Genomic DNA, 135,724 nt, shown 5'->3' with positions numbered 1-135,724 from the left:
TGGCCTTTGTATCCATTATCCTCCTGTTCCTGCTTCTTTCACTCTTATTAATTCATATAACCCAGAATTCGTTTTCTCTTGTTCTTTCTTATGGCACAATCATGTTCCATTACCACAATTTGCTCAGACATTCCACGATTATCTGAGGCAATGGAAAGCACCCCCCTCCTAGATTCTACTTCTTTTCTTTCTCCCCTCCTTTTAATCTCCATTTTAGAGTCAAGAAATCAGCTCTGCATGCCACTGTTCCCTCTCTATATTACCTTCCCTCTCAACTCCTGTCCCCATCCCCTCTTGCTTTCTTTTTCTGAACCTTCTTTGTCCATTTGAGTGAGGCTTTTCTAAAGCTCCCTCTCCCGTGTTTGTATATTTTCATGTACCCAATTATAAGAAATAGCAAATTCCACCCCTTCTTTTGCCTTCTTACATGAGCACATTCACTCTGATATCCTTATTTTTCTGTCCTCCCCCTCCTCCTCCTCAGACCCTCTGCACAGGATTCCTTTCTCCCTGGGAGACACAGGCTTGCCTATACCAGCTTAAAAGATGATTAAGAAAACCCAAGAGAAAATGCAGCAAGAGAAATCTGCCATCCCGGAGCAGCAAAAAAGGCCAAAAGAAACTCACAGACAATAGAAGAAGGAGCCTTGCTAATAATGCAAATGTCAGAGATGGAAGTCCCATCTCTGACAGAGGTGGCTCTCTATATCATGGGCAGCAAAAGCATAGGGTTCCCTGAGAAAGGTCCAGGATCACCAGAAACACCAACATGGAATCCTTGAAAGATACAAGGAGTATGAGTGAGCACTAGTGGGTATCGACTAGCAAAGTACTAACCAGGGCTGTGTCAAGTAGTACTTGGATCAGAACAGCCCAGGACCAGAGCACTCTATCCTGAGATACCAGAGAGGTATCCTAAAGATCCAGCACTCTGAAATTCAAAGAGTCAAGACTAATCTGAAGTGACCAACTGTTTCTTTTTTCTTATTTAACTCCCTCCTCTAAGCTGAAGAAATTGAATTTTGAAGGGATGCTTTTTGATACTTCCCCATTAGAATATTAATATTAAATCCTCATTCAGTTCTTTCCAGTTGCTAAAATAAATTCACTTTTTTTTTTTTTAGTTTCTCTGAACTCCTGTTGGTATTTCAGAGTTCTTATGCAGTTCTGGCATCTTCATCAGAAATACCTGAAAGTCTCCTATTCCACTGAAGGCTCACTTCCCTCCTCAACCGTTTTATTTGGGGTAAGTTTTTGGTGATTGCAAGCGAATGGATTTTGTCTTCTGAAATATTCTTTCCTAAGATTTCCTTTTGTGTTTAGTAGAAGCTCTCTGGTCTTGTGTGACTCTGATTAGAGCCTGGGTATTTGAATGCTTTTTTTTCAGGATGTCATCTGTATTTTTTTTTTTTTTTTTGAATGAAGGAACTCTAGATGTTAGTTATGATATTCCTGGAACTTTTTTTTTTTGGGTTTCCTTCAAGAGGAGATTGCTAGATTCTTTTTTTTTTTTTTTTTTTTTTACTTTGTCTTTTGGGCTTAATTAATTGAAATTATTTTCATTTATGATTTTTTTCACTTAATAGTATTTTACTTTTTTTCAGTTATATTTGAAGATAATTTTTAACATTCATCTTTGTGAGATTTTGAGTTCCAAAATTTTGTCCCTCTCTCCTTTTATTTCCCCCTCCCCAAAATAGCAAGCGATATGCTATGTTATATATGTACAATCATATTAAATATATTTCCACTACAAATGTAGTTATGTTGTGAAAAAAGACTCAGAACCAAAGGGGGAAAAAACCCACAAAAGCAAAAAACAAAAAACAAAAAAAAAGTGAAATAGTCTGCTTTGACCTGTATTCCAACTTTATAGTTCTTTTTATTTTATTTTATTTTTTTCTTTTTAGATATGGCCAGCATTTTCTAATACAAGTCCCTTGGAATAATCTTGGATCATTGCATTAGTGAGAAGCACAAGTCTATTATAGTTGATGATTGCACAATATTGCTATTACTATGCATGTTGTTTTCCTGGCTCTGCTTACTTCTCTTAGCATAAGTTCAAGTTAGTCTTTTCAAGGTTTTCTGATCATTTATGATTTTTTGAAAATAGTATTCAGTCCTTAAAAAACATGATGTTCAGAGTGACTAATGAATTTTAAATTACTTTTTTCTTGACTTCTTTTCCATGTCAATTGCTTAAAATAGCTTACATTTTCTTCTTTTTTTTGTCATTTCATTTTATCTTAAGATTTCTTGTTTGTTTACATTATTAATTTCTGTTTAGTTTTTTTATTCTAGTTTTCAGAGGTTCCTTTACATAGGTAAAATATACTACTTTCTCATCTAAGCTACTTAATCTCCTTGTATGTTTTTCCTCAAAAGCTTTTAAAATACATAGCTTTAATCTTTTGCTGAATTTCTTCTAGGTAATCATATATTCCCTTGTGGAAAACTTATGATTCTTTAGAGTTTCTATTTGCAATTATTAACGAGTTCAATTTGCAATAATTTTTGATATTCGGTGTTCTTTTTAATTTCTCTCTTTACCTTTTGTTCTCATAATGGGGCTTTGTGTCAAGACCAAGTTCTAATCCATGATGCACTTTTGGATGGAGTGTTCAGTTTGCTTAGTCTTGCCCTGAGTCCCCTGAGTTAGGGTTAGGGTTACTTCTTGGGTGAGATTATTTTTGGATGTTTGGATCTTTAGGGCCTTCTCTGCCATCCCAGGATAGAGTGCTTGGGGCCTCAGAGCCTCTGGACCTGAGCTGTTCTGATCTGAGTACTACTTGACACAGCCCTGGTTAGTACTTTGCTAGTCAATACCCCTTAGTGCTCACTCACATTCCTTGTGTCTTTCAAGGATTCCATGTTGGTGTTTCTGGTGATCCTGGCCCTTTCTCAGGGAGCCCTATGCTCTTGCTGCCCATGATATAGAGTCTTTTTTTTTTTTATTTCTACCAAATTTTATTGATTTTTTATTTTTTTATTATAGCTTTTTATATACAAGTTTTATGCATGGGTAATTTTTCAGCATTGACAATCGCAAATCCTTTTGTTCCAACTTTTTCCCTCCTTCCCCCCATCCCTTCCCCCAGATGGCAGGATGACCAATACATGTTAAATATGTTAAAGTATATGTTAAATACAATATATGTATACATGTTCAGTTATTTTGCTGTACAAAAAGAGTCAGACTTTGAAATAGTGTCAATTAACCTGTGAAGGAAACATGATAGTGAGTCTTGCAAGCTACCTCTGTCCCATCTCTGACACTTGCATTGATGTCAAGGCTCCTTAATACCTGTGAGTTCCTTGTTGGTCTTTTTTGCTGTTCTGGGATGGCAGATTTCTCTTGCTGCATTTCCTCTTGGGTTTTCTTATTCATTTTTTAAGCTGGTATAGGCAAGCTGGGCTGCCTATGTCTGGATCAGGCAGCAATCTTGGCTCGTCTCAATGACACTTCATCTTATTTGATTTTGCCCAGTGTATCCACCAAGATCTTTTTGGATCCTGAGTCTGTTCTCCATTATGTGAGCTCTCCCTCCCTCCCTCCCTCCCAGTTTTGTGTAAGCTGCAAAGCTGATAAGAGAATCAATTGCTTTATCCAAGTTAAATACGTTAAACAGCATAGGAGCAGTGTGGAGCTCCTAGCAGACCCACATCAGATCATTAATGACTAATCTTTGGGTGCAGCTTTCGACCAATCTCCAAACCATCTAACTGTACTATTGTCAGGCAGAGGGATCAAATTCTCAGCCAGCAGGCTGCAAATTGTCAGCGTTCCCCCTCTTCCCATTAAAATGTAATCAGGAAAGGTTTATTGTTTAACAAAATAAATAAAATGGTAATTTTCTAGTTTTCTAGATCCACATAAAGCCTGCAAAGATCCATTTTTATTTGAATCTGAAACCTCTACATAGTCTATATATCTCTCTCTATTTTCTGCAAATAATATTAAAAGTAGTCAAGTATAATGGAAATAGCTTTGAATTTGGGGTCAAAGGATCTGAGTTCAAATCACAGTGATGACTTGCTACCTGAGCAAATGGACTTCATTGTCCTTATCTGAAAAATGGGATAGTACTCTCACTAACCCTAAAGATCCTTTTAGCTTGAAATCCATAATTCTATTATCACCTAAGTAGCACAATGGGTAGAATACTGGCCTTACTTTCAGGAAAACCTGAGCTCAAACCCATCTTTCCACTCTAGAGTAGGATTTTAAACAAGTCCCTTAATCTATGCCAGTCTCAGTTTCATCATCTGAAAAATGGGATAATAATAGCACATTATCTTTCAGAGTAAGAATCAAATGAGATATTATTTGCAAATCTTAAGGAACAATAATATGGTATAATTCATATGGAATTATATATACTGACCTTATTTTTACTATCACAAAAGATTTTCCCAATTCTAGGTAGCCCACGTCTGTGGCATTCCTCTGAGATTTAGTAACCTTGTCAAAAAAATGGCGTGACTTGATCTTGTTGGAGCCACGTCAACTCTTGCGGTCCCCACAATATTTCCACTCCCTGCATCTTTACTAACATCTTCTAGACTATGTAATGTTAGTGACTAACTTTGATCCCGGAGAAGACTGAAGAAATGGGCCTCCTTCCCATCACTGAAGGTGGGAAGCAATGGCCATTGCATATTGCTATACTGACCATCAGACACTGACTGTTTTTTTTAATTTCCTTCCCCCCCCTTTAGTAATGGAGATATGGGTCTGCCCAGAGTGCTTCCCATGGTGTCTCCCACTGGATAATGCCAGGGACCAGCTTCCTGGAGAATTATGATGACTCTTTGAAGAGACAGTGGAGTATGAGGAGATCTTCTGGGACTGATTAAAAAAAAGAACAGGCTTTTTTGATTATTGTGGAGACATTTAAAAAGGCCTGTGACCTTTGTCTGCTGATTTTGCCTCATTTTTCTCTTGGGGATCTCAGTGACACCTTTGTTCCTGGTTTCTGATGAAGGGAGTGGAGTCTCGCTTTTGAAGAGAGCAAGCCACAGGAATCTGGGAGTCTGGACTGAGCCCAGGTTTCTCAGCCAGGACAGTATCGATGCCCCAGGGAGCAAAACGCGATTTTCAGGAGTTTCTTCAGTGTGACCACCTGGTGGGAGCTTATCTGAAGACTCATCTGGCAGAAATTCTGTCTTTGAAGATCAATTTGGTGGGACTACTTCTCTGTAGAAACTAGGGGACTGATAAGTATTCAAGCTGAGGACAATGGAGAAGAGAACCATCTCTACACCTCTGAAAAGATCTAATTGCCCTGAAGATGTATTTTGTCTCCAGCTTTGGGAAAATATGATCAGAGCATACACACTAACTGGGTTGCAAAGTCAGGTTCACAGGAGGAAGCTATGTGGGTACTATCATATTAAATTTAATAAATATTTTAGAAAATCCAAGTTATACAATATTCACTTTCATATACAATTCTATATTCATGTTCTTTGTATATAGGACTGTTCATGTTTGTTGACCTTTATAAATTCAAGAAACCAATTTTCAAAAATAACAGAAACTTATATAAAGAAAACAAGATTGATGGGAGGAGGTGGAGAAGAAGGAGAGGTGAGAAATAAGGAGGGATAAATCTGGAAGTTTTGTTTCGTTATTTCAGCCATGTCTGACTGTGATCCCATTTTGGGAAAGATACTTCTCCTCTTCCTCTTCCCCCTCCTCCTCCTCCTCCTCCTCTTCCTCCTCCTTCTCTTTCTTCTTCTTCTCCCCCTCCCCCTTCTCTTCCTTCTCCTTCTCCTTAACTTTTCCAATTATGCTTATTTATTCTGAAATTTAATCCTCCTGTGCTATTCTTATTAATTAATTTATTTCTTTGATATTTTCACCCAGTAAACTGAATGGATGCCCATCAGTTGGAGAATGGCTGAATAAATTGTGGTATATGAATATTATGGAATATTACTGTTCTGTAAGAAATGACCAACAGGATGATTTCAGAAAGGCCTGGAGAGACTGACACGAACTGATGCTGAGTGAAATGAGCAGGACCAGGAGATCATTATATACTTCAACAACAATACTATATGATGACCAGTTCTGATGGACCAGGCCATCCTCAGCAACGAGATCAACCAAATCATTTCTAATGGAGCAGTAATGAACTGAACTAGCTATGCCCAGAAAAAGAACTCTGGGAGATGACTAAAAACCATTACATTGAATTCCCAATCCCTATATTTATGCACACCTGCATTTTTGATTTCCTTCACAACTAATGGAGCAGTAATGAACTGAACTAGCTATGCCCAGAAAAAGAACTCTGGGAGATGACTAAAAACCATTACATTGAATTCCCAATCCCTATATTTATGCCCACCTGCATTTTTGATTTCCTTCACAAGCTAATTGTACAATATTTCAGAGTCTGATTCTTTTTGTACAGCAAAATGACGTTTTGGTCATGTATACTTATTGTGTATCTAATTTATATTTTAATATATTTAACATCTACTGGTCATCCTGCCATCTAGGGGAGGGGGTGGGGGGTAAAAGGTGAAAAATTGGAACAAGAGGTTTGGCAATTGTTAATGCTGTAAAGTTACCCATGCATATATCCTGTAAATAAAAGGCTATTAAATAAAAAAATTTAAAAAAAAAGATATTTTCACCCAGTTCCATTCAAAAAAGAATTTTTTTTTAACATTTGTTTTTTTAAATTTTGAGTTCTAGATTCTCTCCCTTATTCCTACCCACAATTAAAAAACTGCATGTAAAAAACCATTTCTATAAAAGTCAAGTTAGGAAAGAAAACCTAGATCTCCTGCCTTAAAACCTCTAGAAAAATTAAATTAAAAAAAAGAGAAAGAAAAAGAAAATATCTCAATCTGTATTCAAACACAATCAATTCCTTTTCTGAGTATGGATAGGCTTTTTCATCACTTAAGTCCTTAAGAGGCATGGATGATTGTATTACTAGGAATAGCAAAGTCATTTACAGGTGATAATCCCAGAACATTGCTATTCCTTTGTATACAGTATATTTCATTTTGCTTGAGTTCATGGAGGACTTTCCAGACTGTTGTTCTTTGTTTGTTTGTTTTCTGAGAGTATCCTGCTCATCATTTCCCACAGAACAATAATATTCTTTCACAAACATATACCACATTTTATTGAACCATTCTCTCCAACTGATGGACATTCCCTCAAATTCCAATTATTTTTTGTCCTGAAAAGAGAGCTGCTATCAATATTTCTTCTACATATAATTTAATAAATTTAATAAATTTTTTAGAAAATCCAAGTTATACACAATATTCACTTTCATATCCAATTCTATATTCATGTTCTTTTTTGTATATAGGACTGTTCGTGTTTGTTGACCTTTATAAATTCAAGAAACCAATTTTCAAAAATAACAGAAAATTATATAAAGAAAACAAGACTGATGGGAGGAGATGGAGAAGAAGGAGAGGTGATGCAGATTTTTTGTATCTCTTTTGGTATTCATGTCTAGTAATGCTGTTGTTAGGTCAAAGGATATGCATGAATTTATAGACCTTTGGGCAGATCATAACTTTTGATCATTTATCAATTGGTCATGGCTCTTATTTTTTTTTTTTTGACTCAGTTTCCTCTGTTTGAGAAATAAGGCCTTATCAAAGAAACTTGCTTCAAAATTCTTTTTACGTTTATTATTGCTAACTGTATTTCCCTCTTCATTCTCTCCTCTCTCTCATTTTACCCTGTCCCTCCTCAAAAGTGTTTTGGTACTGACCATTCCCTCCCCCAATATGCCCTCTCTTTTATCTCTCATTCTTATAGAAATTTTTTCCCTATGAGTTTGTCTGAGAAAGGGAGAAAAAAACAGAGCAATGGCTCAAAGGAATGGAGGAATCAAGTCAAAATTTATTTCAGGATGGGGAAGACTGAAAATAATATGGAAAGGGCAAGGAAAGGGAGAGATGGGAAGATAAAGGAGAAAATAGTGATTACTGAAGCAAGCCTCTAAAATAGATGGAGGGAATGACAATAAGTACCTGAATAGAGGAGTTGAGGTGAGTGGGATAAACAGGGTTAAGTGACTTGCTCAGGGTTACAGAGCTACAAGTATCTGAGGCCTTGATAAGGAGAATGGAGAAAGTAGAAAAGAGAGATTATATGCAATACTTTTGACCTATTGGGTAGAAGAGGAAGTTCATATAGAAGCTCTTACATATGTAGTATTTATAAAGTTATATATTTTCTCTCCTGTTAGAGTGTGAACTCCTCAAGAGAATGGATTTTGTTTTTCTTTATATTCCCACCACCTGACACACAGCGATTGCCTAACAAATTCTTCCTGATTAATTTTTAAAGTACTTTAGTACCTAGGATGTGATTGGTTTTTATTTTATTTTATATTATTTTATTTTTACTTTTTTTTAAAAAAGTAAAGCTTTTTATTTACAAAACATATGCATGGGTAATTTTTCAACACTGACCCTTGCAAAACCCTGTGTTCCAATTTTTCCCCTCCTTCCCCTCACCCCCTCCCCTAGATGCAGGTAATCCAATACATGTTAAATATGTTAAAATATATGTTAAATCCAATATATGTATACACATTTATAGTTATCTTGCTGCACAAGAAAAATCCGGTGATCAGTTTTTATAAATTTACTATCCATATTTGAATTTTAACAGGGTACTGAATATTCTCTCTGTCTCTGTCTCTGTGTGTGTGTATCTCTCTCTTTGTCTTTGTCTGTTTCTCTCACACACAGATCTGGATCTCAGAATATCTCAATCTTACCTTTTAGGGTTCTATGGGGTATTCCTGAGAGTTCAAGGATTTTTTTTCTAATGTTATTGGCTTAAATATTCATTCTATCATGTCTTTTCCAATTAAAGCACCCTGCTTTAATTAACATCACTTAGCTTTTGCAAAGTAATATTTACTGTGAAGGTAGAACAAGAAGAGAAGAACAAATATTTCTCTTCAGCACCATGGAGTATAATCTTCTCTATATCATTCTGGTTCTTGGGGAGAGTAAGTTCAAACTTAAAGTAGATTCTATATAGCATTTGTCCCATATGCATCATAGTTAATGGATCCCTCTAGACTACGCTTTATTGACATTGGGTAAAAAATGGCTCTCAGGATTTTGTTCCTTACCATCTGGGCTATCCACAACATTGACATGGTCTGTTTCCCAGACCTCTGACTTTTTGAAATATATAATGTTGTAGCTAGCCTCAATACTTTTTCAGTTAAATGCAAGGAAGAATAGCAATAAAACCAATCATGTGCTTACAGGTCCCATCTAGGTGACTTAGGTGTGGAGATAAATAAGCCGAGGCCTTTTTCCTTATTAGAGGTTTGCAGTATTCTTTGCCTCCAAATTTGAATACAATTATATAGAGAAATATGTTGACCAGAAGAAGTAATTAGGGGAATATTATTCCAAAAGAATTACAATATTTTGCTAGGATGGTAGCAGCTGCAGAAACGATAGAAAACAGCTGTTCTTGAATAAGTAGGTGAAACTCTTAAGCCAGGATCAGGCAGAAATTTGACTGGTTTCAGTAGTGATGAGTTTCTCTCGCCTTTCGTCCTACATCAATATTTAAAATCTGTAAGTTTTTTTCTGTTTTAGTCATGTTCCTTACATGTAACAAATCTGGGGCCATTGACATTTGACTTATCCAATAGCCATTTTCTTTTTATAGGTATATCGAGTTCATTAATGTTAAAAGTCAGCAATGCGAAATTTGATTTTTCCTTTGTCATGCTATGATTTGTTTTTTTGTTTGCTTTATCACTAGAATGTAAGAGGCAGCTCATTTCCTTTTAGTTAGTCCAACCCTAATCTTGTATACACAATTACTCCCCACAAATAACCCTAAGCACGATTTACAAACACGCCTAGTTCTTTACAAACACATCAGGCATTTGCCCAAATTTCTAAACCTAGTTTCCAGAGTAGTTTAATTACTACCTTGTTTTTTGTTTCTTTTAAATTTACATTTTTCCATTCCTCCCCTTTTTCTTTATACACTGAGACATCCCAAAATACACCCATAGCACCAACCCAGTTTCTAGTAAGGGTGTGGGACAAAACCCATTTGCAACTTTGTTTCAGACACTGAATCATCATTTTGAATGTCCTATTTACAGATTATAGAGGATACCATATTTGCTATGGTTTATTAAATGTTTATAAAGTATATTGAACCTTGAATGGCTCACTCATTCAGTGACCTATTCACAGCTTGTAAAAGGTGTGCTCCTTTCAGACTTGGACTGGCTAGTGTCAAGCTTGTGTGAATTGTTTTCATCTCTTTATTTCTCTGGGAAGTAGTTCTTTCACCAGTTGAATGGTTTTTAAGCTCAGTCATATCTTTCTTGGCCTTAGAAAACAAGGGCAGATTTAGAGATAGTAATCTCTGGAGTTTGAGGAGTCATTTCTGAAGAAAAACCCTCAAGCTTGAGAATCCCTATGTGATCTATGACATGAGGTTCATCACCAAATAATGGCAGCACCAAAAATTGGGGTTCAGTCATTCTCTTTGGCAAAAGGTAGATTTATTTAGGGAAATAGGTCACAGACAAAATGAAGGGACACAATAGGCACTGGGAATAGTAACTATGAAATAGAGCAGGAGAGCAGATGAAAGACAAGTTCCTCAGTGGAATGCATAATTACCCAGTAGAAAGGGAGCACCTGGCAGGCTAAATCCTGAAAGGGATTTAGCACCCTTAAAGAATTAGTTAGCTATAAGGAGAAGTGGGATTGAGAAGCATAATGGAGTGTGGGGAGATACCATGTGGCATGGAGGGGGGGGTAAGGCAAAAGACCCCATGAGAAGTGTCAAGCTGACCCAAAGGAAGGTAGCAGCAAAACCATGGGCCATAAATTGTTTTATAGGGAGTCTAGACATAACTTGTATATCTGACTGAAATATCTTAGAGGAGGAGGGAAGAATCAAGGAATTAAACTGATTTCCATTATCAGAGCCTCCTTCTTGCTTGCCTAATTCCTCTGCTAACCTCACCTAACATTGAAGACCTCATTGTTTCCCCACTTTTTTAACTTATTAAAGAAATCTTTTGAAAAGTGGGTTTGAGGGTCACTAGACAGAAGGGAATCTATCAGACCAATGTAGAAATTTTAGGGACCAAATCCTGGTAAGTAGTGTCCAGAAACACACAAAATACTATAAAATACAGTGATCTGTGAAGTTGGAGTGTTATAAACTGAAGCCAAAGTTGGTAATATCACAGGGTACAAAGTTAGTTACCAAGACACAATACCAAAGATATCAAGTATCTAAAAAGATATCACCCGAATGAAGGATTAGCCTTGTTCTATTTGGTCCCAGGAGCAGTGGGTGCAAGTTGAAAACCAGCTAACTTAGGTTTAAAGTCCAGAACACCTGCTCTAAAGGCAAAATAGGCTGCTCTTAAGGAATGAAGAGTGTGGTGAGTGGCTTCCCTTCCTTGCTGTTTTCCAAACAGAAGCTGGATGACCTCTTGTGGGGGGAATTAATTCTTAGGCCAGATGGTCATTGAGAATTCTTCCAATTCTAATACTGATATTAGACCCTACTTCACTATATCAGCTTCTCCTTCATTTTTCTTAAAATAGTTGTCTAATTAGATGTTTATTGAGACTTAATTGAAGTCACTTTATTATTTTTTCTTTCTTATGACTTCTCTTCAGATATTTTATTATATATATTTAATATATGTATATAATACATATATTTATTTTTTTTATTATTGCTGTTTTTCCTGTTGCTTGTTTGTTTTTATCTGATATGCTATTCTCTTTTAAGCTTTCATAGTTGTTTTCCTTTTCACCTTCTTTTTCTATATTACTTTGGGGACATATGGATCAGAGAAATGAAGATTCGGGACTTTCTCACTCTGCCATTATCCTGGACTTTTCAAACAAATTATGCCTCATACACTCATCATAAAATTAACAAAGTAAACCTCATGTTATTGCAAAAAAGAAATAACTGAAGACAACAATAGGAGGAGTTTTTACTACCATACTATCAGAATATAATAAATCCTAAACACGATAAATAAGAAGGAGACTATAGATCTGGAAAAGTTATTAAATGGAAGTGTGTTTTTAACAATGAAAAAGACAAAAAAAAATCTTTTTTTTCTCACTTTCCAATGAACAGGAAATTTACAGAAATTTTTTTCATGTTCTAGGTCATGAGAAACTATAATTAAATATGGAAAACATATTTTACAATCTACATTTACTAAATTGTAAAGGTTATAGAAAATAATGGAAGAACGAGTATAACATGTAGTTAGGTCTATGTGAAAAAAAAAGTAACACTATATAATGATTGGGCAAAATAGGAAATTATAAATGTCATAGCAAATTATGTTAAATATAAAGATAATATAAATACATATTCAGACTTATGGAATGTAGCTGAAGCAGAAGCCAGAAGAAACTTTACAGGATTAAGCATTTACATATAAGAAAGAATAGAATTATAGCAAATAAAAATTTAAAAGCATACACATATATGAGAGAACAGAATAGAAAATAAAATTTTAATGAATTGAGCCTGGAGTAGAAAAAGCAGAATAGCAATAAGGGAGCAAACTAGCTAAACATCAGAATTAGATAATACTAATATTACTACTATTAACTAACTAACTAACTATATATATATGTATGTATGCTTTGAAAAAGCAGTTTATAATTATTTTATTTGATCCTTGTGACAACGCTAGGGATAGGGGCTATTATTATCTCCATTTTATAGATGAGGGAACTGAGTCAAACTGAGATTAAAGTGATTTACCTAGCATCATACAGTTAATAAGTGTCTGAATTTGGAACTTAGTCAAATCTACCTTACTCAAGACCCAATGCTTTAACCATTGTGGTCTCCACTTGCACAAATGCTCAGATAACTGGCCATTATTGGAGCAAATATTGATACAAATGCAATAAAATAGTTGAAGTCATAAATAAACACAAGAATTGTTTTTTTGTTGTTGAAAGTCCTTCAAAAATGACAGCAAAGTCATCCCTAATGTAAGAGAACAAATCTAAGTTACACTAATTTGAAATAAGAAAAGGGAGCTCATATAGGGCAAAGGGAGCAAAATATTGTCAGAGACATGGTTCTCCACTAATCCATTTGGGAATCTAAAAATATCAGGTGGTCACCTAGAGAGGTATAAAATGCCCAAATTTTAGAGGATCCAACAAAGGATATAGAGAAAGATGTCAGTGAGGTAAGAAGAGAATCAGGAGAGAGTGGTATCCAAAAAACTTAGAAGAGAGGATCAAAAAGGAAAGAGGGACCAATATTAATTTTTATTTAAACTTTAACTATATTACCATATAAGTATATCCCCCTAATGTGATGAAAACTATGTCTTAGAATCATAAATTAACATTGGACCTGGGGGGGGGGGTATAGTAGAAGCATTCCCACAAAAAAAAGTAAAACAGATGTCTATTCTCACAGCTCCTATCTGACACCATATTTATAAATCATATTGATAGTAATAAGGCATGAAGAATAATTGAAAAGACTAAGTATTAGTGATAGAGAAATGAAATGTCTTTTTATATATAAGAAGACAATATTCCTAGAAATCCCACCAAGGTCAATAGAAATTAATTGAGCTGAGGAATAACTTTAGTGAAGTTAGTGAAGTGGAATTTAAATTTCATTAAGATTTTACATAGTTATATTCATACTTTACTATTTTTGAGTTTCATTAAATATATCAATATAAATAAAATTATCTTTTTTACTATATATATATCTCCAAATCATTGATGTCCATAGAATTTCTTCAAATTATTTAAGACTTTATTTCAGTCAATATTATTTTGACATTTTCAAGAATCTACATCATATGCATTTATAGATTAATATGTTTCCCAAATATTTAATGCTTTCTAATGTTACTTTAAAAGAATTTTATTTCTTATAAAGTTTTCTTGGTCTTTCTTTCTTTCTTTCTTTTTTTTTATTTAATAGCCTTTTATTTACAGGATATATGCATGGGTAACTTTACAGCATTAACCATTGCCAAACCTCTTGTTCCAATTTTTCACCTCTTACCCCCCCACCCCCTCCCCTAGATGGCAGGATGACCAGTAGATGTTAAATATATAAAAATATAAATTAGATACACAATAAGTATACATGTTGGTCTTTCTTTCTTTTGCAATTGGGGTTAAGTGACTTGCCCAAGATCACACAACTAGGAAGTGCTAAGTGTCTGAGACCAGATTTGAACTCAGATCCTTCTGACTTCAGGGCTGGTGCTCTATCCACTGTACCACCCAGCTGCCACATTTTCTTGGTATTTCATGATAGCATTTAAGAATGCAGATGATTCTTGTGGGTTTGTCTTGTGTCTTTCTTTTTATAGTATTTTTCCCTAATTATGTGAAAAGACAATTTTTTTTTAGCATTCATTTTAAATAAAATTTTGAGTCCCAAATTTTCTCCCTCCCTCTCCTTTTCTGTTCCTAAAACAGTAAGCAATTTGATATAGATTATATCTATCTATCTATGCAATCATGTAAAACATATTTCTATATTAGTCATATTTAAGAAAGAAGAAATACACCAAATGGAAGAAAAATGAAGACAACAAAATAAGTGAAAATATATGCTGTGTTCTGTGTGAGAATTCTCAGTTCTTTCTCTGGATGTTGGATAACATTTTTCATACTGAGTCTTTTATAACTTTTTTCCATCATTGTATTTCTGAGAAGAGCTAAGTTATTCATGGTTGATCATCACACAGTGTTGTGGTTACTATGTATAATATTCTCTTGGGTTCTGTTAGTTTCACTTTGCATCAGTTCATATACATTTTCCAGGCTTTTCTGAAATTCACCTGCTCATCATTTTTTATTGTACAATAATATGCCATTACATCCATATATCACAGCTTGTTCAACTATCCTCCAACTGAAGGACATTTTCAAAAAATTTCAATTTCTTTTTGTCACCCCCAAAAAGAGCTGCTAAAAATATTTTTATATAGGTAATTTTTCCTTTTGTATCATCTTTTTGGGGATGTAGACCTAGTAGTGGTATTGTTGGATGAAAGGGTATATACAATTTTCTTGACCTTTGGTCATAGTTCCAAATTGTTCTTTATAGGAGTTGGGTCAGTTCACAATTACACCAATAGTGCATTAGAGTCTCAGTTATCCCATATCCTCTCCAACATTTATCTTTTTTCCTTTTCTGCTATATTTGCTAACCCGATGTATGTTAGGTGGTACTACAGAGTTATTTAAATTTATATTTCTCTAATTAAAAGTAATTTAGAGCATTTCTTCAGGTGACAATAGATAGCTTGAATTTCTTCTTCTTAAAATGCCTGTTCATATCCTTTGACCATTTAACAATTGGGGAATGGCTTATATTCTTATAAATTTGATTCAGTTCTATATATAGTTAAGAAATGAGGCCTTTTAATGAGGCAATTACTGTTAAGGTTGTTTCACAGCTTTCTGTTTTCCTTCTGATCTTGGACACATTGGGTTTGTTTATGTAAAAATCTTTAAAATTTAATCTGATCAAAATTATCCATTTTACTTCTCTGTCTTGTTTGGTCATAAATTCTTGCCTTCTCCATAGATCTGACAGGTGGACTATTTGTAAATCTAATTTGTCCATCTTGTATTTTTCGACTCTGATGAACTCATTTATTGTTCTAATTCATGCTTTTATTTATTCAAAATGGTCTTTAGAAAGCACTCTCTAGACTTGCTATGTCTATTTATATTCCTGCTATCACTACTATAGAATGGGGAAGAATAATGATCTCCCCTTCTAAAGTTTCAATGGCAGTTATAGGATCATAGATATAGGTCTGGAAGGCCTCAGAAGTCATATCTCTATGCCCCTTTATTTTGCAGATGAAGATGAATGTCACAGGAGCCACCTGCTAGTGACTGCTGGGATCTAATTCTGACCAGCAGAATAGATCTTGTCATGTGAGAGGACGATAATGATACAAGGAGAGTGAGAGGCAATTGCAGTGAAAGTCTCTTGACCTCTTACCACAGATTTATTTCTTCTCTATACAGAATATATATTTTCTAAGCACAGCAAGGTTATTATTGTTTAAAGAAAAGCATACTTTTTTTTTTTTTTTTTTCACAAGCAACATTTGCGACAGTAAAAATGTCCAGACAGATGTCTCTGAATGCCAGTGTGGGTCAGAATGGTTCCTAAATTCAGCCAGTTCTGCTCAGTGAGTGAGGTAAGGATAACCAAAACATCTTTTAGTTTCTATGATTCACAGCTGTGTGTGTGGAGTGAGCTTTGGAGAAAGGAGTCATTTTCTTAAAAGTTCAGTTCCCTTGAACCTTTTTACAGGCTTTTCTGGGTTCCACATAAGTGTGGTTCTCAACAGATGAAGATGAAACTGAATCTCAGAGAGGCTGAGTAATATGGCCAGAATTATGTAGTTACTAATTGCTGGAGATGGCATTGATACTCAACTGTCTGACTAGTCCATTCATAACTAATACTTCAGTACAATGGGAAAGTTGCAGTTGCCAAATGGTGGTATTGATACTCAACTGTTTGACTTTTAAGTCCAGTGTTCTATCCAAAAAGTTACATTATCTTATAGTCCATTCATAACTAATAATTCAGTACAATGGAAAAGATGCAGTGCTCAATGGTAGTATTGATACTAATAATTCAGTACAATGGAAAAGTTGGAGTGTCAAATGGTGGTATTGATACTCAACTGTTTGACTTTCAAGTCCAGTATTCTGTCCAAAAAGTCATGTTATCTTATAGTCCATTCATAAATAATTATTCAATACAATGTAAAAGATGCAGTGCCGAATGGTGGTATTGATACTCAACTGTTTGAATTTCAAGTCCAGTATTCTGTCCAGAAAGTTACATTATCTTATAGTCCATTCATAACTAATAATTCAGTACAATGGAAGAGTGGCAGTGCAGAATGATGATCTACCATTTGGATAGCTTTCTAAAAACAAGATTTTAGGGCTGTCGGGGACTTTTACTTCAACCCATTTGAAGGTCTGGTAAAACTCATGGATTGCCCAGGAAAATGATTGAAATTCATAAAATAAAGTATATAGGATTACAAAAGATACCAATTACATTGAAATAGTTATTGAGGTATTTATTAAAAAAAAAAAAACACAACATCATATGTTCCACCTTAAGTCCCCTAAAATTCACTCCTTTATTTTACAGAAGAAGAAACTGCAACTAAATTCCCAGAGAATTCATGAAAATGGAATGCTTTGTTCAAGGTCTCACAGTTATTAAGTGGCAAAACCAGAATAAAAATGGAGGTATTCAAGTGAGAAATCCATTACCCATTCTCCATTACATCACACTCAAATCAAACAAGCAATGGATCAACAAGCATCTCTTAAGCACCTACTATGTACAAGGGGATGTGCAGGGAAGACTAATAGCTCTGTGTGAGGACTACTAAGCCTTTTGCAGAGCTGTTTTCCACCTGCAGCTGATTCACCTATCTCTCTCACCCATAATTCCAAGAAGCTGTAGCATGTGCAGTGACCACACTCTGGAAACTTTTGGTAGATGGGCTAAATCAGGTTGAAGGTAACAAATGGGTCAAAGCCTTTGGTGAATTGGTGGGGGGGTGGTCTACTCCAAGATTGTGAAGACTTCCTCTGGTAGAATGGACAGGCAAGAACACTTTGTTCCAATGACCATGAAGGCCCCGAAATACACGTTTAGAACTTAGTTAGACATCAAAGATGTCAAGGTCGAACACTGCATCCTGAACCATTGCCAATTGTCTTGACTTTGTCTTGACCCTGGACTTCAGTGACTCTGGAAGAGAGACTGAGCTCGACAATTTCCCACCACTCTGCCTCATTTAAACATGATTTTTATACAAATCAAAAGCCATCACCCACACCATTTTACCATTTTTACCCACTTCAAAATTGATGAAGCAGCAAGTGCAGATACCATTGGGAGCCATGGTCAGAACCCTGTACAAGTTGCCCCAAGCCATAGGGTTGGCTTCTCATTGGACTGAAGCAGCAGTCGGATTGTGCAGCCCCTGGGTGTCGGAGCAGCCTTTTTTGCAGGATGGCATTGCTCACCTCCTGGCACTAGGAAGGAGCCAGAAAAGGTACCTTAAATATTGTCTGCTTCATCCAACCTTAACCTACTTATCCATCCTCCCCTGCAGTTAAAATGCAAAGAAGTATAAAAACTCTTGCAAAGATGATTCCATTCACCACTATTCCATGGCATGTGCAATGCTTACAAACAACAGGAAATCAGATAGATCTGAAGATGAGAAGCTCTTACCAGGAGAGAACTCAGCAGGTTTCACATCCAAATAGCCGCCCTGTGTGAAATGTGGCTGACAAATGAAATGCTGAAGTGGGAACTACTTATGTGTTTGTTTTTGTTTTTTTGGAATGGGTACAGTGAAGGGGAATATGGTGAAGCTGGGGTAGGTTTTACAATCAAATTAATCTAGTCAACAAGCTTTTGTGTCTCCCCAAAGGAGGGAATGATGGGATCTTGACAACGTGATTGTACTGGCAGGAAAGTGGCACACTGACATCATCAGCGTATATGCATGCTCCCACTATGATGAATCCCGATGAGGTTAAAGGAAAATTTTATGATGATCCAGAGACCCTCATCTCTAATGTGCCGAAAGAAGACAAGTTTATAATTCTGGGTGACTTTAATGCAAAAGCAGGCACAGACTGCCAGATATGGCAGGAGATTCTTGGGAGGAATGGAGGTGGAAACGGCAATAGCAATGGTCATTTGCTACTGAAGACTTGTGCATCTCATGACCTCATCACCGATATTGTCTTCCACTTATCTTAATGCAACGATACTTTGTGTACGCACTCTCAGAGCAAACATTGCCATTTAGCAGACTCTGTTTTTGTTAAAAAGAGACAAATGGGATGGGAGAGTGACAAAAGCGACAAGAAGGACAGAGTGCTGAACTAATCTCAGATTTCTCCTCTTCACACTAAATATTTCCATTGAACCGAAGTGGTGGTTCCAAATTCAGAAGAATTAATGTCAACAGATTATAGTGCTTCACAAATCAGGAACAATTTCTTGCCAACTTGGAGGCAAAGCTGAGTCAATAGTGGACCTGAAAAGGCGTGACAATTTTCAGAGCTTTGGTGTACAGCACCATATTTACTCATCTGGGCCACTCGCAAACACTGGGATTGGTTTAACAAAAATGATGGGGAAATTCAGAAATTATTAAATGAAAAAATGAGAATTTTACAAAGTTTACCAGAAGAAAAGATCATTTGTCTCTAAGAAGCCAGTGTTTAACTCCATCCAAAGGAAAGTACAAGTGAAGCTTAGAGAGATGGATTCTTGACTCAGAAGGTAGCTGAAATTCAATTTCACATGATAATAATAATGCAAAGTACTTTTATATTACCCTAAGGATTATTCATGGGGCAAAGAACTATCTCAACTACTCAGTGCGATGGAACCACCTTGATTAGTGATAAGGACATGATCCAAGAAAGATGGGTTGAACATTTCTATAGCTATATAGATAACTTTCTGTTATCAATTAATGCTAAAGCCACTGTCCATATATCTCTAGCACAATTCCCAACTAAAGGAGTTTTGAATGTCACTTGGCTCTTCTTGCATGGCAAATTACCCGGTGCTGATTCAATTCCGGCTGAGATTTAGAAGCTAGGCCATTCTTTGCTCCTACAAAAGCTTTTTAAAATTTTATGGGTTATATGACAAGAAGAGATTATCTTTCAGGAGTTCAAGGATGTCCCCACTGTCAATTTCTGTAAATATAAAGGAAATAGATTGGTCTGTGACAATCCAGGATGGGGGGAGGAGGTGGGCAAGAATCTCTCTTCATCATTGCTGGCAAGATTCTTGCCAAAATCCTGCTTAATGGGCTAATCCTTCACCTGGAAGATGTTCATCTACCTGAGAGCCAGTGTGGCTTCAGAAAGGGCTGAGGAACAATTGATATGGAGTTTGCTGCCTGATAACTTCGGAGAAATGCCAAGAGCAGAGCAGAGGTCTGTTTACAACATCTGTCTATCTGAACAAAGCCTTTGATATTGTCACTCATGAAGGCTTGTGGAAAATTATGGCAAAATTTTCCCAGAAGGGTTCACCAGTAGTGTGTCACTTTCATGATGGTATACTTGCCTGGGTTCTGGATAATGGACAGTGCTCTTATGCTTTCCAAGTCACCAGTGGAGTAGAGCAAGGCTGTGTGCTTGCACCCAGCGTGATGTTTTCTGTTGTCAGATGTCTTCAACAAGGTCAACAACAGCACCAAGGTCAGCTACCCGATTTATAGTAAATTATTGTACTTGAAAAGACTGCATGCCAAGATTTAAGTGGAGGGACAGTTGGTGGATGATTCACAGATGATTGTGCACTCAATGCAGCCCCTGAGGCTGAGATGCAATAAAGTAAGGATCGACTTCTCTGTCGCTTGTGCTAATTTTGGCCTAACAATTAACATTAAGAAAACACAGGTTCTCTATTAGCCAATACCACATCGTCCATATACAGAAACATCAGTTACAACAAATGGACAAATTTTGAATACCGTGGATAAGTTTACTTATCTTGGCAATATATTTTCCAGGGATGTCCACATAGATGATGAGGTCGACACATTGCAGAACTAGCTCAGCGTTTAGGAAGCTCTGAAGGGAAGTATGTGAGAGAAGAGGTAGGAAACCTCCTTATAAAGTGAAGGTCTACAGAACGCTCATGCTGACCTCATTATTATGTGCCTTTGAAACCTGAACAGTATATCAGCACTGTGCCAGGAAACTGAATCCCTTCCATTTGAACTAATTTAGGAAGATTCTGAAGATCATCTGATAGAATAAGGTACTGGACACAGAGGTTCTTTCTCAAGCTAAACTCCCATGTATTCAAACTCTGTTATAGAGATTCCAACTCTGATGGGCTGGCCAATGAATGGAATTCATTGTTTGGATCCTATATGGATGCCTCAAAGTCTATTTTATGAAGCACTCAAAGTGCTCATGTACTTTTCAGAAGTAGCAGTACAAGAACACTCTGGGTAACTTTTTTTTTTCTGAGTCAATTGGGGTTAAGTGACTTGCCCAGAGTCACACAGCCAGGAAGTGTTAAGTGCCTGAAACCAGATTTGAATTCAGGTCCTCTTGACTTCAAGGCTGGTGCTCTATCCACTGCACTAACTAGCTGCCCCTGGTACAAGGACACTCTCAAAGGCTCTCTGAAAAATTTTGGAATTGATTACATGGCATGGAGACACTGGCAAATGAACACCTAACAAGGGGTACCTGCACCAAAGAAGGCACTGTGCTCTATGAGCAAAGCAGAATTGTAGTAGCTCAAAAGAAATAATGAGATGTGCAAATTCAGAGTCAGCTCCGCTCCAAATGGTCATATGGACTATTTGTGCCTGACTTGGAGTAGAGCCTTCCAAGCTCATATTGGTCTGCTCAGCCACAGTAGGACACGCTGTACCTAGACTCCAACATAATGTCATTTTGGTTCTCTTTGAGAATGAAGGACAACCCCCTAACCAATTATGTGTCAGGCACTATGCTGAGCTCTGAGATTATAGAGACAAAAACGAAACAGTCCCCGCTTCCCAAGGAACTTGCATTTTATTTGGAAGACTGCTTGTCTGCTTAGAAAATATACAAAATAAATAAGAAGTATTTGGGGGTGTGATAGGGTGGGGGAAGCATTAGCAGATAAGTGAAGCAACAGCTTCATGAAAACAGGTAGCTCTTGAGTTGAGCTTTGAGGGAAGTCAGGAATTGTCGTGGTGGGTGAGTTTAAGAAAATCAATTTAATAGCTGTGGAGGGTGGACTGAAGAAGAGAAAAATATAGCGATATTTAACTTCTCACTCTAAATAAACCAGAGGATAGGAGAAGGAAGGCACTTCTGAATGGATAACTGGTTTAGAGGGTCTAACTGACAAAGAAATGAAAGAGGAGTATTACTTTTATACATGGGATGAGAAGCATTTATTAAACACTTTTTATGTGCCAAGGGTGGTACTAAGTGTTGGGGTTACAAAGAAAGATAAAATTAGTTCTTGATTATAGAGGGCTGGAACTCTGAAAAGGTGTATTTGAATCTAAGACAGCAGAGCATTTAAGGCTAATTACCTACTCAATGTGAGATAATGGTTCTATATGATATGGTGATGTAATGGCTCTCCTCATGATTGGTGCTTGCTGAATGTGTTGGGCTGAGGTCATCGTAAACAAGGATTGGAGGGTGAGGGAAAGGGGCAGCCGCAACATGCTGAAGAGAGAAGACTTCAGGCTCCAGACTCCAGAGTCCAGGATTCATCTTTGGCAAGCTGTGTAGCTGCTTGCTTGCTTCCTTCACTTCTCCTAAAGACCAAGGACTTTGACTGAACCTAACTCTGACAGATCCTGAGGCCCTCCAGAGAGCTAGCTGGACATTATACTTGATCTCAAAGAGTTCACATCTAAATTACATGAGAAATTACATAAAGGAGATTTCATCTTCATTAAAGATAGAAAGGCTAACTGATATTAGACTTCTGGAAGTCATAGTCAGAGAGTACATGGTAAAACATGGAGAGCAATAGCAGGGCATAAAGTTCCAATTTAATGGAAAGGAGAGAGTGAGCTGAGAGCTGGAGTGAAAGGGAGCTCTCAATTACTGTAGACAGAAGTGGTATTGGGGAGATGGAGGTTCATCATCCAGCCAAGAATGGGCATCCATTCAGTGTGTAGTGGGAACTGGGTAATAATAGGTGCTCTGGTAGGTGGCAGGTCCCCCAAAGCCTATTCCTGCTGATCTGTCGGGTGCTTATTGGTAACGTGAGGGATGTAGAAGACCCTTACCCCAAATGATTACTCAGAGATCACTCAGTAGAAGGCAGAAAAGTTATTTATTAAAAACCTCCAGAGGACGAGCTGTCCCATTGTGAGATAAGAAAGAGAAAGCTCAGGGCAGGAAGGCTAAAGAAATAGTAAAGATACACAGCTTTTATACAAGAGATTACATCACAAGGAAGAGAGCATTGAGAAGGGGAGGGGGAGGCATCTAATTGGTTGTTGCTATTCAGAGAGATTGGAATGGAAGGTTTCTGTTTCCCTGAAATCTCCTGATTTCTAGGAAACAGAAAATCAGGCCTTCAGGCTTAATCAAGCAGATAGTGGTCAAGCTAATAGGCTAAATATCAATAAATGTCAAATACCAATAAATGTCATCAGCTCAGGTTAAGTAAATATATTTACAGCTGGCCAAGGCTGAAGTAAATATGGGCCTGCACATATTATACAGGTCACAGGGGAAACACAGAAATAATGAAAATAAAATATGAAAAAAGAATTCATACATTCCTGTAAGTTCTTCACCTTATCTCTCTCCCTCTATTCCATACAGTAGTTAGTAGTTGGGACGTTGGGAGGTAGGAGGAAGAAGGAAAGATCTCTGACTCAACACTTCTCATCCTATGGGATTCTCACACATGTTCTTTTCTGGATCTTCCTCAGAGGATACCCAATGTGTTAGTGCCTTCCTTTAAGAGGCTTTTTTAATTTAACAAGAGTGATCATTAGAACCCCTGATCTTTTGCTGAGTTAGGGATACATGCTTTTTCTCCTTGGAGATCCTTGGAGAAGGTTTTATGTTTTGTACCTTGAATAAGGGACAAATACAATCAACCTCTTCTGGATGATAGTCCACAGTCCAGGGGCTGTGTCAAAAAGAGTTGACAGCTGACCCAGAAAGAGTCTCCCATTCTTTGGGCTCTAAGCAATGAAAAGAAATAGCTTCTAGTTTCTTTTATGGGTGGCCTCTTTCTTGGGATATAGCTAATATCAGGACTCCTTTAGATGGTCACCAAAGTGGGAAAGGGTTATCTCTTGCCCTTCTCTATCTCTTCTACCATCACACTTCAGTGGCAACAGAATGTACATTCTAGGCTAAGAAAATATCCTTTTCTGGGATAGCTTGAGAATGGACCTCAAATGTGCTGGCTACTTTTTCAGCTCTGAACCCAGTTCACCAAACAGTGAGCCTTAAAAATGGACATTTCTTAGTCTGATGGCAATCTTGTGAAATCAAGAGGTGATAAACAAGTTGTCCAATAGGAAATGATTTTTGCATTACTACCCCCAATTAATCTGCAGATTTAATTCAATGAATTCAATGCTAGTTTTTAAATTAAATTACTTGTTGGTATAACTTAAATTCTGAATTGTTTCCCTCTCCCTTGCACTTGAGAAGGCCACCATTTGACACAGATATCTCTCTCTCTCTCTCTCTCTCTCTCTCTCTCTCTCTCTATATATATATATATATATATATAAAATTTATAGTTCTGTTTATCAGTCCTTTTCTGCAAATGAATAGCATTTTCTGTCATAGGTCTTTTGTAGTTGATTTGAATATTCATAATACTCAGTAGCTTAGTTATTTACAATTATTCTTTGAACAATATTGCCATTACTGTGTACACTGCTCACTTGGCTTTCCTCATTTCACTCTTCAATATTTTGTGTTTCTATGCTTTCTAAAATCAACCTGCTCACCAAATTTTTTTTATAGCACCATAGTATTTCATCACAATCATTTATTACAATTCATTTAGCCTTTCCCCAATTGATGGACATCCCCTAATGTCCAGTTCTTTGTCACCACAAAGAATCGCTATAAATATTTTAGAACATATAGGTTCTTTCCATTTTTCTCTAATCTGTTTCCTTGGGAAACAGACCCAATAATGAGATTGCTGGGTCAAAGGGTACAAGCAGTTTAATAGTCTTGGGGTATAATCCCAAATTGTTCTTTGATCCAAAATGATTGGATCGATTCACAGTTCCACCAACAATGTCAAAGAATTTTTATCAACAACAAACTATAAAAAAACATAGATTTGGAAAAATTAAGGGAAATAATAAAAAAAGGGGAAAATTAGGGAAATCAATCAATCCACATTTATTAGGATATCCTGTGCTAAGTGATGATGATAAAAGGAAAATTCAGGAACAGGTCCTACCCTCAAGGATTTATTTCCCTTTCTAAAGGAGAAGACAATATACACATACTTGTTGCATACAGGATAAATACATAATAGAAGTAAAGTGACCTTAGAAATAAAGGCTCAAGCTGCTTGTGTTAGGGACCCTACCAAGCTTCACATTGTAGTCAGTGCTTGAAATAAGTCTCACTGGATGTCCAATACATGTCTAAACTCAATATGTTCCCAAAGGAACTTTCCCTCAAGCTTTCTTCCTCCTACCTTTCCTATCACTGTAGAGGGCAATGCCATCCTCCTCATTTTTCAATCTTAAAATCAGTTATCATACTGCACTCCTAGGTCTCTCTCACTCTCCCCCTTTCCCAAGATCCTATTGCCCAAATCTGTAAATTCCCTCTTTTCACCATCTCTGTAATATAATCCCTTTTCTCCTCTGACACTGCCCCCACCTGTGCAGGTCTGTAGGTAGATCTGCCTGCTTCCAATCTCTCTCCACTTTAATCCATCTTCCCTTTGGTCGACAAAGTGATTTCCTAAAGCTTGAATCCCACTGTCACTCCCTTCTCTTCTCAATAAATTCCAGCTGCTGTGCCAGACCTAAGACTATATTAAAAAGCAACGGTATCAAAACCATTTGGTACTAACTAAGAAACAGAGTAATCGATCAATGGAATAGGTTAAGTTCACAGGACAAAATAGCTAATGAGTATGAAAATGTAGTATTTGACAAGCCCAAAGACCCCAGCTTTTGGGATGAGAAGTCACTATTTGACAAAAACTGCTGGGAAAACTGGAAACGAGTATGGCAGAAATTAGAATTGACCCACACCTAATACCATATATCAAGATAAGGTTGAAATGGGTTCATGATTTAGACATAAAGAGTGATATTACAAGCAAATTAGAAGAACACAGGGTAGTTTACCTTTCAGGTCTGTGGAAAAGGAAGAAATTTGTGGCCAAAAAAGTACTGAAGCTCATCATTGAATACAAAATAGAAAATTTTGATTATATTAAGTTAAAAAGTTCTTGTACAAACAAAATTAATGCAGACAAGATTGGAAAGGAAGCAATAAACTGGGAAAACATTTTTACATTTAAGGGTTCTGATAAGGGCCTCATTTCTTTCTTTTTTTTTTTTTGAACTTTTAGTAAACATTTTATTTTTTTATTTTTATTTTTTTTTTATTTAATAGCCTTTTATTTACAGGATATATGCATGGGTAACTTTACAGCATTAACAATTGCCAAACCTCTTGTTCCAATTTTTCACCTCTTACCCATCCCCTCCCCCAGATGGCAGGATGACCAGTAGATGTTAAGTACATTAAAATATAAATTAGATACACAATAAGTATACATGACCAAACCGTTATTTTGCTGTACAAAAAGAATCAGACTCTGAAATATTGTACAATTAGCTTGTGAAGGAAATCAAAAATGCAGGTGGGCATAAATATAGGGATTGGGAATTCAATGTAATGGTTTTTAGTCATCTCCCAGAGTTCTTTCTCTGGGCGTAGCTGGTTCAGTTCATGACTGCTCCATTGGAAATGATTTGGTTGATCTCGTTGCTGAGGATGGCCAGGTCCATCAGAACTGGTCATCATATAATATTGTTGTTGAAGTATATAAAGATCTCCTGGTCCTGCTCATTTTCCTCAGCATCAGTTCGTGTAAGTCTCTCCAGGCCTTTCTGAAATCCTCCTGTTGGTCATTTCTTACAGAACAGTAATATTCCATAATATTCATATACCACAATTTATTCAGCCATTCTCCAACTGATGGGCATCCACTCAGTTTCCAGTTTCTAGCCACTACAAAAAGGGCTGCCACAAACATTCGTGCACATACAGCTCCCTTTCCCTTCTTTATAATCTCTTTGGGATATAAGCCCAGTAGTAACACTGCTGGATCAAAGGGTATGCACAGTTTGATAACTTTCTGAGCATAGTTTCAAACTACTCTCCAAAATGGTTGGATTCGTTCACAACTCCACCAACAATGCATCAATGTCCCAGTTTTTCCACATCCCCTCCAACAATCATCATTATTTTTTCCTGTCATCTTAGAAGGGCCTCATTTCTAAGTATATAGAGAGTTTACTTAAATTTATAAGAATTCAAGACATTCTCTAATTGCTAAATGGTCAAAGGATAGACACAATTTTCAGAAGAAGAAATTGAAACCATTTCTAGTCACTTGAAAAGGGGCTCTAAATCACTATTGATCAGAGAAGTGCAAATTAAGACAACTCTGAGGTGCCATTACATACTTGTCAGATTGGCTAAGATGACAGAAAAAGATAATGATAAATGTTGGAGGGGATGTGGGAAAACGGGGACACTGATATATTATTGGTGGAATTGGGAATGAATCCAACCATTCTGGAGATCAATTTGAAACTATGCCAAAGTGCTAAAAAATTGTGCATATTCTTTGATCCAGTAGTGTTCCTACTGGGCTTATATCCCAGGAAGATCTTAAAGGAGGGAAAGGGACCCACATATGCAAAAAATATTTGTGGCAGCCCTTTTTGTAGTGTCAAGAAATTGGAAACTGAGTGGGTGCCCATCAACTGGAGAATGGCTGAAGAAATTGTAATATATGAATGTTATGGAATATTATTGTTCCATAAGAAATGACCAGCAAGGTGATTTCAGAGAGACCGGGAGAGCCTTACAAGAACTGATGCTAAGTGAAATGAGCAGAACCAGGAGATCATTGTACAAGGCAACAACAAGATTGTACAATGATCAATTCTGATAGGTGTGGTTCTTTTCAACAATGAGATGATTCAGACCAGTTCCAATGATCTTGTGATGAAAAGAGTCATCTACACTCAGAGAGAGACTGTGGGATCTGAGTGTGGAGCACAGCATAACATTCTCACTCTTTTTTGTTGTTGGCTTGCATTTTGTTTTCTTATCCAATTTTTCCCTTTTTGATCTGATTTTTCTTGTGCAGCAAGATAATTGCATAAATATTATACATATATTGGATTTAACATATATTTTTACCATGTTTAACATATAGTGGATTATTTGCTGTCTAGTGGAATGGATGGAGGGAAAGAGAGGAAAAATGGAGTACAAGGTTTTGCAAAGGTCAATGTTGAAAAATTATCCATGCATATGTTTTTTTTTTTAATTATAGCTTTTCATGGACAAAACATATGCAAGGGTAATTTTTCAACATTGACCCTTGCAAAAACTTCTGTTTCAACTTTTCCCCTCCTTCCCTTTACCTCCTCCCCTAGATGGCAGGCAGTCCCATACATGTTAAATATATTAAATATATGTTAAATCCAATATATGTATATATATTTATACAGTTATCTTGTTGCAAAAGAAGGTAAAAATAACCTAGGAAGAAAAACAAAAATGCAAACAAACAATAACAGAAAGAGTCTAAATGCTGTGTTGTGGTCCACACCCATTTCCCAGTGTTCTTTCTCCTGGTGTAGCTGGTTCTGTTCATCACTGATCCATTGAAATTGATTTGGATCCTCTCATTGTTGAAGAGAGCCACATCCATCAGAATTGATCATCATGTAGTATTGTTGTTGAAGTGTATAATGATCTCCTGGTCCTGCTCATTTCACTCAGCATCAGTTCATGTAAGTCTCTCCAAATTTTTCTGAAATCCTCCTGCTGGTCATTTCTTACAGAACAATAATATTCCATAACATTCATATACCGTAACTTATCTAGCCATTCTGACTGATGGGCATCCATTCAATTTCCAGCTTCTTAGCACTACAAAGAGGACTGCCACAAACATTTCTGCACATGTGGGTCCCTTGGCCTCCTTTAAGATCTCTTTGGGATATAGGCCCAGTAGATATAAGCTGGGTCAAAGGGTATTCACAATTTGAAACTTTTTGAGTATAGTTCCAAATTGCTCTCCAGAATGGTTGGATCTGTTCACAACTCCACCAACAACATGCATATGTTTTTAAAATAAAAAACTTAAAAAAAAAAACCTTTAAAATAAATAAATAAATTCCATCTGCCCCCTATCATCTTCAAGATCATATATAAAATACTCTATCTGGAATTCAAAGCCCTTCATAAGGAAGCCTCTTCCTACCTTCCCAGTTTTCTTACACCTTCCTCTCAGCCAGGTACTCTTTGATCCAGTAGCAACGACCTCCTTGTTTTATGAACAAGACTCTTTATGTCTTGGATCTGGCCATTTTTCACTGCTGGCTTCTCCATACCTGGAATGCTCTTCCTCCTCATCTCTGCCTCCTGGCTTTCTTTAAGTCCCTAAAATTCGACCTCCTCCAGGAAGTCTTTCCCAACCCCTCTTAATTCTGTCCCTTTCTTCTTTTACTTAATTCCCATTTATCCCATTTGTCTATATTTGTTTGAATGTTGTCTCTTATTAGATTCTAAGCTCATGGAGATCAGGGATTGTTTTATCTTTTTGTGTCCCTGGCACTTAAGTAGCACTATGTGCCTGACACATAGTAGGTACTTAATGATTTTAAGGAAGTCAGAGATTCTATAAGGGGAAGGTTATAGGGACATTTGAGGCAGGGAGGTGGTGTGAGATGAAGCAGCCCGAGTCAAGCCACAGAGAGATGGAGGGTCCAGGGTGAGAACTGGCAGCTGGGCCAGTTCAGCTGGGCTAGAGAATGCTGGGAAATGGAAGGACAGGCAAGCTAGAGAGCCGGCAGGTCGCAAATGCTCCCGACTGAACAATTACAGAAATGCTCCTCCCTTGGGGTCTAGGCCACTAAGTGGCGAATGATTTAACAAAGAATAAGGAAAAGTAAAGGAAGGTAATCGGGATGGTGGGCTGCGCTGGCCACATTTGCCCCCTGGCCTGCTTGGTCTAGAACGTTCCAGACAGACATGAGCTGCAGTGTCTCAGTCGCCCGAGGCTCCCACTCCAATAGGGCCGGCCAGGGACCAAGCGGAGGGAGACGTAGCTGCGCAACAGCGGCCCTCCGATGCCAGGCCGTCCGGTGCCAGATCCGCCAGTGCCAGGGGTGCCAGGCCAGCATGTTGGGGCCGCCGAGAGGGGCACCGATGGCGTGGGCAGGGCGTCGTGGGCTGCAGAGCGCTCGCACCCCGACCTCAGGTGAGGGTGGTTGGCCGCGCGCCGGGGGTTGGCCAGCGTCCCCGAGCCCTTATTCTGTGTCCCCTGAGGGCCCAGCGACTGTGGCAGCAGTGTCCATCTTGCTCTCAGTAAAGCCTCAGTTGCCGGTTCTACCCTATGTGCACCATCCCTTTTTCCCTTTGCCCATCTCGCCAGTACTTCTCCCCCTGCACTGCTGTGTGTCTCCTCAGGTATTCGGAAAGGGGAAAAAAGGAAAGAAAATGCACCTGCTGGGAGGGGGCGGGGGCCGGGAGGGGAGGAGAAGGCTGCTCGGTGGGGGTCAATTACATCGGGCCCCAAGACCACCCTAGCTCTAAGGACCGGAGATATTTGGGGCCAGTTCTTTGGGGCTCAGGGCGACGATCCATCTCAGGCTTAAAGGCTGAGTGGCGCTGATGGCCCAAAGGGCTCCGGGAGCTTTCTGATTTCCTGGACCCAGGGCTGGAGGGTTTCTGTCCTTTGGACAGCGTGATTCTGAGTCGCCTGACTCTGGTCCTGCTCCCTAATCCTTAAATCGAGGACTGTCTGGAAACAGAACGCTCGACTTTGCAAAGTGCTTTGCCTTCATTATCTCATCGGAGCCTCTGAGCTGCCCTTTGACGTACTCTTCTTCCCATTTTACTCGGGGAGAAGTCGAGGCTCAGAGTGGTTGGTCAGGCAGCCAGTATAGATCAAAGGCAGGACTCGATTCCTGGACTTCCTTACTCTTGAGACCAACCTTGGGTCTACTAAAGGAGGCTGCCTCACTTCCTACATGAGAAAAAATTGGGAACTGCTTCTTCTCCTAGCTCATTCTCGGTCCCCATCCAAACCCTTTACAACACCGGTTCTTGTGCATCATTATTTCTGTGACCTACACTATCACTTTGGGAGCCAGGTCCTACTCTATTATTTCTGTGACCTTCGTGATCACTTTGGGAGCCAGGTCCTGCTCTATTATTTCTGTGACTTCATGACCACTCTGGGAGCCAGGTCCTGCTCTATTATTTCTGTGACCTTTGTGATCACTTTGGGAGCCAGATCCTTCTCTATTATTTCTGTGACCTTCACAGATCACTTTGGGAGCCAGATCCTTTTCTATTATTTCTGTGACCTTCACAGATCACTTTGGGAGCCAGGTCCTGCTCTATTAAGAGATGTTTATTTCCTGTTTGAAAATATCAGTTTGTTAATTTTAGACCTGGAGTAGATCTGGTTTGGCCAGCTGGAGGAAATCAGTGAAATGTTCTTGAGGATCTTCACCATTTTCAAGCCACCACTGGACAGAGCCTGACTGTTTTGTGCAAACTTAATTGAGGATCAAGTCAGATTATATCACAGATGACAGAGAACATTTGAGAACTGTCTCTTCTCAGTAGTCTTCCAGGCTGCACGTGGTCCAGTTGCCATTGTTCCTGGCTAGATTGATCTTTTTATACAAAGAAAAAAAAAAAAAAGGAACCAACTCTACTAATGATGTCACTTAGGAGTAAATTCTCAGCTTTAAAAAAAATTGGCCTTTTTAAAATTGAAAGATCGAGGGGCTAAAAGACCCATAAATAAACAAAGATACACATGGTTGAGCATTTCTTCACTGATGACTGGTCCTTCAGCAGCAGCCTGTGGGTTTTATGGGGGTGGGAGGGGAAGGATGTATGATGGGTGCTTTTTCATAATTAACTTAAGAATGACACTCATTCAATTACCTCGGGTGTCTCTTGGCTACTCAGGGGGCAAGTCTGCCCCTCACGGAAGTCCAAAGGATCCTGGTCCAAATCTTATGTCTCTTATTTCCTATTTGTGTGATGGTGGGTCAGCCACACTCTCATGAACTCACAGTTTTCTCATCTGTAAAGTGATGAGGTTAGACAAGATAACCTGGAGCTCTCTTTCAGCTCCAGATCCCTGAGCCAATGAATCTGAGAAGCACATTGGACAAATCGAGCAATGTCTCAGAGGAGGGGAGCCAAAATCTTGCAAAGGAGGAGCTAGATCTGTTGAACTTCTTAGCATGAAAATTATGGGGTGAACAGCAGCTATACTTCAAATTCAAGTTGAATATTTTTATTGCACAAGCAAACACACATTACAATCAATGATTCTTTTTTTAATTTGGAGAATATTTATTTTGGTTTTCATATGTGATCTATATTTTGTAAATAGTACTTTATTTTTAAAAGTAGTCCTAAACACTCTTTTTTAAAAAAATTAGAATTTGAATTACAAATTTTTCTTTTTCTCTGCCCTTCCTCTTCCTCCAGATGGCAAGCAATCTCAGTCAATCAATGGTTCTTTTTGTTTTGTTGTGAGGTAATCAAGAGTTAAATGACTGGCTCAGGGTTACACAATCTAGTGTCAAATATCTGAAGTCAAATTTGAATTCGGCTCCTCCTGGTGCTCCAGGTGCTCTATCCACTGCAACACCACCCTAATCAATGATTTATTTATTTATTTATTTATTTATTTATTTATTTTTTTGCTGAGGCAACTGGGGTTAAGTGACTTGCCCAGGGTCACACAGGTAGGAAGTATTAAGTGTCTGAGACCAGAATTGAACTCAGGTCCTCCTGACTTCAGAGCTGGTTCTTTATCCAATGAGCCACCTAGCTGCCCCAATGATACTTAATGTAGACATCTTATTGATTTAGGGAAGAAGTGTCCTTAAATGGAAGTTACAATGGCAATTTTCATCTACAATAACAGATATCCGGCTGCTAAGAACAACAAAAGGGCTTTTTTGGGTTGTTGTAATGGGAGACAACTATCTCAAAAAACATTAGATTTTTGGAAAGATGGAATGGTGATTGATAACCAATGACAGTAGAGGTGGAGCTGCCCATTTCTCATTTTGTTTGTTTTCTCTACTAAAGAGAATGACTTTTGTATTGGGAGGGACAGAAAGTGACCCACAGGGAGTTAGTATCCAAGATAAATAAGGAAATAGTAAAAGAGAACCTAACTATCACTGACAGATTTAAAACTCTTGGCCCAGATAAACTATGTCCCTACTTTCTGAAAGTCAAAAGATCATGAAAAATAGAAGAGTGCTACACGATCAGAGAAGGGCAAAGGTTTTCATTCAAAAACAAAAGACTTTGTCTACTGTAGACCAGTGAATTGAACTCTGATTCCTAGGAAAATCTAACCCACTAAAAAGATGATTGGTGAACCATCCCCTGCAAAGGGAAATAGCGATTCTAAAGAGTCAGGCCGACTTCCTCCAAAACAAATGAAGTCAGACTAACCTCGCTTCCTTTGTGGACAGCATCTCTTAGCTAGTGGATAAGGGCAACAATTTTAGTAAAGCTTTTTACTAAAGTATCATCTTCTACTTGTGGAGAAAATTGTGAGATACACACTAGGTGATGTGGTAATAAATATATTCAGAGATATATTTGGTAATTAATATATTCAGGTTGGATAGCTAGATTCAGAGAACCATTGTGAATACTTCCATATTATTGGTAGGCTTTCTCCAGGAGAGGAGTTAGGGTTCTGGACATGGTTTGTCAAAGACCTGGATAAAGGCATAGATGGTCTGCTTGACAAATGGGCAGATGACACATAGCCAGGAAGGCTAGCTAACAAATTAGCTAATAGAATCAGGATCCCCAAAGCTAGAACATGGGGCTGAATGTACCAAGATGGAATTTAGTAAAGGTAAATGTGAAGTCTTGTCGTTTGGTACAAATTAACTGAAAGATGGGAAAGGGATGACATAGACAAGTTCAGGAAAGGATCTGGGCATTTGGGGGAGCTGAAAGCTGCACCTGGGTTAGTGACATGGCTGCCAAAACTCCAGTGCATGCTGGGGCACAGCTGCCAGGAATCAGGAATTGAGAAGCCCCTCTACTCTGCCTTTACCTGACTTCATTTGGAGTATTTTCTCCTATTCTGGGTACCATGGTTTAAGGACTCTGCTAAACCGGATAGCACAAACAGGATAGTGAAAACCACAGGAAAGAATTACACATTTAACTCTATAAAAAGGTATTAGAGAGCAGGTCCATAATAGTCATATCAAGGTATTTAAATGGCTGTCATGCCCTATTCTGTGTCATATTAATATAGCTAGTATTACAAAGCACCTACTATGTGCCATGGACTGTGCTAAGTGCTTTATCAAGTTCTCATTTGTGTGGCCCCAAAGAGCAGGATCAGAAATGAAGGGTAGAAGTTGCAAAGGGATCAATTTCTGATGTCAGGAAAAAACAATCCCAGACTTTGGGACATCTGAGCTGGACAAAATGGGGAGTCTTCTCACTGATGCTTGATGACTCCCACTTGGGTCCATTATGTTACTGATTCTTCCTTGTGAGGGTTTGACTGGGTTTCCTTCCAAATCTCAGGTTCAGTGATTCAGGCAGAGAATCTGGAGCTATAGAGGGTTCAGTCCATTCAGCAGCAATAGGCCCGAACACTCTCTGCCAAGCACAGAGTGGAGTGGTCCCCAGGTCTGCTGGATGTGTTAGAAACTTCTGTTCTTACTAGGTCTTCTCAGTCAAAAGGAGAAGAGGAAGAGAAAGCAAAGTTTAGCTCAGCTTTCTATGTACAGGCAGAGATACTGTGAATCATGGCATGAGTCAGAACTGTCACATTGGCCAAGAAAAAGGCCTCCTAGAGTAGCCTGAAAACCATGCTCCTGCTGCCTGCAGCGCCCTCTGGGTCACGTTGGGCTGGGTAGCAGTGAGCCCTTAAACATCTACAACTGCAATTCTCTTCATCCTACTTTTTCTTCAGTGTGTTCTTTTTTTTTTTTTTTTTTTTTTCTCTTTTTACCTATTCAGCAGGTAAATGGCAGGCAAGAAGAAAGAAATCCAATTACAGGTATGCACCGTGGTCCTGGGAGCTATTTGGTAGGTGGGGGCCATTTGTAGCTTAACTACTGGTAGTTACATAGTCCTTTCCTTGTTGTAGACAGTCATCAATAACGAAACTCTGTGGGAAGAAATGCTGCAGAACAAAGGCCTAACAGGTATTTCTGGAACTGCTGCCCCTTTAGTTGGCTAGAATTGGGTCCAATCATTCTCCCTGAGCCCTTGCTCAAGTTCAGAGACCCTCAGTTTCCCAGTAACAGGATGTTGGCCAGTCAGGAGTCACCCCTGTCCTTCAGCCCGGATTTGGAGGGGTGCCTCTGTAGATGTCACTGAGGTTGCCTGACTCTTCTTAAATATTTCTCTGTTTTAGTTATCGACGTCTATCAAGCTTGGTGTGGACCTTGCAAAGCAATACAGGCTTTGTTCCGGAAACTGAAAAATGAACTTTCATCGGAGGAGGAGCTTCTACATTTTGCTGTGGTAAGGACTTACACCCATAGGTCCCAGATATAGGATTGGAGGGGATCCTGAAGTCCTCTAAGCCTGTCCTCCAAATGGCTCTGAGAGCTGAGGTAGATTTACTGAAGTATATTTTTCATGGTGTCCAGTATCACCCTTCTTTCTCCTGCCCGGTATATGTGTACCATAGGGTGGCTACTTTAACTTGAGCGAATTATCAATCTTTTTGAGCACAAATTTCCTCATCTATAAAAGAAATAATCATATTTATAGTATTTCTACTGAAGTTCCATTTGGCTGTCTCCTCATGGTTTGGAGGTAGCAGCTAGTGATGAATGTTTTCATTCAGAAAAGGAGTCAGGGAAAAGTCAATAGATACAGGTGATGAGCTAGGATAGAGCTCAGTGGATAGAGCTTTGGGCCTAGAGTCCAAAAGGCCTGAGTAACATCATCTGTCAAGTGAACTGGAGAAGGAAATGGTAAATCCCTCCAGTATCTCTGCCAAGGGCAGTATCAGCATTATTGATAATATATTTAATTAGACATTATATGCTATATATGTTACTATATGTGCTAAAGTATTACATTGCAGAAAAATAGACATTAAAAAGGAGATATAGTTAAATAAACAATTTAAAATACTTTAGCTATTAATTGTACAAAACTTTTTTTGTTCTCATCAAAATATTAACTTTTTTATGAGAATAATGTGACTAGACATGTTTTATTATTTAAAAAGAAAAATCTTGTTTCTGTCCTGACAGCTTTTATGGTTTCTTTGGTGGAGTTACTTCATTTCATACCTAATTTGATATTGTATGTTGCTGCCGTGACATTTTGTTTGCATGACTCATTTTATACAGTAATGTTCCAGCCAGCCAAGACTAGAAGCTCTTCTCCAAACTCTCTCTGTTGTCTCTTGCCTTTGTGGATTTTTATGGTCTGTTCCCCAAACCTAGAATGAGTTTGGCTATTTGGGGCTCCCTATTTCCTGACCCTCAGCTCTTTTCCACTGATGTTTTCCTTGAGCTCTTTCTTTCTTGACTTTGTCCCTGTATCCTTCCCTGAGCCATAATGTTGATGATAACTCCTGTACTCTACAAGGGCAGGGACTATAATGTCAATGTCTAATCAAAAAGCTTGATCCAGTACCTGCCATGTCAAGTACTGTGCTAAATGCTGGAGACGCTGTACAAAAATGAGACAATCTCCATCCTCAGGGAGCTTATATTTTACTAGGGAAAGCAGCCTGTTCATGGATGAATAAATATATAGATTACCTACAAAATAAAGACATGGTGATTTGGAATGGAGATCTCACCAATCGGAATCGGGGAAGTAGATAGGGACCAGGCAGTCTAGGAAAAGACCTAGCAAAAGGAGATGGGATGCATCTGAAGCTGAAGAAGGCTAACTTTAAATACTGATGTTAGTTAGCAGCATTCTCTATGTTCTGTGCACTTCTGGCTTTTGATGTCCTGTATTTACTTCTTAGAAATGCACCAATTGCTTAAAAATTTGGGATGCTTTACCTACATTTTTAATGCCACTGTTCCTTGATTTATTAAAAAAAACACATTAATCATTCATGTTATGACTGTAACTACAAAATACTTAAATTGAAAAATTCTCCAGGTACAGATTGATTCAAGTTGCCACCAAAGTGCATGGATCCAGGCTCATGGTATTGTGTACAATATGTCTATAACAATTCAGTCTCTAATTTAGCTTCACAAAAACTGAATTGTTTCCATATACACTGGAATGATTTATTTTTAACTTTTATATCTGTTTATTTAAACTCCCATAATAATCGTGCAATCCTCTTCCAGACATAGTAGAATTTTTGATGAAAATATTGTTTAAAAATTCCTATAAACAATTGATTTCATTTTTAAAAATTATACTTTTCCTATATTTGCATGTTTAATAAAATCACTTTAATTAAAAAAAAACCCACACAGTTAATTATATCTGAGATTTCAAAAAAAAAAACAACCAAATTTTCTTTAAAATTCTCTTATTTCACAAAAATGAACATCATTTCATGTAAAATACACCCAAATAGAATTTTAATCTACAATAAAATTTTCACTCACTAAAGTTTTATTCTTTGACATTCACTATTAGAAAAAGAGCCACATTTTCAGTTTTTCTTGGAAGGTGTAAGTAAGCATTAGCTGGCTCTTCAATATATTCTAAGTTAATGAGTCTCTGCTATCACTGGGGTTGAAAAACATTTTTGAAAATGAAGCTATGGCTGTTTGTGGCATGTTGAAGCTTGCAGACAGGAGTGAGGTGAGACTTCACGGGATAAACCATTTTCTTGGACAATCTAAAAAAGGGTGTTAGGAATAGGCTGGAGGATGATGTATGTGTGTGGGGAGGAGTATCTCCTTTAGATGTCAGTAGTTATAAATGATCACAGATAGTCACTTGTGGTCTACAATAATCAGATTTAAATAATCATGTCTTGTATTGGTAACCTGCCATCTGGGGGAAAGGGTGAGGGGAAGGAGGGGAAAAGTTGGAACAAAAGGTCTTGCAATTGTCAATGCATAAAAATGACCATTTTGTAAATAAAAAGCTATAATAAAAAAAGAATACTGATATTAAAAAATAATCATGTCTTCTCTGTACAGCTCATTATCCTGAAACATAATATTTCTTTTTTTTATTATAGTTTTTATTTACAAGATATATGTGTGGGTAATTTTTCAGCATTGACTCTTGCAAAATCTTCTGTTCCAACTTTTCTCCTCCTTCCCCCCATCCCCTCCCCTAGATGGCAGATAGTCCCATACATGTTAAATAATCATAATATTTCTAATAAAAAGATGAGTGTTGTAAGCTAATTATTCTAAATCTTCACTGATAAGTCAGTATGTCTCCTGTGGACCCATGGATATTATAACACATTTAAAAAGTATTGTTTACATATTTTAAAAAACACATTAGCCATTCATGTTATGACTGTAACTGCAAAATACTTAAATCAAAAAATTCTCCAGGTGCAGATCAATTCAGTTTGCCACCAGAGTGTGCATGGCTCCAAGGTTCATTGTATTGAGCACAATATGTCTATATACATACAATATACAACATACAATATACAATATATACAATATATATATTTGTTGGGCCCTTACAAAAATTAATTTGTTGGGGACTACACAAGCTAGCTTGGTCCTGCTGATATATATCCATGAATCCATAATTCAAAAGAAATTGTATTTTAACAATCATTCAAAAAAAGTTCTGAATTGGCTGTCCAACACAGGAGCTAAATAACTAAGGACTTTGAAAGTTTTTTCCCAACCTGGAAAGAGAGAGAATCCTGGGACCATCTAGAACTTGAGTTTTGCCTTTTGGGGAGAATTTACATATGCAACCTCATTTTCTCCAGGTTAGAGCAAGTTTGGGAATCCAGTGGATGGCAGTGAGCATGTGCGTGTCTTCTGTATCTCACCTGCTGATTGGATGGTTTCATTTGTTTGTATTTTGTTCAAGAAGTGCTATCATCAGTTGCACTCAGCATGAGACTTGGTCTTTGTTCCAACCATGAAATTCTTGGGTTCTCAAAAAATAATGCCCATAGAACTTCGAATTTGTCGAGCTCTACCATTGGGAGGGAAAGAGATAGCTGACATCTGTTACCCAAGGACCAGCCTGGTTAGATCTAGGGAGGTTTCTCGCCATCAGCGTGGCCACAACTCTTCGACACCATTTGTGTATAAAAACCTTTGCTTTTACTACCTAATAAATCTGGAGTTAGTGTGGAAGGGATTGTTGATGCATATTATATATACTAGCTAGCTAGAAAAACCCATAACCACCTCATTTTATCCAGCAAGTATCTGCTACATGCAAAGGAAGAGGCTGCATGTTGTGACCAAGATGGCTTTGGAATCAAGAAGGGTTGGGATGCAGCAGCTAGGTGGCAAAGTGGATAGAGCACCAGCCCTGAAGTCAGGAGGATCTGAGTTCAAATTTGACCTCAGACACTCAACACTTCCTAGCTATGTGACCCTGGGCAAATTACTTAACCCCAATTGCCTCAGCAAGGAAGAGGAAGAGGAAGAGAAGGAGGAGGAGAAGGAGGGGGAGGAAGAGGAGACTCCAGCCTATATCACTTACTAGTTGTATGACAAAGGACAAATCACCCAACTCTCTGAGATGTGGGAAACACACAAGGTGCTGACCCTTATTGGAGGAGGGAATTTCCACACCAAGAATTATCCCCATCCATGAAACAATAGGTCAGAGGCTTTAAGAGCTGAAACTAGAAACAATCCTGAAGACCAATTATATATCTTTTTATGCCTATATATCTGTATTGGATTTTTTTCTCAGCCTACATGACACCCAACTCCAGTACACACACACACACACACACACACACACACACACACACAAACTATAGTATATGTGTATGTACATATATGTATATATTCACTTGTGTTTGGTCAGCTAATCTCTTATCTATCTCCTGTCTCTATTTATGGAATTAAATGCATATAATTATTCCCTTAAGGAAATTCATTCTTTGCTATATTTCATATATATATGTATACATATATATAGATATATAATTATTATATATAATACAAATTAGATATAATTAGATGTATACTTATAAACACATATATAATTAGATATAACATTGTTTCAGTAGATAAACATATATGAAAGGCTGTCAAAAAAAAATATATATATCTATATGTCCCTTTATGTTTGCAAAGTGATAGAGATATGTTATCTCCATATATCTATATTTATATGCTCTTATATTTGCTCCATAAGATAGAGCTCTCTCATTTTGCAGGTAAGGAAACTGAGGCCCAGAGAGATTAGTGCTTAGAGTCATACAGATGATAAGTGTCTGAGGTAGGATTGGAATCCATATCTTCCTGTCCAGTCTCTTTTCCATCATACCAAGATGCCTCGGCAGATGAATGTGACTTTAGGATTTATAATAGGAAGGGACCTAAAAAAGTGACCATCTAATCTAATCCTTTTCATTATGCACATGAGGAAGCTGAAGCCCAGAGATGCTCATTGATTTTCCCAGAATTGTAAAGTTCACTAGTGGAAAGTTGAGCACTTTTTAAACTAGTTTAAATGAAAACAGAAACTGCTTTTATGCAGTTTTGAACCTGATGTGTATACACTAGCCTGTAAATGCATACAATGTTTGCTTTTTTTTTTTCAGGCAGAGGCAGACAGTCTGATTACCCTGCAGCCTTTTAGAGATAAATGTGAGCCACTTTTCCTCTTTAGTCTTGTAAGTATCACACCTTTGCAGGCCATTATGTTGTCTAGTTCACACTCCCAGTAAAATTTGAACGGTAGCCCCCAAAATAGTGGCCAGATTCACTGATGGTGAGGGCTGTCCCTGTGTTAGTACAATATCTACTAGACCGTAAGCTTCTTGAGACCAGAGAACATGTGTGTTTTTGCCCAGCAAGCGGTGCCCAACCAGTAGCTGGTTGTTCAATACACATTTCAAAGAATCGTAAAATCTTAGAATAGTTGGCCAAGTAGTTGAATGGAAATCCCTTTTAAAACATCCCTAGCAAGTAGCCAGCTTCTGTTATCCATGCTTACTGTCTGCCATGTTGGGGAACTCACTTTGAGTAGCCATTATGCTTTTGGAAATCTCATTGGGATTCCCTCCCACGATGAGTTGTCACCAATTTCCCTGTAATTTCTCTGGTGTTGTGTAGGACCGTGGAGTCAGTTGCAATGGAATTGATTTGTCTAGAAATTAGGGTAAATTACTGGAAAATTGCAGAGGGGAAAATGTGGATGGCTCTGGTATTGCCAGGTTATAGAAGACCTTAAAAATAGGCAATAGACTTTAAATTTGAGAAGCAAGGGACTAAATGTTTCCAGAATGCTTCATTAAAAAAAAAAGTCATTATGGAGGCAGCTAGAAGGTATCATGGATAGAGTGTTGGCCCTGAAATCAGGAGGACCTGAGTTCAAATTTGACCTCAGACACTTAATACTTCCTAGCTGTGTGACTCTGGGCAAGTCATATAACCCCAATTGCCTCAGAAAAAAAGTCTTTATTGCTATATTGTTTTCATATCACTTTCACTGTGGATATATCCCATTTCCATTACTATCCAGTGAACCATCCCATGTAGCTAAGAATTAAGGCATGGGGATGGAGGTGGAGGAAGCAGTTCAGCAAAGCTTACCAATATATCACTTGACTTTGATGGTATATATACAATGCTTCCAACTTGCCCCCTTCCACTTGCCCTGCCCACCCCTGCACAGGAATAGTTCTGCATCTCTTCTCTGAGCCAAGATTTTTCCATCCAAACCCAGAATGCTTATTTGATTTGACAGAGACTCAGGCAGTCTCTGTTCAGTGTCAGTCAACCAGATGTGCTTGCTCTGGGCCAAGCACCGGGAATGCAAACACACAGAATGAAATAATCTTTGTTCTCAAGGAGCTGACGTTTGCCTGAGGAGTTGGGGGGATGAAGGGGACGATGGGGGAGACAAGTACATACAGAATCAATAGAAAATAAATAAATGGAAATAAACACAGACTAATTAAACATAAGGTGGTTTGAAAAGGAAGGAACTAATTGGAGCTGGATCAGGGAAGGTTTCATGTAGAAGTGGTGCTTAAATTGAATCTTAAAGGGAGAGAAATTGTATGAGTTTGAATGAAGTAAAAAAAAAAATTATTAAGCTCTTGACTATGTACTGTGATACGCAAGCTAGTCAGGCCCTGCCCTCAAAGAGCTTCCCTTCTGATGGAGGTTGGGGGGGGGAGGAAGAGGAGACAACATATAAGAGAAACTAGAAAAAAGGGAACCAAAGTGCAGGTGCTAAGGTTGGAAATGGCAGGAAGTGGTGAGTTAGCCTATTCCTAGGGAGTAGAATGTACAGTCTCATCTCTCAATGTCCCAGAGACAGGGTCTCCTTTTTGACAGCAGAGGGATGAGAAATATGGCCAATGTGTATGGACGTGGTTTGGAAATAGGGTCCTGTGAGCCAGAGATGAAGAGGGGAGGGCATTCTAAGTCTGGGAGATGGCCAAAGCAAGGACATGGAGGATGGAGTGCTGTTTGGGGGTAAAAGGGAAAAGAAGATGGGAAGGGAAGTCATATATAATGAGCTTGATAAGATAGATCAGGGCCAGGTTAAGGAGACTTTAAAAGCAAAACAGAGACTTTCTATTTTTATCCTAGAAGTCATAGGAAGCTACTGGAGTTTATTGAATAAGGGAGTGGTGTGATCACAAGTTGGCTGCTGTGTGGAGGATGGACTGGAACCAAGGGGCTTAAGGCAGGGAGACCAAGGCTTTTTGCAATAATCTAGATGAGAGGGGAATGAGAACGTAAACTAAGATAATATGGTTGTATAAGTGGACAGCTGCGGGAGGATAAAAGAAAGAGGAATAGAAATGGCAAGATCTGGCAACTGACTGGATATGTGGGGTGAGGCAGAGTAAAAAAATTTAGGATAAGGGTAAAGTTGGGAAGGTGGAACCTGTAAGTATGGGGGTATCTTCCCTAGGAATAGGGAATTGGGAATAGTGGAAGGTTTTGATGGAAGGAAATTATTAGTTTGGGGCATGTTGAGTTTGGGATGACTTTGGAACATGTAGTTTGAAATATCTAATAGACAGCTGCTATTGCAGCTTACAGGAGAAATTGAGGATGAATACACAAATCTTTAAGTAATCTGGATAAGGATGATTATCAAAAATGTGGGGACCAATGAGGTAAGAGAGAAAGAAAGACGGGGACCTAAGACAGCCTTGGGGAACACTCTCAGTTCTAAGGACAAGCCTATCAAGGACAGAAAAACTGTAATGATTGATCAGATAAACTTTCTTGAAAACTCAGAGGAGACCGTGTCACACTCAGAAATAAAGAAAGCCAAGGACCCAAAACAAGACCATCAGCCTTTGCAATAAAAAGGTGGCTGTTAACCATGGAGAGAGGTTTTAGTTCAACAGTGAGAACAGAAGTCCGAGGATGATGAAGCAAGAGAAGAGAGGAACTGGTGGCAATTTATGTAGAAAGTTGTTTCTAGGAGTTGGGCTGAGAAGGAAAAAGAAAGATGGGATGATTGTTTTAGGAGATGATAGGATTTAGTGAAGGTTTCTTGTTTTGTTAATTTTTAAGGTTAGGGAAGAGTTGGGCCTTTTTGAAGATAGAAGACAGTCAATAAATAGACTATTTGAAGATTGGGGGAAGGGAGTAACAATTGGGGGAGGGATTTGGTAGAAAAGATGAGATGGAAGGAGGCACAGAAGCACATGTTGGCCTTAAGGATTTTTTATTTTATTAGAAACTGTGTGAAAGAAGAGAAGATCGTGTCAAAGAGTTTTGAGATGAAGAGAAGGGAGAAGAAAGAGGGGTCTCATGGGGGGGGGAATCTTATTTTCTCAAGGAAATTCAAGATGTTTCCTGATGAAATTCTGCTGCTGGATATATCTAGGCCATGTAAAATATACCAATGTAGAATGTACAAACCTAGCCAGATAATACAGCCCACATCCCTAATCCAGCATTATTTGAGATTCTTCTGAATTTCCTATTTTAATTGAGGGCACTGCCACCCTCTCAGGAACCTGGGTTCAAAACCTCAACTTTATGCTCGACTTTTCCCTTTGTGTCCCCCTCCACGCCCATATCTGTGACTTATTGAGATGGTAAAAAAAAGTTAAAAAGTTTTAGGATATTAGCAACCAATACATAAACATAGTTGAGATAATTCATATAGTGAATACAGCTGCTGGGAGTCATCCCTCTCTCTTATGCTGGTTTGGTATTACAAAGGTCTGTGAATGTCTACTGACCAGGCCGAAATCCCCTTAATATTCCCCTTCCGACCCCTGAGGAGTTTGCTATGATTGATCTGTTGGATTTTAATGAGCTACTAGGACACTAAGGGAAGGTTAAATGAGAATACCCAAGACTGGTGAGGAGAAGCTGCTTAAAGCAAGAGATAGAAGCAGCTGCCATGAGTTTGAGAGTCTTGATCTTCACTGGCTCCCACCTACTACTCCCTTTGAATTTGGTCCATCTCTTCCTAAACTGCACCACTAGACTACAAGGGGTTGCCTGAACTTGAATTGAAGGAGGGTATTCCTGTAGAAGGTCACAGTCAGTGGGGAAATTCTGGGTGAGGTTTAAGACCAGCCCAGAGGGAACCTGCTGACAATGTCTGGTTCCGCTCTCCATTCTCCCAAGGGCTTTTGGCCTTCTCGAGGAGTCAGGGGGCGGTAACAACCTGTGTTGAGATTGAAGCAGAGTGATAGCAGGTGGAAGAGTGATACCAGGTGGCAAACTACTACAATAGCAAGTTGTTTATGTGGTCCCACGTGAGCAGTGTTGTTTTTTGCTAAATTATATAAAGGGGAAAGCCCTTAAAATAAAGAGACTCCATTTTCCCACCATCCTCGGGAGTCCCACCTCATCATTTCTCCACTAGGAAGGTATATTTAAATCACTCCAGCTTGGGAGCTCTAGAAAGCAGGATACAACATTCCCACCTCAATTTGACTTCTCAGTCCTGTTTTCTTTGAAATCTCAATTTAGATGCCATCTTCAAGACTCATTTAGATTCTATCTCCTTGGTGAAGCTTTTTCTCCCCCTCAGCCCCACCTCAGGAGTTAGCCTATAATCTGAGATTATAACCTTGTGTCTAACTGTCTCTGTACTTGTAATTGTCTACCCCCACCCCAATCGTTTATATCCATTATGGTAGGAACGACTCTGTCTTTTACATTCTACTTCCAACACCTAGCTCAGTGTCTTGCTTATAGTCAAAATTTTATTGATATTGTTTGAATCAGAGGAAAGATTCATCCAGTATTCCAAAGTGGACCAAAAGTGGGAGCCATGGTATACAGAAGGGCATTTGCACAGGGTGGATGGGGAGATAAAGGAGGCACGGTTTCATGACATTGGGGTCTGCTTTATGAAATATTGACAACCAGCTTTGTTTTTGTCAAAGTGGATCTCATGAACACCTTTTGATTTCCCACCACTTTTCGTTTGGAAAATGCTCTCCTCTTTCTATTCTTCTGATCTGAAGGCTCTCTTGTTAACAATGAGAGATGTATACGGAAGAATGGCATCACACAGTGATGAGATCCGAGAATATTTTGCTCTAGTGATCTACTATGTTTCTATGGAGATGAGGGAGATACATTTAGTGATCATCATCTAATAGTTTATTTTAAAGCAACTCATTGTAATAATGAAAAAGAAAACTTTGAACAAAGATCGAAAAAACAATTGAAAAACTGGCTGTGAAATTGCACCGAGAATGAGATTTTTCTTTTTCCTCTTTTCTTCCAGAATGGCAGAATTGTATCAATGGTTAAAGGTGCCAACGCGCCACTATTAAATGCTAAAGTGATTCAACTAGTAGAAGATGAAAGGAAAATTTTAGCAGGGGAAATGGACCGCCCAGTGGTAATTTATAAAAACATCTTGCTTTCTACTTGTGACATTATGAGACTATGAAATGCTGAGAAAATTCTCAATTCACCAATGCCCTTTCTGCCAACACAGTTCATCAATCAATGCTCAATTAATAGGTATCCTTTGTATGCCAGATACTGAGGATACACAGATAAGAATTAAACAGGATTTCCTCCCTTATAAAGAAGGACATTCTAGTAGGGGAGATTGTGTGCACATATGGAGGGATAAACAAGATATACAAAAAAGGGACTAAGGTAACCTCAATGGGGAAGAGGCTAGCAGCTGAGGGACTCAGGAAATGAAGCTGGCAGGGCATCCTGTGTCACTCTTGGCCAAGTTTCCCACAAAGATCTCCTTAAAGAACCTCTTCAATGCCCTGAAGCCTTCATTTTGGTTTTCTCATGGAACAGAGGTAGCAAAGGAGTGCAAGAGCTCACAGCTCTGCCTACCAATATTTGCATTGAAGTACTCCAAAGCATTTTGGGGCCAAGTGACATGCTTTCAATGGTGGCAGATGGGAGATGGAGACCATCTTAGTGAAGGGAAAGAAGCAAAATCATGTAGAGAAGTAACTCACTCCATCTGGCAGCTTCCTCTTTTAACTAATTATTCTCCCCAACTCAGTCCTCATTTTGTTGTTTCAATGGTGCTGAAAGACTATAAGCACTGTTGTTACCCTTTCCCTAACTTGTCAGCTGATACTCTCCAAACTTGCCAGTTGGAGGCAAAGCTCTGGCCACTCTACCCTAGTTATAGCCATGCTGGCTGCCTATTTCTTACACTGAATATGTGCCCTTTCCCAAAGTCTTTCCTACAATTTCTTTGTGTCCACAATTCCCGATGAGTAACATTTACTTATCATGTAGGCTATAGTTAAACAAAACCACCATTGTATCAATGAATAAATAATTTGTTACTTGAGGGGAGGAGGAGACTACTTGGCTGAAGGAATAATAAGTAAAAACTTGCTTTCGATTATGCTCATGGTAGGAAACAAAACAGATTGGTTCAGATTAAAAGTATTTTTCATCCTCAAGTTCCAACCGTTGGTTGTTACTTATCCTTAAAATCTATTGCACCCCTTAGCTCTTCCATCAATGAAAGCATCTCTGAGTCACAGCCCTTGGTGATAAAAGGCCAGGAAGTGCTTCCATGCCCTGGGTACCATGTGGTCCCATGGAAAATGTACTGAATTTGGCATTTGGATCTTACTTCTACCACTCCCTGCCTATGTGACCTTGGGCAAGTCAATCCTTAAATCCTCTTGGCCTCACCTGTAAAAATTGGAAGGCTCATCCAAGGTCCTTTCCAGCTTTATATCTATCTCTGATTGTATAGTATCAGTTTTATTTGATAAGCTCGATCCATTCCTAGGACATTTTTGAAAAAAAAAAAACTAATTGGATATCAGTTTTATTTTGTCACTTGTGGCTCAAAAAGTGATTTATTTGAAAACCAAACTTCCCTAACACCAATTTATTCTCTGAGAGAGAACACATTTCTAAAGAACTAAAGTTGAACATTACTAAGAGGGAGATGGAAAAGAGAAGGGGAATATTGGGTACAAGCAAGTTATGTCTAATCACAAACAAGGAACTGAGCAGGAAAAGCTGTATCTTGTAGGTCATGGAGAAATATGTCACGGAAAACAAGTTGGATTGGTCACAAAACAAGAGTGAGACATAATGGTTAGCTCACGTGCTCCATCAGTGGCCATGACATGTTGAGAGAACATGTCTCTCCATGTACAAGACTTACTTGTCACAGCTCTTTGCTACTGGTTCATTTAAGACTGATTTAAGAAAGCTTAACTGGGTTAGGAAGTGATTTTGGGGGATGTAACCATATTTCTCAGTTTGTTGTAGATCATATACCTATGACTTGTTTTTATCGTGCTCAGAAAGAGGAAGGTCTTTGGACCCTTTATGCTTGATATATAGAAGATCATAGTCCTTTCCTCTGCCTGCTAGGAGATCTTTCCTATTTTCCTCAACTGTTGGTGCCTTGACCCCTAAGGTTACCTTACATCTAATCTGCAGAAATGTATATGTAGCTATTTAAATGCTGGTTATCTCCCCTATTAGCATGGAAGGCAGGGATTATGTTTCCTTTTCTTGTATCCCCAGCACTTAGCAGTGCCCTGGCTCAGAGTAAATACTGAATAAATGTTTATTAACTGACTGAAGATTCACGTAGGCTATACAGACATGGATAGAGGATAATTTATATCTTAGGAACACAAGCTGACATTGATGAGATGACAAACCCATTTGAAATAAAAAGCACTGTCACAGAGTGGTTTGAAATAGTTTTTTCCTGATGATGTGAATTTGAACAATTTTTGGATCATTTGTATTTTTTCTTTCAATTATTCCTGTTCAGATTACTTGTTTACTTATTCTATGAGGGTGGAGTGAGGTAAAATAGACTAAACACTGACAAATTTGTGCCAATTATTTATTAGTTTGGATGTCTGATCTATATGAGTTTGCACAGGAACAAGAAAATCTTCTCCCAGCACCACACATTGTGTGGAGGGGAGGCAGGATTCTCTGCCCAAACAGAACAAACTCAGGTTATCCCAAGCTGAAAAAGCTTTGAGGATGTTCCCAAGGACAGACTATTAACTGTGCTTCAAGGGCTTGTAGAGCTGGGTTCCAAGAACCCCATTACCAGAATTCTGGCCACTCAATGCTGAATTTTTATGTCATAGAGATCCATGAATTACATAGAATGCTCCCGCTTCTGTCTGACCCTCTTCTGCTCCTGGAGGGTGGGATAAGTCAGGATGGTAGAAAAGAACTGGGACAAAGAATAATAGTTTATAGACTTTATAACAGTTTATAGACTTCATATACTAAATATGGAATCAAGGAGTCAGATCTAGGGCTAGCAGGCATTTTAGAAATAATTTTACAGATATGAAAACTAAGGTTCTATAGGGAATTAGGAGGAAGAGCCAATATTTGACCCCAACTTCTCTCAATCCAAAGCCAAATTTCTTCTCCAAAATGATAATGGTAACTAATATTTATAGAATTCTTACTATGTACCAGGCCCTGTGCTAAGTTCTTTGTAATTACTATCTTATTTGATGCTCACAATAACCCTAGGAGGGAGGTCCTCAGATTTGCCTAGGATCCCATGGTTAGTGTCTAAGTCTGGATTTGAATTTAGGCTTTCCTGACTTTCAGGCTGCTGCTGTATTCAGTATACCACCTGGCTGCCCCTATTTTCCATAGCAACCAGTATGATTGGAGGAACAGAATCCTCTTTGAATTTCAAAGTTGGAAGGGACCTCAGAAATGGGTGGTCTGGACCAACAGAGTAATGAGCGACATCTGGCCCGTGTTCTGTGCCTAGCTACGGTATCAGGGAGCTCTGAGGTTAGTTCACCCTCGGAGGCTGGGTAGATTTTATATGTTTTCATATGTAAGCCAGGTAATTCTGGCTTAGCATCCACATTGAAATGTTGCAGATAGAGACAGAATTTGTATGTGAAGGAAGCAAGTTTAAAGACCTTTTGTAACATAAATAAGATAAGAATGAATGAATGAAAAACACTTATTAAGTTTGGACTTAATAAGTCTGTGCCAGGCACAGAACATCCAGTCACAAGGATCGTTTTTACCAGTTGTAAAAATTTCTAGAGAAATAGCCTTTGTGTCTCAGGACATACAGCTGATGTTTCTCCCTTGTCTTGTGTCTTTCTACTAGCATGCAACGGTGGTGCTTCAGCTATTCTTCTGAAACCTTAACCTAACAACAATCTAAAATCTGTTTTCTGAGTGTTTAAGTGAGAGGGATCTCCCTTCTCTTGAGGTGATCCATTTCATTTGTGCCCGATCACAGGCCTTCTTAGGAAGGCTTTCTTCACCTTGAGCCAACAAGGACATCTTTACAGTTTGTTTTATCCTTTACTTCTGTTCTTTCCCATCAAGACAGGCAGAACAAAACGAATTTGTGCCTCTTGTTATACGTGAACCTAAGAGACAAAAGGATGTTGTAGCTCAGAGGAAGGATGCTTTACCATTTCCCCTTGGAGAGGTGAATAAAGGAATTGACAGAGCTGGATTTATCATGCTTCCAAAGATAATCCCCAATGCCATTTCATAGGATATTTGATCTTTTGTTGTTGTTGTTTTTTGCTGAGACAATTGGGGTTAAGTGATTTGCCCAGGGTTCCACAGCTAGGAAGTGTTACGGGTCTAAGGTCACATTTGAACTCGGGTTCACCTGACTTCAGGGCTGGTGCTCTATCCACTGCACCACTTAGCTGCCCCTTGATCATCTTTTATTGCAATTCATATGATAAATATTGTCAAAAAGACTAGCCAAAAATCACTGCAGCTTGTGCACTGTTTTGTTGTTGTTGTTGAGAATGAGGAAGTAGAGAAATCATTTGAAGACTTTATAAGAAGCTCCACATTAAACCAACATATACTTTTATATATGGTGGCAAATATAAAAAAGTAGGAAGAGGAAAAGATGGCAAAGATACGTGGCAAGACATGGTTCAGGAGTAAGAGTCAAGACAGGTAAAAGGCTTGTGGACATCACCTTTCAAGAGCATTTTCTTCATAGAGTTGAAAGATGTTGGACATGATGAGAACCCAGTAATATCACAGGAAATAAAAAGAAATTTATTACATTTGAATAGACAGAAAATAATTGATTCCTTGTGAGATGTTTCCAAATTAGCCATTTGTGTCTGGTTTGACCAGAAACATAATAGTGGAAGGGTAAAAAGTATAACAATTTAGAAGAATGAATAAGAATGAAAAGATTTGGTACACAATTGAAGCGTCTCTCACTGGTACTATCCAAACGACATATTGGCAATGAAAAATGGAAAGTGGATAAAAGTTAATGAAATAGACTTTTAACAACTGCTTTTGACAACAAGCAATTTTAACAACTATAGATCAATTGTTGCTCCCTTCCTCCTAAGTAATTGGTAAATCTCCTGGTGTCCCCAGACTTTCTTCCTTTGGATCATTCCATAGATAACTCTGCTGCTCTCTCCAAGATATACAAGATTTACTTGTCACAGCTCTTTGCTACTGGTTCATTCAAGACTGATTTAAGAAAACTTAACTGGGCTAGGAAGTGATTTGGGGGGATGTAACTATATATCTCAGTTTGTCATAGGTCATATTCCCACTCCTTTTTAATCGTGTTCAGAAAAAATCTTGTGTAACTAGAATTTTGGCTCCCCCTTGGAAAAGATTACCTTTATGTCATCACCATGTAGGTGCTGCATCTGGTTTTTTGAATTTGGCTTTATCAAATTCATCTCTGCTTGGTATCTTACAAATTCTGGTGATTTGAAATATGTCCCTTGTTTCTGAGAATTATTATGATATAATTTATATATAGTTTATATAATTTATATGTAGCCACATATAGTTTCTTTTACAATCCAGATGATCTTTTTACTTAACAAATTTCATTTTATACTATAATTTGGTCACTGTCAATCTTCCATGTCTTTTTCTAGTTGATAAATTCTCTGTCCATTTTCTTGCTTTTATTGCTTCAGAAGTTCTAGCGTTTGGAAATAGGATTTCGTTTTCCATTGAAAGCATTATTTTCACCCAGCTAGAACTGAAAAGGACAAGGAAAACAAGAGCACTACCCTAAATCCATTTCTCAGGCCCATAGGGCCTAAGGGGAAGGAAAGATGGTAGCTCTTCCCCGACTCAGCTTAGTGCATGGTAACCCTGGTGTGAATGACTGAGTCCATCCTGGAATATCCCACGATATCACCTGAAGGAAGAAATTGTGCTTTAAGTAGATCTCAAGCTGCAGCCCATGAGAAGAGGCTTTTCTCACTCATGTGGTAGCCAATGCTGAATATTCCTATTTGTACCAGTTATTCTTGAAGCAGGTCCCTTGTGATGGGTGCCTCAATATTATGTGATCTGGGCACATACCGGAGTCCTGTCATGTTTGTATCCCCAGTACTTAGCCCAGTGCCTGGCACGTAGTAAGTTCTTTATAAATGCTGATTAACTTGACATTCATTCCATACTCACATTTGTACATCCCTTATCCTTCCTTTACCCAGTACATTGTTTCTTGTAAGGAAACTTTAAAAAGGAAGGAAAAAAAACTCAATAGTCAAGCTGTGTCTGATAGTGCATGCAATGTCTCCCTGTAGTCACCACCTCTGCAATGAAATGGAATGAGGTTCATTTTCTCAAATTTTGTCTTAGAACATAAGCCATGGGAATCTGAGTTTAAAATTTATTTGTTTTTTATTAAATTGCTATAGACATAATATATATTATTTTTGTTATTCTAGTAGCCAATTTAAAAAAAATTATTAATCAGGATATCAGTCATTATCCTCTTCTTGTATTTTCTCCCTTCTTCTGTAGCTTCCTGAAATAATGCTTATTGATTCTGATGAAGATGAAGATGTGGGTGAAATTCTAGAAGTACCCGTGGGCAAGTATTATCTTTAAATTAAATGGGAAACACTAAACCAAAGTTACATGGCTCTTGAGTGTAATCATGTGGGGCCCCCAAACACAAGTCCTCCTCATGGCATGGAAGTTAATCTTGTTTGGCATACCGGCAGAACCCAAATTTTGGCAGGTCTAATCCATTTGAAGAGGCTTCCGGTATGGTAAGGCAGCTGGAATCTTTGGTCTGAGTCCTCTCTCTTTATGGATGAGGCTATTGGCCATCAGTAGGTTATTCACTCAACCAGATGATGAAATCTTTGGTTGTGGTGACCCACAAAAAACAGTATCTCATCAGCTTAAAGAAACCTGCTTGTGATGCTGACAGATAATGGCTTATGGAGGAAACTGTAAAAAAAAAAAAAAAAAAAAATTCAAGAGTCTAGAGTCAAGAGCTTGAGGGCATCTTTGAGCTTTTGAGGAATCATACCTTATTATATTATCCTTTAGTCATCTGATTTTTTAGTGATTTAAAAAGAGAGGCAACATAAAAGGTCTTTTCCTATGGTTGCTTGAATAATTTAGTTACATTTAAACAACCCAAATGAGAAATCCATCCTCCCCTTTACTTAATTTTAGGGTAATGTGCAGTATCCGGCACATAGTAGGTATAATGTGAATACTTATTTCCCTTCTCTTTTTGGGTCTGTGGAACTGAATTTGATAGGAATTGACTGTTGGGTTAAAAAATACCATGGAACTTTTTGCTTTTCAAAGGTCTTTTACAATCCTGTGAGTGAATATTATCTGTATCTAGTCTTTGACCAATTTATGTTCTTCGAGGCATGAGCTCTCTTCAATGATCCTGGCTGTAACTCACAGATGATTCCCAATCCCACTCTTGTCCATAATCTTCCTAAGATCTTCCACAAAGGCTCTGTGAAAGGTGTCTGGGACCATCCTTTCATTCTTTCTGGTGGCATTCTTCACCAGGGTAAAGGACTCATTCTTCACAGATGGGTCACTAGATAGTAAAGTGGGTAGGAAAGGGCCACTTTCTCTATGGGTTCTGGTCCCCATGAAGGGCAGTTAAGACTTCTGTCTGGTTTTACTTGTCTTTTTCCATTCTAGGATAGGGAATGGAGTCCCCCATCCAGATGCTCCACTCATGGAGACTTGCAAACCCAAGATCCTACCTCCTGTTCTGGGTTATTTACAACCCAGGAGTTGGAGCCCTCTTAAGTTCTCAGTTTGGGAGATTCCATTCTCCTAACCTAGAACTGAAACAAACAAACAAAATTGAGATCCTAAGTCCTCTCAGGTCTTAGGTCCTGAGACCTGAGGTCCTAAAGGAAGAGATGACATTCCATACTCAATTTATAAAAGTGCCCCCATAGTGAATGAATGAGTCCTTCACTCCTGGATGCTACCAGAAAGAGAGAGTGACTGCCTCAATCAGACAGATTTAGAGATGAACTCAATCCTGACTAGATACTGATGGAAAGAGGCTACTCCCACCCATGCAACAGGACAATTAGGAAAGGCTTTCCCACAATCAGAACCCCAGCATCTCTCATATGACTGCCTCCATTTTAGATGCTCTGGGCACGAGCCAAAGCCCTGTGATATTTAATAATGTAGCATTTTCAAACTAGTGTGTGTCTATCTTCTCTGGGTGTGGAGAGCCAGCTGTAAGTCCTCCAAGTGACTTCGCCTTGCTTAAGTCTTCCAAAGAATTCACAGCTGGCTCCCCACATTTGCAGTGACTAAGGATTGCTCATATATTATCATGGTATTAAAATGATCAAAGTAGAGGATCTTTAGATATAAAAATAATTTTATATCACTATTCTAACCTGGCTCTGTTTTAATTAAAAGTTTTTCTAAATGATTTCCTGGGAAGAGGGAGGCTCAGTCCTTTTAAAACTAGAGACAGAGGGATCTGAACTTGTTTTGGGTCGTTTTTAATGGAGCAGAATTAATGCAGAGGTAAATCACTCGGTCAGCTTCACACATAAAGTTCAGAGATGTTCTTTAATAGGTTTAAAGTTTTTTTTTTTTGAAATGAAGATGTTTGCAGAAATTCAGTGCTCCTGTGCAAAAGCAGGGTGGCCATCAGCTTTTCCTGCTTCTGGATGATTCCAAGCTGTGTGGATGGACAAGGAAAACCCCTGAAGAGAAGGGAGTTAAAATCTTTGAGGACTTTTTTAGTAACTAAATGGAAAAATATTTGGAAATGTATATAGCCGCACCTCTGAAGAAATAGAACTCAAAGAATGTTGGAAAGTGAGTAAAAGTTAGAAGGGGATTAAGTACTGAATCATGTGAAAATGAAGAAGCTAGAGAAAAATGATCTTTTTAGATCTTTTTAATTGAAAGGTGAATTTAAAGACTGAAAGATTGTGCAAGTTGGACAAACCTCATAAGAGATTCCGGAACTGTGGACAAATCACAGGCAATTTGGGGGATGAGTTAAATAGGGATGAATAGTTATGTTTTACTTAAGCCAACCATAGGACCAGCATCAGACTCAGCAATGATGAAATTAAAGAAAAATGGAAAAGGATCCTAGTTGTATCTATTTTGTATTTCTTTAAATCTTGCTCCAATTACCTATCACCCTTTAAAATATAGTTTCTATTTTTCTATTTTTGTAGTAAAATCATAATTGAGTGGAAGAATTGTTATGATCTCTAACTCGGTTAAAAATACATAAGGCAAATCTAGTTGTTCAAACCGTGAAGCTCTAACAAAGACCCCATTGTTTACCTGAGGATGTCAGCTTGCCACACATGCAAAGTGCTCCCCTTCCTAAAAAAAAAAACCTATAACTTGACCTCAAAATTTTCCTAGTGCTATTTCCTCATAGATTCTCATCTATAAAGTGATGAAAAAAGCCAACAACATACAAATGTAGGACCCAGATATAAATAAATACATAATTTTTTTTCATTCCTCATAGATTCTCATCTATAAAGTGATGAAAAAAGCCAACAACATACAAATGTAGGACCCAGATATAAATAAATACATAATTTTTTTTCATTTTTTCATTTCATAATTTTTTCATTGGTTGAAGGAGAGACTATTTTATATCATTGACCAAAATCATGGACTTGTATACAATTGATGAATGGTAAATACATAAGAAATTATGGAAGGGAATTTAGGAGTGTTTAGGGCATATGACTCATTTTTGAGGAGGATGACATTGACCATTACTCCTGGGTCTCCCATTAGCATATTCATCTTTAGTACCTCTAAAGAGAGTAGCATGATGGATAGTATGTGGAGTACTGGGATTGGATTCAAGAAGACTCGAGTCTGAATTCCACCTTCTACATTTAATTAGCTTTGTTACTAAGGGCAAGTCACCGAATCCCTCATAGTCTCAATTTCTTCATCCATAAAATATCTGTGAAAAGGTTGTCATATAGTTCAAGTGAAATAATGTATGCTGAGCACTTTGCAAATATTAAAAAGCTTTGTAATTGCTCTGACTCTCACGCTTAAAGACCTATAATCACTTCTTTGAGGGCCATTCCATTTACTGACTCAGATAACAATCCTTCTGGGTCTAAGGAGATGGTCTTTTGAAACTTCTGGGAAATGCAAGACAACTATTAAGAAGCATTTAATCATCTCAGGGCCAGCATTCTGGGTGGCTGGGGTCAGGAAGAGAACAGGGGAGAGACTCTATACTTGTCTCGGATGCTATCTGGATCTCGTTGCCCATTCTCACCATCCTAGCAGAATCTGCCAAAGCACATCTTCCTCTGAAGGGTCACCTCCTAGCATTGGAAAGAGTTTTAGAATTGCAGTTCAACACTTCAACACAACACTCTTGGTTCTTACTACATGCAAGGCCACATGGAGGCCTTATCTATCCACGATGGTTGTAAGGTTTCCTGACACATGCAAAGTCAATGATGTCTCTTTGAAGTTGGCCAGAAAACCTTTTGAGGAGTTGGAATGGGTTATTGAGCCTACCGGAAGAGGAGACATTGAGGAATACATTGCTAGTATCCTGTGCTACTGTTTTCTTGCCTGTTTGCACAATATATCTGTTGGGATTTTCTAGGCATTTGGAAATGGAGGACCTGGATATAAATAAATTTATATACTTTTTTCATTGTGGGCTGAAGGAGAAACTATTTTATATCATTGACCAAAAATCAAAGCAAGTAAGCAATGACCACCAAAATATTTTGCTAAATACAGATGATATTAGGGGATATATCTAAAGGCAGAACCAATGTGCAAATATATCACAAATGACCTTTATACAATGAAAATTGAATCTTTAATGAAGAATTCTAAAGATCTAACACATACAATTATTTCTAGAATCACACAAATTTATAATATCTAGAAAGAGAATTATGAGAGATTAATACTTTCCTTGGACACAAGGCCATGAGAATTAACCAACTGCTGTGTGTGTGTGTGTGTGTGTGTGTGTGAGAGAGAGAGAGAGAGAGAGAGAGAGAGAGAGAGAGAGAGAGAGAGAAAGAGAAAGATAAGCACAGACAGAGACTGAAACAACTTTGAGCTGTGAAAATGAACGGAGAAGATGGGAGGATAAGGAGACTAATGTCTTACAGCTAATCAGAAAGGAAACAGGTCAAAAATCAAGAATTCAGCAAGCTAAAATTAAGTGCTGTCTACCATTTTCAGAGTAAACAAACTTTTGATGTCCTAGTTATATGTCTCACCACTTACTACCTGTGTGACCAAGTCAATCAACTTCTCGAGACCTCAGTTTCCTTATAGGTAAAATGAGGTTGGACTAGATTCCTTTTAAGGTGACTTCTAGCTCTAAAGAAATTATTCTGTTTCTCTAAGATTTAAGCTTGCTCTTCAGTTTCTGCTCCAAAATTGAGAAACTATCTGGCTCTGCCCACAAAAGAGTTAAGAATAAAAAAAAAAAAAATAAACATTTCTATAGTGCTTCAAAGTTTGCAGAGTAATATTCACACACACACACACACACACACACACACACACACACGCTTGTTTGATCCCCAGTTGACTGGTGACGTGACTTGCCCAGAGTGTCACAGCTAGTAAAGTGTCCAAGGATAAGGTGTGTCTGAAGGTAATCAAAAAGATATGATTCCATTCACAATAGCAAGCTGTCTCTTCAATCCATTCCACGTGACTCTTTGGGGAACGGAGTTTTGTATCCTGACCTGTTCACAAGTATTGTCATCTCTCTTATGCGACCCATTTGAGGACCACGGCTATGCTGACCAGAAAGAGGTTGGGAATATAGGAGGGTTATTTTATTACTTGCCCTTGTTCAAACAGGTTGAAGGCATTGGGAATCTGCTTCAGTATTACCAAGGATATTGAGCTAAGAAGACCTTGGTAAAGTGGCAAAATGAGATACAGATGTGACTAACTGAGAGCCACATATTAATTAGATAGCCAGTAATTAGAAGTTAGAAGTTTGCATTTTAGTACAAAATCCCTCATTATTTTGTAAGAAAAACCAATTTATTTTTATCCTAGAGGATACATACAATGTATTGATAATAAGACCAAATGCTGTGGAAGAAGAACGAGTAGAAGAAATTAGACAATTGGTGAGTAGGCAATTGGTGAGTAATTTAAAAAAACAAATTCATATGGGTGTCAAAAGGGTAAGACTTTCCTTATTGATCCACTTAGTGGGGAGAAATGTTTCCAGTACCATGGTAAATTCAGCATCATTCTTGAGTCCAGGTTAGCTTCCTATTTATCTTTGCTTATAGCTCATTATTCACTTTATTGTTGTCTTTGGAAGTCAAAGGAAAAGCAGAAAAGGGAAGGAGAATAAGGGAGAAGAAGAAGGAAAGAGGATTGAAAGGAAATGAGAAAGAAAAGATTAGAGAAACAAGTTAAAAGGAGGAAAGGAAAAATCGAGGAATGGAAGGAGGGACAAAAGGAGAAGAGAGAATGGGGAAGAAAAAATAAAGGAAAAAGAAAAAGTTGGAGGAGGAAGGGAGAAAGAACTCTTCTTTCACATTTAGGCTATATGTGCCCTTTAACAGGACATTGGAGGTACAGATCAGTCTTCAGTTGGAGAGGAAGTCCCATTTTAGGAAAAAAGGGTTGTGAGGGAGAACTAGGTTCAGCAAAGGAGTCATGAAGATATCCTTGTGATATTGCAATTCTAGTGGTCAGAGTGGTTCCTATTAAGTAATGATTTGAGCAGATGATTTAATCCAGAAAGATCGAAACAGACAATAGATTCTGGCTGGGGAAATTTGTGATATACGTACCAGAGATAGAAAAGACAAGGAGAAAGAGATATATAGATGAACAGGAGAGACACCCAGACACACAGAACACTGCCAGGGATCACTGAGGTCATGATACAGATCAAAACATGTCCGAGGAAGAATATTCATTTTGTTGATCTTGGGATGGCAATTGAACTTGAGCCAGGATCAAAGAATTTGACCAAAACCTTGGGCCTGGATGCTGTGGTGCTGGATACTCAAGAGAGGGAAGGGTAAACACCTCAAACCCTAAGGAGGAAATCTAGTTCTCAGCCATATTCCTCCCTTTCTTACCCATAAATGACTATACCTTTGAACCACCATATCCATAGGAAGTGCAGCTCAGTGAGAATAGCTGTGCAGTAGGAAAAGTCTCTCCTGGCAGCAAATCCAGCCAGTTGTTTTGATGACAGAGGTAATATTTTACAATGAGAAAGGACCCAAAGTATGAGATGAGTTGGTGCCACAAAGGATAACAAACTGAGTGAAGATTTTGGGATCTTAGAGCTCACCTGGTCTAACCACCTCCTTTTACAGAAGAGAACAAAGAGTATTAAGTAACCTTACCGAGATCACTCATTAAGATCATAAATCCAGGGCTAAAATGGATCTTGGAAGCCATTTGGTTTTCTATGGCTTTGCCCTCTCAATGTATGGGGTTTCAGCTACTTTATGTATTAAATAAGTATTTGTCACCTGCCCTGGGAATCTGATAATTGTTTACAACATTATTTCTATGGGGAAATGTGCCCAGGCCTTCTTAGTAACCAACTTAAAAGAATAGCCTGTAAATTGACCTCCTAGGAGGTTGATAATCTCTTGTCAGCATTTTACCCTTCAGCATCAATGTGATACATCTTTCTATACCTCGGAATAATGCCTTTGAAAGCTTAAAGGAATAGGGAGCAGACAAAGGCTTCCCTATTTGAATATTTAAAGCAGTTTAGCAGGTGTAGTCTTTATAGGAAATGAAATGGTCTGTTAAGCCCTGGAGAGTAATCTGAGTGCTTTCTTTTCTCTGTTACCCATCGATACTTCTGTAATGTACCATGAACATATAATTGAAGATTGTGGATTTTGGCGCTGTCATAGTAGCAGAGGAGCAGAGGATCTTATATGATGATCAAGTTAGAGATTTTTATTATGACATCTCAGAAAAGGTAAGAAAGATATAAGCAAATGATTATCTTGGTCAGATATAGTAGGATCTAAATATTCTTGCTATGTCTTAGAGAAAATTTCTATTTCTAATGTAGCATCCTTTTTGGCTACTTTTACAGAAGGTGGCTACTACTTCCAGAGTCGAAGGTACTCTTTGAAGCTTCAATCCCAAAACTATAACTCATGAGCCCCTACCAATGTGCTTCTCTATAATAGTCAGGTGGTAGATACAATTGACCCAAAACAAAGACAGTTACTAAAACACCATTGTCAGAGCAGCAGCTATGAAACATTCCCCTTGTAAGAATTGGGTACAATGTTCTAGAAATATATACAGTGTTCATGGGAAGAGTACAGTGGCACTGAGGCTCGCACATATGGAACGTGTTTAGGCAAAACAATTCATTTTATTGCAAGGTCTCTTTTTGTGAAGATGTCTCTGTGGCTCTACTCTCAATTGCCCATTCTTCCTTCAACCCACATTTGTGTCTCTTACTCACTGCCAGTGAGTCTTTTGACTTGAAGCTGCTTTTGGTCTCCGGTGGCGATTTGCTATCTGTGCTATCAACTCATTTTCAGTTACTGAATCTACCAGAATTGGACGACATCATCTGATTATATGACAAGAAACCCCTGCACTCACAGACATAAATTTCTACTTTTGGTGAGGAGATCACTCTCCACCCTGTTACTTTGGTTGGTATCTTCAGTCATACCTTCCTCTTTCTTCGCTGTCACTCTCTGAATCCAGTCTGTTGTCTAGTCTTGCTGACTAGTCTTATACTTCCCTCAAATCTTTAGCATTTGTCTCCCTTTCTCTTATTTATTCATGCACCTGCTATCCTAGTTTAGTTCCTCACTACCTCTCTCTCATATTATTTTAAGAGCTTCCTAACTGCTTTCCTGATTCTAATGTTTCTCCTCTCTAATTTATGAAGCTGACAAAATTCTTCCTAAGACACTTACTTCTCTGTTAAAAACCTTCTAGGGCTCCCTATTAGCTCTAGCATATGATACAAACTTCTTAGTCTGGTATTTAAAACCCTTTACAATCTGATCCCAACTATGGTCCAGTTTTATTTCATATTGCTTTCTCTTGTGCATTCTATATGACAGATCTTCCTTTCCTATGCAGTCACATAGACTCTCTCCCATTCCTGTGATGTGCTCCTTCCTCATCTCCACTTCTCAAATATACTTATCTTTCTTTGAGTTTCAGCATAGGTATAAGCTCTTCTATGATCCCCAGTTATTAGAGATCTCTCTTCAAATCACCCTGTATAACTTATCCTTGTACATGTTGTATTTCAGTCGTGGGGTATAAACTCCTTGAGGTCAAGGGGTCTCTTAATGATATTTGTGTTACAGAGATTCTGGGCTCTTTTCCTTCCTTATCTTCCTCCTCTTCTTCTGGATTTCTTCTGGATTTTCCATGTTCTTCCTGAAATGTGGCACTTAGAGCTGAATATGACAGTCTAGATAATCATACCAAGGCAGAACATGATGGGAGTGAGCCCTTTCTCATTCTGGAGCGTGTGCTTTGATTAATGCTGCCCAATATTGCCTTGGCTTCCCTGGCCGACATGTGACATTACCAACTTTTAGTGAAGTTATAATCCACACAAATCTGAGTCTTTTTCAAATGAAATATTGTTTAGTCTCTCATTTTGTATTTATTGTGATTGATTTTTAAATACTATTTTATTTTTCCAAATAGACTCAAAGATAGTTTTTAACATTCAGCTTGGCAAAATTTTGTGTTCCAAATTTTTCTCCTCCTACCCCCTTTCCCATTCTCAAGATAGCAAGCGATCTGATAGAGGTTAAACATGTGCAATTCTTCTAAACATATTTCTATATTCATTATGCTGTGCAAAAAGATCAGATCAAAATGGAAAAAAAAAACAAGAAAGGAAGAAGAAAAGCAAACAACAGCAATAAAAAAAGGTGAAAATACTTTGGTTTGAAAATCTACAGTTTCTGTAGTTCTCTCTTCAAATGTGGATGCTTTTTCCATCACGTCTTACCTTGAATCATCTCTTTGTTGAAAAAAGCCAAGTCCAAATATGTGATTAATTTTTTGAGCCCATGCATAGAAATTTACATTTGTTAAATTTCATCTAATTTGTTTTACTCTATAGTTCTATAGTCCAATAAGATGATTTGGATCTTAATCCTTTGTCTAGTATATGATTCCCCCTTTCCCCCCCCACCGCCCCTCACAACTTTTTGTTATCCCTGGATGTGTTAAGCATTTCATTATGACTTCTTCTGAGTTGATGATGCATTTCTATTTCATTACATGAGATCCTTTTCCTTCTTCCTTCCAATTCCTGAACTCAACAAGAATGTCTCAGAACTGCAGAAGGAAAAAGTTGGAAGTGACTTCAAAGGTCACATCATCCAATCCATTTCTGTACAAGAATTCTCCTACAACATCCTCAACAAAGTGGTCACTCAGCATCTGCTTAAAGGCTTCCAGAGGAGGGAAACCTATCATCTCCTGAGGGAGCAATTCTACTTTTGGTCAGCTCTTCCTGCTAGGAAGTTTTTCTTAATAATGAAGCCAAAGAATGACTTGCTATCATTTCCCCATATTTCTCCTAGTACTTCCTTCTTTAGCCAAGTGGAAGAAACCTCTCAGACTCTTGAAGACAGTCCCCATGTAACCCCCTCTCCCATGTTTTCTCTTATTTAGGCTTAATATCGATTCCTTCAGTTGGTACCTTATATGTCCTTCTAATGTCTTCTTCAGAATTCTTGTTTCCTATCATGGTGGAAATGTAATATAGGCAAGAAGGGATGATAGGGAGAATACTAGGTCAGAAGTTTTAGTCTTGTATATGTCAATGAGTGACTATGTGACTAGATAAATGATTTCTAATTTTGACACCTCAGTTTACTTAGCTGTAAAATGAAGGTTTTGAACTTGCTTCTTTCCAAGGTCCCTTCCAACTATATTAACAGGTTTATATTATATATTACATACATAATAAAATATATATGATATAATTATACAATTAACAGGTTTCCTTACCTATTTAGGAAGCATTTAACATTTTTGCTCTTGGAATTTCCTAGAAAATATTGAATCATACAAATTATCACATGACCAATATGTTTTACCTTGTGAAATTAATTATAATAACAATCACTAATGCTTGCAGGAAGCATCTCTTCTGCAATAAATAACTGAGATCTGATTTCTTTGTAGTTTGATTTTGAAGATTTTGTCTTATATGCAACAAGTAACCCGAGTTATATTCTGGGTATTTCTATGGGAGCCCCGATAAAAGAAATTGAAGAAGGAGGAGGAGGAGGAGGAGGAGAAGGAGGAGGAGAAGAAGAAGGAGGAGGAGGAGGAGGAGAAGGAGGAGGAGGAGAAGGAGAAAAAGAAGATAAGCCAGAAGAAGAAGATGATGAGGCAGAAGAAGAATATGATGAGGCAGAAGAAGAAGAGTATCAACTAGAAGAAAAAGAGGTTGACCTAGAAGAAAAAGATGAATCAGCAGAATCAGACGGAGAGGAGGAGGAGGAGGAAGAAGAAGAAGAAGAAGAAGAAGAAGAAGAGAGGCCAATGAGGTATGATAAGATTTGGTTTCATCCATTTGGCCTCCTCCTAATAATTACTAGTTCACAAAAACTAGTCTTAAATATTGTTTCAATTCATATTTTCAGATAAATTTAGAAAAAGTCTCATAACTTCAGTTAAAACTTAAACATGGACAAGCTCAAGCCTTTTTCTAACTCTAAAGATTGATCTATTAGAAGAGGAGCCCCCAGGGTTATGGATCTGAGAAAATGTTCTCTTTTTCTGATCAATATAATTTCCCTTCTTTTTGCAGTGATTTATACAACCCTCTAGACTCATCTCATCACTCTATGGTTTGGGTTTGCCTCAGTAGAAACACAATAGTGGGTTTCCTCACATTCTGTGAAGACTAGTTTCCCTTTAGGGTCCCTCTCAGGCCTAAATGCTTAGATTCTCCCAGGAAGGATGTGAATCTGGGGTTGCTGGAGATATAACCACCCATAGAACTGCAAGGGCCCTCCAGACCTTCAGATTCTTACCACTAGTCTGTGAATCAGACTGTCTCTGAAACGACATTCACTAGGAATGCTACAGAGGCAACTCCTTTACCATCAAAGGTAACTGTCCAAATAACTTGCAATTATTGCAGAGAACAGAGTTTGGGTGTTTTCTCTCCTTTCTGGGCCAACTTTCACAAACCCCTTGTCCCTCAGAAGATGACACCAAGAGGTCATGAAGAGTCAAACAGAACTGAAATGAAGAAGAAGGAGAAGAAAGAAAAAGAGGAGAAGGAGGAGGAAAAGAAGAAAGAAGATGATGGTGAAGAAGAAGAAGATATATAATGGAGGAGGAGGAGGAGGAGAAAGAAGTTGAAAAGAAGGAGAAGTTGAAGAAGAAAAGAAGAAGGGAAAAAGAAGGAGGAAGAGGAGAGGAGGAAGAAGAGGAGGAGGAGAAAGAGGAGAAGCAGCTATGTAATGGAGGAGGAGGAGGAGAAAGAAGAAGTTGAAGAAGAATGAGAAAAAGGAGGAGCATTAGCAACAGCAGCAGGAAAAGAAGCCATATTTGGAGGAGGAGGAGGAGAAAGAAGAAGTTGAAGAAAAAAAGAAGGAGAAGAAGGAGGAGAAAGAAGAAGTTGAAGAAGAAAAGAAGGAGAAGGAGGAGAAAGAAGAAGTTGAAGAAGAAAAGAAGGAGAAGAAGGAAGAGAAAGAAGAAGTTGAAGAAGAAAAGAAGGAGAAGAAGGAAGAGAAAGAAGAAGTTGAAGAAGAAAAGAAGGAGAAGAAGGAGGAGAAAGAAGAAGTTGAAGAAGAAAAGAAGGAGAAGAAGGAGGAGAAAGAAGAAGTTGAAGAAGAAAAGAAGGAGCAGAAGGAGGAGAAAGAAGAAGTTGAAGAAGAAAAGGAGGAGAAAGAAGAAGTTGAAGAAGAAAAGAAGGAGCAGAAGGAGGAGAAAGAAGAAGTTGAAGAAGAAAAGAAGGAGCAGAAGGAGGAGAAAGAAGAAGTTGAAGAAGAAAAGAAGGAGCAGAAGGAGGAGGAGGAAGAGGAGAAGAAGAAGGAGAAGAAGGAGAAAGGAGGAAGAGGAGAAGAAGAAGAAAGACAAAGGAGGAAGAGCAGAAGAAGCAACAGCAGCAGGAGAAGTTATGTAATGGAGGAGGAGGAGAAAAGAAGAAAAAAGAAAAGGTGGAGGAGGAGGAATGCTTAATTTTCCCAAAGGAAACTCTGGGTGAGAGCAAAGTGATCCAAAGAAGACAAAAAATAGGAGTTACCTGCAGAAAATAATCCGGGTGCACAAGAATTCATTAAGCTATTTAGATGTTTAGAAATTCTGTACAGACTTGTCAGTGTGATTACTTTTTCCATCGACAGAGATCCAAACCCTCCACAGCCCAGGGGATGGTTTTTGAGAGTTGGTCAAAGATTTCCTCTCCTAAGGCTGACCTGGACTTTCTAAGTCTAACCAGGAATCCATGCTTACTCTAGCACCCAAGCCTAGCCTGGCCATCCCCAAGATCATGCTTGGAGCATCTGGACTGGCCCGTAGATTAGCCTCCATTTGCATCGCCTCATCCATGATATTTTGAGACATCAAGAGGTTGAAGTCCACAGAGAACATTGGAATTATCATAAGTCATTTCATTTCATTCTGTACCTGCTTTTCCACATGCACTCACTCTCTAACTCCCCAGAACATCCAAGCAGATTATTGTTATGCAGGTGAGGCAGTGTCTGAAACAGGAAGTATGTTGCTTAACACATCCCATTTAATTAGGAGGCAACTAGGTAGGACAGTGGATAGAGCTTTGTCTAGAGTCAAGAAGACCCGAGTACAAATCTAGCCTCAGCCACTTTCTAGCAGACTATGAATAAATTAAATACAAATCGGCCAAGCTTGGAGAGCCTGTCAGAACGAGTCAGCCCCCAGGGGGAATTGGAGGGTGGGGAATCTTTGGCCAACTCTCAAGGGCCATCTCCAGCTATAGAAAGGTTTGTATCTCTGTAGAAAGAGGAAGTGTTCACACTGACAAAAGCTGTAAGTAATTAATTGACTCTAGGCAAGCCATTTCACTTTTGTCTACCTCAGTTTTCTCATCTATAAAATGGGAATAATAACAATAGCACTTACCTTGCAGGGTTTTTGTGGGAATTTATTTGTAAAGCACTTTCCAACTACTTTCTTCTTTCCAGTATCTGTGCTAAGCATAGGACCTGACATACAGTAGATGCTTAATAAATCCTTGGTAATTGATTGGGGAAAAATTAGTTCTCACCTGCAAAATGAGAAGCTTTAGTCACCAGCCACATGAGATCCTTTCCAAATCTAATCCCAGGAGAGAAGGTCTTTTAAACCTCATTGTATGCAAGGAAGAAGATAGGATTTCATCAATGTAGGAAATTCCCTCCATCAACTGGACAAGCTCTTAGGACCTTGCCTGAGCCACATGGAAGTTAAATGATTTACTTGGAGACAGACAGCTGATAAAGGGCAGAGGATGGATTTTAATTACACTGTTCACTCTGGTGAACTGTAGTTCATATTTTTATCATATTATAGATGAAGAAACTGAGTCTTGAAGAAAGTAAGTGATTTGTTTCCAGCTGACACCAAATTCTGGCTTGCTGCTTTCTGTGCTGAAAGAGGTTTCACTTGACCCAACCATTCTAGAGACTTTAGCTGCCCAATCACTTCTCTCCTAGAGCAGCCCTAACTTCTACCCAAAGCTTAGAAATAAGAAAGCTGCTCCAATGGTTACCTCCCTAGGACTCTAAGATTTAAGAACAGGCTCAAGTTTCCAAAGTCAGCTGATGGATGTAATTAAGAACCAGTTGGTGAGAAATAGCATGGACGTGGAAAAAAGGGTTCTGGGCTTGGAGTAAAGAACTAGTTCTAAATTCAAATAATAACTTTATTTGTTAGTGGGCAAGCCCTTAGTGACTCTGAGCTTCTGGTGCTTTAACTACCTCCCTCACATAGCTTTCATGATGCTCAAATGAAACTTTAAAGGACATAGCTGACTGTTGCTTAGTGGTTAATGGATTTAAAGTATTCCTGTATATGCTTAACTAAGAGATTCAGTGGGAATCTGCTTCTACGTGGTCATTCACACGTAGGAGGAATCCTTTAGAGAGGCTGTTTTGCTCTCAATGGAATTGCTGTCATGATAAAGTCAACATGAGGAACTGCTTCAATAGACAGTGCTCAATAGAAATATATCCCCCAGGGCAGCTAGTTGGTGTAGTAGATAGAGCATCATCCCTGAAGTCAGGAGGATCTGAGTCAAATCTGGCCTCAGACAATACTTCCTAGCTGTGTGATCCTGGGCAAGTCATTTAACCTCAATTGCCTCAGGAAAAAAAAAAGAAAGAAAGAAAAATATATTCTATGACAGGATTGGGGTCACTCAACCAATTGATGTTGATGATGAACTCTGGACAGTGAATTAATTACATTGAGTGGATTAATTAATTAAATTGAGTGGATGCCCATCAGTTGGGGAATAGCTGAATATATGAATGTAATGGAATATTATTATTCTATAAAGAAATGATGAGCAGGCTGATTTCAGAAAAGCCTGGAAAGACTTACATGAACTGATTTTGGGTGAAGTGAGGAGAACCAAGAAAACACTGTATACAGTAACATGATTAGGGATATGATGATCAACTGTGATAGACTTGGTTCTTTTTTTTTTTTTTTAAATTTAATAGCCTTTTATTTACAGGTTATATGTATGGGTAACTTTACAGCATTAACAATTGCCAAACCTCTTGTTCCAATTTTTCACCTCTTACCCTCCACCCCCTCCCCCAGATGGCAGGATGACCAGTAGGTTAGACTTGGTTCTTTTCAGCGCTGAAGCTATTCAAGGCAATCCCAATAGATTTGTGATGGAAAGTGTCATCCCCCGAGAGAGAACTGAATGTGGTTCAAAGCATAGTATTTTCACCTTTTGTTACTGATGTTATTGTTTGTTTGTTTGTTTTTCTTTCTCTTTTTTCCTCCTTTGATCTGATTTTTCTTGCACAGCATGATGCATATGGAAATATCTTTAGAAGAATAACACATGTTTAACCCAGATTGGATTGCTTGCTATCTAGGGGAGGGTATGGAGAAGGGAGAAAAATTTGGAACACAAGGTTTTGTAAAGGGGGATGCTGAAAACTATCTTTGCATGTATTCAGAAAAAAAAGTTATAAAAAAAGAAAATGGGGAGTGGGATAATGGGCTGATTCCAGGTGAAATAAAAAGTTACCTCTCAGAGCTCATGGTGCTGGGACAGAATGAAATAATAGATGAAAGACAGGTTGAAAATCTGAATATATTATCATCTGTAAAGTATTAATAGTACTCATCAAATTCTAAATATTGAACTATGATAGTTAAATTCCATTTAATCTGTCATAATGGCTTTTACTTTCACAGTTTACGAGAGTTTTTGGAAAGGCAAGACCTGTTAGATGTTTGCGACCTTATCGACGATCCAGAGCAGGCCAGGAGGCATATCATTCTATTTTTTCCAGACTTTGCAAAGGCAAAAAATCTCGAGTTGTATGTTGAAAGGACACTGGCTATAATCAGACCCGATCTCCTAGATGGAACTATGGGTAGGTAATAACATTTACTGTTGGCTAAAGTTGTCTTTTGGATGATATATGTGTAAAAAAAAAAAAAAAGATTCTTAGCTCCACATTGAAAGGAAATGAAATGAGAAAATGACCTTTTATAACCTTGTTATGCTGCTTAGCTGGCTCATTATGGTGTATGGGTGGTGATCCAAAAGCTCTGAGGCTGGAAAGATTTCAGGTACAGTCCTGAAGGTGATGAGTCTTGGCAAGGAAAACCCATGACACAGGCCAAAAAATATGTGGTGTCCATCTACTTCTTTTTTATATACAGTATTTTATTTTCCCCTCAATTACATGTTAAAACATTTAAAAACTTAAAAAAAAGTTGAATTCCCGAGTGGATGCCCATCAGTGGGAGAATAATTAAATAAGTTATAGTATATGAATGTTATGGAATATTGTTGTTCTATAAGAAATGATCAGGAGGATGATTTTAGACAGGCCTGGAGAGACTTACGTGAATTGAAGCTGAGTGAAATGAGCAGAACCAGGAGATCATTGTACATGGCAAAAACAAGATTATAGGATGATCAATTCTGATAAATGTGACTCTTTCCAACAATGAGTTGATTCAGGCCCAGTTCCAATGATCTTGTGATGAAGAGAGCCATCTGCACCCAGAGAGAGGATTGTGGGAACTGAATGTAGATCACAACATAGCATTCTCACTCTTTTTGTTGTTGTTCACTTATATTTTTTTCTTACTCATTTTCTTTTCTTTTTGATCTGATTTTTCTTATGCAGCAAGAGAATTATATAAATGTTTACACATATTGGATTTAACATATATTTTAACATGTATAACATATATTGGATTGCCTGCTATTTAGGGGAGGGGATGGGAGGAAGGAGTGGAAAATATGAAATACAAGGTTATGTAAGGGTCAATGTTGAAAAATTATTCATGCATATGTTTTTTTTTAAATTATAGCTTTTTATTGACAATATATATGCATAGATAATTTTTCAACAGTGACAGTTGCAAAATCTTTTGTTCCAACTTTTCCCCTCTTTCCCCCACCCCCTCCCCCAGATGGCAGGTTGACCAATACCTGTTAAATATGTTAAAGTATATGTTAAATACAATATATATATATATATATATATATATATATATATATATATGTCCATATAGTTATTTCGTACATATGTTTTGAAAATAAGCTTTAAAACATGTTGAATTCCAAACCCATTCACTTCTAAAGAGACAGAGGTGAGTGCTGGACAATGGGAAAGTCCTAAAAATCATGCCAACTTGGGTCATATGTCAGCCTTAAGTTAACTGTAGGTAGTTAATGTGAGAGTCTCTTTCTCAGTGACCAGTAGATTGGGGAAACCTTAGAGAAGATCTTGGTCAAGTTAAGGTTATACTAGCTCCAATCAGAAATCCCTTCCAGCTCTGAGAAATTATACACATTGGTTTCTGCATGAGAAGATTCACTATAAAAAAACTGACCCATCTGGGGAATGACCTTCCTACTGGAAATAGGACCAGAAGACATCAAAATGCTGTAGCTGAATACAAAGAAGGATCCTGGACTTTTTCTCAGAGTCCTATGAAAAAGTTGGCACAGTTGGTGACACTGCTGGTTGTTGTTGGATTCTCAATGATGATTCTACTTAATTCTCTTTCCTTGCAATGCTCATCATGTCAGAAAATAGTCAAATGAATCCACCAACAAGCATTTATTAAGTACCCACTATATGCCAAACATAATGCTAGGCACTAGAGAGACAAATACAACAAATAAAAACAATCCCTATTTATAGAGAGCTTATGTTTTAATGAAGGAGACAACAAGGATATGTGCTGCTTGGTTGTTTCAGTTGTGTTCTACTCTTTGAGATCTCATTTGGAGTTTTCTTGGCAAAGATACTGGAATGGTTTGCCATTTCCTTCTCCAGTTCATTTTACCAATGAGGAAACTGAAGCAAACAGAGGTTAGGGACTAGTTCAGGATCACAGCCAGTAAGTGTCTGAGACTGGATTTGAATTCATGATCTTCCTGATTCCAGGCCCATCACTTTATGTAGTACACTGCCTAGCTGCCCTGGGAGCATGTACAAGAAAATAAATATAAGAAGAATAAGTATAAACAAATACAAGAGGACTCTGGGAGGTAGGGAACCAGTAGGGAAGAGAGAGAACAACAGACTCTGTACTGTTGGCCTTGATGAATGTGTTGGCTGGTTTTGTTGACGTATTCCTTTTTTCCCCTCTTTTCTTCTTCTCCTCTTCTTCTTCCTCTTTTTTCTCCTTCTTCTTCATCTTCCTCTTCTTCCTTCTCTTCCTCCTCTTCTTGTTCTCCTCTTCCTCCTCCTCTTCCTTCTCTTCCTCATCTTCCTCTTCCTCCTCCTCCTGCTCTTCCTTCTTCCTCCTCCTCCTCTTCCTTTGAGGGATGACTTCCTGGGTAGAGGAGCCAAAAGGATACATATATATGGGGAAATTAGTACTAAAACAAAAAGAGAACAATACAATTTTTTTCCCCAGAAAAAAACAACATCAGCTGCTGAAGATAAGTAAGAAGAGAAAATCAATGAAGGGACTACACCTCTATATGAGAGAGTAGCTTGATAATCAGTTATTTCAATGGGAGTGTTGAAGGGCCCAGGAACAGACACATTGGGGATAGTGATTTGGAATCCAGAAATGATAGATAGTAAAAGCATGAAGCCTACGTAGGGAACTCATGATTGTACCATATGAATACATTCTTTCAGAATGGAGACAGAAGCCTCTGTATATGGTGAATCCAGAGCGGATCATTGATAAAATAAATTTGACTCCTCTTAACAAATGGATTCTTGGTGAAATTAGGGTTATACTAGCTTCAATCAGACGTCCCTTCTAGCTCTGAGAAATTATATGCATCAGTTTCTGCATGAGAAGATTCACTATAAAAATGCTGAACCATCTGGGGAATGACCTTCCCACTGGAAATAGGACCAGGAGACATGTTGGATGATTGTGTCATCTCATTTATAAGAGTATCATAGAGGATGGAAACTTATAAACAGTATTATTATCTCACGTAGCAACAAAAAGCAGCTGAGGGGAAAGTAAATGTGTAGCAGAATTGGTATGAGATCCAACTAAGTCATATTGTCTTGAGAGAATTGGTAGATGAGACCAGAAAGAAGTTGATAGTATCTCTGTGTATGTTTATTGAACCCAAGAACAAAGCGATAAGGCACTATGATTGAGATGGCGTGTAGCGTACAAGTCAAACCACCCTACTTCCTTGACAAGCTCTCCTTAGACTCCAATAGAAATAGCTTGGTATCCTAGACTTGAGGCTTTGGGAGTGGCAATGACCCCCACCTCCTGTGCAAATGCATCCAGGCAACTAAGTGTTCTTGTGGGTATTATAGCAACTGAAAATCCAGAAAAAAAGTTCTCACCATCCAGTCTATCAAGAGACTCAAAATTAGAAACCCATGTAATGCAATTTTAACACTGAAAATGACCTGAAAGAAAACTCAACATGCTTTGATACTACTCCCTAAAGACCATGGGGTCTTTCTGCAGTTGGAACTACACACACACACACACACACACACACACATTCTCTCTCTCTCTCTCTCTTTCTGTGTTGAACAGAAGCTTGTCTGACTTTTATATCTCAATGCTTTGCTAAGAGAAAGTGCTTAATAAATGCTTTTTCATTCATGTAGATGATTTCCAAGTCTACATATCCAGCCCTAGACCTCCTTCCAAGCTACACTTCTACATGACTTGTTTCACTTCTCCATCTGGATGTCCCATAAACATCTCAATTGTAACATGTCCAAAATTCAGCCATCATTACCTTTCCTCTGAATTTATGCAAACTTCTAATTTTTCTATTTCCAACACCATCTACCCTATCTTGCCCAGGTTGACAACCTAAAAATCATCTCGAGCTCTATCCTGACCCTCACGCTCTCTAATTAATCTTTTGCCAAGTCTTATCAATTCCTCCTCCTGTCTCTATGTCACATCTCTCCCTTTCCTGCATTTATATGACTAGCCCCTAGTTTAGTCCCTCATCTCCTGGGCTACTTCAATGAGTGGCTCCAGTCTTTCCCCAATGTAGCTCATCCTTTATGCACTGCCAAATGAATATTCCCCAAGCATAAGCATGACCACATCACTTCCCAAGCTCAAGAATTATCAGGGGCTTCCTATGACATTTAGGAAAAAAAAAATCACATCTCTATTTTGTATTTAGGCTCTTTACAGTCTAGCTCCAAACAACCTATTATTAAAAATAAAATTTATTGATATCTTTTGTCTTCATATAATCTTGTAACAGAATTTAAAAGGGGAAAAAAGATACAGCTTAGCAAAAGTAACCAATGAATCAAAAAATGTCTGACGATTTATATAGTATTCCATATCCATAGTCCCCTACATTTGTAAAGAAGTGAGAAGAAGTTCCTTATTTCTTTTTTGGGCCCACTTTTGTTCATTACAATCTGACAGAAATCAGTTCTGATTTTTTTTTTCTTTTCGCTTTCATTGTTGTAATCGTTATGTAAATCATTCTCTTAATTCTGCTCCTTCAGGATTCTCTATAGTCATCATTTCTTATCACATAGCAAATATCCATTTTTTAGTCCAATCAATGGGCACCAATTTTGTGTTCCAGTTTTTGACACTATAAAAAAGTATAGCCATAAATATTTGGATGCTTAGGTGGCTTTCTTTTTGTTTTTGAGGTCATATACACTTATATACTTGAGTTCTTATATATACTTAGGAGTGGAGATGTTTAAATTTTTTAAATCGAGGTATATTTGGTCATCATCTTCATAAAAATTCAAAATGCTTGCATCAAATCACAATTCTTCCAACAGTACATTAATGTGCCTATTTTTTCACATCCCCTCCAGCATGACCGTTTAATTTTCTGAGTGTGAGATGAAATCTCAGAGTTGTTATGTTTGCATTTCTTTTACTCTTTAGCAATGCGGTGTATTTTTTTCATACAGTTGTCAATATTTTCACTACTTCTTTGGAAACTTTGTTCATGTCCTTTGAGCCCTTACGTATTGGGGAATGGCTTTTGGCCTTAGGAAATTCGCTTAGTTACCTATATCTTGGACATTAGAACTCTGATTTCATATTCTTTTCCTTCACATCCTTTCTATCCCAGTGAGGGTGGACTAATTGCTATTGTCCATACGTGACGCCTCTCTCTCTATTTTTGTCTTTGCCTAGGCAGTTGCCAAGGCTTGCAATACTTTTATCCTTCCCTCTGCCTCTTGAAATCTCAGATAAATCTTACAAGATTTCTTTCTCCAAACTTGCTGTTTTTAGTTCTTCCTCCTTTCCTTGAGGTCAGTCAATTATGAATCAGAAGAGGAGGCTCCTAAAAGAAAGAGTTCAACAACAGAGTGAAAATGAAAGCTTGTCTGATTGGGGGGGGGGGGGGGGGGGTGTAATTTCTGGGTATATTTTGCTATGTTGCTCTAAAGGCACAGACCAGGAAAAGTGACCAGGAAAGGTAGATTCCTTGTGCATTGTCAGAGTGCCATCTGGATATTGCAACCATTAATAAAGCCCATTCAAATGCTTTGTTGGCTAGCACCACCTGCTGGGGAGAAAAAAATATGTTTATGTAGTAAACATATACATCTATTGTACACACATATCTATCTACTATACTTTAGCTGATTAATTAATTGCTCAATGATAGCTGTTCTCTCTGAAGATTGCAGAAAACACTAGTAGGAGGTAGGATGTGGATGGGTCTGACTGGCACCAAGCCCACATCATCAGTCACATTATCTGGACAGACTTTTTTTTTTTTAAGAGTCGAATAGAAAGTTTTTCTATGTTTATTTTAAAAGAGTGTTTTGGTTTTTGGTTTTTAAAAAATCATTCTGTGGGGGATAGACTAGGAAGGGGAGAAACAAACACTGAAAAATAAGTTTGAGAAATCCAGGCTCCTCGAAGGCAGGATCAATTTTGTTTTTGTCTTTGTTTCCCTAGCACCCAGCACAATATCTTCCCCATTGTAGACAACCAATGGGTAGTGTCAGTTGGATTGAATCAAATAACAGTAGGTATCAGTGGAGGACTTTGGCTCTAGTTCAGAAGAGTTTTCCCTGGCCAAAGACCTCCGATTTTATTCAGTGTTCCTATGGGAACAACAATGTGGCAGGATTAGTCAACCGACTACCAATGGCACCAACTGGTATCTTTTTGTTTCTGATAACTAGGCCTCCCTCTCCACCAAAGTCCATCCATGAACCTCTGAGCAACTGGTCACAGGATGCTAATAACTTTCTATTTCTTTTTTTTTTTTTTTTTTTATTTAATAGCCTTTAATTTACAGGATATATACATGGGTAACTTTACAGCATTAACAATTGCCAAACCTCTTGTTCCAATTTTTCACCTCTTACCCCCCCACCCCCTCCCCTAAATGGCAGGATGACCAGTAGATGTTAAATATATTAAAATATAAATTAGATACACAATAAGTATACATGACCAAAACGTTATTTTGCTGTACAAAAAGAATCAGACTCTGAAATATTGTACAATTAAGCTTGTGAAGGAAATCAAAGATGCAGGTGTGCATAAATATAGGGACTGGGAATTCAATGTAATGGTTTTTAGTCATCTCCCAGAGTTCTTTTTCTGGGTATAGTTAGTTCAGTTCATTACTGCTCCATTAGAAATGATTTGGTTGATCTTGTTGCTGAGGATGGCCTGATCCATCAGGACTAGTCATCATCTAGTATTGTTGTTGAAGTATATAATGATCTCCTGGTCCTGCTCATTTCACTCAGCATCAGTTCGTGTAAGTCTCTCCAGGCCTTTCTGAAATCATCCTGTTGGTCATTTCTTACAGAACAGTAATATACTTTCTATTTCTTTTTAAGAGGACGTCATAGATCTCCTCCAGAAGGAAGACTTTGTTATCAAGATGCAAAAAAAGATATCCTTGATGGAGGAGGAAGCCATAATATTCTACGATCGTTTCAAGTACAGGGACTATTTCCCAGCTCTGATAGACCACGTGACCAGGTGAGGTAGTGCTTGGAGAGAATCACTGGCGTCACTGAGAAATGGCACTGGGGAGAGGGAGAGGCCTCCTGATCATGTGGGTCTTTGGGAAGCTCCTTTGTCTAATCCATAAGACCCCAGCTATCTCTTAGGGCACTTGTTTCTCCAGATAATAACAACTCATTTACACAACCCTCAGAGGGAGGGATGAGTTTATTGTAAGCATTATTGTTTTCATTTTACAAATGAGAAAACAGATTCACTGAGGTTAAGGAAGAGCAGTGTGGTTTAATGGGCAGAATGCCGGATCTGAACTTGGGAAGACCCGTTCCAATGCTTAGTGACTGAGATCTCTCTAGGCCTCAGGTTCTCCATGTGGGCAATAAAGGGCTTGGGCTCCATGACTTTAAAAATCCCTTCCAGTTCCGAGTCTATGATGCCATGACTTTCCTGTGGTCACACAACTGAGAAGTATCAGGACTAAGATTTGAACTCTCTATTGACTTCAAATTCACAATGGGGATTGCATTATTTATGCTGTTTTGTACTGGCGTCAGTTTCAAAGGGCGACGTTTTCTAATCTTGCCCCCACATCCTGGAGAGCAGCCCTATTTGGAGCCTGCAACCCCCTGAACATGGTGAAGATAGAATGCTATCTCAAATGCAGAATTTAGTGTCTCCCTCTCTGAGCCAATGTAGTGTAGTAGATAGGGCCTTGGAGCAAGAGAAGGGTAAAAATTGGGTGAAAATCTTGTTCCTGACACTTATGGGTTTTGTGACCATAGACAACTTTTCTGTTTTCTTATCTCTAAAATAGCAATAAAAATATTATTAATATTGCCTAATAAGATATATGTGGGATCATACCAGATAAGTGAATGCAAAATGCTTCACAAATTTCAAACATTTGATGATAATTATTAGTAGTTAATTCAATACTGTTGAACTGTGAATTACACAGGGGAACATCATAAAACTCAAGTATTATTTTCAGCAAATTAGAAATATAAGATTCGTTACCTATATTTTTTGTACTTTAAGAATATTTTTTCCTCAATTACATGTAAAGATTATTTTCACCATTCATTTTTGTAAGATTTTGAGTTCCAAAATTTTTTCACTCCCTCTCTTCTCCCTCCTTTTCCAAGACAACAAACAATTTGATCTAGGTTATACATGTCCTATTGACTAATTTTTTTAAAAAATTGATATTTACCTTTGCATGGAACTGATCTCAAAGCCAGGAAGAGCTGGGTGCAAATTCTGCCAATGGGACCCTGGCTACGTAATTCTGGGCAAGTCACAGAATCTCTCATGAATATGAACTGGCCGAGGAATCGTGCTTCTCTGAGAGTTCACATTAAATTACAGATCCCATCGCTATCCTTTTCTAAATAGAAGAGAAAATAATGTTAAAACTGTCAAAAGGAAGAAAAAAGAGCTTGCGGTCAGCTCTATTGGGTGAAAAGTCTATGTAATTATCCATTTCCATGGAGATCTTTTCCCATGCTGCCAGGGTGATCCTATGCAGTCAGAGTTCTGGATTTCTGCCATCCACTCTGGCTTCTCTACCTTGTCTAGAGTAATCAAAATAAGATGTTGTCTCTAGCTTAACAGTACAGGCAGAAGCTTAGCACTCCAGGCAGAGTTACAAATCAGGCCCGGGTGTTGATCTCAAGGAAGAAGGAAGCATCTCAAACACCTGTTTGTAATGTAAAACTGGACTAAATAGAACATATAATCCCAAGGAGCTCAGAGAAGAGATTAAGCTGCCATTGTTTAGTAGAGACCAGCAATAACTTTGGGAAATCAGAGGTCCTCATATATGGGTAGTTTTTAGCTCTCAATTTTCCATGGACAAAGCCTATACAAGAGACTCTACAAGTATTTTCTTTATACTATAAAGAATATAATATATAATAATAAAGGGCCTTTTTGCATCTTGATAACAAAGTCTTCCTTCTGGAGGAGATCTATGACGTCCTCTTAAAAATATAATAACATAATAATAATAATAAATACAATATATAATAAAAATAATATATAATAATAATAAATAAAGAATATAGTATAAAGAAAATACTTATAGAGTATTTTATATTTTTTTAATATATTTTTAAAAAATTCTTAAATTAAATGTGAAGAAAATTTTTTTTTCTATACACACATAGGAGAACATAAAAAGAGGATTCTATATTTGTATGAATCTCCATTTCATAGGGTTTTTAAAAAATACTTAGGTGTGTGTGTGTGTGTGTGTGTGTGTATGTATGTATGTACACATTTCTTCTACAGCTTTCTTGCTTGTACATGTTTCCTTCTGAATTTCCTTCTGTTCTGATCATTAAAAAATGTTATGATGACCTAGTTTTTTGGCATTGCTGTTGAGAATCTATTTTTCCCTTAACACCTCCCCCCAATTTAAAAACAGAGAGAGGAAAAAAAAAAAACCTTTGTAATAATCAAAGACAAATAAAATGGATCTGTGTGCCGGTCATGCCCAAATTGTGTCTGCGCTCCTCGTGTCTATTACCCCCCTGTCGGGATGTGGGCAATATGTTTCATTAACTTGCTGATTATTTGGTAATGATCTGGGGTGGAATAAGTCAGTTATTATAGTTCTTGGTTAGATTTCTGGATCATTATTTGGTCTGGTGGGAAGTACCAGTAGAAGTACCCAGAGCCAGGTTGTCTGCTTCTGGTTCAAGCAACTATCTCCTGGCTAAGTATTTCCCTTAAACATTTATCACAAAATCGTTGAACTTCAGTGGACTCCTAGGTTCCACTGTCTGGGACAATTGTGTTCAATGTCGACATCCATGTGTATGTGATCCTGTGAGTCCATGAAAAGGAGCCGCTAGTGAGATCATGGTCATCACTTGTATCTTGCCTGCTTCCCATCCCTTTTCCTGAGGCTTTGCCTGTACTGGGTCATCGTTAGGTTTCTCTAGCACCTAAGTCACTTTCTCTTTTCAAAATGTGGTTGCATGTGATCATTTTCTGCATAGCTATAACAGAGAGCAAATTTTGAAAGAGAGAGAGAGAGAGAGAGAGAGACAGAGAGAGAGAGAGGAGAGAGAGAGAGAGACAGAGAGATAGACAGAGAGAAAGAAAGAAATGAGGGGGACACAGAGAGTGAGTACACACATATGCATGTGTATGTGTGTGTACATGTGTGCAAGCACGATCTTATTCTCCTCTTCAGGCATTATTGCACCATCACCACCAACCTGTGTCATCTGTTGTTCCTATCAGTTATCACTTGGCTTTCCCCCTCTGTGGTGAAAGGCAGATGCCTCAAAATGCAGAGCATTCTTGCCTTGATGTTTTGCCCAAGTACTTTCCAAGATTTTGTCCTCCATGTCATATCTGAGTTGGCACTAATCAAGCCTCCCATGAATCCTATTGAGATTCTCCATCACCTTGTCATTCTTCATCATCACAGTCTGTTTGATTCAGGGAAGACGGATATGTACATGTAGGTAGAGGCAATAACCTTGAACAAATATACACTCACATGTGAACTTTGGCCTTGCTCTAATATTCTTTATATGTGAAAAATGTGAATGCATTACAAGCCTGAAACTCAGTTCTGTGTTGGTTTTGTGTTCTGTTTTCCCTCCTTAACACTGTAAGCGAATCATAACTTCTTCCTTTCTGAGAATGATTTTTCACACCCTCTCAGCCATTCTCCCCCAACTGCTTGTTTTCAAGGCGTTATAAAAGGTCAAATAGGTATAGAAATTCACACATCATATCCATAATGGATTCTTCTGATCTTGTTCCTCTATATACTTTTCTTTCTTTAAAATATATATTTAATTTTAACATTCATTTTTATAAATTTTAAGTGCTCGATTCTCTCCCTCACCCATTGAGAAAGCAAGTAATATGGTATCAAGCATACTAGTATATACTTTTTTAGAACTCTTCCAGAATCATTTCATCTTCATCCCAATAAAGAAGTGTTATTGCATATAGCAGTCATCTCTGATTATTAGCCTTTACAAATTGACAGTATCTTCTAAATACTGGATTCATATCTTCATTGTGTTGGCTCATAATCCTCCGGGGCAGCAATTGCAGAATTCACACCCAGTTCTCACCCAGGTAAAAGTCTAAGCCTCTCAGAGTTTACCTAGCTGGAAACACTCCGATTCTACTTAAGGACATGGCCGTAGACAATTGGACTAAACTAAAAGGAATCCTGTTTACAAAATATGACCAGTGATGGTGGCTAGTCCCAGAAGACATAACTGATGGGAAGGAGATAGGAAAAAAAAAGAAGATTCTCCCCTCCAACTACTGTGCCCCAAAAGACAGAAGGAGAGAAGTTACTACCTATAAGGCTCTTCTTCAAATCTGTTTTCTGGGGAAACTGACCCTGCCTGAAGGAAAGAGGGGAATCTAGTTGTTTTTCATCCCGATGGGGAGGAAGGAGGGAAATGAAGTGTAAGAATCCTGAAACGTCCAATTCCTTTGACTTCATGTCAATTCATGGGATCTTAGATCTAGAGCTGGAATGGACCATTTTATTTTACATCTGAGTAAACCGGGACCCAGAGTGTTCAATAACTTTTCCAAGATCACAGTGATTGTAGAAAGTTCTACAAATGTAGAAGCAAAATTGGAAGCAAGGTCCCAGAATTCTATGATTTAAGAGTTGGAAATCTAGGATGTGCTAGGATGGTCAAAGGATGTTGCTAATCTTAGCATCTTTTGAATCCAAAGCCTATGTGAAAGTAATCCCCATTGTAGATGGTGCTCCTAGCACCACGGGCTTCCATGGTCAGAGTGAGTCATAAAACATTCTATAAACACTGGGCATAGGTATCATGATGCCAAATACAAAATCAGCTTAGCCAAAATTACATCATTTTTTTCTGGTTCAAAGAAGAATGGGGTATACAAAGGTAGAATATTTCTAGTGAAAATAATCATCTCCTTTAGTTTCTCTAAAGAAGGAAATTTTTAAAAATCAAGGCATATATGAGTGTGAAATATTTTTCTGAGCCAAAGGGTTCTTTTCTTTTCTTTTTGTTATTGTTGTTGTTTCTTCTTTTTGCTTAGAGATAGGAAGAATTGACATGAGAGATGTGAAGATTGTTTTGTCATTAAATAATCCACATTCAAGGAATTCTCATAACCACAATAAAAATGATTTCCATTTTTTGCTAGTGCTTTAGTGTTTGTAAAGCACAATCTTTACAACAGTCCTCTGAAGGAAGTATTACAAGTGTCATCAGTTCCTATTTACAGTTGAGGAAATGGAGGCATGGTTGAGTTAGGTGGCTTTCCCAGAATTACACAGTACATAAAAGTGTGCAATTGAGGAGTGCCAAAGGATTCCTCCCTTCCCCTTTATCCTGAGCTGATGGGATCTTAAGTCTCAGCTATATTTTGGAAGTTACACAAAGCCTTAGATTCCCCAGCTAATTCATATAATTAGGAATTTCAGTGACTCAACAACTCAGTAATAGGTATTCTATATTAAATGTCACTTGGGAATTATTTCAAGTCTATATCAAGTTTGACTGTTTTTAAAATTGTTTCCAGCTCAGTCATTGATATACTGCATTTATTTTATATTGCCCAAACACCCTTCTCTCCTTCCTCTCTTCTCTGTCCATTAGCATCTTTTCAATTTCACCTTCTCCATGAAATTCCCCCAGTTCCTCAGTGACTCACTCCTTCTCACCTAATTGTACTGTTTTACTCTTTTTCTAAAGTGATCAAGTTCTTTTTCTTTTTCTTTTTTTTAAATTTAATAGCCTTTTATTTACAGGTTATATGCATGGGTAACTTTACAGCATTAACAATTGCCAAACCTCTTGTTCCAATTTTTCACCTCTTACCCCCCCCACCCCCTCCCCTAGATGGCAGGATGACCAGTAGATGTTAAATACATTAAAATATAAATTAGATACACAATAAGTATACATGACCAAACCGTTATTTTGCTGTACAAAAAGAATCAGATTCTGAAATATTGTACAATTAGCTTGTGAAGGAAATCAAAAATGCAGGTGTGCATAAATATAGGGATTGGGAATTCAATGTAATGGTTTTTAGTCATCTCCCAGAGTTCTTTTTCTGGGCATAGCTGGTTCAGTTCATTACTGCTCCATTGGAAATGATTTGGTTGATCTCGTTGCTGAGGATGGCCTGGTCCATCAGAACTGGTCATCATATAGTATTGTTGTTGAAGTATATAATGATCTCCTGGTCCTGCTCATTTCACTCAGCATCAGTTCGTGTAAGTCTCTCCAGGCCTTTCTGAAATCATCCTGTTGGTCATTTCTTACAGAACAGTAATATTCCATAATATTCATATACCACAATTTATTCAGCCATTCTCCAACTGATGGACATCCATTCAGTTTCCAGTTTCTAGCCACTACAAAAAGGGCTGCCACAAACATTCGTGCACATACAGGTCCCTTTCCCTTCTTTATAATCTCTTTGGGATATAATCCCAGTAGTAACACTGCTGGATCAAAGGGTATGCACAGTTTGATAACTTTTTGAGCATAGTTCCAAACTACTCTCCAAAATGGTTGGATTCGTTCACAACTCCACCAACAATGCATCAATGTCCCAGTTTTCCCACATCCCCTCCAACAATCATCATTATTTTTTCCTGTCATCTTAGCCAATCTGACAGGTGTGTAGTGGTATCTTAGAGTTGTCTTAATTTGCATTTCTCTGATTAATAATGACTTGGAGCATCTTTTCATATGACTAGAAATAGTTTCAATTTCTTCATCTGAGAATTGTCTGTTCATATCCTTTGACCATTTTTCAATTGGAGAATGGCTTGATTTTTTATAAATTAGAGTTAATTCTCTATATATTTTGGAAATGAGGCCTTTATCAGAACCTTTGACTGTAAAAATATTTTCCCAGTTTATTGCTTCCCTTCTAATCTTGTCTGCATTAGTTTTGTTTGTACAAAAACTTTTCAGTTTGGTATAATCGAAATTTTCTATTTTGTGATCAGTAATGATCTCTAGTTCTGCTTTGGTCATAAAGTCCTTCCCCTTCCACAGGTCTGAAAGAAGTGATCAAGTTCTAACTTGTATCTAATCTATCTGTATATAGACCTTCTCCTTTTCTAGATTCAGTCAATCTGTCAACAAGCATTAGGTGCCTATTGTGTGCCTGGTTTTTGCTAGATACTGGGGATACAAAGAAAGTCAAAACCCCCTCTCCTTTAAGAAGCTCCCAATCTATTGAGGTAGATAATATGAAAAGAGCTGTGTGCAAGCAAGACACAAGATTAATTGAAGATAGGCAGTAAGATTAAGGAAGACTGGGAAAGTTAAGCCTTTAACTGAGACTTGAAGAAAGACAAGTATGAGAATGCTGGAATTGTGAAATAGCATATCCTAAGTGAACAACAACACAGCCAATGTCACTTAGATTGTAGAATACATGGAGGGGAGAAGAAGATTGAAAAGGTAAGAAGAGGTCAGGTTATGGAAGGCTTTGAAAGCCAAATAGAATATAGCATCAAAGGCTGCAAAGAAAGAAGGATGAAGATCAAGAAGAGGCCATTCAATTTGCCAATTAAAAGATCATTAGTAATTTTGGAGACAACAGTTTCAGTTGAATAATGACTTCAATACTGGATTATAGACAGTTAAGAGACTGGGAAGAAAGTAAGTGGATCACTAAGTGTAGATGGCTTTTTCAAGGAGTTTAGGCACAAAAAGGGAAGAGAGTTATGGAATGATAGCTAGCAAGGATGAAAGGATCTCTTGAGGATTTTTGAGAATGGAAGAGACATGGACATGTTTATATATGACAGGAAGGCACTTGGTAAGTAGGAAGATCCGAGATAAATGAGAGAGTAAGGAAGAGAAGGAGGAACAATCTACTGAAGAAGATGGGATGGTGTAATGGGCTGAGGTTTGAGTTGATGCGCTGAGGTCCCAAGTACGTGAGGCTAAATAGTAATTGGGCTATACTCTATTAATATACATGATTGGATAAAGAATGGTCCCTGCCCACTCTCTGTGCAAGTCCTGATGTGTTGTATAGGAAATGACGATTTTGGTGGGTGGAGGCAGAGAGAGACAGGAAGGGAAGCTGGGAGAGATTGGCCTGGGTTCGATACTCCTAGTTGCTGGTCGTGTGACTGCTGATCTAGCTAGCTTCTTGACTCAGCTACACACATTGCTATTGCCCATTCTCTTCCACCTCCGATCCTTCTTCACTGAGAATAAAGACTGACGATTTTCCCCTAACCCGAATTCCTAACTCCGGCTGATTTTAAAATACGTGATCTTCACAGGATGGTATGGAATCACTGATGTATGTAGAGAGTTCAAGTTCCTTGAAGATAGGGCCTATGTCCTAGCTATCTTTATATTTACCTCATTATCTCATTTATACATTGAACAAAGTTCATGTTTATTGAGTAAATGAATGAATGAGAATAGTGATAAATTCTTAGCCTGGGATTTCACTGGTAGAGGGAATTCACAGATGAGGAAATTCCTTCCACCATTGGGGTGTGGCATCTTCTCTGCAACTTAGAATCTCAGAGTTGCCTAGTCACTGGGAAGTTAAATGACTTGTCCAGGTCCACCTAGACGGTATATCAGAAGCAGGATTTGACCACAGGTTTTCCTGGCTTTAAGGACTATTCTCTATCATAGTATATGATCTCTGTGTCTCTTTCTGTTTCTATTTCTATCTCTCTATGTCTCTGTCTTCCTCCTTTCCTCCCTTTCTTCTTCCCCATACTGAAAAACCTATATACAATGAGCTATGACATGTGTTTTATGAGTTGAATTTCCTTTTCGGTATATAATTATTTCCCTCTCTTCTCCACCCTTGTCTCCATTTCCCTCTCCATTTCCCCCCAGTGCTCCAGTTGTAGTGCTTTCTTTAGAACGGGCAAATGCCGTGCGTCACTGGCGATATATACTGTATCCAACAGCTGAAGACGAAATCCCCACCAGGTAATTTCCAACTTTTTCTAGTGGGTAGGAAGGGATCGCATAAAAGTCATTTGATAGTTAGGAGAGGGGTTGCTAAGGAGTAGGTTGTGACTTGCTTCAATATCACCTTGGACATTCCTAGGTTGGCTCCCTGGCACTAACAGGGAGACTAAGTGTAACCACAATACTTGGTTGAAAACTTGGCATTGAATGACTCAATGCTCAGCCTAGGGCTTCTCCGGATGCACAACGGGAATTCATCTGCTCTCTATTTGCTAGAAGCCTCTTCAAGACAGTTGTCAGAAACCATCTTCTGGCCCCTAATTTAGACAAAGTTTGATGACCATGTGACTGTTATCGACCAGCTGGGGAACTTTCTTCTGTGGTATATAAGTAATACATCCATTTACTAAGTTATTTCTTCATGGACTCATAAAATATTAATATCTCTTTGACCTAAAGATTTCCCTGCTAGGCATATATACCTCAAGTAGGTAAAAATAGGAGGAAAAGGGATCTAATGGTCTAAAATGTTTATAGCAGCAAAGAGCTGGAAGCAAGGTGGGTGTCCATCACTTGGAAATGAACTGTGGTACTTGAATAGAATGGAATTATTAATACTATGTTGTAAAAAGCAATGAACATGACAAAATTAAGGAATCAACCGAGAAAATAGATCCACGTTGTCCCTAAAATCTTAATGCAGTTTTAAGCTAAAACCAGCTTTAAAGATTATAAGCTATAACTGCATCATTATTTTTGGGACAGCCTGGATTCAATGAAGAGTCAGGAATATAAGTGAAAACATAACAATAACAACATTTGAAAGGAAATCCTGGGTAATTATAATGCTTCACCTTGGTCTAAAACAAGACAGAGGAAAGTATTTCCACTCTTTCTCTTCTGGGAAGAGATGGGGGAAATTTAGATCTGGAACATGGCATATACTGCTAGACTTGGTTGATTATTTGGTCAGTTCTCCCGAGCTGCTTTTTATTTTCTCTGCCCTTATTTTCTATTTTTCTTTCATGAGGAATGACTCTCACCTTGAAAATGAAGGTTATGCAAAAACAAAAGATACCAAGAATTTTTTAAAATTGCCCATATATAAAAAATTACCCTGGTATAGGTTCTGTCAATAAAAAGTTATTTAATTAAAAAAAAAAAAGAAAAAAGAAATAAAATAAAATAAAATAAAATACTTTATTAACTTCAAAAAAAAATAAAGTTGCCCATATGCCATCTCCAGAGATATTATACACCCCGCACTGATGAAGTAGATTTTTTGAACCCAAGTTCAAAATGTTTAATCCCTTTTAGATTTCAGCTTATTTGTCCCACTGCTCATTTGACCCAAGGTAAAGTAAAGGTCTTTTTTGACCCCCAAAACCTGGTTACCAAGGACATCAGTTTCTCTGTTGATAAGAAGGGGCTTCTCAGAGTTGGACTTTTAAGATTCTTCTTCTTTTTAAAAGTTTGCGGGAGATTCTTGGCCCAGAAAATACTCTGTTTAATCAACTGCATGGAAAGGATACCCCAGATGCCGCAACTGAAGAAACTCGCTTCTTCTTTCCTTTTGAATACACTGTGGCATTGATCAAGCCCCATGCCTTCCAAGATCTGAGAGGTGAGTATTTAAATACACAAGTCAAATTCAGTGGAGTTTGTGGGTCCCATTAGATTATGATCCTCTCCTCTACCCTCCATTAATTTGTTTCATATTTTGATACATTATCTCTTAACACCCTCATTTTAAAAAATGCTTTTGATATATGTCAACCCTTCCATCCTCCCCCCCCCAAAGTTATGAGAACCATGAAGTTCCCCTGCCTAGAGGAAGTTTAAGTTTTATGTTTAAGTGTAAATTAATAGACTGAGGATAAGGGCTGGATGGGGATTTTAATTTGAGTTCAAAATTCATCTCTTATGCTTGCTATATATTTGACTCCCTTGACCTCAGTTCCGTCAACTCTTAAATGAGAGGGATAGTGTAGACAGTATCTGCTAGTTAGCTAGAATATTCATTCATAGATCATTTGGTTTGTGGCAGCCATTATGCTAAACATTAGAGGTATAAATACAAGATAGTCCCTACCCTCAAGAAGCTTATGTTCTAATGGAGGAGGGCAATGCATAAAGGGGAATTCGGCTTGTGGGCAAGAATATGGGCAAGAATCCTGGGTAAAGAGACACAGAAGTCCAGGGAGTGAGTTGAGAAGAGAATGAAGAGGCTGAAGGTCCCTTCTGAAATGGGGCTCAAGGCCAGGTAGTTACCACATGAGAGAGTAGAGGAATCATGGTCGGGGAGAATGGGGCTTTGAGGCTTCCGGCCATTGTTTCTTGTTAACCTCCCTCCATTTATGTGCATGCTCATATGAGAAGACTTAATTCCTTCCAGCTTTGGACAATAACTGCTTTTAAAAATTGTTAAATAGTTTTAAGAGAACCATTGTCCAAGAATCAGATTTTTTTAAAAAAATGGGGCATGTGTATATATTATGGCCAGTGTCTTCACACTAATTTGGTTATGAGATTAAAACCATTCTTCATTGTTCTAAGAAATACTGAAGATACCATCTGAGGGAGGGGGGAAGTGGATGTACAATTGTTATATCAAAGGAGGCAACAGTACTCTAGCAGTATCTTTCCATTGCTAGTGATCTGAAGTTTCATGATGTACTTTATGCTCATAACTGATATAGTTAGAGAATTAGTACTGAATTTATAGCATCAGTAGGACAGAAAACTTGATATATTTTATGCATGTTAAATAAAGAAATGGTATTTTTCTATAGAGAATGGAAATTGGAAGTCAATTGTTGTATTCCAAAATAGAATCTTGAAACTTTGGTAATTTTTATTTAAATTTTGTTAGGAGGCTTAGAGTTATCAGTTAATTTATCTTCTAATATACTGTTATATATCTAAGTTGTCAGTGGATGAGAGATCAACTAATAGCTCTGCTAATAAATGATTTATTTTTCTTCAATAAAGTTACAGAGTGAAAGAGGGAAAGAGGGAGAGGGAGAGTGAAAGAAAGAGAGGGAGAGAAGGAGAGATGGGGAGAGAGAGACTGGACATTGACTGCATGGACATGCCTATTAATAACTCCTTGAAAGAATAAGAGAACCTCTTGAATATTTGTCCAAGTCATTATTCTGGGTATTTTATTGAAAATGAGTGATTAGATCCCTCTCTGGGAAGGTCTTGTTTGGCTCAGTTTATCCTGGAATGGATGGGACTTTCTCCTTTGTTCTGGTCCTATAAAGAAAGGGGGCAATGTGTGGTACTTGAGACAGTGTGTGAGGAAAGAATTCTGAAAGAACCAAGCAGAAACAATCTCAATCTCTCTCTCTCTCTCTCTCTCTCTCTCTCTCTCTCTCTCTCTCTCTCTCTCTCTCTCTCTCTTCCTCCTCTGCTTTTGTCTCTCTCTGTCTGTCTCAGATAGTCTCTTTTGCTCTGGATGTCTCTCAGACCTATCCCTAGACCTCTCCAATAACTTAATGCTTCCCAGGGCATCTGTCCCCTCTATCCAGGAGCTTGAGTCATATGACTTCTCTCTCTCCTGAGCCCACATGGTTCAGACGCTTCACCATTCCCTCCTAATGCCACCTCTCAGACCCCTTCAATGAGGGCTACTTGACACCAACATGGTTCATTGGTGTCTCAGAGTATGAGTGGTGGAGACTACACAGATAACCAGGCTTCCTCCTCTGAATCCTATGGTCTAATGGACCACATTATTTCTGGCTATGGGAACAATATTTTAGGAAGGACATTAATAAGCTCTAGCATGCTCAAAGGAGCCCAATCATCATGGTGACAGTCCTTGAGATCTTTCCATGGGAAATGTTAAAGGAACTAGGAATGTTTCCTTAGGAGAAGAGAAGAACAGGAATTTTATGGAATTTAAGTGCTCTATGGAATCATACATTTTAAAGCTGGGAGGCATCTTGGAGACCATTTAGTGCAACTCCCTCATTTTATTAGAAGAGGAAATTTGAGGCTTTGAGAGGAAGTGACCTACCCAAGTTTGCACAGATAGTAAATGACTTAGGATTTAATTTTGGATCCTCTCACTTTGAATTCATTTGAAGAGCTGTTATGGGGAAGAGAAAAGGTTAGTGGCTCTGAAGTCATGATTCTGTGGTCCTATGAATTTGTCTTGTTTGGTTCAAGATGGAACAACAGATGATATAAGGAAACTCTCCCTAACATGTTGAGCTATCCAAAATGGAATGGGCTGTCCTAGGAGGTAGTGGATTGCCTATAACTGGATAGCTTTAGTTCACAGCTAGTTGCCCATCATATCACAAGGTATACTTTGAGTCAAATGGACAATTCTTGTTCAGTTACCCCATAACTGAACAAGATGGCTCCTAAGGTCCTTCCATATTCAGTGATCTATCATATACAGTCTTCCACATTCTGGTGTCTTGATTGCCATTCTAGCTGTTCTCCCCCAATTCCCCTCCCCCTTCATCCCAGCCTTTAAATCTTTCTCTCTTCTGTATCTTGTGTAGAGATGTTCCTTTCTCCTTTTCCTGTCTCTTATAACAGGGAGAGAAGTCTTCACTCTGTTGTGCACTTGCTCTCTTGAACCATCCAATAGGCAGGGAGACATTCATGTCTGGAGCTTGGAGGGTGGCTGGAATTGAAGATGCATTTGAAGGGGTGATGCAACCACAGGTTTATAGCATCTTAAATTGGTTTGTAAAACAGAATTATTCCCCTCCCCTTTTCCCAAGTTTAAGTCCACCTGAATAATTGAAGGAAAGTAAAAGCAGTTAGAAAGCCAACCGGATGTTTGTTTTCCCATCCAGGGAATATCATAAGACAGATTCAAGAAGCAGGTTATTCATTGTCCCACATGAAGGAAATCCAGTTAACTGCAGACAAGGTTGCAACACTTTATTCGGCTCATAAAGAAAAGGACTTTTATGAAGACTTAGTGTATTCCATGACTGAGTGAGTACTTCTTTTCTTTTCTAAAATCTATTGATATTTTGGAAAAATCTGTGACAGAAAAAAAAAAACAACTTGGGTTGACAAAAATGGAGTTTTTTCATGTTTTACTTGTTAATAGTAGGAATCGAAGCCTTTAAAAATAATGTCTGATCCTTTTTTTGAAGAGGGAGAACAGGCAGAAAGCACAGATTCAGCATCCTGTGAGAAGTCCATTGGTGAGATTATGGCAGAAGACCATCACAGAAAGGGCAGAGTGGGAAAGATTTCACAGAGAAGGGGTTTGACTTTAAAGAATCAAATATGCCATACCAGGGAGAGGATTTGTTTGCCAATAGGAAGGAGTATATTTAGAGAGCCCTTAAATACAACAAATAAAATAATCTATGAATTAGAATACGTAGATAAGATATGATTTCACTAGCTGTTTATCAGTGCCACTGCTCCAAACTTTATATTTTAAATTTGAACATTTCAATATTTGAACCTAGGAGATGTAGTGTACTCTTAACTAGAAGAGTTGAGTTCAAGTCCCACCACTGACAGTTTTGACTAGGATTTGAACAAAGATGTTGGGGTTGGATTGTTGAAGTCAGCCAAAAAATCATCAGTAGAGGACATCTGTAATCTGTCATATGGTTTATATTGGGACAAGAATGATCCTGTAATGGTTTTTTTTTTTTTTATTTCCAGGGGTCCCTGCATGGCCATGATCATAGGTAAAGAGAACGCATTGGAAGATTGGAGACGCTTTGCTGGCCCAACAGACCCCGAAGAAGCAAAAAAGGTTGCCCCCAAATCTATCCGGGCTCTCTTTGGGAAGGACATCTTGAACAACGCAGTACATGTGTCATCTAACAAAGAACACGCCATAAAGACCATCGAGCTATTATTTGGCGACATTGATTTGGATTTTGAGGAGCAGGAAGTCTAAGGTTCAAAGCCTTCAAGTCTCTTATTTTCTTTTCTAGATTGTTCAGTTTTTCAGGACTGCCCACAAAGCAGGCTTACCAAAAGCACCTGTTAAGAATTGTAGATCTAGAGTTGGAAGGGATCATTGAATCCAAATATTCATTTTACAGGTGAGGGCACAGCCAGGCTGAGTGCCCAAGATCACACAGCATCATGCATGTAAAGCAAAATAGAAATACAGCTCTTTCTTACTCTTAAGTCTTTCCCTCTCCCTAGCCCCCACAGCCTGCACCTTCACCTTCGGCAGATCCAAAATTATCATTGTGCAAAATCTCATAGTTGGAAGGGAATCCAACCTAGGCAACCTGAAGCATGAAGCTCCCACTCAACTCTCCTCACCAATGATCATCTAGCTTTAGCTTAAAGAATCCCAGTAATGGGGGAACTCACTATCCTGTGAGATAGAGAGCTTTTCCTTTGAAAAATTGAAATTTGTCTCCTGTAGAGGGCATAATTTTGGAGAAGTGTACTTGAAACAAGATGTTAACTCAGTGGAATTGATGAGGCAATGGTTATCTAGTTTACATATACTTAAGTCCTACCTAGTTTCCCATCACCAAAGCATGATGGCTTTTTTTTGTATGCAGATAAGTGGATTTTTTTTTTCTACTGCAGATAGGATGTAAATATGAAAACAGACAGGAGTGTTAAGGAATAGGCTGTCACGGAGATATTGTGAATGGCTTCATTTTTTCTTCCCCACAGCTCCCAGCAGATATTGCTCTATTTCATCAACATGTGCTACAGAAGTGAAATATGTGGTGTACCTTCCTCCTGCAACAATAGGACAACAGCCTCTTGGGGGTAAAGGAACAAAGATATCAACATAAATAAAACAAAAAAAAAAATGAAACAATCCTCTCAAACAGGAAAAAACTCAACAAACTTTTCCTGCTTTGGTTTTATGGGACAATTGCTGGGCCTTATAAACATAAAATAGGAAATGATCAGTGTAGTGGTGAACATTAAACCCAGGCTGATGAGGTTATGAGCAAGATTGTAGAGAGAAAACATAAAAAAGGGACAGGACGGATCCCTGGGAGACACCTGGAGGCAGAAGGTGGGTAACAGACTTGCAAAGAGGGATCCAAGAAAGAAAAGAACTCCTCTTATCATTGCTGGCCCTAGATGACAGTACTGGTGTATTCTTCCATGATCATGTCTCTGAAATTGGAAAGTGAAAAAAAAATCATCCCACAAAAATCACCTTTAAGAAATCTTTCCAAAGTTAGGTTGGTGCAATTAACCACCAAAGTCTTCCTCTCATTCAGTTTGCTCTAGGAAAAATGTTAATACATATTTGAAGAGACACTTCCCAATACTTTTTTGAACTATCAAATTTTCCAACTTGCTATGGAGCTAACAGTGACTTTGGTCAAGCCCTTCTCCCTTTCTGTGCCTCAGTTTTCTTCTCTGTAAAATGAAGAGATTGGAGTAGAATAGATGTTTCCAAAGCTGTTCTCTAGCACTGATGATCTTTGACTCTATGATACTAAATTAGTAAAATAAACCCAAAGATCACTTCATTGACTCCCTTATAGGATTCACAGCAGATTGGGATCTACCATTTCTCACACCCTCTTGGGGCCCTGGCAAGTTATTTACCCTTTTGAGTTTCGGTGGCTTCAAGTTTAAAATGGAAATTAATAGTGACTCTGGTACTTTACTTTTCATTTGATTGTCACTGTTTTTATTTTGGGGTTTGGATTTGTGATTATAGTGGTGTAGGGAATTACCAATGAAGAACCTTTCTCTATCAATGCAGATGGGTGCCTCCCCTCCATCTTAAGTGTTTTAACTGTCTGAGGCAGCAAAAGGTTGAATGTTTTGCCCAGGATCACGTAGCTAGTATCCATCATCATCATCATTATTATTCAATACGATTTTGGTTCATCAACTTATTGTTTCTACCTGGTTGGAATCACGTATCTGACCAACTGGAGAACTGATGCAGCCATTTCAATAGTCTCCCCAAGTAAAATCACATCATAATATCTCACCAGTAGATGGCACATGCTGACCTAGTTAAAGCCCATGGGTGTGTCCATTTAGCACTTGTTTGGGAATAATGGAGAATCATTTATAGAATCCCTGGTTTTGAGCTGGATGGGATCATTTTACAGATGAAAATATTGAGATTCATTGAGGTGAAATGGCTTTATCTGAGTTGGGAGTATAGTGGAGAAGGTGTGGTCTTTATGATCAGAGCCTATAGGCTGAAAGTCCAGCTCTACTGTGTCCTATCTGTGTGACCTGGGACCTCAGTTTTCTCTTCTGTACAATGAGAACATCAGACTTGTTGACCTTTTAAGGTCTTTTCCAGCTGTAAATTCAGTAAGCTACAAGTCATCCACAGTTATACAAATAGAGTCAACACTGGCATTCAAATGCAAATTTTTCTTTTAAAATTTTTATTGATATATTTTGTTTTTTCCATCATTTTCATTTTTGAATATATCCCTCCCCTAGCCCCTTTCTAATGAGAAATCCCTTATAACATATTTAAAAACTAAAAAAGAATTGGAAGGGAAACACAGTTTTACAAAATTAGCCAATTCATCAAGTGGGTCTGGAAGTATATACAGTATTTCAGATCTGTTACTCCATCTCTGCAAAAATGGGAGGGAAGATTTTTTTTTTAACTATTCCCTAGACATAAGCTTTTGTTTTATATAGCACTTCCTAGTTATAGATATAGCAATTCCTCTACAGTTGCTACTCTCTTATGAAGACAAAATATTACACAATAGCTTTTGACAGTTTCCAAGCCACTTCTTTCATACTACTGAGTGGGGAATCATTTGAGCAGATTTACACAGTGACAGAACGACTAGAACATTAATCTTTTTTCTTGTTTTTCTTTGTTAATTGTTTTATTTTTCTTGTTGTGCATGTATATTTATTTTTTAAATAATATTTCTTTATGAATCATGTTGGGAGAGAAAAATCAGAACAAAAGGGAAAAACCATGGGAGAGAAAAAAAAAAAACAGAAAAAAGAAGTGAACATAGCATGCATGTGTTGATTTACATTCAATCTCCATAGTTCTTTTTCTAGATGCAGATGGCGGTTTTTATCCAAAGTTTATTGGGATTGCCTTGAATCACTGAACCACTGAGAAGAAAGAATCTAGTTTTTCATAGTTGGTCACTGCATAATCTTGCTGTTACTGTGTACAATGTATTCCTGGTTCTTGTTTTGCTCAGCATCAGTTCATGTAAATCTTTCCAGGCCTTTCTAAAATCAACTTGTTTATAATTTTTTATAGAATAATATTCCATTACCTTCACATACCACAACTTATTCAGCCATTCCCCAATTCATGGGCATCTACTCATTTTCCGATTTCTTGCCACTGCAAAAGAGTTGCTACAAACATTTTTGCACAAATGGGTCCCTTTCCCTCATTTATGATTTCCTTGGGATATAGACCCAGTATTGGTACTGTTGGGCCAAAGGGGATTCACAATATTATAATCCTTTGGGCATAGTTCCAAATTGCTCTTCAGAATGATTGGATCATTTCTCAATTCCACCAACAATGCATCAATGTCCCAGTTTTTCCACTTGCTCTCCAACATTTATCATTATCTTTTCATGTCATCTTAACCAATTTGAGAGGTGTGAGGTGGTACCTCAGAATTGTTTTAATTTGCATTTTTCTCTCAATAGTGATGATAATCAGTAGTGACTAAGAACATTTTTTTCCCCAGATAGTCATATGATGGTCATATAGATAATTTGATCATCTGAAAATTGTATGTTCATATTCTTTGACCATTTATCATTGGGGAATTACTTATATTCTTATAAGTTTGACATGGTTTTTTATATGTTTTAGAAATGAAGCCTTTATCAGAAACACTTGCTGTAATTCCCCCCCCCCCCCAGCTTTGTACCTTTCTTTTAATCGTTTGTGTCAATTTTGTTTGTGCCAAACCTTTTTAATTTGATATAATCAAAGTTGTCCGTTTTGCATTTCATAATGTTTTCTATTTCTTCTTTGGTCAGATATTCCTCTCTTCTCCAAAGATCTAATAGGTAATTGTTCTTTAAATGTTTGGTAGTAGAATTTGTTTTTTAAATCCATCTGACTTTGGGGATTTTTTTTTCCTAAGGGAGTTCACTGACTGTTCAATTTCCTTTTCTAAAATGGGACTATTCAAGCAATTTATTTCCTTTTCTGTCAATCTGGGCAATTCATATTTTTTGTAAATAATCATCCATTTCCATTATTAGATTGTCAGACTTACTGGCATACAGTTGGACAAAATAGCTTCTAATTATTGCTTTATTTATTTATTTTTTTCATTGGTGATAAGTTCATCCTTTTCATTGTTGATGTTGATAGTTTGGTGTTTTCTTTTCTTTTTCTAAACAAATTAGCCAAAGGTTTCATCTAATTTGTTGGATTTTCAAAAACCAACTCTTAGTTTTATTAATTAGTTCAATAGTTTTCTTAGATTCAGTTTTATTAATCTCTCTTTTGAGTTTCAGAATGTCTAATTTGATATTTAATTGGGGTGTTTAATTTGTTCTTTTTCTAGCTTTTTTAGTTTTATATCCAATTCATTGATCTCCTTTTTCTCTGTTTTATTCATGTAACTATTGAGAGATATAAAATTTTCCCTGCATCCCATAAGTTTTGGTTCTTGTTTCATTTTTGCCATTCTCTTAGATGAAATTATTGATTGTTTCTGTTGTTTGATCCACTCATTATTTAAAATTAGATTTATTTAATTTCAAGTTGCTTTTTAGTTGATCTTTCCTTGGCACTTTATTGAATATAATTTGTATTAGATCATGATCTGAAAAGTAAGTATTTACTATTTCTGCCTTTTTGCATTTGTTTGTGAAATTTTTATGCATATTACAAGGTTAATTTTTGTGTAGGTGCCATGTCCTTCCAAGAAAAAGGTATATTCCTCTCTGTCCCTATTCAATTTTCTCTAGAGAGCTGTCGTATCTAGGTTTTCTAGTATTCTATTAGTATCCTAAATTTATTTCTTGTTTATTTTGTGGTTAGATTTGTCTGATTCTGATAGGGGAAGCTTGAGGTCCCCAATAATATAGCTTTGCTATCTACTTCTTCCTGTAACTGGCTTAATATCTTCTCTAAGAATCTGAATGCTTTACCACTTGGTGCATATATATTTAGTATCGTTATTACTTTATTGTTTATGGTATCCTTTAACAAGATGTAGTTCCCTTCCTTATCTCTTTTAATGAGATTTATTTTTACTTGTGATTTATCTGAGATCAAAATTGCCATCCCTGCTTTTTTTGCTTCAGCTGAAGTATAATAAATTCTGTTCCAGTTTTTTGCTTTTGCTCTATATGTATCTCTCTGTTTCAAATGTGTACTGTAGGATACTGTTTTTTTTTAATCTGCTCTGCTATTTGCTTCTATTTCATGGGGGAGTTCATCCCATTCACATTCATAGTGCTCTGTATTTGCCTCCATCTTATTTTCTCCCCTGTATATAGTTTTGTTTCCTTTTTCCATCCTGTATCTCTTTAATGTTTTGTTTTTAGCCCACCCACCCCTACCTGCCCTACCTTCTATTACTCATTCCCTTTCTTAACTTTTCTCCTTGTGCTTCTGTCTTCCCCTTTCTTTCCCCTTTCTCCTCATAGTTCTTTATAGGGTAAGATAAATTTCTATACCCAAGTGAATGATTAATTTATTCCCTCTTTGAGCCCAAACTGATGAGATTTAACTTCAGACAATGCTCACCCCCTTCCCTTCTTTTCCTCTATTGTAATAGGTATTTTGTGTCTCTTCATATGATCTAATTTGTCCCATTATACCTCTCCTTTCCTCTTTTCCCAGTACAAGTTTTTTCCCACCCCATAATGTCTTTTTCTTTGATATCATCACATTAGAGTCTATACACAACCACACTCTCCATCCATGTGATGCCCCCTTTAACAATTATTAACAATAATAACAGATACAGTTCTCAAGAGTTACCAATATCATTTTCACATCTAAAAATGTAACTAGTTTGATCTTTAAATAATATATATTCTCCCATTTATCTTTCTATGTTTCTTTTGAGTCCTGTTTGAAGATAAAATTTTCTGTTTAGTTCTGTTTTTTTAATAGAAATGATTGAAAGTTTCTTATTTCATTGAAAATCCATTTCCTCCCCTGAAACATGATGCTCAGTCTCACTGAGTAGTTAATTCTTGGTTCTAACTCAGGTCCTTTGCCTTCCAGAATACGGTATTCCAGATCCTTAGATCTGATACTGCCAGATTCTGAGTAATCCTGACTATTGATATTTGAATTGCTTTTGTCTGGCAGCTTGCAATATTTTTTCCTTGAGATCATAGTTCTAAAGTTTTGTGACAATGTTCCTTGGAGTTTTTCTTGTGGAATCTCTTTCCAAAGATGTTAGACGGATTCTTTCAATGACTTATTTCTCCCTCTAATTCTAGTACATTAGGGCAGTTTTCCTTGATGATCTCTTGAAGAATACTATCCAGGCTCTCTTTTGGTCATGGCCTTCAGGTAAACCAATAATTTTTAAAATGTCTCTCTGGATTGGTTGTTTTTTCCAATGAGGTATTTTACATTTTTTTCCCATTTAAAAAATCCTTTTTAGTTTGTTTGAGTGATTCTTGATGTCTCCGAGTCATTAACTTCCATTGATCCTTTCTAGTTTTTAATGAAACCAAGCCTCTGAACAGAGTCTGCTGGAATGAAACTGCTCTCCAGCTCAAGATAAATTGGAAGGACTTCAAAAAAGGTCAGTCTCACTGGTATGAAATGGATGTTCAGCCAAGCTCAGATCGAGTTTGGGAAATCCAGAGAGGATCTTATACATGACAAATCAGTAACTTAGACTCTCAGTCCTAGTTCATTAGTGGAGCAGAGTAATGAGCAGCCCCCAGTGCTAGCTCAGAAAACAAATTCTGAGAAACCAGGCTGTTTTCTGGGGGAAAAAGCAGGCAAAGCTACTCCCTGCAAACACAAGGGCCCTCTGTAGTCAAGGCTCAAAGCTGCACGGAAAGCTTGGGATAGCCCTCCCTTTACACCAGGAGCAGAGCTCAACCATAAAAGTCACAAAAGAGAAAATACAAAAAGGGAAAGGAAAGAAAATAAGTAAGAAACAGAAAAGAACCTTAATCATAGAAATCTACTATTGTGGCAGGGAAGGCAAAAACAACTACTTAGATGAGGACAAAATATCCACAGAGGAAATCTCAGAGAGTGATGTGAATTGGTCTCAAGCCCAAAGAAGCTTCTTGGAAGTGCTCATAAAAGACTTCAAAAGGCAAATAAGAGGTAGAAGAAGAAAATAAGAAAAAAATTAGAAGTATGCAAGAGAGAGTCAATAGCTTAGAAAAGAAAGGCAATTCCTCAAAAATGAAATTGGTTAAATAAAAAAAAAAGCTACTGAAAAAATTAAATTCCTTAAAAAGCACAATAGGTCAAATGTCAAAAAAAATCCACTGAAGGAAATGACACCTTGAAAAGCAGAATTAATCAAATGGAAAAAGAGATATAAAAGATAAGTGAAGAAAACCACACATCAAAAACTAGAGCATAAATCTTACAGGAGTCTCCTCCAGATATTGAAGGTTTTATATTCTTTTGGGGTTCTGGCTACTGGTGCAAGAAAGACCTTTCCATGTTTGACCTCAAGATTTCTGCACTAGGTTTCAGGACTTCTTTTACTAATTTGGTAGTAGCATCTTCTAGAGATTTTGATGCTTTGAGCTTCTGATGAGAGTCCCACTTCACTTACCCTAAAATCAATCAATCTCTCTCTCTCTCTCTCTCTCTCTCTCTCTCTCTCTCACTCTCATGCTCTTGCTCTCCCCTCCTCTCTCCCTTTCTTTCTCTCTCTCTCTCTTTCTCCTCCCCTATCTCTCCAGTATCTTTTTAATCACAAAGTACATGTACACTGCTTACTAATATGCCTAGATAGTTTCAATTTTAAAATGAGACTATAATTAGATCCTGTCATCCCTCCTAGTTATCATTGTATATTTTTCCTTTTTATAACCAAATTCTTTGGGAAAAACCACTTAGGGAAGATGATAGAATAAGACAGGAAATTATCAGGTTTTCCTAAATTCTCCTGCAAGTAATTTTAGATAATGCCTCAAATTTAACTTGAGTAGCAGAAATAACTGCAAATTTACATAAAACAATCGTCCAACCTAAAACAATTTGGGGGCATGTTAGGAATGACACCATCTCCCAGGGTGGTGGTCTGGCCCAATTGAAGTGTAGATACCTCTGGGGAAGATGCCCCGAATCAGCAAACAAGCCCTCTGCAGCTGTATCAGCACCAATCTCAGCTTCAGAAATTTTTACTCCATGGACAGTGTGGGGATCAGACCACTGATTTGGGGAATATAGCACTGGATGCATAGATCCAGTCTCTCTCTGTGGGCAAGGTGCTGGTGAGTGTACTCCCATTAAGACACCAAGATATAATATAACCAAAAGAATAAGAAAAATAGAAGAGAATGTGAAATCTCTCATTACAAAAAGGACTGACCTGGAAAACAGATTGAAGAAAAAAGAATTATATTATAAAAATATCTAAAGCAGTGCCTAGCCCCTATATACTTCAAGATATTAAGAGCACTTTACCCAGAAGTTTTAGAAGTAGAAGATAAACTAAAAATTGGAAACACTAATTACCAATTGAAAGAGATTTCAAGATGAAAAATTGCAGGAATATTATAGCTAAGTTTTGAAGTTCCCAGATCAAGGAGAAAATTGTATTATTTTCTGATTAGAATAAAATAATTTAGATATTGTGGAGCCACAGTCATATAACACAAGTTTTAGCAGCATCTACTATAAAAGGCCGAAGGGCATTGAATATGAAATTCTGAAAAGTAAAAGAGGTGGGTTTATAACAAGAGTAATTTACCTCACAAAGCTGAATATAATCCTGCAAAGAAAAATGTATATTCAGTGACATAAAGGGCTTTGAAGTATTCTAGAAGAAAAGACCGCAATTGAACAAAAAATGTTACCTATAAGAATGAGGAGAAGTATAAGAAGATAAATATGAAGGACTAATTTTAAAGTTTAATAATAATGAATTAATAAGGTAAAATCACACTACTTAAATAGGGAAATGTTATATGTAACTCAAGAATGTTATCACTACTTAGGCAGTTTGAAAGATCATCCATAGTTTGAAGGCTTAGAGTTGAATCTGAGTATGATGGAATGATTTATACATGAAGAAGGGAGAAGTAAAATGAAGAAAATATACAAATAAGGAGTGAATGTAAGAACTATTACAGTAGAGTTCAGGAAGGGATGCAGGACTGGCAGTTCTAGAACGTTTTTAGAACTGAGTTAAAGAGGTATTAACATCTAGAAAGGGTATAAAAAATTTCTTAACAGAGAAATAGGGAGGGTGAAGGGATAAGACAAGGGAGAAAATCTTTGAAAGGAGTGCAGATTAAGAAATAGGAGAGAAAGAGGAGAAGACCAGGGAGGGACTCTTAGTTTAGGGAATAGATTAAAGAAAAAAAAAGGGGAAGGGGAGAGGATAAGAGAATTCTTAGAAGAAGTGTCAGTTATGGAGGAAATGGTTAGAAGTAAATTTGAGGTCTGAGGACTGATAGAGTAAAAAGAGGGGAAGAAAGAGATGAACAGTGAAGAAAACGATGAAAAGAAATGCACAATTAATAACTATACCTTTGTTTTTATATATAGAACATTTTATCTCCCCCTCAATTACACATAAAACAATTTTTAAAAACATTTAAAATTTTTTTGAGTTCTAAATTCTATCCTTTCTTCTCTCCCCTCTTTCTCTGAGATAAGAAATCCTATAATTTATACATGTGCAATCATGTAAACCAGTTCCTTATTAGTTGTTTTATACAAAAAGACCTGAATTAAAAAACAATAAAAAGAAAAAAAGGAAAATAATAGTTATCTTAAGTCTGAATTCAGACAGTTGTTTTTATTTTTTAAAATAGCTTTTTATTTTTCAACATAAAAGCAAAGATAGTTTTCAAAATACACCATTGCAAATCCTTGTGTTCCAAATTTTCCTCCCTCCCTTCCCATTCCCCCTTTCCCCTAGATAAATAGATAATTATCTGACATAGGTTAAATATGTGCAATACTTCTAAATATATTTCCACATTTATCATGTTTCACAAGAAAAATCAGATCAAAAGAGGAAGAAATAAGTAAGAAAAACAAGTAAGCAAACAATAACAACAGAAAAAAGTGAAAATATTATATTGTGATCCACATTCAGTCCCCATAGTACTCTCTCTGGATGCAGATGGCTGTCTCACAAGTCTGTTGGAATTGGCCTAAATTACCTTAATTGTTTTAAAAGCCAAGACTATCACAGTTGATCACTGTATAATCTTCTTGTTGCTGTGTATGTGTTCTCTTGGTTCTTCTCACTTCACCAAACATTAGTTCATGTAAGCCTTTCTAGGTCTTTTTGAAATCAGCCAGCTGACTATTTGTTATAAACAATAATATTCCACTATATTCACACACTGCAATCATCCAGCCATTCTCCAGCTGATGGGCAGCCACTGAGTTTTTAAGTTCCTTGCCACAAATATTTTTGTATGTTGATTCTCTTCTCCCCCGCCCCCCCCCCCCCCCCGCTCTTTTTTTTTTTTTTTTTTTTTTGGTCTCTCTGGGATACAGACCCAATAGAGACACTGCTGGATCAAAGGGCATGCATAGTTTTATAGCCCTTTGGGCATAGCAACTAAATGTTCTCCAGAATGATAATATAACTTTGAATGTAAATGGAATGAACTCACCTGTAAAATGGAAATGGTTAGTAAAATATATTAAAAACCAGAATCTGAAAATATATTGTTTAAAAGAAACATATTTTTAAATGTGAAAGCTACACATAGGGTAAAAACAAAGGCCTAGAGTATAATTTATTATGCTTCAGCATATGCAAAAAAGGTGGGTAGTAACCATGATCTCAGATAAAGTTAAAGCTAAAATAGATTTAATTAGGAAATAAACAGGGAAACTATATTATAAGAAAAGGTACCATACATAATGAAATAATAATACTACATCTATATGCACCAAATGCTATGACATACAAATTTTTAAAGAAAAAGCTTAATTAATGTACAGATGAAAATGTATAACAAAACTGCAATATTGGGGGACTTCAACCTTCCCTTCTCAGAACAAGATAAATCTAATAACAACAAAAGAAATCAAGGAGAGAAAGAGTGCCTTGGATAAGCTACCTATGAGAGATATCTGGAGAAAATTGAATGTGAATAGAAAGGAATATGCCTTTTTCTCAATAGCACATGTTGCCTTTATAAAAATTGGCCATATATTAGAACATAAACTTCATAGCTAAATGCAGAAAAGCAGAAATAACAAATTCATCCTTTTCAGATCATAATACAATATATTTAATAGGGGATATGGAAACACAGATTAAAAATTAATTGGATAGACTTGGGATGGAAAATGTCATCTGCCTCCAGAGAGAGAACTATGGAAACTGAATGCAGATCAAAGCATACTATTTTCACATTTTTCCCCTTTTTCTTGTGGTTTTTCCCTTTTGTTCTGAACTTTCTTTCACAGCATGACTAATATTGAAACATGTTTAAAATGATTGTACATTTATAACTCATCAGACTGCTTGCTGTTTTGGAGAGAGGGGAGCTAAGGGAGGGAAAGAGAAGAAAATTTGAAACTCAAAATCTTAGAGAAATGAATGTTGAAAACTATCTTCATATGTAATTGGAAAAATAAAATATTGTTAAGAAAAAAATTAATTGGAAACTAGCCTGATCTTAAAATATGAATGGGTTAACAAGTCATAGAAACAAAAATAATTTTAGCAAAAAGAATGATGATAATGGGACAACATACCAAAACTTATAGAATGCAGCTAAAGTAGTAATCTAGATATTTAACTGAAAAGGTAACTGGAGCAATAACTTTAGCAAATAGCAGAATATAAAATAAACTCACATAAATCATCAGCATTTCTACATGTCACACAACAAAATACTACTAGAAGGGATAGTAAGAGATACCCAATTTAAAATAAACATAGACAGTATAAAATATCCAGGAGTTTACCTGACAATACAAACTTAGGAACTACATGAACATAATTATAAAACATTACTTCATACAAATAAATTCAGATTTAAATAGTTGGAGAAATGGGTGGGTAGAGCTAATAGTAAAAGTGAGAATTTACCTAAAATCTATTCAATGCCATCTCAAATTAACAATTTTTTAATTGAGCTAGAAGAATAACAATTCATTTGGGAGAATAAAAGGTCAAGAACATCAAAGGAATTAATGAAAAGAAATGTAAAAAAAGGAAGTGTAGCAGTACCAGATTGTGTTATAAGAATTGTATTATAAGATGGTAATTATCAAAACTATCTAGTACTGTTTAAGAAACAGAAACATTTACCAGTGGAACAAAATAGATATATATTAAACAATGGTAAATTATTATAGTAACCTTGTGTTTGAAAAATGTAAATTAGCTTTTGGGATAAGAATTCTCAATTTGTAAGAAAAAATTGTGGGGGAGAAATTGAAAAGCAATCTGGCAGAAACTAGATACAAACTAATATCTTGCACTATTTACTAAGATACAATCAAAAAAAAAAAAAAAAAAAAAAAAAAAAAAAAAAAAAAGGATACATGACCTAGAAATAAAGGGAGAGGTAAGTAAATTAGAAGAACATAGAACATATTACCTATCAAATTTATGGATAGAAGAATTTGTGAATAAACAAGGGACAGAAAATACTGTTAGATGTAAAATGGATAATTTTTATTATATTAAATAAAAAACATTTGTTACAAATAAAACCAATGTAGCCAGGGTTAGAAGGAAAGCAGAAAATTGGGGGAAGCTTCTCTATAGACAGTTTATCTAATAAAGGTCTCATATTTCAAAAGCATAGAGAACTTGGTCAGAATTATAAGAATATGAGTCATTTCCCCAATTGACAAATTGTCAAAGGATATGAACAAGCATTTTTTGGATGAAGAAATGAAAATTATTCTCATAAGAAAAAGGCTCTAAATCATTATTGATATAAATTAAAACAACTTTTAGCTATCATGTCAAACTTATCAGATTGGATAAAATGATAGAAACAGAAAATGGCATCTTGGAAAGAATGTGGAAAAATTGCGACACCAGTATACTGTTGGTGGAACTATGAACTGATCCAACAATTTTGGAGAGCAGTCTGAAATTATGGTCAAAGAGTTATAAAACTCTGTATATTCTCTGTCCCCACTTAATAGTATTCTATTTTTTTTTCTGAATACAAGATAGTTTTAAATTTTTATTTTTTAAAAGATTTTATTCCATTTTCCTTCTTTCCTTTATCCCACCCACCCCAAAACACTCTGAGAAAGCAAGCAATCCAGTATAGACTGTGAATGTACAATCAAGTTAAACATAACTGTATAATAGTCATGTTATAAAAAAAGAATCAGAACAAAAGGGGGAAAAGCAATGAGAAAGAAGAAAAAGAAAAAAAAACCAAATTAAAAAAGTAAAACCAATATGCTTTGATCTACATTTAGACTCCATAGTTCTTTTTCTGGATGTGGATGACATCTTCCATCACAAATCTTGGAATCTATATACTCTTTGACCCAGCATTGCCACTATTAGGTCCATTTCCCAAATGAAGGAAAAAAAGCAAAGGAACTTATATGTTCTAAAATATTTATAGCAGCTCTCTTTGTGGTAGCAAGGAACTGCAAATTTCCCGTCAATTGGAGAATGTATAAAGTTGTGGTATGTGATTGTGATGGAATACTACTATGCTATAAGAAATGATGAGCAGGTTGATTGGGGGGGAGGGAGATATGTAAGCACTTTTATATAAGCAGAACCAAGAAAATAGTATGACTAATTTTTTTTGAAGAATTTTGTGTATCATTAAGCTATTCTAAGTATGATAAATATTCAAATCAACTACAAAGGACTTAAGAAGGAAGATGCTTCCACCTCCAGAGAAAGGACTGAGAAATAGAAATATACATGGTAAAGTTTTGCATGTATACATATCTATCTGTCTCTGTGTCAAATGGTGATCTTCTCTAGTGCGAGGTGGGGAGACAACAAGGAAGACAGTTTGGAACTTAAATGTAACAAAAAAATAAAATTAAAGAAAAAAGCCATCCAGATTATTTCTAAATTTTCATTTCCCACTCTCTTCCCAGGGGTTGAAATCTTCCATTAGACTTCACCATCTGATAGAAATCATTCCTTTCAGGGTTACTAATTATCTCCTAGCTGCTACAGCCAATGACCTTTCTTAATCCTAATCCTAATCTTTTTTTTTTTTTTTTTTTTTACCTCACCCAGCTATATTATTGTGCTCCTTCTCCTGGACACTCTCTTTCCCTAGTTTATAATGTAGGTCTCCTCTCTGGTTTTCTTTTTTTCGGGAGGCAATTGAAGTTAACTGATTTGCTCAGGGTCATACAGCTCATTAAGTGTTGTGTCTGAGGCCAACTTTGAACTCGGGTTCTCTTGACAGTCTTCTATTCACTGTACCATCTAGCCACCGCACTCTCAGCCCCCCACTGCTTCATCTATTTCCTGTCTCTCAATCATGGGTATCTCCAAGGCTCTGTCTTGGGCAGTTTTCTCTTCTTTTTCTCTACATCCTCTCGATAACATCACCACCATGGGTTCAATTATTAACCTTTTTAATGCAGATGACTCCCAGATATCTTTCTCTTGAGCACCAGCTGTACACTACCAGGAGCATATCAAGTATTTATAAACTGATGCTCTGCAAGGATCTCAAATTTAAAATGGAACTGATTTTTCTTCCCAAATCAGCCCTTCATCTTTTTAAATGAAGGTACTACCATATTCTCAGCTCTATAGTCATCCTCCACTCCTTTCTCTCAAGCCATTTCTGCAATTGGTTGCTAAATCTGGTCTTGCCTCATTATTTACATATTGATAGAAAGCCAGAAAGGAAGATGATTTGGTCCAAAGAAAGTAAGACATCTTAGATACAATGGAAGTCACTTTTGAAAGTCCCTCCACTAAAAAGACAAAGCCATCCTAGAATGAGCTTGTGTGAGTTTTGGGTTGAGTCCTTAGTACAAACATTGTTTCGAGATCATCAGGGACCTACTTTAAGGTCCATCATGTGAATATGGCCCATAGATCAGATGGGATGGTGGAATAAATTTGGACTAATAGGATGAAAGCCCTTCAAATTAGCTCATTTTAATCTTTGCGTTTAATCACCTAGCCTGTGGCCAGTACTTACAAATGTTTACTGATTTTGTTTACTGTGACAGAATGTAGCCTTGGAGCAATACTTTATCCAAATGTTATCTTTTAGGTCTATTTAATGGGGAAATCCTCACTAAAAGATTTCTCTCAAATAGAATAGTAACAAGACAAACAAAAAACTACTTCCCCTTTCAGCAAGTGCCTTGGACTTGATCAAAGGAGATTTAGTTGTAGAAGGAAACTTTGCAAATTAAAAATAGCTCACAATGTTACTTGTAGGTATATATTTTTTTCTATTAAGTATACACAGTTTCCCCTAACAGTATGTAAACTCCATGGCAGACTGGTATTGTTTTTTTTGTATCCCCAGCGCTTGATACATAGAAGGCTATGAATAAAATCTTGTTGATTGCTAGAGAGTTTGCTTTAAGACTCACAGAATAATAATCTCACATTTATCCCTGACACAGACTGAGAGAGGTGAGTTTTGCACTAGAGAAACCAAAGCTTGGGGCAGTCACATGACTTATTTGCCCAATGGTCACACAGTTAGGAACTATCTGATGTGGCACCTGCACCCAGGACTACCTGATCCTGAGGCAGCACATCCCTCCTTCTGCCACCTCGACTTCTTTCCTCCAAACAAGATTCCTACTCAGCCCAGAGCCTGACCGACTTTCTCTTGCCATTTTATTTACTTTGAAGCACTGAAATAGAAGAAATGTTCCCAATAACACTCAATTCAATAAGCATCTACTAAATGCTAAGGGTTAGGAAATGCGCAATGGGCAAGATGTCAGGGAGAAAATAAAAAGAACCCCATTAGCACTTACATTGGAATAGCAAAGTTACCTATACATAGATAAGTAAACACAGGAAATTTAAAGTAATGAGGAGGGGGGAGAGGAAGGGGAACGACAGTCCCAACTCAAAAGGTGACAGAATTCCTGAAGGAGATTCTCCAAGGTTGGGATGAAGTTAGGGAAGGGAGGGAGAAAAAATCGTTGCAAAGGAATAGAGTCTGGAGATAAGGTGATTTAACACCAGATAGGCTTTTAAAGTAGCAAGGTATCAAGCAGTGTACTGGGCATGGATTCTTGGTTCCAGTGTTTGGGAAAGCTATCAGAAGGTGGTGAGCTTTTCTTGTCCCTAAGAGAGTAGATGGAGGACTTTGGGGAAAGGAATTCTCAACTCAGTTGTGTTCTTTGGCCCATTAAGCTATAATGATGGGGTGGTGAACCTTGCTGAGGGTTTGTATTCTTGGAATAGGAAAAAAAAAACGATGCTCAGAGAATGAGAAGAGTGTAGAACAGGAAGGCATCTTGGGAAGTGGCTGGTGACATTGTTCTCAGTTTCTTGATGGGGAAACAGGATTACGTTGGGAAGGGAACATCTCTTCCTCATAAAAGTATAGCTATAAAAGCTATAATAAAAGTAGCTGTTGGCAGAGCCAAGGAGAGGACCAGGTGTCTTTTAATCCAATGCTGTTCTGATTGTACCAAACTGACTCATGAGGAAAATGCCTCTCTGGATTCTTCAGCCAGGAGAGGTGAAAAGGCAGCTCTTAAAGGGATATGTCATTGGTGTAGTGTGTGTGTGTGGTAGAAAAATATCAAAATCCCAAGTAGATCTAGTCCCATCTTTGTCCCTTTATTTGTCCCCTTTCAAACACTAACTCCCCTTAGCAGAAGGAATAGAAAGGAATAAAATATTTAAGCAATAATATACAATTCTGATTATGTTGCCAGGCAGCGCCTGGTGTGGTAGAGAAGGCAGAACTTGGAGCAGGACGACTGGGCCTCCAGCTCTGGTAGACATTGGCTGTGTGGTTCTCTGATCCCTTAAAACAATCAGATGAAGAAGCAACCCCTGACGTCTGTGACACATACTAGCTCTGAAGTCCTGGAAAGTCCCTTAATTTCTCAGGCAATGGAGTCTCCATGGCAGCAGAGCAGACAGTCTGCTCTGGTAGAAGGCAACCATTTCCTTAATGGGAGCTGGCTGTGCCAGGGAAATAGCAGGCAGAGGCTGGATGAATGCCCGTTTGCTGGTAGGTCGAGTGGGCTTCTTTTATAGCTATGGGATGGGGAGATGGCCATGGGGGTTTCTTCCAGCTAAAGATTCTGGTCCAAAAAACAAGATACACTACTACCTCTGATAAGTGGCCATACTTTCACCTCACTGAAAAACTCAGTTTTCCACTGCAGGGTCAGATCATGGCTTCCCCTGTCCTCCAGAACCTGCTTTAAGTATATCAGGATCAGAAGGAGAAGGTCTCTCTCTTCAGCCACTTTCACTGAAAGCTATGCTCACCACATTGGGCTCATAGGTTCGAATTCCACTTTGGACACTGTCACAAACTATTTTTTTTTAAAAAGATTGTCCTACAAAATAAGAGCTTTTCCCTTTCTACTGGGAGAGGGGGGATAAGGAATAAGAATACTTCCTGCCAGTTATGTGGAGCAACCCCAGGCAGACTCTCGGTGCTACTTTGAGTTTTTCAAGCTACAAAGATCTTGTGTGGACTCTATATCATTGTTGTGGGGCTGCCTCAGAACCCCGAGTCTTCTAATTACAAATCACCAATACACAAGAAAAGCCTCTTTTCAAATGCCTTGTAGCCAGATTTTGTCTATTGAGGTGCTCACAGTGGCTCGGGACAGAGCTGGACCCAACCTCATGGGAGCTGGCCTAGCCCTTATAACTTAGGGAAGAATATGAAAGGAACAGGAACTTTACCTACTGGAGATATTCAAGAAAATACTTGCTATTCATAGGGGAATGTAAGCTCGTTGGAGGTAGGAATGATTTCATTTCTCTCTTGGTAGCTCTAGGGCCTACCACTCTGCTGAGCATATTTTTTTTCCTCTGTTCTGGATCTTTCTGGATTTTTAATTTTATCCAGGTAGGAGGTCCCTCTATCAATTCAGATCAGTATCTTCTCTAAGACTAGAATCTTGAGTATTATCTAGAACATTACAAAGTTGAATAGCTCATCTGGAATCCCAGCCAATAGGTGCCATAAGTGATAGTTGAATCTAGATCTTCTAGGCTCTGAGATGAATTCTCCAGTCACTATGCCATGGGTAATTATGGACCCACACACATTTGGTGCTTGATAAACATTTGTTTAATTAAATTTACTTCCTTGGGTCCCCTCTACCTCTGCACAGATCCATAGCCCTGGACCTCAGTGGCAGGTGGAATTTCAATCCAGAACATCCCTGCTGATGTCTCAAGATGAGCTCTAGCCTCTTTTCTGAGTTTTTGGGCCAGAAATAGATGTGAAAGGCAGGCTGGTTATCCCTATCAAACTATCCCATCTTACTCTGTGCCCTTAAAACATAATATTTGGAGATCTCCCACTGTAGGCAAGGTTGCTTCAAGAAGTGGGGGGTCCCACCTCATTGGAGGTGCTCTTTGAGCAATATTATAATGGTTTTTTTTTTGCATATTGGTTGGATGAGATGGTGGCTGACCTTCTGAAGTTCCACGATTCTTAAAATTGTGGAACAACTTCATTACACACGGAAAACAGTAACAACCCACCACATCTCACAGAGCTCTCTGAAATACTGTATCGTTCCTTCCTAGCTCTTGCTTCTTTTACAAACAAGTATTCATCAGCCCTGTTTACAGACTTCAGTTAAAACCCTAACTGTAGAAGGCAGCCTGAAGTAAGATGCATTTTACAAACAAGAGTTTGGCACATGAGGCATTTTTATACCATACGCATATGGAACCATCACTAGGAACCGCAATGTCCTCCTGTTGTCTGCTCTCCATCCTCCCCAGCGACAGGAGCACCCTTCTGCTGTGCTCTCAGCCATCACATGCAAACTGATAGACTATTTACGTGGCTGCTTTGGCGATGAGAAGCTTTGCCCTTCTGCCCAAACCCTCCTCAAGCACCAATGCAGGTGCCGACCTGGAGCTATGGCTTGCGTGGCTAAGCATGAGAAAGCAAACCTTGGATAGTAAAGTGCTAGGAAACACAATCTGCAGAGGACTGAGGCCATGCCCAGGTTCTAGTGCTGGGCGTATGGTCTTGGGCATATACCCGAAGGAGGCGTGGGACCCCGTCATGGCTGAAAGTCTTTGATGGAGGAAACTGCAAGGCTCACCCCCTCTGGGGTTTTGGTCGCTTGGGGGCGCTCCTGGCTTTGATGCTCTTTTGAGGGCCCACAGGCCGGGGAACAGGGGGCTTTCCCTTGGCCTTGGGAGGGCCACTGCGGCTGGTCCGTCCGGGAGTTCCTTTCGAAGTCGTTCGTAGCTGCTCTTGTAGTCTCTCTTCCCACTGCTGTAGAGACAATTTTGACTTGTGTTACTAATCAGTGGGTAGCTCTCCCTTTCACACAAATTCAAGAACATGGGAACATGGCCTCATTTCAGATTTTTTCCCCTGTTCACATTTATTTTCATTTATTTCCATTTTCACAGCTTGTGTTCTAGATGGCCAAGGTTGCCAGGAGTCTGACCTTTGGATGAAGGGGGTGGCTGCCGGCTCTTGAACTATGTTAAAGATATTACTTTGGGAGCCACACTAGACAGGGAGGTTCTCAACTTGATTTTCATGGATCCCCAAAGTATCCATGGAGAGATATTAGGGGTCCAGGAACTAGGAGAAAAAATGACTGACTTCTGACTGAAATTTACTCTTTCCTTGAATTATGAATATAAAAATTCCTCATCTGAAAAGGGCTGGAATAAGCTTCCCTAGACTGCCAAAGGAGACCAAGCCACAGAAGAGCTGAGAACGCTTGCCTCAGACATTGCTAGGATATTGCCACATGGAGCCATCACTGTAACTTTTGGTCTGTGGCACTGGTACTCACCCAGGCGCCCAGGTTTGACCTTAGTCTCTCTCTAAAATCCCAAATCTGGTGTGTTGGAGAGAATTCTGTCACTGTTGTGTATGTACTTACTACTTCATAAAAGTGTGTTGAAACAAGTCAATGTGTTTTTGAAAGGAAGGCAGGAGACTAGATTTTTTTTTTAAAGCACACAAGTCAAAAAAATCTCAATCAATTGCCAGGTAATTAGACTAGGCAAAGAAGATGGCTTCTCCTTGCTTCATGGACCTTTTCTTAAGCTAGAAGAATGGTGTAGTGGTTAGAGAATCAGCTTTGGAAGCAGCTTTGGAACTATGCTTCTCTATGAGAATTATGGAGCTAAGCCTCTGAGAAGATACGCTTCAGAGGAGATGCTGAAGTTTCCTACCTGGGAGTTTTTCATACAGATGAAATCACATATCCAGTCCCTATCCCCAAATTCTCTGGGCACTGTGTGAGCTACTAGGGGCACAGCTAATCTATGTCAGACTAGAAATCTGAAGCCAAGTGTTCCTGACTTTGAGGTCTTCTCTCCATCCATTAGGTCACACTGACTTTCAAAGGTAGGATCTTATCACAGACGGGCAACACAGAGATGAATTATCAAAACCTATAAAGTATCTGTGTGGTGACATCTTCCTCCTCCCACATATCCCCCTATGCCTCCCTATTTATATCCCTACAACATCCAACACATATACTACACACACACACACACACACTCTCACACATATACACATGCTCACACTCATATATACACACACTCACATACACACATACACTCATACACCACAAACACACACACAGATATACACACACTCACACATACATACACACACACACACACACACAAGGCACACAGACTCTCTTCTCTTCTCTTCTCTGCCACCTGCTACTGGTCATACTTACTATAAACCTTTTCCCCAGCTGGTCTCTCCATTTTTCCACCAGGCAATTCTCAAGAAGCATCATTCTGAAACAAAATGTTGATGAAATAACGTGCCATGACTGTGTCTATCTAGTCAGGATTTGTAAAGCTACATCTACTGTAAACTTTACTGTGGAGGCTCACAACTCTCCCCCTCCCCTCCCAGGAGCAGCAGCAGCAGCAATGATAGCATTCTTATAGTATTTAAATATATATATAGCACTTCCAAGATGCTTCAGGAGAGGAAACTGAGGCTGAGAAAAGCAAGGTAACCAACCATGTTCCAAGCCCAGGTCTTTGCCTCTAGTCACTCCAACTAAGCCCTGTGGAGGTCTCTGCTTTCAGAAATTCTAGGTCTGGGATACTGAGACCCGATAATTCCTCCCCCTCCAAAATGATTTTGTATCTCTTAAAAGCACCAGTATATGTCCCGCGTTGTCTCCTCTAATAGGACACAAGTTCCTTGAGGGCAGAGAGAATTTTATTTTTGTCTAAAAAAACTAAAGAGAATGCTGGGCATATTGCAGGCACTTAATATTAATAGATGCTGATTGATTGATTGACACAGAATGAGGATGACATCGAAGCAAGTCAGAGCAAGCTTCTTGAAGGGGGTTCTAGCTAAAGCAACTGATCCTGCTTTAAATATATTTTTATATTTAAAGTTTAGAGTTTTCCACCACGTAATCAGTCAACCAATAAGCATTTATTAAGCATCTACTATGTACCACATACGGTGCTAGTTGCTTAATAACAAAGACAAAACTGAAATTGAAAAAAGTCATATCTAAGCACACATGTACCCTTCCATTTTTTAAAAATGCAAAGATGCCCAAATTCGCCTTCTCCCTGCTCTCCCTTCCTGCCTATACCTACCTTGAACGCCATTCATAGCACATGATGAGAACGTCTTGGTGGGGCAGGATGTGCGGACACTGACAGGAAGAGTTAGTCACAAGAGGCACCTGAGTCCGGGGAATGGGTGACAAGGACTTGAAAATCTCCTTTACATCCACGACTGTGGTGACTTCGTGGCAGCCAGTCCTTTGCACTGCTTTGATTTTGGCATGAATCACTGCAATTCAAAAGATACCATGAGCAATCCTTAACACTCACCGATTTGATTACTGTCACTTCTCTGGGGCCTGCAAGTTCAGCTCACATTTCCGAGTGACTTTCCGACATCCTTAACTGCATCTCCAGTAGATTTCTCAAGATAAACATGGGCAAAAATAGAACTCATTGGCTTTTCCTTTAAATCCTCCTCACTCCCTACCATTTCTTTTATTATTGAAGGCCCCACCATGCTCCCAGTCTCAATCTCACAACCTAGGAGTCATTCTGGATTCCTCACTCTCATCCCCCCATATCCCAGCTGTCGTTAAAGACCATTTGACTTCACTTTTGCAATTTCTCAAATATGCCCATTTTCTTCTCTTGACACTTCATCCCCTCTGATGTAGGCCTTCACCACTCTACATCTGAATTGTTATAATAGTCTGCCGGACAAGGGGGTTTCTCTGCCTCAAGTCTCTCCCCACTCCAATCCATTCTCCATTCAGTCCCTAAAGCCATTTTCCTACAGCTCAGGTATCACCCTGAGCTTTCTCTATTCAATAAACTCTAATGGCTTCCTGCAGCTTCCAGTCTTTCTATATCTTACTTCTTAACAGGTACTCTTAGTTCCAGTGACACTGGTCTCCTTAATGTTCCATGAATAAGATAGTTCATCTCTTAGCTCTAGGTATTTTCTCTGGTTGTTTTCCCATGGCTATAATGCTCTTTTCCTTCATCTTCTGTCTTCTCTGGCTTTCTTTAAATCCTAATTAAAACCTTACTTTTACATAAGGTCTTTCCCAATTTTTCTTAAATTTCTACCTTAATTATTTCTGATTTTCCTTTTATGTAGCTTGTAGTACCTATTTGTTGTCTTTCCCATTAGATTGTAAGCTTCTTGGGGGTAGGGACTGTCTTTTTTCCCCCCTGTCCTTTGCATAGTGTCCTTTACTGTTTATTTACCTACAAGCCTTCTGTTTGTGGCTTTTCCCAAGCCTTTTGAATAGATTAATTTAAATTTTCCCTGTATTTTATTTGTAGGGCACAATAGATAGGGTGCTCAGGAAGATCTGAATTTAAATATGACTTCAGACACTAACTAGCTGTGTGATTCTATTTGCTTAGTTTTTTCATTTGTAAAGTGAGCTGGAGAATGAACTGGCAAATAACTCCAGTATCTTTGCCAAGAAAACCCCAAATGGGGTGATAAAGAGTCAGACATAAATAATAAGCTACATAACAACAACTGTATTTGTACATAGCTGTTTACATGCTGTCTCTCTCAGAATCTGAGCTTTCTGAGGACAGACACAGTGCTTCTGCCCTTTGGGTGAGTGTGCCCCCACTGCTTAGTATAATTCCTGGCACATAAATAAAAACTTGTTGACTCTATTTTTTAATGTCAATATTTTGCTGGGACAACTTGAGTATCTGAAGATGGAGATCATTAGAGGAAATTGAGAGGCATTTGATAGGTGTGAGCTCTCTGCAGTGTACAGCCAAAAAGGAGCTTGGAATAAGAACTGCAACAAAGGCTGCCCTCAGGGGAAACTCCAATAGTGGTCATGAAGGGTCAGACATGACTAAAAAATGACTAAATAATATTATGTTGCAGGCACTTCAAGTTTGCTTCCTAGGAATACCATTTCAGTTGGAAAGAGACAAAAGGGTCCAATATTTTCTGGGCCTATGATCTTAGATAAGTTAGCTTCATTCACTGAGACTCAGTTTCCTCATACTCTCTACCTCACAGGACTATTCTGGGGAAAGTCCTTTGTATACACGAACCTTGCGACAGGGACTTTTAAGGGTAAGGTTAAGTCAAGAAGCATTTATTAAGCACTTACTGTATGTCAGGCACTCTGCTAAGTGCTGGGGATATAAAGAAACACAAAAACCAGCCCCTGTCTTCCAGGTTCTCAGATCTTAACAGGGGGAACAACATATAGCTAAATCTCTGGACACAAGACTTTTGTTGTGAGGAAAGTACACTGAGAGAGTGCCCCAGCAGGTGAGGACACAGGTTGAGTGGGAAAGGAATTCTCAAAGGCCTCCTACATTTGTCTTTATTTCTCTAACTTTTACCACAGTCCCAGGTACTTAATAAATATTGATTATAAGCTATAAAGTACTTCTGTCAATTTCCAAAGTAGCCCAAAAATTGCACCCAGCACATTTTTGGGAAACATGTAAGTTTTAGAAACACAAGGAGAATATAGAAAGTGTCAAAACCAGCTTTCTAATACAAAAGTAACCTACTGGTTCCACTTGTAGAGATTTGAACATTTTAATTTATATTCAAATCAGGGTAGCCTAATAATTTAGTTATCATGACTAACTCAAATTTCTAGTAGAGATAGCCTAGGATTCCCCAAAGTCCTGTGACCTCCACATGATAACAGTTTGACCGCTATAAGAAGTAGCCTTCTGATTGAGAATAATGATGCATTCAGAGATAGCTTTAAATAAATTTACATGTCTCCTCTCACATATATTTTATAAAGACTTATTCATATGCAGTTGAAAATAATCTACAGAAGGACTTGGATTCAAAAAGACCTGAGTTCAAATTCTGACCCAGATACTTAGCAGATGTATGAACCTGGACAAGTCACTTTCTCTCTGTCTAACACAGATTTCTCATTGGTTAAATGAGAACACGTTTGTTGTTGTTCAGTTATTTCAGTTGTGTCTGTCTTCGTGACCTCATCTGGAGTTTTCTAGGCAAAGATACCAGAGTGGTTTGCCATTTCCTTCTCCAGCTCATTTGACAGATGAGGAACTGAGGCAGACAGGGTTAATCGACTTGCCCTGGATCACATAGCTAGGAAATGTCTGAGGCTATTTTTGAACTCAGGAAGATGAGTCTTCCTGATGCCAGGTCCACTGCAGTGCCACCTAGCTGCCCACATGCATATATACACCAATTTACAAATATTCATATACAAAGTAAAATACATTTATAAGTTATATATACACACACACATATATATGTATATATATACATATATATGTATGTATGTATATATATATTATATATATAGTATAACATTAGATATACCTCATGGCCAACCTTAGAGTGCTATAAGACTCTTATTATCACATCCCTGGCAATATTCTGTAGCCAGTACGGGACTGTAGTTAGTAACCACTGGAGTAGTGGAAAGAGCAGACTCAATAAGGTCTGAGTTCAAGGTTTTTCACTTACAAACAGCTTGACCACAGAGAAGACACTTTACTGGGCCTCTGTGAAAAGGTTAAGGTGCCCACTCAACCAAACTCCCAGTCTTAGTGTTTGGATAGATTGAGAAAATCTGGGAAAAATCCATTGCCCAATAGAAAAGTCCTACACAAACATCACTAAGGAGATTTTTTTAAAAATAGAATTTGAGTGCTCCAGCTATAGGTTCATTTTCCTCTTTTTAAAAAAAGCTATAAGGCACGCACAGATTCCATAAAAAGATAATTTATCCACGAGAGTTGTAATTACAGCCCAAACATGGAAATTTTTAGGGGCAGGAGGAAGAAGCCCAGTGACCCAAACCAGCTGGCAGCAAGGTCCCTCAAGGAAAAGAAACAAGACATATGAAGAGAATTCCTTGTCTTTTATAATGTGAAATCCTGATCCTCAGCAGATTCTGGTGGAATTACCTTAGATCTGTCTCTCTCTGTCTCTTTGTCTCTGTCTGTCTCTCTCACATAGACACCAGAGTTACATTGTGCATCCTGGCCGGACCTTTGAACTACATTCACCTTATAACCCCTCAATCCCCTCCTTTCCTCAGCTGACAAGGCCTGAGTAGCTACAAGTCTCCTGAACAAAGCTTTGTTGACATCCAAGTCTCAGAAGTGGACAGCTCCAGGTCCATCTTCTTGAAACCCCATGACTTACCATAGCTGTAGTTCTTGCTCATGTAGGTTGTGAGGGTGGGCTTCACCTTTCTGCATTTACATCGGTCTTGAGAAATCAAAAGAAAAAGGAGAAATTGAAAGCAGCTGTTGCATTTATTTTGGAGAAGATGACCAGGGAAACTGAGCAAAGAGGAACTCACCAGGGTTTAGAAGCTTGCAGTCAGTATCAAGAGGCCTCTCTTGCACCATCATGTCTGAGGTCATGTCTATCCACTTTGCATCTACAAAAGGGGATGGGCCAGCTGGCATGTTAGATCTTAACTCTCTCTTTTAAATTAATTTTATTTTTTATTATAGCTTTTTATATACAAAACATATGCATGGGTAATTTTTCTGTATTGACCCTTGCAAAACCTTCTGTTCCAACTTTTCCCCTCCTTCTTCTCACTCCCTCCCCTAGATGTCAGATTGTCCCATACATGTAAAATATGGTAAAATATATGTTAAATACAATATATGTATACATATTCATACAGTTATCTTGTTGCCCAGAAAAGATCTGATTTAGAAAAAAGGTAAAATTAACCTGAGAAGAAAAAAACAAAAATGCAAGCAAACAGTAACAGAAAGAGTGGAAATGTTATGTTGTGGTCCACACTCATCTTAATTCTCTCTTGAAAGAGCAAGTGGCTTTTGTATTCTTTGGCAGAATGAAGGACCTGGAAGTAGCATCCTGACATATAGCCTCTGGTTTCAATTCTTCCTCCCTCTCAGACTTCTTGCACTCATATATCCTCATATTATACATTATCTTGAATTTACAGCATTTCTCCTACTTTCCCAAGGCAGGCTCCAGTTTTAGGGCATCTCCATGGGAAAAAGGAAGGGAAGGAAAGCTTTGGGAACTTTATTTAATACATTAGGAAATGGAAATAGTCAGATTGGATACTTCCTCCTCTCCCCTTGGCCCATATCCGGTTCTAGAGTCTCAGAATGAGAAGGAATCTCTGATGCATTGATCAACTTTTAAAGTTTCAGCTATAAACAAAAAATGTCCAAATTCTCAGACTTTTTCTATATGGATATAATCTAAATCTACATACAAAACGGGCCAAATTCATTGAGCAATAAACAAGCATTTATTAAGCACCGATCATATGCCAAGCACTAAATAAGCCACCCACCACTCAGCTAGAGATTTTTTTAAATTCCAAATTATCCAGAGAGGTGTCTCCATTCTGGACTTCACTTTGCAGCTTTAACTTGCTTAGAATAATGGAAAGAGCACTGGCTGCGGAGTCAAGAGGACCTAGGTTGAAAGCCCACTTCTGATAACTGCTCTCTGTGGGATCCGGGCCCCAGTTTACTTATCTGTAAAATGAGAAGGTTGGATTAGATCGTGGCTGAGATCCCTTCTACTACAGAGCCATGATCGTGTGATTTCCTTCAGGAGGTGGAGGATGAGCTGATCCAGACAAATGTTCGACTGCCACCAGGTGTTTATGAAATACTCCCTGTGGCAACCGGTGGTGGACTTCTAAGGACAGGTCAAAGCAGTGTCTGGCCTGAGGTAGCTCCCCCTCCCAGTAGAGAGCAGAGGCTGGGGGGGGGGGGTCAGGGGGCTGAAGAAAGGCCTTCAAGCCCTGAAAAACAGCCGGCAAAGAACCTTCTGCAAACCTAGGATGAGACGACCCTGACCTTAGTCCAGATGAAGCAAGTCTCAGGGACCTTAAGCTCCAATTTTTAGTCCTGTAGGGAACTTTCTCCCATAATCAAATCCCTGATGAGACCCAGCATGGCCTCTGCCCGCCTTCCCTTCTCTACTCTTGTCACCAGACCCCACGCCAGAGTGGCTTTGTCTCTAGACCCGGAAGTCTCAGGATTCTCTACCTGGGCAGCCTGGTCCATCAACCAGACACAGAAAAGTGGAGCGGAATTCCCATTAAGTCTGCAGACTCGGAGACTGTGCTGGTGACATCATCATCATTATGCGCTCCAATCAAGGGGCATTTAAATCCCTACTATGTGCGGGGCACTTGTGCTAAACATCCTTTTGAATTATAAACAAAGATAAACGCGGCCGCATTCAAGTTTGTGCAGGGTTTTAAGGTCCCTCCCCCATTAGTGTAAACCAAGGGCGTTATTATCCCCATTTTACAGATGAGGACACGGATTCCCGAGAGTTTATAAGGAAAGATCAGAGAACGGAAGCCCGGGAAGCAAAGTCCTTAAGGGAGAGGCTGCGCTTTCCCAGCTCTTCCTCCCCCCTTTTCCTTATCTGCCCCAATTCAAGAGGAGAAAGGGAAGTAGGCTGGGGTCGGGCTAGTCTCTCCCGGGATTCCCCTGCCTCTCCAGCTGCCGGCTCTCAGCGGCCAGTACCCTAAGCAGAGAAAAGCAGCTGCAGATTGGAGTTCCAGGCAAACCGAGGGGTAGAATCAGGTTTCACAGCCTAGGATTATAGTTTTGGAGCTGGAAAGGACCCCAGAGTGCAACTGGGCCAGCTTCTTCATTGTACAGGGGAGGAAACTGAGGCCCACAGAGATCAGAGGATCATGCCTCTGGAGCTGGAAGGGACCTCAGAGTGCATCTGGGCGAGCTCCCCCAATGTAGGAGGGGAGGAAACAGTTTCAGAGGGGGGAGGTGACTTGCCTGAAGCCACGATGTATACCGTGGCAGAGAGCCTGGGGCTTCCCATTCCAAACCCAGGGTGTGTCTGTGTGTAGTGTGGTGTGGTATATGTGCACGAGGTGTGTGTGTGTGTGTGTGTGTGTGTGTGTGTGTGTGTGTGATAGACAGAGAGAGACAGAGACAGAGACAGAGAGACACAGATTGGGGAGAGAGAAAGAAAGAGAGACAGAGAAGGAGACAGACAGACAGACAGAGAGACAGAGACAGACAGAGAGGGAGAGAGAGAGGCAGACAGACAAACAGACACACACACACAGAGACTGCATGTGCAAGGTGTGTTTTGTGTATCGTGTGAGAGAGACAGACAGACAGACAGACAGAGACAGAGAGACAAAAACAGAGAGATTGACACACACATGGGAGAGAGACACACACACAGAGACAGAGAAAGAGACAGAGACAGACACACAGAGAGAGACAGAGACAGAGATGTGTGCAAGGTGTGTTTTGTGTATGGTCTGTGTGTGTGTGTGTGACTGCGTGCGCACGGTGCGCTTTGTATATGGTGCATGTGTGCCTGCAGCTGCGGGACCGCTATTAGGCACCCCGTTTAGATCTTCCCGAGCCTCAGTTTCCCCACCGGAAGCCTCCCTGGAGTTTTGGAGGGGCGGCGGTTGCGGGAGCCCTGCCTCCGAGCCCCCAGCCCGCCGCCCGGAGCTCGGGCCGACGCCGCTGGGCCCGGGATCCCTCCCCAGGCTGCCCCGGCCCCGGCCCCGGCCGCACCTTCGGGCAGATCGGTGACGATGGCCTCGGGGGAGATACACACGCCGCGGTCGTAGACGGGCAGGTCGTCGCAGGCCAGGCTCTCGGGCCAGCTGTGGTTGTAGAGGAGCATGAGGGGCTCGCAGTCGTCCCGGGCGCGCTGGCACAGGGCCTTGCAGGGCCGGATGGGGTCGTGCAGGAACTCCAGGGCGCAGATGGGCGCGTACATGGCGCACAGGAAGAAGCGCAGCACCGAGCTGCAGTTGGCGTCCACCAGCTCCTCGTACTGCTCGATGGCCAGCACGGCGTTCTCCTGGGTGCTGTGGTGCAGGTGGTTGGGCATGCGGGTCAGGTTCCAGGGCATGGCCCGGCACATGGGGATGCGCACGGGCTCGCAGGGCGCCCCGCGCACGGCTCGGGTCAGGCGCAGGGCCAGGGCCAGCGCCGCCAGGCTGGCGACCAGCATGGCTTCGGCCGTCGGGGCTGCCCTCCCGCTCGGGGCCGCTGCGGCCGGGACTGGCGGGGCTGCCTCCGGGGCCGCCGCCGGGATAGCCCGCGGTCTTCGCCCGCTGGCTCGCGGCGGCACCGGCGCGATCGGACCTCGGAGCGGCGGCGGAACTTGCCGCCGGCCACTCCCGTCTGCTGCGCCCCCGCCTCGGTCCCAGCTCCCGCTCCCGCTCCCTCCCAAGCTCCGAGTGCCGACAGCCATGGCCCCGGCAGCCTCCTATATATCTCCGCGCCGCCGCATCTGACGTGGGCCCGGCCGGCGGCTCGGCACTCCGGGAGGGCTCCCCCGCGGCCGCCCCCCTCAGCCCTGACGCGCTGACATCACCTCCCCCGAGGGCAGGGGCAGGGGCAGGGGCTGGAGCGGCTGAGGCTGCGGGGAGGGCCTGGGCGCAAGCTGGGCCGCCGGCCAGCGGCTTGGAGCGGGGGGCCCTGGGGGCTGGGGAGTGTCCGCGGGCAGGCCTGTGGGGGTGGGGGACGGTGGTGGGGCTCGCGAACCCTTGGGCCCAGCCCTCAGCCGGGCTGAGCGGGGCGCTGCAATCGACTCTCGGAGGCAAACTCGGAGCTCCCAACTCGGAGCTCCCAACTGAGTGAGCACAAAGCTGTTTTTGCTTTCGCCAACAGGGGGCTCAGAAGCTCTTTTGCCGGGGGCCCCCAAAGGCTTTAAGAAAAGGGTAAAGAAAAAAAAAATACTTCTACAATGAAACATCTGTTTATTATCTTTTAGGGCAAATCCCATCATTCCGCATGATTCCCACAGGAGCCCCCGGGGTCGCTGGTCTGTCGCCCTGAGTTGGGGCAGGTCAGGAAGGCAGCCTTCCCCCAGCCAGGCACTGGGGCAAGCGCCCGGGAGGCGAAGAAAGGCTCTCGGGGAGCTCACGTTCCATCCGGGACACACATGCGAGCATCTGGGCACAGACGAGCTCCGCCCAGGAGAAATGGGCCGGAGATCACCTCGGAAGCCATCGCCTCGACATCTAGCCAGCCACACCATCTGCTGTCCTAGATTGGGGAGACCAGGCTCAGAGGGGGAGGTAACTCGGCTGAGCTCACACAGCAAATGCTCGAGTTCCTATTGGTGGCACAATCCAAGCCGCCAGGAGCTCTGGAGCTTGGGTTCAGATCTGTGTGTGTGTGACCTTGGACAAGGAGTTTCACTCTCCTTCCCCTTATCTTTAGGAGGAAGAAGCAGCACTGCTAGCTAGCTCTGCGCTGGCTTCCAGACCTAGAACTAGAATTCAGGCTGGAACTGCAAAAGCCAAGTTCTCCACCCTGAACCACAGGAGGCGGGATTTTGAGGCCACTTCTTGCCTGGAGCAAGTGCAACTGTCTCTGAACTCCAGCCTCCTTCTGAGCGCCTCAGACCTGAGGTTTTTCAGGCTTAAAACTTTCCTGCGGGAAGGGAGGATGCTCTTTTGAAGTTTGAAGGTTGGAGAAATCTCTTTTCCTTTTCCTTTTCCTCTTAATTTTCCTTCATTCTCTGCTTTTTTCCCCTAAAAGTTATTGATAGAATTAATAATGGCCACACTATCAGTTCTTCTCTGGTCCCACAAGTCCCCAAGTAGCACTTTAAAATCCCTGCGGTGAGTATTGGGGGGAAGTGGATTTGACTAAGGCCATAGGGGTGAAATGGGAGTCTGGGTAAGCACGTTTAGGGCAGCACTTTGAGAGCAGGAACCCCTCTCTTTGGCCGTGTGTTCCCAGCCCATAAGCACTTACACACTGGTGAGACTGAATTTCATAAATCTTCTTTTCAATCCTGCCTTTTCAGGTCTCATTAGGAAGAAAATGGCCAGAGGATCTCCAGACAGAAAAGCTCCCCAGCAATCATGTTTCCTATGGTGGCTTCTCAGTAGAACATCAAGGGAGGACTGTTTTCCCTGTATTATTATCAGTAGTATGATCATGGGATTAGAAAGGACTTTAGGGGGTGACCTAGTGGATTTTCTCTCTATATTGAATAGGCATTTACTGACCTGGGGTGCATAGAACCCAAGGGGGACCATGGGTAGGTTTCAGGGTGTCCAAGAGGCAAATGACAGCTCTAAATTCGAACTGAAATTTGGCATTTCCTGCAGTTATTTGGTAACACTTCTGAGGAGTCTGTGAGTTTCACCAGAGGTCCATGACACACGCACATAAAGGTAAAAACAAAACAAACCTTTGGCCTAGGAAAATCACAAGTAAACCGTGAATCATATTTAGAGTTGGGAGGCATCTTAAAGACCATCAGATTCAAAGGAGGAAACTGAGATACAGAGAGCCACAGGTCATCTTTCCAGGGTCACACAATAAGTAAATGTGAGTCAGGATTTTCACCCAGATCGTTCTGATTCCGAGTCAAAAATCCTACCTTCTCTGCTAATGATCTCGACAAAAACAAAGGGAGAATAATCACTATTTCCTCCAGTTTTCCCCAAATTCAATCCAAGATCTAAGAGTCTGAAATGCTCTTTCCTCTCCCAGTCTGGTAGAATATTTAGCTTCATTCACAGCAGAGCAGATGGTGCTTCCTACTTCAGGTTTTCTTTGATTTCTAACCCTCCTCCCCCTCATTAGTTTTGGAAATTATTTCACATATCTTCTGTATTTTGGTTACTTGTTTACATGCATTTCTGTGAGAAATATAAACACCCTGAGGGCAGGAACTGTTCATTTTCTGTATCTCTGGTCCTAGCTTGGAGTTTTACTTGGAGGCAGTGCTTACTAAGCATTACTTAATTGAGTTTTGTCATTGCTCAGTGGTGCCCGGTTCTTCTCGTGACCCCATTTGGCATTTTCTTGGCAGAGAAACTGGAGTTGTTTGCCATTTCCTTCTCCAGCTCATTTTACAGATGAAGAAATTGAGGTAAATAGGGTTAAGTGACTTGCCCAGGGTCACACAGCTAGTAAGGTCTGAGGTCACTTTGAACTCATGTTATTGATTCCCAGCCCAAGTCTTTCTCCTGCGTCCACCTAGCTGCCCTGTGTCACCTAGCTGCTTGCATCAGGGTAAAGTTAGATTAGGATAAAGTCACATCAGATCAAAAGGACCATGGAGTTGAGTTTTGTCCCCAGTCCAGCCCACGGTTTCAGATCCACTCTAGTGTGAGCCTGTGCATCATCAACTCTACCAGATTCTTGACCTGTTCCACAGAAAATTAAAATGACTAGTTGTAATCCTGGATTTAATTTATGGAGGAGGAATGATACTCAGGCCAGACCAGACTTGTCAGGGGTAGTGGAAATTGAAGTATTTTTCTTCTTCCCTTAGCTATTTCAGACCTGGGAGAAGCAGATGGGAAGGCTTGGCTCCAGGTCTCCTTTTTCCAGTGTTCTCCAGATAAGAAATCCATGCTGTTTCTAAGGCCATTCCCTTAGGACAGCCTTCTGGCCTTGATTCTTTCACACACATAAAGATTTTATCATCCCCACATTGTAGCCTTATGTTCTCCTTGGCCTTCCCAGCCCCTCCTAAGCCAGCTCCCTTCTACCTTTTCAGCCTTCTTACTCCCCAATAGCTACTCTTGAATTGAGTGACACTGGTCTCTTGGTTTTCTACTAGTAAGAAACTCCATCACTCTACTTTGAGCATTTTTTATTGGTTATTCCTGGCTTGGGACCCTCTTCCTTTTTAACTCAACTTATTGACTTTTCTGGTTTCCTTTAAGTCTCACCTAAAATCCACCTTCTACACAAAACCTTCTGCAGTTCCTTGGAACTCCACTACTTTCCTGCCATCAATTATTTTCTATTTATTCTGCCTAGAGGTTGCTTTGCATATATTTGTTCATGTGTTCGCTCCCTCCTTAAACTATGAACTCCTTGAAGGGAGTTAGCACCCTGGATGCCTTAGAATCAGTTGGAGTCAGGATAAGCAAAAGTCCTCGGTCTTTATTCTTGGTCTTTAGGGTAGAAGTGAAGAGGATGGACACAGAATCTCCATGACCTTTCTTCTCCTCATCTACCGCCAAAGTGACCCTGGCTTCTTTTACTCCACCCACTACTCCCTTCTACAATTCCTGCAACAGTCTTATCATTTCTCAGAAAATCCAATGATTCCTGAGGGCTTTCAAGACCTAAAATAGTCTTATGTCTCAGAGAATCCAATGATTCCTGAGGGTTTTCAAGTCCCACAACAGTCTTATCATTTCTCAGAAAATCCACTGATTCCTGAGGGTTTTCAAGTCCTACAACAGTCTTATCATGTCTCAGAGAATCCAATGATTCCTGAGGGTTTTCAAGTCCTACAACAGTCTTATCATGTCTCAGAGAATCCAAGATTCCAGAGGGTTTTCAAGTCCTACAACAATCTTTTCATGTCTCAGGGATTCCAGTGATTCCTGAGGGTTTTCAAGTCCTACAACAATCTTATCATGTCTCAGGGAATCCAAGATTCCTGAGGGTTTTCAAGTCCTACAACAATCTTATCATGTCTCAGGGATTCCAGTGATTCCTGAGGGTTTTCAAGTCCTACAACAATCTTATCATGTCTCAGGGATTCCAGTGATTCCTGAGGGTTTGAAGTCCAACAATTTTTGATGTTCTTGAGTCAAATGCCATAACTGCCATGCTCTTTCAGTGATGGGCACAGTCATTGATGGAACCACCTGATGTTTCTTGGGTCTTCTTCTTCATTTCAAGGTCTGCTCTATCGGTCTACGATGGACAAGGCAAATATGGCTCGTAGGTACCCATCTGATTCCTTCTCCATCGGTAGAGATACAAGCAAACCTTCTCCCCCAAGCAGTTAACCTATCTGGTCCTTTCCATTCACCACTTTCTGGGTCTCTCCACATCACCTAGTGATTACCTAAAGATAGTGGAGCTGCTCCCACTGGACACTGCTTTTTCAGTGGGTTATAAAACCTGTCTGCCGGAGCCAGTGCATCTTTGTCAAAAATCAAGAAGTTAGTAGTATAAAGGGCTAGATTTAGAAGTTCTCTAGTGTTACCTGTGGTTCCCCCTTTCTTTTGTTTTTGGAGTAGTATCTTAATGTTTCTGTTTCTCCTCTCTACTATTGCCTGTCCTTGTCCTTGAGGATTAAAAGGTATGCCAGTGGTGTGTAAAATTTTATACTGTGTACAAAAGTATGCAAAATGTTTAGAAGTATATGGAGGCCCATTATCTGTTTTTATTTCTTGTGGCACACCCATAACTGCAAATGCTTGGATGAGAAATTTAGTGACCACTCGGGCTGTCTCTTTTGCTGATGGTATTGCAAAAATGAATCCTGAAAAGGTGTCTACTGCAACATGGATAAAAGACAGATGAACAAAAGATTTATAATGGGTCACATCCATTTGCCAGATTTCATGGCAAATTTCATGGTCTCAAACCACAAGGGTTCTTCCCTGGAGGCAGAATAGGAGCGTAGAAAGGAAAGCAAGCTGTACAGGCTTTTATTATACTCCTAGCTTCCTCTCTTGTTATTCCAAATTGTAAATGTAAAGCTCGAGCAGCCTGATGATATTCAAGCTAGTTCAACTTCTCTCAAAGCCTCTTGAGCTTCTTTTGTAAGCTGGCGTGGTGAGTTTAAAGCACTGTCTCCCCTTAAAATGTCATATAATGGTTGCAATTGATAGGTAGTCAAGCCTAACACTAGACCCATTCATTGGATATCTCTTATCAATTTCTGAAAGTCATTTAAGGTGTTTAGCTTCTCTGTTCTTAAGGAAAGTTTTTGTACTGTAAGCACCTTAGCATATACTTCATATCCTAAATACTGAAAAGGAGCATGTCTTTGAATTTTTTCTGGAGCTATGTGCAATTTTTAGTTCTTTAGTGTTTCTATGGTCTTTTGTAGACATACTTCTAACATTTGTTCCTCAGGTGCACATTCCAATATGTCATCCATGTAATGTAATAACATTACTTTTGGAAATGCTTTTCTAACTGGAGTAAGAGAAGCAGGAATATACATTTGACACATAGTAGGGCTGTTTTTCATTCCCTGTGGCAAAACTCTCCATTCATATCTTTTATAAGGCTCAGCTAAGTTAACGCTGGGCACTGAGAAGGCAAATCTTTTCATATGCTCCTTATCTAGAGGGATAGAGTAGAAACAGTCCTTAATGTCTGTAACCCAAAGAAGCCATTCTCTAGACAACTGAGTAGGAGATGGAAGTCCAGGCTGAAGAGCTCTCATAGTTTCCATCTGTTCATTTACCTTTCTTAAATCAGTCAACATCCTCCATTTTCCAGATTTCTTTCTTACAATAAATACTGGGGAATTCCAAGGATTTAGAGAAGGCTATAAATGTCCTTGGTCAAGTTGCTCCTGTACTATATCTAATAAGGCCTGAATTTTATCGCTACCTAAGGGCCACTGCTCTATCCACACTGGTGTATCAGTTTTCCATTGGATAGGAACAAGTGAAAGTGTTGGCAGGCCTTCAACAGCAGCTCTGTCTAAAAAACCAAAGTACTCATTTGTAATCCTAATTGTTTTTTTCCATTTCATTTTTTTATTATAGCTTTTTATTTACAATATTACATATTTTATATGCATGGGTAATTTTACAGTATTGACAATTGCCAAATCTTTTGTTCCAATTTTCTCCCTCCTTCCCCCCATCCCCTCCCCCACATGGCAGGTTGACCAATACATGTTAAATATGTTAAGGTATAAATTAAATAAAATATAAGTATACATGTCCAAACAGCTATTTTGCTGTACAAAAAGAATCAGACTTTGAAATAGTGTACTATTAGCCTGTGAAGGAAATAAAAAATGCAGGCAGACAAAAATATAGGGATAGGGAATTTTATGTAATGGTTCATAGTCATCTCCTAGAGTTCTTTCCCTGGGTGTAGCTGGTTCAATTCATTACTGCTCTATTGAAACTGATTTGGTTCATCTCATTGTTGAAGAGGGTCATGTCTATCAGAATTGATCTGTTGTTGTTGTTGAAGTATATAATGTTGTTGAAATATATAATGATCTCCTGGTCCTGCTCATTTCACTCAGCATCAGTTCCTGTAAGTCTCTCCAGGCCTTTCTCCTTTCTGAAATCACCCGGCTGGTCATTTTTTTTTTAAACTTTTTTTTTTAATTTAATAGCCTTTTATTTACAGGTTATATGTATGGGTAACTTTATAGCATTGACAATTGCCAAACCTCTTGTTCCACTTTTTCCCCTCCTTCTCCCCACCCTTTCCCCCAGATGGCAGGATGACCAGTAGATGTTAAATATATTAAAATATAAATTAGATACACAATAAGTATACATGACCAAACCGTTATTTTGCTGTACAAAAAGAATCAGACTCTGAAATATTGTACAATTAGCCTGTGAAGAAAATCAAAAATGCAGGTGGGCAAAAATATAGGGATTGGGAATTCAATGTAATGGTTTTTAGTCATCTTCCAGAATTCTTTTGCTGGGCGTAGCTGGTTCAGTTCATTACTGCTCCATTGGAACTGATTTGGTTGATCTCGTTGCTGAGGATGGCCAGGTCCATCAGAACTGGTCATCATATAGTACTGTTGTTGAAGTATATAATTGTAAAGATCGCGTATTTTTAAATCAGCAGGAGTCAGGAATTCAAGTTAGAGGAAAATCGTCAGTCTTTATTCTCAGTGAAGAAGGATCGGAGGTGGAAGAGAATCGGCGATAGCAATGTGTGCAGCTGAGTCAAGAAGCTAGCTAGATCAGCAGCCACACAACCAGCAGCTCGGAGTCTCGAACCCAGGCCCAATCTCCCCCAGCTTCTCTTCCTGTCTCTCTCTGCCTCCACCCACCAAAATCATCATTTCCTCTACAACACATCAGGACTTGCACGGAGAGTGGGCAGGGACCATTCTTTATCCAATCATGTATATTAATAGAGTATAGCCCAATTACTATTTAGCCTCATGTACTTGGGACCTCAGTGCATCAACTCAAACCTCAGCCCATTACATATAATGATCTCTTGGTCCTGCTCATTTCACTTGGCATCAGTTTGTGTAAGTCTCTCCAGGCCTTTCTGAAATCATCCTGTTGGTCATTTCTTACAGAACAATAATATTTCATAATATTCATATACCACAATTTATTCAGCCATTCTCCAATTGATGGACATCCACTTAGTTTCCAGTTTCTGGCTGCTACAACGGGGCTGCCACAAATATTTTTGCACATGCAGATCCCTTTCCTTTCTTCAAGATTTCTTTGGGATATAAGCCCAGTAGTAACATTGGTGGATCAAAGGGTATGCACAGTTTGATAACTTTTTGAGCATAGTTCCAAATTGCTCTCCAGAATGGCTTGTAATCCTGTAAAATGTCTCTTCCCCATAGATTGATAGGGATTTTTTCAACTATAAAAAGAGTAAAAACTCCTGTTTTACCTTCAAAAGTCCATCTCAAAGGTGTAACACTAACTTCAGCTGCTATTAATCCTCCTACACCAGACACATAGGTGTCTGCCTTAATCTTTGGCCAGTGACTGAGCCAGTTGGCACCTCTAATGACTGTATGATGTGCACCAGTGTCTACCAATCCTCCTAATGGTATGCCATTTATATAGATAGTGAGCATAGGTTGGTCAGCTGTCACAGCTGCTCTTCAGTATATTCCTGGATTTTTTTGCTTTGAGTCAAAATCTGACTCAATTGGGCAACTATCACCAGATTGCTTATTAGGAGTCTGTATCTGTGAACCTGGTTCTACTACTTCTCCTGGTTGATAAGTCACACATTATTTACCTGTATTAGTGACTGGGATATTATCTACACATTCCCCAGTTTCCCACATCAGTGTATGGATGGACACTGTTTTTTTTTTTTAAATAATTATAACTTTTTATTGACAGTACATATTCATGGGTAATTTTTTACAACATTATCCCTTGCACTAAATTCTGTTCCAATTTTTCCCTTCCCTCCCTCCATCCCCTTCCCTAGATGGCAGACAGTCTTATTCTTGTTAAATATGTTGTAGTTTATCTTAGATATAATATATGTGTGCAGAACCAAACAGTTCTCTTATTGCACAGGAGGAATTGGATTCAAAGGGTAAAAATAAACTGGGGGAAATAAAACAAAAATGCAAACAGTTTACCCTCATAAACCAATGTTCTTTCTCTGGGTGTAGCTGATTCTGTCCATCATTGATAAATTGGAACTGAATTAGGTCTTCTCTTTGTCGAAGATATCCACTTCCATCAGAATACATCCTCATACAGTATTGTTGTTCAAGTATATAATGATCTCCTGGTTCTGCTCATTTCACTCAGCATCAATTCATGTAAGTCTCTCCAAGCCTCTCTGTATTCATCCTGCTGGTCATTTCTTACAGAACAATAATATCCCATGACATTCATATACCACAGTTTACCCAACCATTCTCCAATTGATGGGTATCCATTCATTTTCCAGATTCTAGCCACTACAAAAAGAGCTGCCACAAACATTTTGGCACATATAGGTCCCTTTCCCTTCTTTAGTATTTCTTTGGCATATAAACTCAGTAGTAGCATTGCTGGATCAAAGGGTATACACAGTTTGATAACTTTTTGGGCATAATTCCAGATTGCTCTCCAGAATGATTGAATTCGTTCACAACTCCACCAACAATTCATCAATGTCCCAGTTGTCCCGCATCCCCTCCAACATTCATCATTATTTTTTCTGTCATCTTAGCCAATCTGACAGGTGCGTAGTGGTATCTCAGAGTTGTCTTAATTTGCATTTCTCTGATCAATAGTGATTTGGAACACTCTTTAATATGAATGGAAATAGTTTCTTTTTTATTTATTTATTTAATAGCCCTTTATTTACAGGTTATATGCATGGATAACTTTACAGCGTTAACAATTGCCAAACCTCTTGTTCCAATTTTTCACCTTTTACCCCCCACCCCCTCCCCTAGATGGCAGGATGACCAGTAGATGTTAAATACATTAAAATATAAATTAGATACACAATAAGTATACATGACCAAAACGTTATTTTGCTGTATAAAAAGAATCAGACTCTGAAATATTGTACAATTAGCTTGTGAAGGAAATCAGAAATGCAGGTGGGCATAAATATAGGGATTGGGAATTCAATGTAATGGTTTTTAGTCATCTCCCAGAGTTCTTTTTCTGGGCATAGCTGGTTCAGTTCATTACTGCACCATTGGAAATGATTTGGTTGATCTCGTTGCTGAAGATGGCCTGGTCCATCAGAACTGGTCATCATAGTATCATTGTTGAAGTATATAATGATCTCTTGGTCCTGCTCATTTCACTCAGCATCAGTTCGTGTAAGTCTCTCCAGGCCTTTCTGAAATCATCCTGTTAGTCATTTCTTACAGAACAGTAATATTGATGGACATTGTTTTGTAAGTACTCTCAGGAGGTGAAGTGGTCTAGCCTACTGTGCCTGGAGGCAAGGGATCCATAGGTTGGAGAGGAACAGATTTCACCTCTGGGGGGGGCGGGTATCTCAGTTGCCCCAGCTGCATAAAAGTTCTATTCTCCCCAATTGTAATCCCTTTCTCCCATCAGGTTGCTTCCTGGCTGATTGGTCATGTCTGAGTATTGAACTTCTAAAGGCTTTCTGGGTGTAGCATTGGCTACCATCATACCCCAAGTATTTTTTGCCTTGAGCCCTGGGGCTGGGCCCCTCATCCTGTTTCCCTGAATCAGTCTATATTCTGATTCCCAATGGAAGCCTCTGTTGCATTTTGGATATGGAGTGTTGGGTCTTGTTCTCCCACCCTATTTTCTCACCCTGTCTCTATGCCAACATTGAGCTTTCAGATGCCCTACTTTATCACATTGAAAGCATTGATGAATCTCTTTGGAAGTCCAAAAGGAACCCTGTCTTCCCATGTTTGGATTTTGGGAAGTCTGAGTCATAGTCTGGCTATAAAAGGCATTTGTGCCCACTGTGGCACAGCATCTTATGATCTCCTCTAAAGGAGCATCCTTGCATAGTCCTAGTATAATTCTTCTATAAATCTCATGAGCATTTTCTTTAGCAAGTTGCCTTATCATAATGTCTGTTACTGCATTTTCACCATTAGTTCATTTGACAACTGTCTGCAAACATCCCACAAAATCAGCAAAGGGTTCATTTGGCCCTTGTACTATTTTTGTGAAGGCTTCATCCTTGTCGTTTTTACCGGGGAAAAAAGCCCATGCTTTGAAAGCAGCAGCAACAATTTGCTCATATGCTGCTATGGGGTAATTAATCTGTGCTGAAATGTCTGCATAAGAAGCTACACCTGTTAGTTGGTCATAGGTGAATGGAGTATTAACTCAACTATGATTACTTTGTTGGGCTTGTATCCTACTGAGCTCACTATATTCAGAAAGCCACAACAAGTTTTGTCCAGGTTCTAAGCATGTCCTTGCTATAGATTTCCAGTCACTAGGGGTTAAGACTTTGCTATAGATTTCCAGTCACTTAGGGGTTAAGCCAAATTCTGTAATAACATCTGAACATAAGCTGATGTAGCCCCATAAAGAGTGCAAGTCTTTTTCAGGTCTTTGAGGATTTCTATATCAAAAGGAGTGTATCTTCTACTTTCTTGATCTGAAGAGTTAAACTGTTGAATCACAGGATACATTCCTATTTTCAAATCAGCTATATCCTGCCCTTCTTCTGTGGCTTTAAGTAGTGCCTTTTGTAATCTAGTCATAGTTGATTGCTGGGAGGGAGGTGCTGGTGGTATCACTGCCCCTTCTACTACCTCTCCTCCCTCCATCCTGGAAGGTGAAGTTGATGGGGGTGTGTCAAGAACCAGTTCTGGTTTAGGTGGGGTTGAAGCTGCCTTGTCAGATCAAGAATCACCACACCCTTCAACTTCACTTAAGTCCTCATGCCCTCTGGTGATATTGCCATTAATCTGTCCTTTGTTTTCCTCTTTTTCCTCACACTTCCTCATCTGGCTTTATTAAAACTTTTCTTCTTCCTGTAACTTGCAGGATTCTTTAACGCTAATTGTATTATGTTATATATATATATATATATATATATATATATAATGTTTCCTTGGAAATTGAACCAGGACCTTTATCATTGTCGTATTCACATAGTTGATCCCCTACTAGTTTCCAATTACCTGCCCCTATATCTTCTTCCTTTAAGAACCAAAGGGACGTGCATTCTAATGTACCCAAGAGTCTAGCGATCTGTTCCCAAATTATAATTAAGCCTTGTCCCTTGATCAACTTAAGTATGCTTTCTATAATGTCTCCTCCGGGTGGGGGTGGGGGTGGGGGAAGAATCTTTTCCTAATATCTGCCCCATTTCAGCTAGAAAAGGTTACTAGTTTAGCCCTTAACAAAGTAAGTTCCCTGTTTGTCTATTAAAATGCTCATCTTATTTTCTGGTCACTGGGGACTTCTTCAGTGAAATTAGGGTCCTTGGTCCACACGTTGGGCACAAAATGTAAAGACCGAGTTAGCACCCTGGATGCCTTAGAATCAGCAGGAGTCAGGATAAGCACAAGTTCTTGGTCTTTATTCTTGATTTTTAGGGGTAGAAGTGAAAAGGATGGATGCAGGATCTCTATGACCTTTCTTCTCCTCATCTACCACCAAAGTGACACTGGCTTGTTTTACTCCACCCTGTAATCCCTCCTACAATTCTCTATATACACCAAAAAGAGTGAGCCAGCACAGAATAGTGGGAAGGACCATTTTCCAAGGATATGCTAATAGAGTATTGTCTAATTGGTAATTAGCCTTAAGTGCTCGGTTGTCTGACCCCAGTGCATCAACTCAGAGTTTCAGCCCTTTACAGGAGGGTTTATCTTTTGCTCCTTTTGTCTTCCCGGCATAATGCCTGGCACATAGTAGATACTCGTTAATGTTTATTGATTGGTGGATATTAAGCAAACCGAAAACTTCAATTCAGTCTGTGTTCTCTTTAAGCCTTGGATCTTGAACACAACTTAATCCTTGTATCTTAGCCTTCAATTTGTGCCTTCCTTGAAAGGATGTAAAGGGGAATAATTTCATCTAACAGTTGTCTATTAAGTACCTGTGATGGTATTGTGCTGGATATTAGGGATATAAAGACATGATCCCTGCTCTCAAGGGGATTATGTTAGAATTCTTACAAGGTGCTAAGTCAGTTATCTAATTTAGGATGGTACTTAACACTTCTCTAGCTCACTAATGTATTTAGTACTCATTCTACAAGATTCACAAGTCAGAGAGGAGTCCAGGAGATTCACAAGTCAAAGAAGAATCCAGGAGATTCACAAGTCAGAGAGGAGTCTAGGAGATTCACAAGTCAGGAAGGACAAGTCCACTAACCCACAAGCCCACTCTCGGAGGCGGAGTCAGATTCATTCCATATACCATCTTTGTGCTGACTGGAGGCTTTGGAGTCGGAGGAGCTAGAGGCTGAAGTTCGCAGAAGCAAAGGACAAACGGCAAGAGTTCTTGGAACCAAGGAGAGAGATAGGCCTCTAAGAAAACTAACCGGGCTATTTTGAAGGAGACAATAAAGGATCTGGACTTTAACAGCTGGCTGAATTTGAGGTGAACTGAAATGAAGGCTGCCTCCAGAAGCCCCCCAGGAAATCTTCCCCCAGAGAACAATATATTTTAGAGAAGAGAACACTACAGGATTATATACTAGAATGATACAACTGGCACATAGATCACAGAATCCTAGATCTAAAACTGGAGGAGAAGTTAGAGATCATCTAGTTCAACTCTGTCATTCTATAGATAAAAAAACTTGAGTCCTGCAGTGGAAAAGTGACTTCTCAGGATAGGAATTAGAAGAGCTGGACTGGAGCCTTGGCCCTCTGTATATCTAGAACTCTTTACATTGCATCACAGTTCCTTACTGTATTCCTTACAGATATACAAATCCTTACACAATTCCCTGTCAAGAAATATAGAATAATATGAGGAGGCATGGGGGGAGGGGGAACTCTCATCCTTTGGATCTCTCTGCTATTCTTTCCCACCTCTCCTGACAATGTTTGGCTCTTCCTCAAACTATTCCTGTGTCACAAGTGAGCTTTCCCTCCACTCTGGTTTGTTTCCTCATCTATAAGGAGCAGATTTAGTTGGATGAAGTTCCTTCTTATACATTCAGGTATATTCCAGGAAGGAGAGAATTACCTTGGAGAGTTACCAAGTTTGCCTGCAGGCAGGCAGGCTTGCTTAAGGGAAAGGTTGGGTCCTGGGCAACATGGTGATCCTGATATTAGGTGCTCATGTTCTCCCCCTTCCTAGTCCTTTAGCCCCACCCATTTGCTCAACTGCAAGGAAGCCATTGGGAAATGAATATTCACATCAAAGGTGAAAGACAATGCCATACTCTCCCAAGAACAGGAGGGGAAAAAAGGCAAATCTCAAGGAAGAACTGCCTCTCTAAGGGTGCTACATGAGGCACGGGAGCTTTTCACAAGCAGCTACCTACTTAGAATACACTTTTAGGCTTACTCTGTCATTAATATTTGTCCATCAATATCAGTTTCTTAAGTCTAGACAATCAACAAAAGTATTAATTCAAGTTCTTATTTGTAATATTTCCTAGTATCCAGGTATAAATGTCCAAACTGACATTTTAACAATTGGCTCTCCCTAGAAGAGACAGAGATTCTTTTTGTCCTGAGAGGTAGAGCTAGGGTGCCAGAGAACAACCCTTCTGGGTTCTCCTCAAATCACTTCATAGGCAACTCATTTACTCTCTGGGATTTTTAATCTGTAAAATACCTCAATTTCCTTATTGGTAGAATACAAAGATTAATTTGAAGGATCTACAATTTCCTCCCACTTTCACCTGCTTGTATTGTTTTTCTAACAGGCCTGGGATCTAACTTGCTTTCTCTAAAGACCAGCCTTGCCTCTGAATATACCAGCCACTTCCTGCACAATGAATGGAAGAGATAAAGTGTGTTCTTGGCACTTTGGCCCTTATGGACCAGGATTCAAACAGTTTTTAAGCAGTTGCTACTCCACACCTGGCTCTGTTAGGTAAGTTGTAAAGGTTCCTTTTTCATTCTGCTCAATCCAATCTCTCCCTCTTGCCTCACTGTTCCCAGGAGCACAAGGTCACCCCTGGTCGGCAGGGGCGGCCAATTAACAAGCATTTATTAATCATCTACCGGGTGATAGTTTCAGGATCAGGAGGCAGCCCCCCTGGAGGTACTCAGTGTATTCGATTGAAGGCATGGCTTCTACTGGTGTTATAGGAGCAAGAGTAATTCTTCTGCTTTGGTCCTGAGCTCCTCACATGCAGTGGCCTGGACTCCTGATCATACACACAAACTGTCAGCTGGAAGTCAGAGAATTTTAGATGAAGAGCTAGACAGAAGCGTGATGGGTAGAGTGGGAAGAACAGTGGACCTGGGTCCTCATCTCTCCAATGAGGGGATTGGCTTTGATGGCTTCTGGGCTCCTCTACCGTATAAATCTAATCTAAGAAGTCAATTAGCCCGGTCCTCTCATTGTATAGATGGGGAAACTGAGGCACAGAGAGGGCAAATGATTTGGGTAAGGTGACATGGGGAGTCTTATTTTACAAGTGGGTAGATATAATGGTTTGATCTGATTGAGAAAGTGAAAAGGCTTCGAATAATTTTTATCCCCTTTGGGGCCAGGAACAGTTTCATTTTTGTCATTCTATGCAGCATCTAATACAGAGTCTGACACACAGTAGGAGCTTCATAAAGGTTTCTTGAACGTTGAAGTCTTCCAATTCATATTTAGAGAATGCTCTTTAAATTGTGCAAAGCACAGTGGGG

At 38.9% G+C, this 135,724-nt stretch overlaps 2 protein-coding genes across 5 annotated transcripts; one reads left to right on the top strand and one right to left on the bottom strand.

Annotated features, from left to right (window-relative positions):
- The first annotated feature begins 30,153 nt into the window (after positions 1–30,153).
- NME8 (NME/NM23 family member 8) lies at positions 30,154–91,116 on the top strand. Of its 4 annotated transcripts, none has more exons than XM_031951996.1 (17): positions 30,154–30,330; positions 34,906–34,945; positions 35,036–35,093; positions 35,306–35,415; positions 40,607–40,678; positions 45,736–45,852; positions 52,248–52,317; positions 57,789–57,862; positions 59,608–59,700; positions 62,916–63,283; positions 68,148–68,329; positions 75,227–75,371; positions 84,224–84,319; positions 85,774–85,925; positions 89,122–89,266; positions 89,957–90,198; positions 90,941–91,116. In XM_031951996.1, exons 2-16 carry the CDS (start codon positions 34,913–34,915, stop codon positions 90,195–90,197), a joined length of 1,956 nt encoding a protein of 651 aa, XP_031807856.1. In that variant the 5' UTR covers positions 30,154–30,330; positions 34,906–34,912; the 3' UTR covers position 90,198; positions 90,941–91,116. The 4 variants fall into 4 exon arrangements, with proteins under 4 accessions (XP_031807856.1, XP_031807850.1, XP_031807866.1 ...); XM_031951990.1 differs by having other exon boundaries at positions 57,789–57,877; XM_031952006.1 differs by lacking the exons at positions 30,154–30,330; positions 34,906–34,945; positions 35,036–35,093; ... (1 more) ...; positions 40,607–40,678; positions 45,736–45,852 and adding an exon at positions 48,614–48,884.
- A 15,890-nt stretch (positions 91,117–107,006) lies between these two features.
- Positions 107,007–120,386, bottom strand: SFRP4 (secreted frizzled related protein 4). Its single transcript, XM_031951977.1, has 6 exons — positions 119,572–120,386; positions 116,361–116,441; positions 116,201–116,266; positions 112,129–112,327; positions 111,234–111,297; positions 107,007–109,792 (listed from the first exon to the last, which is right to left on the bottom strand). Exons 1-6 carry the CDS (start codon positions 120,257–120,259, stop codon positions 109,613–109,615), a joined length of 1,278 nt encoding a protein of 425 aa, XP_031807837.1. The 5' UTR covers positions 120,260–120,386; the 3' UTR covers positions 107,007–109,612.
- Positions 120,387–135,724: the final 15,338 nt, after the last annotated feature.

The sequence above is a fragment of the Sarcophilus harrisii genome, chromosome 1 (genome assembly GCF_902635505.1).
Source record: "Sarcophilus harrisii chromosome 1, mSarHar1.11, whole genome shotgun sequence".
Lineage (NCBI taxonomy): Eukaryota > Metazoa > Chordata > Mammalia > Dasyuromorphia > Dasyuridae > Sarcophilus > Sarcophilus harrisii.
This window is presented reverse-complemented; position numbering and strand designations above follow the sequence as displayed.

Bases quoted from the DNA above. Each gene is read 5' to 3' on its own strand.
- NME8 (XM_031951990.1), top strand. From the start codon at position 34,913: ATGGCAGGCAAGAAGAAAGAAATCCAATTACAG. The intron at 57,878-59,607 runs GTGAGTAATTTA...ATATAATTGAAG, and splicing joins AATTGGTGAGTAGGCAATTG to ATTGTGGATTTTGGCGCTGT. The intron at 89,267-89,956 runs GTGAGTACTTCT...TTTTATTTCCAG, and splicing joins TTAGTGTATTCCATGACTGA to GGGTCCCTGCATGGCCATGA.
- SFRP4 (XM_031951977.1), bottom strand. From the start codon at position 120,259: ATGGCTGTCGGCACTCGGAGCTTGGGAGGGAGCGGGAGCGGGAGCTGG. The intron at 116,267-116,360 runs GTGAGTTCCTCT...TGATTTCTCAAG, and splicing joins CTGCAAGCTTCTAAACCCTG to ACCGATGTAAATGCAGAAAG. The intron at 111,298-112,128 runs GTAGGTATAGGC...ATTTTGTTTCAG, and splicing joins TGCTATGAATGGCGTTCAAG to AATGATGCTTCTTGAGAATT.